This window comes from Orcinus orca, chromosome 11 (assembly GCF_937001465.1).
Source record: "Orcinus orca chromosome 11, mOrcOrc1.1, whole genome shotgun sequence".
NCBI classification, from domain to species: Eukaryota; Metazoa; Chordata; class Mammalia; order Artiodactyla; family Delphinidae; genus Orcinus; species Orcinus orca.
In genome coordinates, this window is record NC_064569.1 from 17156322 (window position 1) to 17300500 (window position 144179).

Here is a 144179-nt window from a genome sequence, read left to right on the forward strand (position 1 = left end):
CCTCGTGTTTTTTAAATTAGCCTTATATGCAGTTTTCTTTTTTATATAATGGTCACATCTTCCATATCCAAACTGTTTAAATGTAATCATAAATAGAAATAGACTTCAGGTAAAAAAGTGAGCAGTGAATTTAGAAATTAGTGGAGAAATGCTTAATGTTTTTTTCTCTACATGGAAGGAATATATAATACTTCAGTATTTGTGACTTAAATAAAATCACTTAACGTCTGCAATGTTTTGATCTTATACTTTAGTAAGGCTGAAAACCACTGGCCAAATATACCAGTTAAGGTACCCAATAAGTATTTGTTGAATCCAATCATTAAACTGTAAGTCTTGACTATTGTCTGGTGAATCTGTTTTTAAATACAGTATCCAGCACATCTTTCTAACATTGTCCTCTGGGCTGAAAGCTTCCAACTTCTGCTCTTCTGCTACTTGTATCCATATAGGAGGTTGGACATAGAAATGGCGTCCCCAGATCCTTCATCGACTGACACATTTTCATGGTCTTACCTTTACCAACTCTAAGACCTATTAAAAGGTCACCTCTGTTTGACTGACTAGGCCAAAACAGCTGGCCCTTCCTGTCCTCTCCTAGAACCTGCCAATTGTTTTGTGGTATTTACATGGTTTGTGAAAAGACATTCTTAAAGTTCAAAGCCTTAAGTAAAGGACAGTAAAGACACTGGCCAATGAGTGGAGAGCTTTATTTTGGATAGCAGGCCTTCTCAGTGTCCCTAAATCTCCTCCTAAAACTGGTAGCCCTTTGGGGAAATTACTTCTTCCACCCCTTTGTGAGACAACTGGCCTATGGGGCTGACTGGCCTTCAGAGAATAAAGACAAAGTAGGACTTGAACCCAATGACCTCATCATCCTGTACCAAAACCCTCTATTCTGTTATCAGAGAGTAATTTGGATACTTGAGTATCTCAATATCCATATTGTCCAGGTAATCTTACCCAAGATAGGAGCTGTTTGAGAAAGACGAACATCATGTGATAGCACTTACGTGTGATTTCTAAAAAACGGATAGAAACAAAACAGAAATAGACTCACAGACATCGAAAACAAACTTACGGTTACCAAAGCAGAAGGGGGGGGTAGGTAAACTAGGAATTTTGGATTAACGGATATATACTACTATGTATAAAATAGATAAACAACAAAGACCTACTGTATAGCACAGGGAACTATAGTCAATATCTTGAAATATAATGGAAAAGAATCTGAAAAAATGTTTTATATATATATAACTGAAATACTTTGCTGCTGTGTACCTGAAACTAACACAACATTGTAAATCAACTATACTTCGATTTAAAAATGTATAAATAAAGTTTAAAAATAATTTTTTAAAAAGATAGCTGTTTTCTGTGTGAACACAATAATCACTGACCTTGTAAGAATGCAGTTTAAACTGTGACAGTATTTTTTAAATGGGGCTTGGGCATGCTCCAGTCAACTAGAAGAATTCAGATAACATCAGTGATGCAGGCAAAATGATCTCCATTAAATATGCCTTTAAAAAAGGTTTTGGATCCAATTTGTACAGTACCCACTGCCAGGTCATCATATCAGCAGAATAAAATTTACTGGTTTTATGCAACAACTTTTTTTCTCAAATAAGTAACTTTTCTTAGCCAATCTCTAGGTTTAGACCTGTAAAAATCTTAAAATATTGTGAATTTAACAAAAACATTTGATTGGGAGTCAATGCCCTTTTAGAACAAACACATTCTGGCATGTTACTTTTGATAAGACTACAATATTGATAATATGTCAAAGCCATTCTGCTCACTTGTGCATATTATGCTGAAAATGGCAGCTTTGACGTAAATAATCTGTTTGTGAATTCATTAGCGAAACTGTTACAGACAAATCACGTTCATTATATTTTCCTTAAGATTGTAAATGCAAATCACAGTTTGGCAATTTCTTTTCCCGTCCCTCTTTCTAAAACCTTTGTGTGTTTTCGGTATGGAGAGGGGGAAAAGACATTTTAGTTGTTTGTTAGGGTTAACCTAATAACTGGGTTTCACTTATGAATTGTTTTAAAATATAAACACATGCATAATCTTTCTTCTGTGGCTTTTTTTTTTTTGGAGGTTGTTACAATCCTTTGAAATTAAATTCTAAACTCCTAAAACGTAATATTTAAAGGAATATTGATTTTCTTTAGATATGGTGAAAACCTTTTAGTCCTTAGTTTTTATCTTCCTCCTCTCCTAAAACAGTGGAAAACACTACATTCATGGTTCTGGCTCCTTCTTGCTGTACTTATTCTTTAAAAGGAGTAAATATTCCTCAAGTTTCTACCTACAAACTACTTTCTATATTTCATTCTCATTTACTAACCAGATCTCAGTTTTCTTGGCCGCACATGATCGACAATTCCAAACATCAAATGCCCAAACCCCAGTCTCTCTTAGACAAGTATTTACTGGTAGGTAGCATCACCCCTCAAACTTAAGTCCCAAACTAAACTCATCTAGTCCCTCTCCATTATCCCTGATGTTTCTATTGTTAACCATTCTCCCAGCCATGTAGACTCTAAGCGTTAGTTTTTCTTTTTATCACTTTTTATATCCTGTAAGCTTTACTACTCAAAATGTCCAAGGATTAGTAGACTAGCATTCATTAGCATCACTTGGGAGTTTAGTACAAATGCAGACTCTCAGGTCCCACCCCAGCTATAATGAATCAGAATGTGCATTTTAACAAGATTCCCAGGTGATTCAAAAGCGCATTAATACCTGCGGAGCACTGCTCTAACATTCCGAAGAAAGTGACCATCTCTATCATCCATGGTACTTTAGCATATGGTGGCCACTCTGGTCCTTGTTCACTGTCTGCCTGTGTATAGAACTGTTTCAACTGGATATTGACAAATTTGGGTCCTATTTTTCTTGCCTTCCACAAACTCCCTTTTTTGCAGTTCTCTTTCCACATCATCAGTTTCTCTGCTGATCATCTCCAGCACACATGTTCTGCAAATGGTCATCAAAAGAAACCAACAGACCTGGTTGATTTAAGCAAAAGAGGACTTTATTAAAAGGACAGTGCGGTTAGTATCACTCTTCCTCTAGCACTGGATGCTGGTGTCTGTCACTAGCATTGTAGCCAGGATTGCCCCCACAAACTCAAGCATCCTGCAACCAGTGCTGCACTAGAAAGTATTTCTCCTACTCCCCACTTCTTCCCTCCCCAGCTCCAGATAAGTGGGTACGTCTGATTGGTGAAGCCTGCCTCATGCCCACACTCTACCTGATAGGGAGGCTGGTAAAGAGTGTCCAGCATTTTCAGCTTCTACAATACAAGGAAGATGCTGCCTCCCACCAAGAATCATAATTTATAGTTTAGGGAATTTCCAAAGTTCCCTAAAATTGAAAGGATTCAGATTTGCTGCAAGGCTAAAAAAAAAAAAAAAAAAAAAAAAAAGCCCGCTTCCACCACACTCACATATCTTTTTTAAAAGTTCATTTTCCTTTCCCCCTTTTGGTGAAATTTCTCAAAAAGGTTGTCCACACTTGTCCTTATTTCCTCATATCCTATTCAACCCATCCCAGTCTAGCTTCTGTCCTCAAAAGTCATCATATTCTCAAATCCAGCAGACACTTCTTAGCTCACATCAGTTTAACCTTTCAATGTTATTGGATAGTCTCCCAGCTCCCATGGCCTCGTTCTCCTGGAATTTCTTTCTTTCCGACTGCTTCAGTTCAGCTTCCTTTGCTGACTTTCCCTCTGCTCAATCTCTGTAGGTTTGTTCTCAGAACTCTCTCTCTTCCTCTCTTTAACTCCGTTCACTCCCTAAGTATTTTTTCAATCCCAATTTTTTCCTGCCTTAAAATTCTCAAGATTCTTAAATCTGATAATTCCTGCCTTTAGAAAAAAAATCTATAGGCTGGTGACCTGTTTGCTGAGCTCTAGAGTTTACATCTGCAACTGCCTACTTCACATTTCTCCTTGGATGTCTAATATACATTTTAATTTTAATATGTCCAAAGGCAACTCTTTATTTCCCTCTCTTAACTGCTTCTTTATGAAGTCTCTCCAATTTCAATAAAGAGTTTCATCATTCACCCATTGATTAAACCAAAAATCTAAGAGTCATCCTTGATTTATTTTTCTTAAACTCTCATATACGGTTTATCCACAAGTCCATGTTTTCTGCCTCCCAAATTCATTACAGCTCTCCATTCCTTGCAAGGACTCCCCTAGTCTAAGCATCATCATCTTTTGCTTACAACCAAGTTGCCATTTCTTACTCTCCAACCTCAATTTACAGTGTCCTCCCCTGACACCCACACAGCTTTGGCTCCATTGGTCTCCTTCCTGTTCTTCAAACAAGCCAAGCTACTTGCCATCCCAAGATTTTGTATTTTTCTTCTGCCTGAGAATGTCAGCAATACTGATTCCCACCCCAGTTTATCCCATGTCTGACTCCACCTTATCTTTCCAGACCCCCTTTTATTCTTACCTTCCCTAAAGTAGCCCACCACTTACCTTATCACATCATTTTGCTTACTTTTCCTTTATAAAGCATTTTAAAATTCTGTAATTACCTTATTTACCAGTTTGGAGTGTTTCCCCCCTGACCAGAAGATAAGCATGATCAAAGCAGAGACTTGTCTTTTTAATACATGGCTGTGTCCCTTGAACTAAAAGGAAGGATGTCTGTTACATAGTAGGCATTCCATAAATATTTGTTAAATAATTGAATGGATAATTAAGTGAATGACTGATGTCAAAATCCATTGAGATTCCCTAACCTTTTCATTTCTACCCAAATGATTCATCTTTACTCACCGGTGTTAGCTTGATTAGTTAGTTACCCAAGACAAGTTTTCTTACTTTGTTCATTTACTTTTGATTCTGCCTGGGGTTATTAATCATTTTCAATAATAATAATAATAATAATAATAATAATAATACTGCCTTGGGAAGCTAATAGGAAAATCAAAGGTCATGATGCTGATATTTTCAGAATATCTCCTGGCTGATGTGGACAGTAAATGATATTCACCCATCAATCATTCCTCTGCTTCCTGCAACTGAATCTCCCTGGAGGAGTCATCAGATCCTCTCAATCTTGAAGACTGACAGGAAGTCCCTGTGGACACTAGCTCTATGCAAAATCAGGAGGGATCCTTGACCCTAAGATTTAAAAGCCCCACCTTCAGAACAAAATTAGAAAACTCAGAGGTTAAGTTATAGTTATTGCAGCTTCTGGAAAGGTGTAGAACATGAAGGTAAGTAAAGGTTTTATATACTTGAGTTTTTTTAGCTATTTTTACCTCTTTTACCTCTTTTTACCTCTTTTATGTTTAATAAGTGTTTCAGAGGCTAAAGGATAGTTAAACGTTATGCCTTTAAAATATCAGAATCATTTGATTTTACAAAGAAAATTTTTCACTAATTCACCCAAATCCTCATTTGGGTTAAATAATAAAAATAATATATTTCTAATTAATTGTTTTTAAAAAAGAACTCATTGTGGATTAACTAGACGATAAACTGGGGAACCCCCTTCTGCCCCACCCTCTGAGCGCTAAAACAGAACATAGCAAAAAGTAAGGGATTTGTAATTGTCCAGGCGCCAGGGAAGGAAACAGAAATCCTATAGAGGCACAGAAACGACTTCTTTGATCTTTTCATACAGGGATTCACAAGTCTGGTGGTAACAACCTTGACTCTTTTCCTGGTGTTTTCTTTCATGGGAAATTCGAACAGTGCTCCGCAGGTAATCAAACGCAAAAATTGGGACTCCGCGCGCTGTGTGCCTGCCTGCCTTCCTTCCTTCCTTCCTCCCTCTCTCTTTCTCTCAATTTCTTCCCCTCTTTTCTTAATATCTTCTCCCTCCTTCCTTCCCTTCCTTTTCTTTCTTTCCCTCCCCTCCCTTCTTTTTTTTCCTAATAGTGGGCTGGGCAGCAACGCCTTACTAACTGCTTTCCTCTTCTCCCCGGGTTATAGAGACTCTTTGAGAGAAGGAATTGGACTCCACAAGCTATGCTCTACCTGAAGGGTGCACGTACGTTCCAAATACTTTGGTCTTCCGACAGCAATAGAGGGAGATCCGTAGGGGTGCATGAATCGGTGGGATAGATGTAGAGCTGTGGGGAGAGAATCCTATCGAGTTTGTTCCCATCGAGGTCATCCTGGTCTCAGTTAATCAAGGAGAAAGGTTGGGGGGCGGGGGTAGATTATCAGAAATCCTCCACCCTAAACCGGAGGGTTGCTGGCTCTTGCCCAAAGGGAGACTGGGATTTCCGGGGACACACCGCCCCACCCTGGCTGGTGAGCGAGATCGCCGCCCCCTCCGAAGCTCACTCGGGGGCCCGGGGGCGGGGGGCGTGCGGACTTTTCCCTCATCCGCGCCGGCGCCCCAACCCGGGCAGTTCCGCGCGCACCGGGCCCCGCCCGCTCCCGGCCCCGGAACCCCGATCGATCGGGCCGGGTGGGCGCTGAGCCCGTGTCTCGCCTTGGCAGAGGGGCGCCGCTTCATCTCCGACCAGAGCCGGAGGAAGGACCTCGCCGACCGGCCGCCGCCCGGTGAGTGCGCGGGGGTGAGGGAGCCGCGGGCTACAGAGGACCGCGCAGGACCGGAGGGGCGCGCTCCGCCTCCAAGACTGGCCCGTGGGCCTTCCCGGGGTAGAGCCGGCCCCGCCCGGCGCCGCTGGCAGCGGCGGAGCTGGGGATCGCAAGGCCCCGCCAGTATGGAGGTGGGTGGCGGGGGCCGGGGTTCCGCTCCCGGGCGTCAGGATGGATATGAGAGCTGTGCGCCTACCCCGTCCGAGAAATGGGCCTCCCGTTTAGGGCATGATCTTTACAAGATTTCTCTTAAACGCTGTTGTTGCCAATGTTGGTATCATCATCATCATCATTATTAAAATAGTGATTTGCCTAAAAACTTCAAACAGCTCTATTATATTACTAAAAAGAACTATCAAAAGCTTCAAAACCAGAAATAGTGAAGAAGTGGGAGCCTTTAAGGATGGAGCCAGAGACTGTTTCATGATAAACCTTTCCATGCCATTGGATTTAAAAATAACAATACCATTCATTTTGATAAACGTTCAAGATTGTTAAAAATGCCAAGTAGACTCATTTTGAAAAATACCAAACACTGTGTTGAGCACATAGGTGCTTATCAAATTTTTGTTTACCTTCTTCAAGCCTGCAGTGTAATTAACCTTTTTTTTTTTTTTTTACCGTAGGAGGGTAAGTTTTGTTTTCCCACTTCAGCAGCTCCCAAATTAAAAATCATGGTTTGTGTTGAATTAGGACCGTTTGTCTTCTGTCAGCTTAGATTTGAAATAGTTTTGAATATTTTGCAGATTCTCCTTCAGTTAAATAATTGACTTAACATGTGGCCAAGAAGGTAGATTATTTTCTCAAACTGCTTTGGAAGGAACAAGAGAGAAGATAGTCCAGGCTCCAGGCAGGGTCCCATCTAAACCTTTCAGCCCAGACATCCCATTTTAAGCTCTGAGGGGGAAATTTCTCATGAGTTCTTTATCTTAATCCTCCTTGCTTTCATGAAATTCTCTGTAGTATATAGTTTAAATTTTCTTCCATTCCCTGTAATACACAACATAACCAGTTGTAAGCAATGCCTAAGGGAAGTATGAAATGTTTCAACTTGTAAAAATCATTCTGTGTAAGGGGCTCTTTGATGAGGGATCACAGAGGTATTTCACAGAGATTTTCTAGTGTTATAGCATACTGGAATAGGATTTATCTATATGAATATTTAAATGCTAATAGAATCTGTATTTATTTTTTCATTTCTCCAGAAAGACGAAGCCCAAATTCCCAACTACTAACTCTTCCAGAGGCAGCAGCTGTGCTATTGGCTTCCTTGCAGAAACTGCAAGAAGGTATAATTATAGTGACCTCTTTTAACTGCAGGACAGGGAAGCTTTGAGTGCTTTGGGCATTCTGTGTTGAGTACAATGAAGTTGCTTTTATTTATTCAGATTTTTAAAAATAATTAACAGTTGCCCACACCACCAGAAATTCACAGAGATGTTTATTATTTTAATACTAGCATGCTGCTCATTAAAGTGTTTCCCAAGAATGTAAAAACATTTCCTTGATGAGACTGGGGGATTTCATGTTAATTCCATAATCCATAGCCTATTGGAGCTTTTATTTCTGTTAGAACTCCAGAAAGTCCAACTTCATTATTTTATATTTGAAAAAACTGAGGCCAAAAGAGGTTTAAATAATCGCAAATCCAGTTACTCGCTATTAAAGTTTGAACCAAATGAAATAGCTGAAAATCACTGATTTTTTACTTACAAACACAGCAGTTTCTTATGGTTCACCCTAAGAGATTGGGCTAGTTCTGATGCTAAGCCTGTGTGATTTGCATTATACTATATAGCTTCTTCCATACCAGGATTAGGTGTGTTCTTCAAATAGAGGCTCTCTGTCCATGTAGCATTAAAACCACTAATTGCATTAAGACATCTTGTTGCACATTAGCCAGGGCTGTGGAGTATAACAGGACTGGGTTCAAATCTTGGCCTTGTTGCTTTACTAGCTGGGTGACCCTGAGCGTTAGTGTCATTACGGGTAAAATGAGATAATGACATCCATGGGCAGGTTGCTCTAAGAGCCAAATGAAACAAAGTACGTACTTTCTATTAGCATTAACAATAGAGGTCATCAAAGCATATCAACAGATCTAGATTTTTCCCTCTCAAAAATTGTAATGATGCCATATTTATGACATAATTTAAATGTTAAAATGTATTTAACAAAATACAGTGAGTCGTCTAGTGGTCAAAGCATAGGCTGCTGGCCTTGGGCTCTGACACTTGTGCTAGCGGAGAAAGCCTGTGTGCTCCCTGCCTGTTATTGGACGGGCCCCATCAGGGAGGGGAAGAGAACAGGGGGCTCTTTCTGGCTTCTAGTTTATGGCTTTGTTGTGAAAAAACAAAAAACAAAAAATCCTATGAGAAGCAAATGGAAGAGAGTGGGATAAAGAGGTTTTTTTTTTTGCGGTACGCGGGCCTCTAACTGTTGTGGCCTCTCCCATTGCGGAGCACAGGCTCCGGACGCGCAGGCTCAGCGGCCATGGCTCACGGGCCCAGCCCCTCTGCGGCATGTGGGATCTTCCCAGACCGGGGCACGAACCCGTGTCCCCTGCATCGGCAGGCGGACTCTCAATCACTGCGCCACCAGGGAAGCCCTAGAGAGGTCTTCTGAAATCAGAGAAAGTCTGCGGCTGACTTGCTTGGGTGGAGGGGATTATAATACTGAATTCAGCAAATCTGCATTTATGCCTGCTAGGTGCCAGGCACTGTGACAGGTAGAGAAGAAAATGGATTAAACAAAAGCAAGAATGAGAATGGCCTTTGCAGTGAAAAGGCAGGGTGTGAACAGTCAGTAGGACAGTAGACTGTGAGAGTCATGGCTATAGTATAGCTATGACTACAACTACTGTTACTACTCCCTCTAGCTAATAATTATTGAGGGTTTTACTATAATGCAGTGGGTCAGGCACTGTTCCAAGCACTTGATATGGATTAATACATTTATTAATAATTCATTAATCCATAACAAATGAATTACCTCCTAGGATTACCCACTGTCATTATCTACACTTTACAGACGAGGAAATAGAAGCACAGAAAGATTGAGTAGCTTGCCCACTATCACATTGCAGGTACATACTAGTACTAGGATAAAAGAACGGGGGGTAACTTATTCTTTATCTGAGAATCAATCAGATGGTCCATGGATTTTTACCAGAAGGAGGACATAATGAAGGAAGATGAAACTGGTTATTGCTTATCGGGTAACCATAAGAGCAGTTACGATAGCTACAATATGGGAACATCTACCGTGTGTCAGATATTAATGCTAATCTTTATAGCCCAGAAAACTGACCCTTCCTGAGCTGTATATGCTTTCTTAAGGTCCACATAGAGTAGAAGTGATATGGGGAGTTTACACAGCAGGAAGTGATATGCGGAGTTTAACTCAGGGCTGTGGGATGCTGTAGCTCTTTCAGCTATGCCCTGCCACCTCTCAGATGGATGGTGTTGAAGAGGAAAGGCCAGAGTGATGATGTCAGTGAGAAACTAAGGCAGTCATTCAGGAGTGGAGTGATGAGGTCAGTGGGAATGAAGGCTCAACCCTGAGGCATACCGGAAGGAAGAGCAGATAAAAATCAAGGTCCTCGTGTAGAGCACAGGGAACTATATTTAATACCGTGTAATAAATCATAATGGAAAAGGCTATGAAAAAAATATATGTATAACTGAGTCACTTTGCTGTACAGAAGAAATTAACACAACATTGTAAATCAACTATACTTCAATAAAATTTTAAAACGAAAGAGAGAATCCAGAGTCAAGCACATTTTTAAAGTGTTTTTGTGAGTTTAAAATGGTGATACTGACAAATGAAAATGCCTGTGGATATAATTAAGGTTCAGTTTGAGGTGACGGAGCCTTTCCAGTGGATAAAGGTGTATAGGTCACTGGTTCTCTGCTCTCCATATGTGGACTGGTTCCATCAGAGTTCTCTGTAGAACTTGCTGGAAATACAGATTTCTTGGCCTTAGGCCCAGAGAGTCTGATTCCATACTACTTGAGTGAGGCCCCAGAATCTGTATCCTTAAGAAGTTCACTCACATTATTCTGATGACGTCAGGTTTGGGAACAACTGGAAATTCAGAGCCAGTTAATAAAGGTTGGAAACATGAAAATGGAACTCTCTCCTAGGCCTCAGATGTAGTGGGAAAAGGGCAGAGAATAAAGGATTTGCCCTGGAGAATACCCAGAGATCAAGGGAAAGGGGGAAAATCATATCAGTGAAGGGACTTCAAAAGGAGCAGGCAGAAAGGTAGGAGGAGAGCCAGAATAACAGAGAATCTAAGAAGTCGAGGATGGAAAGTTTCAAGAAAGGAGTGACGAGAAGCATCAACTATAGCAGAATGCTTAGTAAGAGTACAGAAATCAAAGGAGAAGGAAGATTGTGTTGGGTAGGAAGGGTCATTAAATCACGGTTCACAAGTCTTCTCCTCAGCCCCTGCCCAGTGGTATGATTTGCTGCTGCCTTGCCCGTCTGAAACCTTGTTTCAAGGGAATTTAGGAAAAGAAGGTAAACTGCAGAGTTAAGAGATTAAGTGGATGCTTACTGGCATGGCTTTCAGAATTCTTGTGATGAAAAGGTGAGAAAGAGTTGAATGATGGGTAGAAGATGCTTCATCCATGGTGGTCTTTTCTAAATTCAGCATTTGGCACTCTGATTTTTTTTTTTTCCAGCTGCGCAGCGAGGCATGCGGGATCTTAGCTCCCTGACCAGGGATGGAACCCATGCCCCCTGCAGTGGAAGGGTAGAGTCTTAACCACTGGAATGCCAGGCAAGTCCCTCTTACTGATTTTTGAAGTCAGTAGGAGGACAGTGAGGTTGGAGATGGATTGTTAGTGACGTCTGAGATTTAATTGCTGGGAGGATGTGCAGAGCCAGAAAGGAAAGTGAGCTGGAATGGAGAAGGTAGAGCTAATTTTAAAGAGGAGGAGAGGGATCTTCATTAGAAACTTTACAGAAGAATGTGACTGTAGGTCTCCATTTCAAGTCTTTGTTGGAGAATAAATTCAAGTTTTTAATTATTGAAGTTTCCGAAGTGGCTTGTCTCTGATGATGAAATGGGGAAACAAAATTTTATTAGTCTAAATGGATGGGAAAGTTTTGGATTCCCATATGATAGATTAATCACTAGTCACCTTTAATATTTTTATTCTGAAGTCCCTAGGTATTATTTGGACTTATTTTATGTAGTGGATTATTATTTTAAGTAGTGGATTGTTACCTTAATGGAGGATATACAGGGATGATTCCTTTCTTTTTTATTTTTTTCCTTTCCTTTAAATACATACTAGTATATTTAAAATAGATAACTAATAAGGAGCTACTGTATAGCACAGGGAACTCTACTCAATACTCTGAAATGACCTATATGTGAAAAGAATCTAAAAAGAGTGGATATTTGTATATGTATAACTGATTCACTTTGCTGTACAGTAGAAACTAACACAACACTGTAAATCAACTATACTCCAATAAAAATTTTTAAAAATAGAAAAATAAAATTTTTTTTAAAAATAGAGTAGCTGATAATCTGTAGTATTTTGAAGTTTGCTACCAGTTCAGGTTAAACTATAACTCAGATATTCCAACCATATTGTAACTAACTAGGGGAAAGTGGTTTTCTCTAGAGATGACCTTACATAAAATGAGGAACGGAATTTTGCCTCTGGCAGCTTCCTCTCCCTTCCCCATCCTCAGTTTCAGCCCTTCAACCCATTTTTAGTCCCAGGAATCTGCTGTCATCTCAGTCCGCTGTCCCCACCCCAGAGGTGATTCTTCCTGCTCTGAAGTTGTGCAGTCCTGCCCAGCTAACAAGTGTCCCTTCTTTTTGTCTTACTTCCACCCCAGACATCTAGTTCAACTTGTAAGAGAATATGTGCAAATGTGTTCCTCTGTCATCTTTGCCAGCTAAAATGCATTTTAACAGGAAATACAGAAACAGTACCTTGAATGGTTCTACTGGTGGGTATTTTAGACATGAGGCATATTTAGAGCAAGACATGTGGCCTTTTCAGATTTCTACCAAACACACCATGTAATAGTTAAATTCACTGTAGAGATTCACATGTCAGATGTGAATTCCTCAATGCATACCAAGCTGAGGGGGAAATTTTTGAAACAAAATCAATCAAAATCCAATTTGGGGGTGGTTTCCATAGCAGAGTGCCTGAGTTGACATAATGTAGGGGGGCAAATGTTTATCTCCTGAGGTTCTCTTCATCTTTTATTTTCTTCTTATAAAACACAGGGTACGTGTTTATGTTATGTATTTTTTTTTATCCTTACAGCTGGAGAAGAAAACTTTGATCAAACCAGATTCCTAGAAGACAGCCTGCTAAACTGGTGAAAATATACCAGATTCCATTCAATTATAGTTCTGTTCTTGTTGAAAACATGAACCATGTGAACAAAGCCTGTGGACCCTTTTTATCTTCATTTGTAATCTTAGGAACATGTGCAGCCAGTTTTATTCTTTCAGAAGCTAAAGTGATGTTGAGTTCTTAGTGAGAACATCATTGCTTTCTTCCATTGCTTCAGGTCCTGTTTAGATCGCCTTGTGTCTTACTCTTGAATTTTTTAGCCCATTTATAATTATTAGGTTGAAGACTCTTTAGAGTGTTCTTTTGTTTTGTGACAACAAATACCCATCTTGATCTAATCATTCTTAGTTGCTTTTTTTCATTCTGTTACCCACTTGCACTGTCTTATCACTCAGCAGAGAATCTCCTCTCCTTTTCCCCCTTTTCTCACCTCCAAGGAGGGTGAGGCAGGGAAGCATGGCAAGATGGGAAAGAGTAGAGTGTGATTCTTTTAGTATCCAGGAGAGGTAAGTTGTCAGGAAGGGAAGAGGGAAGGGATGACTGGGAAGAAGCCCTGTGATCAGACACTGCAGTGTGGTTGCTGAGAGAGGGGACCCTTGGTGAGACTGGAGCCAGTGGAAGGTTCTACAGCTGGAAGCTCCCCCTTGTGCTCTCTGGGGATCTCCCCGAATTCAGTTTAGAAACAAGGATCTAAAAGTTACTGGGAAATAAGCAGATGGAAACACACGCTGCTCTTGTACAAAAGAAACAAACCAGTTTTTTAGAGGTAACCCATTTTCCATGGCTAAACAGACTCAAACACTACTTACTCTAATTGACTAGAACTCTAGGCTTTATTTGACATAAAAACATAACATAAAGGCACCCTGATACAAAGTGCATGGTAATATGCCTAATTTATTCATTTTTTTAACTCAACTAGGGTTCAGTACTATCTGAAAAATAAAATACACACATACCTACAGCAAGCATATAGTATATTTATTTGGAATTACAATATGACTATCATGTTCATTATTTTTGACTTAATTACTTGAGAGTTGTTATTGATAAATGTCACAAGTAGAAAGTATTGTCCATTCTTATTGTCATCAGTATATAGCTATTAGTCAGTAGCTAAAGAATATCATTATGTGAATGTCTCTGTAACTTGGAATTACAATTTTACTGTGTTAAGTAATCAAAACCCTGCTTATAAGATTTGTCTGTATCTCATTTCATAATTGAATAATGAAACTGTATTCAAGTTAATGTAACTTTGATGTCTGCCAAAAAAATAATATGCTAGCAATAAAAAAAAATCTATGTGGCATTATAATAGGTGCCTGTCATTAATTATTGTTTGATTTTAAAGTGGATTTTCTAGACAGTGTATATGTCCAGTTTATTGAGAATTATGTACTCACCTGACATAGACTTGTACATATGGACTACTTAAATACTATGTCTAGTCCCAGAATACATTTAAAGTCTATCTTACAAAGTAATTCTTCTACAACTAGAACAATCTCAAGTATTTCCCACTAAAACAGAGTTTGTAAAAGCTGTCTAAATGACCAACGGCTGTTATAATATCAGCTACAATATTACAAGTACTTGAATTTCCTGAACATTGTTCTGCCGTACAGATGTGCACATTAACCCAGTAGTTGCATATGCCCGGTTTGCTGTAACTTTCTATCTCTCCGGGGGTGTCTTTGCAATTCTCTTTGTTTCTATCTTGTTCAAAACTGAAATGAATAAGTGATCAGTGCTCAAAACTTTTCACGTTGTATGGCTTGTTTTTTAAAATTGGAAAATATATGCCTCCTGTGCACGTCCATGTACTAGAATACCCCACCTCCAGATAGGACTTGCAGCCACTTTCACCCCGTTCCAGTTGCTCTTCCCCTCTTTGCCTCTATAGCCTTCTTCCCCTGTGGCTACGTGGCCTCCAGGGTGGGCTCTCAATTACTCTCTATTCCCCTGGTTTTCCCCAGTGGATGACTCCTCTCCCCCACCATAGTGATCCTAAGCAAGGAGAGAAGGTGAGAGGTTAAAATCAGCCTCCAACTAGCATTTCTTCTTTACCTGCTGATGAGAAATAAAAGTCTATATCCTACCAACCCTGAGTTACATTATTTTACCTTGACCTCAGGAGAAAGAGGAGTTGGGAATGTAACCTGTTGGTCTCCTCCTACTGGACTATAAATCCCTTAAGGAAATGTTCACGTCTAATTTGATTTTATCCTTACAACCACAATGTGAGGTGGGCAGTTGTATCTCCCACATTACTTCACAGAAATTTAGGATCATTCTAGGAAGTCGCTTTCAATCTCCTCAAGTACACTTAACCAATCCCTCTTCTGAGACCTCCTTGTGTCCAGGAAAGCTACTAGTATAGCACTTGTAATATTTTATATTCCCATCTGTATATGTAAAGCCAGCTCTGTTCACTCTAGCCCTTACCATGGAAGGAAGGGTGGTACAATGCATAAAAAAAGTCTTGCTGTCAGCTGGTCAGGCACACACAATTTTCCATATTTCCTGTCCTCCAATTTATGGATACATACATTATTTATTATTTTTTCTTTTTTTATACATACTTTAAGAGCATCAATTTTTTGTATCTATGTTTCTCCCAGTAAGACCATTCATTTAGGCAACTACTGTGTATAAGGTGCTGTGCTAGACACACAGTCACCTAACAATCCTATTGGTAGTTCCTCACCGAGCTTTGTCAATATTGGGGAAAGAGCAACTAGACACCAGTCTTTGTCAGTCTTGGGGAAAGGACAACTAAGTGACTGGAGCAAGGGCTTGGAGTCAGGTGGCAGCAGCTGTCTGAACAGAGGACCAAGTGCAGGGTAGAAACTGATTCTTACACATGCCACTCGAAGCCAGGTGTTTGCAAATCAGTCATTTCCATGTGTCCTATACCATTTGTACTCATTTCTAATCAAAGAACTATTCTTTCATTTAAAAAAAAAAAACTTGGGCTTCCCTGGTGGCGCAGTGGTTGAGAATCCGCCTGCCGATGCAGGGGACACGGGTTCGTGCCCCGGCCCGGGAGGATCCCACATGCCGCGGAGCGGCTGTGCTCTTGAGCCATGGCCGCTGGGCCTGCGCGCCCGGAGCCTGTTGCTCCGCAACGGGAGAGGCCACAACAGTGAAAGGCCCGCGTACCGCAAAAAACAAACAAACAAAAAAAAAAAAAAACACTAAGCCAAGGATCATGGTGATGATAACTAAAAAATCAGCATTAGGAAATGAAAATTCTTATTGCTTAAAATAACCATTTAAAAAACACTTCCAGTCTTCCTCCTTTAATTAACACTCTTCCTAGAGCCTGAACTGACAGGGGTAAGAGGAGTTGGATTTTATTATAAATTACAAAATTGCCATTCACTTAATCTCCTCCACTTTTTAGGCAGAGAATAAATCCCATTGTTATACTGAGAAGAAGAGAATGAACCATGTGACATTTTCATTTCTTTCAATAATCGTTCTTACTATGTTCTCACTGAATTAGCCTGTTCGACCAGAGTGGAATTCAGTTCTTGTATTCACCGTGCAGCTTCTTCTTCCCGCGAGGAACGTGATTCAGAGACAATGGCGACTTGATATTTAACCGATCCCTTTCAGCCTCCTCTTCCTCATCGTATCTTTCATCCTCATTCTCATCCTCCACATCGCTGCTCTGAGGACTAGAGACCTGAGATCCTGAAGGAGAAGGTGGTACTGAGGAAGGCCTGGGATATTTAAACCCTTCTGTCTGCCAAAGACAAAAATAAGACACAAAACATTAGAATGGCTTTTTGATTTTTCAATGATGTACACACTTGGCATGTGCATTTAATAAAAAACACAGTTGGATTTTTTGGTCTGTTCAGGGGCTATTAACTTTGATTTATCTTGATTCTGGTCCAACCACGCTCAAGAGAAACTCCTTAAATAAATAGCTTTCTTTTATCAAGCACTGAAATGTGCCAGGGGCTATATACATATGACCTTTTTTTTTTTTTTTTTAAATTTTTTTATTTTTTGCGGTACGCGGGCCTCTCACTGTTGTGGCCTCTCCTGTTGCAGAGCACAGGCTCCGGACGCGCAGGCTCAGCAGCCATGGCTCACGGGACTAGCCGCTCCGCAGCATGTGGGATCCTCCCGGACCGGGGCACGAACCCGTGTCCCCTGCATCGGCAGGCGGACTCTCAACCACTGCGCCACCAGGGAAGCCCCATGTGATCTTATTTAATCTCTGACCAATTTGTTCTTTCCGCTGACAGAAGAAAATTGAGGGTCCAAGAGGCCAATGATTTGCCCAAGGTCAAACGGCATGTAAGTGGTAGAGCAAAGAGTGGTTCCAGGGCTGTGATCGTCCCAGAGCCTTTAATATCAACTGCCATGATACACTGTTGAGATTATCAGTGTCTATGTCATCCTTCAGATTTGCTCAATCCAATTCCAGAACATGAGCAGCCTGGATATTCCATGGACAACACCCACTAGAAAGGTTCCTGGAAGTCAGGCCACTTCATTGACCTTAAAATTCCACCCGTTCCTTTTATTTCAGCTAATGAGCAAACATCACTAGGTTTTAATCAATTGCCCTTCTACCTCAGATGCTCTGAGATAACTCATTTGATAAACACATACTAAGCACCACCTATGGGGCAGGAGGAAACAAAGATGAAAAATATCCCTGCTCTCTAGGAGTGCAGACGCTTCATCAATCAGGAAGACAAATATGTAAAATTGTTACAGCACTTATCGCTCTGGATTTCAACTATTTTTAGACATTATTATGTCATACACATACGCTCATTTCAAGGCTCAGATACTTTACCTGAAAGCAATACCAAAAAAAAAAAAAAAAGAGCTGAGTCCTACACTTAGGGAGCATAGGAGCTCAATACTTATTATTTGAATTAGTTGAATAAATGAATGAATATAGCTGAATTATCATCAAGAGCAGTGAATACCTCTAAATAAGCTAAGCAAGTCACTCTGTTAGAATCATGGACATGGGAAGTGGAATTTGTATACTGAGGGATTTACAAAACTCTTTCACTTTCTCTATGAGCAAATTTTCCCTTGGGTTAACCTTCTAGATCTGGTCCCCAGACACCAAATAGAGGTGGAATATAAGGTATTAGGCAAAACTGTTTATAGTGAAAGTGACTGCTGATTGGAAAATTACATCTGCTTTTGGAGGATCTATAAATACTTGATGAAGGTCTCTAGTATTTGGAAATCCTTGAATTTGATGACTCTTGTAATTGCTCACATTCCTTGTGGAGACCATAGAAGCTTATCTGTGAGGATTTACATGAGATGTTGGGTCCTGTGTGGAACTGCTAAGCTAAAATGGATCTCATAGTCAATGATATGGGTTTCATCTTTTACACCTAAATTTTCACCTGGTGGGTCGGGAACAGAGAAGTTTAGCTCTTGGACCACTGTGTAGACTCCTGTAAGGACTAATTCCACTGAAGAGAAATGCCTGATACTGCCCTACTTCAAGCTGTGTTTCCTTCTAAGTGAATGTGATGACAAGTAATCTGCTCTAGCCTCAAGAATATAAATGTCTAAGGGAATATTAGAGGAAGACTCCCTGGTGGGCACTGCTGAATTTCCATGCATAAATGTTCATCTAGTCCAATTTCTCCTGTGGTGTTCGAATTCACTATTACCCTTGCCAAGTCGTCACCCTACATTTCAACATCTCCTTGGATAGCAAATTCACTTCCAATGCGAGCAGGCCAGTTTATTTTTTGACAACCCTCAAAAGAATGGATGTCTAACAGAGGTTTTAGGCACTCGGGCAAGGAGAGGTTTCATATGAAAGTGCTTCTCCAGTGACATGAATTGGCTGACTGCTCAGCCTGTGTATATAAGCTAACTCTGAACTGAGGGCTTAGAGCTGGTCTGATTTGTCAGTTTCTCTATTTGCTTTGTAGCAACACTATGAAAAAGTACAATAGTTTGTGAATTTAGCTACTTCAAAATAAAAGGTATTGTTAGGACTTACCATATGTAAGACATTTAGCTTTCAAAACAAATAAACAATACATAAAATATTTACCATTGGTGGTGATGTGGTTTCCGTGTGGAATTTATCTGGAAAAGCTCTGCTTAATGTCAGATGTCTGGCATGCTGGTAATACTATGATAGAAAACCAACCCATGGGTTAAAAAAGATGTATATTTATATATTTATATCTCAATAACCAAGTTGTTATATAAAATCTTTTTCTCCTACTTATAAATATATATTTTTTAAAGTGGCAGATTTTATTCATCCTAAATTTAAGAATCAGAAAAAAAATATGACAGTTTATAGCTTTATCATTTTTCAGGGAATAAGTAAAGAAATACTATCAAAAATTGGAGGGGAAGGACATACTGGCTTTACTGAACTCTGAATTGAGCACTAAGGCGACTGAAAACACTGGTTTTACTCTATAGAGAAGCAGTGTGGCACAGAGAATAAGACGGGGCCTGAATAATCAGACACACTGGCTTTAAATCCTGCTTCCGACCTTACGTTAGAAACATAGCTTCTAAGGGGCTTATCATCCTGCTTTCATTATAAAATGAAGACAGCAAAATTAATCTTCCTAGGTGGAAATGAGCGTGACTACTGGCATTAGTGTGTGTAGATACTCAGCTGATGGCCGTGTCTGTCATTTGTCAGCCAGAGTTGAGCAGTATCTAAGCAGATACATTATGTGAAGGCAAAGTCAATTTAGTTTTTATTAAATCATCCACTGCTAAGACATATGAACGTCTGAGTATTTATAAACTAATGGCAGGATTGAAAGGAGGTATTTCCTGTACCTGTCATTTTGAGAAACAAGATTATTTCCACTCCCCACTGTAGTTGAGGAATGTGATCATATTATCTCTTAGAGTGTAACAAACTAGGGACTTTTCTCTTGATTTCCTCATCTTCATGAAACCCGTAAAGCATCAAGTTAAGCCCAGGTGATAGAATAATTAGTAAGATCATGGCTAGATGCTGCTAGACTGGCTGTTCTGGTCTCAAACTAAATATGAAAAATTGGGGTTGGGACTTTGCGAATTCACATGAAGCTCAAAGGTATTCATATTAAGTACGTGAAAACATCACTGAGATCTTAACGATGATACAGACTTGACCTTGCAGATTACACCTCGAATCAATTCTTTTATCGTCCAGTGGGATTTTTAAAGGGGTCCTCTGTGTGTTATCATAAACTTGCTTACTCTGCCTAAGTATCTCCAATCCAGAAGGTCTGAAAGCCTCTCGGTTCGGTTCCTCTGAATAATCCTCTGGCGGCGTGACTGTTTGCAAAATCCATAGAGAAACTGAGTCAGCTGATTGCAAGAATCATCCAGTGAGCGGAATCGCCTGTCAACGATGTAAATACCTGAGGCACACAAAAGCCAGAACACAAGTCAAGATAAGGCTAACCTTAAAGCACTTCTACTGTTCCTTAGGGTCTATCGCGAACTGCGTGATTATCCACTCCCTGACTCCCCTACTGCCTCTGCTTTATCTTTTCCCTTCTGAGACTGTATTTCTCCTGTGATTTCCTTCCAATGGCTCAAAATTGTCACCAACACACAGCCAACAAAACACATCTTGCTAAAGAAAATCTGGCAGTACAGGGATACCTTGGATCAGTGATCATCCTTGGCGCTGCTCACTGACCAGAATCCCCGGGGTGAGACCTGGGTCTCAGTGCTTTTTAGGTTTCCCCAGTGTCCCCACCGTGCAGCCACGGGTGAGGACCAGAGCTGTCAGCCAAGGAAAGACAACAGTGACAATGCAATTCTAAAAGACCAGAGAATCGGCAACGTCCAGGCAGAGCACCCAGCCCATTCTAACTTTTCTGGCTGCTAGGCAGCCTGGACATATAGACGGTGATACCATCTGCCATCTTATATGTGAATTTTGATAACTTGGCATGGAACTTATAAAATAATTACGCTGATCGATACATGTACTCTAAAGCCATGGTTATTGTGCTTGTCACTTCTAGGTAATAGAGGACCGAATCAGTCCAGAAAAATAAAAAGGTGAAAAGGCAATGTTTGTCCAAGTTTAGCACTCCTTTTGTAGTTTGTCGTTTGAGTAATATGTTCAATATTAATATCATTCTAATCTTTTCTATGGATCATTAATGAAATCTACTTTTAATTAAACAAGAAGTATAAAAAGTTTAATCCTCAAGATAGCGTTAGAGTCGGGCTCTGTGAAGACCCCGTGCTTTGTTTGGTTAGAGGTCCCTTCTCCCCCAGTTGGGTTCATGATGAACATCCTCACCATATGCAGTGGGATCAGCCACGTGCTCCTCCATGAAACAGCCAAAGCCAGAGAGGTTGGTGGTCACACTGGGGATACCCATCACAGTGCATTCGGCTGCCAGGGGAAATAGACAAAGGCTTGGCTTCAAACCAGCAACAACATCCTCTTACACACGCAGAGAAGGAAAAGCCCCAGTCCACCTAAATAGCAACATTTATTTTATGCCAGGCACGGTACTAAGCTCCTTACATGCCTGAACTAATTTAATCTTCTCAACCACCCTATGAAGTGAGGCTACCGTTATCCCCATCTTACACACGAAGACATTGAGGCACAGAGAGATTAACTAGCTTCCTCAACTTCACCAAGCCAGGCAACGTGGTAGAGCTGGGATTTGAAGCCAGGTGCCCAGCTCCAGAGCCCTTGCTCAAAACTGCTACCCTACACTGCCTCTCTCATTCCAGCTGGCTTTGTTTTTTGCTCTGTTCTAAGCTTGTGTCACTAAGTATTTGGCAAGTTTACGGGGTAAGTAAATATGTTTTGGAAAGAACCAGCTCCTCCAACATTTTCACCTCTCTTGCCACCAACCCCTTCCACTTTCTCGGGTGCTCAGCCAACCCACGGTTTCTTTCAATCCTCTACCACCTTTTAGTCAAAACCCTTTTTTTAGACAATATCAGATGTGTCTTAAGACATGTTAACACACTGAAGGATGTTTGAATTGTTAACATGAAATTTATATTTTATTATGGAATTTCTCTTGGTTGGCTAGTGGGGATGGGTGGATAAAAAGAGATTTCCTCATGACCCATGTACTCCTGTTCTGCAAGTATTGCCTCTTGGTTTAGCTCTAGAGAACAGTGGTTTCCGAATTTGGGGGAAGACGTTAGAGGAGAGGAAGGTGGGACGGGGATTACTGACCCATTTGAGAATCAGATGAAAACTCTGGAACTCCTCCCCAGAAAAATTTTGCCTACAATTCTATGGAAATTCACAGATCCTTATTTCTATTAAATACTCATTGACACCCATATAATAAAATGCCAGGGACCCATGTAAGCTCAGTATATGTTCACTGAGTGAATTTAATGAAGTCAGCATTTATCTTCACTGGGTTTTCTCAAAACACGAAACACAGATTTTAACACTTTCTGGAGTGAGAGTTAGTACAGCATAAAACAATTATGTAAAAAAAGTTAGAGACGTATCTAATATGCTAATGCCAAATGTATACCACCAGAGGTTTTGTTGTTTCTATAAATAAGGAGAAACCAACTTCTTTTGGTTAATTTATTATTTATTTATTTATTTTGGCCACACCATGGGGCTTGTGGGATTTTAGTTCCCCAACCAGGGATTAAACCCGGGCCCTCGGCAGTGAGAGCATGGAGCCCTAACCACTGGACAACCAGGGAATTCCCCTTTGGTTAATTTAAAACAGAGAATGACTCATTCACTATAGGGTACATATTTCTCACATCCTTTTTTCCATCTACTTATTTTTCACAACACATTTGCTGGCCTTTATCTTAACACACTAAATATATTTCCTCTGTCATTTCATGTTAAGTTTAACTTTGTCCTATAAAATGATATTCTGGCAGAAAGACTGCTGTAAGTTAGATACATTCTCTTTTAATAAAAATGACTTCCCACATTCCCTTGGTCACTCATGCTTTGGTTTTGTACTTCTTTGCTCTCAATATTTCCAATCGTAAATTATGTTACTTCCTAGAAATAATAGGAATAAGAGCCTATAACAAAGTTTTAAGTTCATCAAGTGAATTGTTTTCGTGTATCTCAAAAGATAGATACTCTATTGTAAGCAATTTAAGACAACTATGCGGGCATTTCATAGGTAAGAAGACACTGCCTTGAGGGAGACGCAAGAGGGAAGAGATATGGGAACATATGTATATGTATAACTGATTCACTTTGTTATAAAGCAGAAACTAACACACCATTGTAAAGCAATTATACCCCAATAAAGATGTTAAAAAAAACATATATACTGATATATACATCTATATATATATTCACACTTTCACACTAAGTGAAACATTTCATTAGAAAAATAAAAACAATTATAAAATTAAAAAAAAAGAAGACACTGCCTTCTCAAAAGTGGAATTTGTGCCGAGAACAATTTTTAGAACTACAAGTAGAGGTAGCTGGAGGAGTTAGATCAATAACTTTTCTCTGTCATGCTTCAAGAATGGATAATTCTTTTTCAATCTTCCCCCAAAAGTTCTAATGGTTTTACAGCTGCTGGCAAATTATTCTTGGTGGAGCCTAGAACAATAGAATAGGACCTATGTCAAAATATGAAGAGCCTTCATGTCACTCCTACTGTAAAGATTATAGTATCCTATTTATACAGAATTTTAAATTCCACACTAAAATTCTGGGATCAACATGTAAAGATTAGAAAAATATCTTCTTCATAATTCAGTCTATGACCTTTCTAACACTGACTGCCGTTGCCCTTTACTTGGCCTATAATGACATTGAGATGCAGAAGGCAAAATGTATTCATTATAAATAAATATGTTTTCTGAGCCTTTTCTTTTACAGTTATAAATGGAATTATATCTATACTAGGAGGAAAATCGCTGTTTACCAAGAAGATGGAAAAGCCATCGTTGTCTTCTTTGCATTGGCATACACTTAAAGTACTTGTTTCTTTTCTAATTAGGCATTTCAGTACAAATACAAGTTGATGGCTCTGAGGCTAATGGCAACCATGCTAGTACAGACCAGAAAAGAAAAATAGATAGTGGATCTGGGAATCCACCATCCGAACAGAAAGGGGGGCAGGTGGAGGGTCTGAATTGAGCTATGTCATTGGGCATAATACCTACCACTGAACCGGCATTCTATGTTAAAAGTACCTCATTTTTGAAAGACAGGGGTGTGAAGATGACTTCTCACTCTTCATCTCTATACTATTTGTGTCTAAAACTATATGAATGTGTTATCTAATTAAAAGATACATATATCCTTTCACTTAAAAAAGAATTCTGAAATAAATTTTAGAACAATTTAGAAACAGAAATTGTTTCTCATATTAACCTCCTTGCAGTTAATTTCGCCTTCATACTAATGGGTAGGACTGGTGAAGATATAATCTTTATAAAACATTCTTTTTCTTTGGAATGCAATGAGGCAACAATTCAGATACCCCCTAAAATATGCCCAACCACAACCTCCTATACTTACATAAAAGATTATGTATTATGTCCTTGCTCTTAGGTCAGGAGCTACAAAACATAAAATGAACCCCTGGGATAGATCCAACCATTTTCTACTAAGGTTTTTGTTTTGTAGTTTTAAATGACATATCATTTAGAAATGACATATCGAATATTACATACATGTGCATAAAATAATATACTAATAAAATCTAAAACACTTCACAATCTATACATGTCACATACCTGGAGTATAACCCCAGGGTTCATAGTATGATGGAAATACTCCGAGATGACAACCTCGGACAAACTCTTCATAATCCATGGGTAACAAGGGGCTGGTGGAGGATAGGAACTCTGGGTGCAAAATCACCTGAAAAAGAAAAATTCTAATGAGATAAAGAGAAAAGAAAGAAGTTGAAGCAAAAAATCTCCTACAGTTTTGTTATTTCAATATTTCAATACTGTAGAATCCTTGTGTTCTAGATTCTGGGGAAAGAAAGAGATAAGAAAAAAGAAAAAGGAAAATGTCCGGGTGTTTTTTTCTCCTCTCTCCATTCTCTGTAAATATCTATTCTGAGTACTAACTTTCCCTCAGATTCCCAGGCCTAGATCAGAGGATAGGGAGTTATTGTATCCATTTTTGTTCTCATGCTAAACTCCTCCAACCCAGACTTTACTGACAATAAAGATTTTACTTGGTTCTCTGACTGCTGGCCCTTGTCTTGTTTCTCAATTTATTCCCACCTTGAGCAGGAAAAAGGGGAGCTACCCTTATATGCCCCAGGCATAAGTTAGCCAAGTGAAATGGAACTAAGGGCTAATTGCAAGCCACCAATGTGATGTCCCTGAACTGGAGATGGGAAGAGCAGCAGTACCTCCTTATAGAATATTTCCACCATGTGAGTACAATAGTCATAAATAACCTCAAGAGCATAGGTAATAGGAAAATGCAGTAAACAACTAGGATGCAGTGAGTTTTGAGCTTTACCTTTCTTTTTAGCATAATTGATTTTTTTAAGTTTATGTAATTTAATTTTACACAATGGTTGTGTTTAAAACTGGCCTACAGCATTTCTGAAAATGCAGCAATTGGCTCTCGTGCACTGGTATGAGTCCTTTCTTGGAATGCACAGCCTGTAATTTTCTGCAAAGGTGGAGCCCAGATACAGCCAGCTATACTTGGAAAGTTGTGAATAGAATAGCTACTTAACTGGTCACCTAGATGAATGAGTTCTATATCTCCTATTTATTAAAATGATTAATTATAAATTATAATATAATTATAATGTATAAATTATATTATCCCAGTACTTTAAAATCTGATTTTAAAAATTTATTAGAAATTATTTTTAATAACTTACTTAGCTATGGGGGGAGGCTGACAGATAACAGAAAACTGGTTTGGTGAGAACTTTCATAAAATGGGGAAATAGGAGAATTATATATATGTTTATGTATAAATTATATATTTTTAAAATTCTATTAAAATTTAATTTTATATGAATTATATATAATTATATATAAATACATGTATATATGTATATATATATATAATTTGAAAAAATCCCAAATTTACAGAAAAGTTGCAAGTACAATGTAAAGAGAATTAATATTTTTTCAAGAACCATTTGTGTATAAATTGCTGACTGGATGCCCATCATCCACAAATACTTAACATGTATTTTCTACAAACAAGAACATTCTCCCTTAAAAAACTAAAAATAGAGTTACTATATGATCATGCAATTCCACTCCTGGGCATATATCTGGAGAAAACTCTAATTTGAAAAGATAATTTGAAAAGCACCCCAATGTTCATAGCAGCACTATTTACAATAGACAAGACATGGAAGCAACCTAAATGTCCATCAACAGGTGAATGGATAAAGAAGATGTATATATATACATACCATATATATATTAATATATATGTACATACATACTCACATATAATGGAATATTACTCAGTCATAAAAAAAGAATGAAATAATGCCATTTGCAGCAACATGAATGGACCTAGAGATTATCGTATTAAGTGAAGTAAGTCAGATAAAGACAAACATGATATCACTTATGTGTGGAATCTAAAAAAATGATACAAATGACCTTATATACAAAATAGAAATAGACTCATAGACATAGAAAGCAAATTTATGGTTACTAAAGGAGATAGTGGTGGGGGGAAGAAAGATAAATTAGGAGTTTTGGATTAACATATACACACTACTATATAGAAAATAGATAAAAAACAAGGACCTACTGTATAGCACAGGGAACTAGACTCAATATCTTGTAATAACCTATAATGGAAAAGAATCTAAAAAGAATATACGTATATATATATATATATATATATATAACTGAGTCACTTTGCTATACAGATGAAACTAACACAACATTGTAAATTAACTATACTTCAATTAAAAAAAGAACATTCTCTTACATAACCACACTATAAGCATCAAAATCAGAAAATTAACATTGATACATCACTACCATCTAATCCTTAAATCCCATTCAACTTTCTCCAGTGGTTCAAATACTGTCCTTTAAACCAGACAACCCAGTTCACAGTCACATGTCACATTTAGTTGTCACTTCTCTCTAGTCTCCTTTAGTTTGGAAGAGTTTGAGGACTTTCTTGGGCTTTCATGACCTTAACACTTTTGAAGACTACAGTCTAGTTATTTTGAAATTTGATCTTCAGTTGGGGCTTGTCCTATGCTTCCTCATGGTTAGAGTAAGTTATGCATCTTTGGTAGATACAGCACAGAGGTGATACTCTGTTCTTCTCACTGCATTGCATCAGGTGGCAAGGGATTTACACTTTATTCATTACTTCTGATGTTTACTTTGATCTCTTGATTAAAGTCATGTCTTTTTGGCTTCTCCACTGTAAAATCTTCTTCTGTTTCTCCTTTGTTATTAGTAAGTATATGGGGGTGGAGTTATTTTGAAACTATATAAATACCCCATTCCTCAATAAACTTGTATTGGAGTCATGGTTCCTTGTGTTATTCAATGGATTCTAATTCATTGCTATCTTTATTTATTTTGATACTTAAATTGTGCCTAATTTGGCCAGTGGGAGCCCCTTCAAACCGGTTTCTGTAAACTTCTGACAGATCTCCAGCATTCTTTGAGCAATTTCTTTGCTTTTTTGACACAAGAAGAAGTTCTAGACTCATCTTTTACTTTTCCTGCCACAGTCCTAGAAGTAACAATTTCTTCAGTGAGTCCTGGTTCCTTTTAGTGTAGAATGATGTAAAGACCTGAGTGTTAGATGTGCTTATTGTTATTGGGGTGTTACAGGCCCTCTCAGCAGTCAGAGAGACACAATATACAACACACACACACACACACACACACACACACACACACACATCTATACTTAGTTTCATTATCTTTCATACTTATTGGGTCAATCCCTGATATGATCTGAATGTTGTGTTCCCTCCAAAGTTCATATACTGAAATCATAAACCCCCAAAGACGGATGGTATTTGGAGGTGGGGCCTTCAAGAGGTACTTAGGTCATGAGGATGGAGCCCTCATGAATGGGATTAGTGCTCTTATGAAAGAGGCTCCAGGAAATTCTCTGGCCCCTTCAACCATGTGAGGACATAGTGAGAAGCTGCCATCTATGAACCAGGAAGAGGGCCCTCACCAGAGCATGACCAGGCTGGCAACTTGATCTTGGACTTCCCAGCCCCTAGAACTGTGAGAAATAAATGTCTGTTGTTTAGAAGACAACCAGTCTGTGCTATTTTGCTACAGCAGCTGGAACAGACTTAGACAATCCCCCTCCTTAACTAGTCTCTCCACAGCCTCTCTCTCACTCCACTCTGGCTCTGACACTTGCTGTGAGTGTCTCTCCCCCGTGTGTGGACCTTCCCCACCTTGCCTGGGCTCTGACTCCTTTCTATGGACTACCCCAGCATGCCCCCCCTTCCAGTGTAGATGCCTACCTTGTGCTGACCCACCTAATGGCTTTAGAACTGAACTGTTTGGGAAGGAGAAAGAGAAACAGGGAGAGGAAAAGGAAGAGGAAAAAGAAACTTTTTTTTTAACAACAACAACAAAAGTATTAGACAACAACAGTTGTCTAATACTTTATATAAGTCACTTTCATGCATATTACCTGATTTAATCTTAGCAACATTGTGTGATGGGGACTGTAGACATTCTCATTGTCCTAATTTTAGAAATAAGGAAGCTAAGACTTTAGAAGCATTGGTTATATCTCAGCAGATCCATAAATAGCAGACATGTTAAACTCAAGAAGGAATAAAATGGTAAAAATGTCCAAAACCAGTACCTACAAATGATGGTTTATTCAATCACAAGAATCACAAATTGGCAAAGCAAAAATGGATAAAATATTTTCCTCCACAAAACATAATTTTAATTCCTATTACATATAAAATATTGCACTAGGAAAAGAGACCAAAGACATAGACAGTTGACGGAGTCTGGGCAACCATCAAGTCAGAAGCCCATTGTACTCTGTTGGTAAATATATCAGCAAAGGGGGATTTAAAAGACATTGTGCCTACTTTGGCATTTCCAAACTTAGGAAAATTTGTACTCTCCAAAGCCCATTTTGGAACATGAAAACATCATGGCTCGTTCGTTTTGTTCCCAGCCAAAGAGAATGACAGCACGAGTAAAATAAGAAAACAGCTGCCCTGGGTCCTAGAACAGCCAAAGGCAGAAGCTCAGGGCAGAGGAAAGGATGCCAGAGGTCAGCCCAGGGAGGATTAAATGAGATCCTGTATGCAAAGCCCTCCAGCAGAGCACCTGGTTCACAGCAGTACCTGGATCAGTGGGGATAAAACAAATAAACAAAAACTTGTCCGACTGTATTTATCCTGGGAGGGAAGTAATGTCCCAGGAAGTTAGTTTACTTTCACAGCATGGCAGCACAGGGTCCAGACCTGAAATCTGCCGTCTAGAGTTTTCTCACTATACCTTGCAACTGAGGCAGGATGGATGATAAATTCAAGTTTAAACCTGAATCAAATGGTCACATTCACATAAAACACTTGTCAATCCAGTCGGAGAGTTAAGAACCACTCTGTAGCCATCTATAAATATGCAGATGATCAAATAGGTACTTATATTAACACAGGCCCTGAATTACTGTCAAGCTTTTAAAGGATGCTATTAATAAAATGAAATACCTAATTCTGAATCGACCAAAGTCTATCTCAGTGCTTTTCAGTGTATATTGTTAGAAAGGGGCTATTCTTTTATTTCTTTTGTGTGTGTTTGCTTTATGATATTGATCAGTGAATATCTGAAAATGCTCATGAGTTTAACTGCATAAACACAATTTGTATGAGACCAACTTTTTTCTCCATTCACTCTACGTAAGTCATGGACTTTTTTATATTTCTGTGCCTTTTCATCTACTTCTTTGGCCTGATGAGCCCACCCCTCTGTTATTTGCTGATGAACTTGTGCTCATCTATCAAGATGTAGCTGACATATCATCTCTTTTATAAAACATTTTATCAAACCCTGCAGGTAAAAATCAATCCTCTGTCTTCTACTCTAATCAAACTCCGTTCACACTTCTAAAAATATATGGAGTATGATGTGCCAGGGACTGGACTAGTACTAATAAAAGCTAACATTTATTTTGCATTTACTCTGTGCCAAGGACTGTGTTAAACATGGTACCTATGGTTTATTTAATCCTCCCAACAATCCTATGAGTGGGGCTATATGATCACCACTTTACAGAGAAGGCTGCGGTACAGGTAGATTAAGTAAACTTACACATTGAATAGGTGGCAGAGACTTAAAACCAGGCAGTGTGACTACAGTCGTAAAGGACTTCACATACCTTTATAGATGTGTGTGGCAGCCCTGAACTTGCCACTTGGATTTCCTTCAAGAGATCCTGGCCTGGGGATCTTGACTGACGGCCCCAAGTGCCTCACCTGTGCCTCCATCACAGTGGCTGCTCCTAGCCTGTAAGACCAGCCGGGATGGGGACTAGCGCCAACCCATTTCTGCCCACTGGGTGATTCCTTTAATGGGCAACTTTTACTTGGGGAATCCCTATCCCTATTAATGGAAATCCCTATTAAAACCGTTGCATTGAATTGTTCACAGAGTAAGGCACCCATCTGCCTGCCAACCTGAAACTTCTGGTAGGTAGAAAGGACACATGAAGATGAAACACAAAGAAAAGGTTGTTCAATAAAGGAAAATGTATGTAAGAACACTAAGATACTTAAAATAAGTCAACAGTAAACCAAAACACACACACACCCAAATAAGAATCTTTAGTATTAAGAAAGGAAGCACTGTAGGGACTTCCCTGGCGGTCCAGTGGTTAAGACTTTGCTTTCCAATGCAGGCGGTGCGGGTTCAATCCCCGGTTGGGGAGCTACGATCCCACATGCCTCACAGCCAAGAAACCAAAACATAAAAAGCAGAAGCAATATTGTAACAAATTCAATAAAGACTCTAAAAATGACCCACAGCAAAAAAAAATCTTAAAAAAAAAGAAAGGAAGCACTGTATAATAATTGTGAAATTGTGTTAGCTCTAGTTTGAGTGTACTGTTGAAAACTGTTTTTGTGGGTGCGTAAGCACGCACGTGTGGTGTGTGTGTGTGTGTGTGTGTTTGTGTGTGTGTGTGTGTGTGTTTCCTTCCATTAACTGACAAGCCATATTAGGTGGTTTTGGACTATTGCTTTTCCCTTTTATGAGTCACTATATATAGTGTGGTTATGTGTGTACAGTTTTTGTGTAGTTGCTAATTTTTATGAATTCTAGTGTTTTGTTAATTACAGTTGACTTTTCTGTCTGCCAAAAAAAAAAAAAAGATAATAAGGCTGAGACTTTTTAAAAACTGGGCTGCAATCTAAGGCTCTTCCTCTCTCATCCTTCCTTTTTGCTCTCTCTTCCTTGTGTCTGGCTGCACCTCCCTGCCTGTTCTTGCTTTCAACCTCTTTACCCTTCACAAGCATTTCTGCCAATAAGTGTTTTCATATCTACTCCTGTCTCTGTGTCTGCTTCTCAGAGGAAAAAATCTTAGAAAATAGGTGAGACATGATCACTGCCTCGAAGAAGCCACAGTCTCTGGCGAAAGGGACACATAAATTAAAATATATAGAATTCAATGTGGTAATTCCTATAATTGCAGAAGATAGAAAGTGTCTTGAGAATACAGGTAAGGCAACAATTGTTCTGTCTGGAGTAGACAAATGTATATTGAGGAAAAGTGTAAGGAAGAGATGACTTTTAGGTTGGATCCCAAAAGAATTGTTAAAATAACAGAGACAAGGTTGTTTCAGAAGGAGAAAGTAATATCAGCAAGTACACAGAAGTATGAAAGTGTTTAATATGTTTAGGAAATAAGTTACTCGTCCATTCCTAGGAAATTGCCTCACTGTTATCACACTGTTTTAAACATCAATCTGTATTTATTTCCCTTTCTTTTCCTGAACTTTCATTTTTTTAATCCCCTCTTAACTCTTTTTTCTTTAATTTTTAATTTTATTTATTTTTGGCTGTGTTGGATCTTCGTTGCTGCACACGGACTTTCTCTAGTTGCAGCGAGCGGGGGCTATCTTTGTTGTGGTGCGTGGGCTTCTTATTGCGGTGGCTTCTCTTGTTGCGGAACACGGGCCCTAGGCGCACGGGCTTCAGTAGTTGTGGCTCGCAGGCTCAGTAGTTGTGGCTCGCGGGCTCTAGAGAGCAGGCTCAGTGGTTGTGGCACACGGGCTTAGTTGCCCCACAGCACGTGGGATCGAATTCGTGTCCCCTGCATTGGCAGGTGGATTCTTAACCACTGCGCTACCAGGGAAGTCCCCCCTCTTAACTCTTGAGGTTCCCTTGGGTCAACACTTTTCTTCATTCCTTCCACCTGGTCTTCTAGCATGGCAGGGTCATCATTCCTTGGTCTCCACTACTGCCCACAGAACAATAGCTCCCCTCACAACTGTCCTTATAAACCCCAGACCTATGATTTCTAAGTACATATTAAGCATCTCAACTTGAATATCTCACACATAACTCAATCTATCAAAAACTGAACTCCATTCGTGACATGACCCTCAAACCAACTTCTTTTGAAGGTTTTCCTTAGTTTTTAGAAAGTATGGGTTACATACTGAAGCCCTGCCTTCTCCCTCTTTCTCACTCTCAGTGTCCACTGGTCACTGAAGTATGGTCCGTTCTGCAGGCAACCATTTCTCGCATAATTCCATTCTCTCCAGCACTTCTGATAAGGCCTTTGGAAGAGGCCCTCAGCATCCCTCACCTGTACTGTTGCAGTAGGTTCTTAATTTGTCTCCATTATATCCACTTATACCTACATTAACAAGTGAGTGCAGGATGAGAAATACATTTAAGAATAGACTATATTTTCCCAAGAATCTTTGCAGAGAAGAGTAGAAAAACATTTAGAAACATCAAGAGGAGACAGGGGTAAAGCAAAGTTTGTTTTTTCATGTGGAAAAATTTAAGAAATATTTGTAGACAGCAAGGGAAGGAGCTAGTAAGCCTACAGTATGAAGAAGGGTAAACAGGGCACATTTTCTCAGAATGTGGGAGGAAATAAGGTCCCAGAAAAACCCTTAGAATCTGAAGGAAAAGAAGTAAGAATGGATCAAAATCTATATTCGAGGCCAGTATGAAGGGACTCATATGATCTGCTAAAGGTGAAAGAAAGAAGGGACAGTGAGACCTTTCCCTTTGAAAAGATTGGTAAAACTTGTGACAACTTGATCTTGAATGCTGGTGAATGGAAGTGAGTAAGGATAAGCAATTATCTATTGCCACATTCACCCATGTCTCCCATGTCTAGCACCATGCCTAGAACATGACACGCCCTCAGTAAACATCACAGAGATTAAACTCCACGGTGGCAGAAACCAAGTCTTATTCATGTACCTAACCCTGTCCCTCGTCATCATAGAAACCCAAGAGTCAAAATAATGAATCAGTCAGTAGAAAATTGCATAAAACCATCATTAGCCACATTCTCTGAAACTGGAAGCTCCTCATAACTCTGCTTTTAAGTTGAACTTTATCAAGAAGAAACAAAGACAGTTCATGTTAATCTCAGAGATTCATTAATTAAAGCAATTCTTAGACTATATGTGTTTCATTAAAAATGAGGCCATTTCCTGATGCTTACTGACAGTATTGTACAATGAAAATGAAAGCTAAATTACAACTCAAAGCCATAAATAGTCTTCATTTTTTAAGAATGATACCAAAATAGTCTTTCATTAATTGCTCAAGACAGGAAACAAAATAATATTTACAATATTTCTGATAGACGTTACAACCAAAAAGGGATGCTTCTAATAAATTCTCAAAAATCTATTCTGTATGATTTTGAAGTGCTCCACGTAAACAATTAGCTGTACCTTGACTCTGTCTGTACGGCTGTTGAAAAGCCCAATCCTTCTAATGGTGCTGAGGATGGGATCGGTGGAGTCATCAATCATGTTGTGAGTCGTCACCGGGGGCAAAGATTGCCGCTGAGGGAACAGAGAGAAGAAAATGTCAGTTTGTGAAAAGAATTAACAAGTGTGACTAATTTCAACAATAAGTCATTGGCGACATGATATCCAACCTTTATGCCTTCTGGTCTGAGATGCCACTAAAGTCTTTCATGCCACTAAGGGGAGGATAACAGGGTAAAGAACTTCCTTCCCATACTGTGAACACATGGTACTTGTGTTTTTCACCTGCAGCCACTCTATGAAAAGCCTAGAATTCTTGAGCGCTCCTGGGACTTCATTGGAGTAAGTGTCCTGGAAGCTTGACTCCAGATGAGCTACTCTGCTGGTTCCCACTAGGGAGCTGTCCTCTGATGCCTCGCTGTTATTGACAAGATTCCCGTGCAAGCCTAACACATTTATCTCTCCTTTTTAATAATAATTCCACTCGACTGAGAAACATTCACCTTTTCTCTATAGTGGCTCCGATTCTATGCTTTTTGAAAACTTTAGGAGGTATTTTTGGTGTCATTGCAATATACATCGTTTTTCAATTGGACATATTGGTTCCAAATGAATTTTTTAAATAGATACAAAGACAAGTTCCATGAGATTTTTTTGAAGGAGCACTGAAAATACACTGAAGAAAGAGAACTTACAAAGGTGTCATTTAGGTAAATACCTAAGAATGACTTTTCTAGCTCTCAGGTTTAAAAATTTCCCAAATCAGCCCACTCCAATGCATTAAGATATTGATCTAAATGGACTTTAACAACTATGGGAACTGATGGGCACTTTTTCCCTTATTACCTGAGTTGAAAAGATGGCTCTTTTCATAATTGTCAGATCGTCTCGATCCAAAATATTGTTCATGTCAGGAATTTCTCCTCTGTGGGGAAAACAGTTTTAATAATAAAAATGAAAACAGCTGGCACTAATTGAGTGCTTCCTATGTGTTAGACACCGTTTCAAGCAATTTAAAAAGAACTGTTAAGTAAACAAATGTTCCTGATGAAGCTCATAAATTCCTAAAGTTTGAGGAAGTTTGATAAAAGAACACCTTTGCTAGCATAAAAGAAAATTGAAATTAATTTTTAAAGCATTCATGTTGATGAGCAGGAGGACATTCTCATTGTATTTTGCCCACCCTTAAGTACTGTGTTCTACAGTGGCCATAACTTGTCCACCTATAAGTTGATATTTTTACCGGTAACAAGAAATGATGCACACCTGCCACCATGCATCAGGAGACAACACAGCTTTCTCTTCATATTGTAACAAAATCCATATATTTTGTACATATTATTATTTTATAATATATTTTAATTTTATTTTTTATTTAGATTTTATTTTACTTATACATTTTATATATTTTATTTATTATTTATTTAAATACTATATATTACTTAAGTAAATGTGTTAGTTAACATTAATTAATATGTTAATTAATAAATATATGTTAATCTAATATATAAGTAAATATATATTTAATATTACATGAAGTCAGTATATATTTTGACTTAAAATCTCATGAAGGACTTCCCTGGTGGCTCTGTGTTTAAGAATCCTCCTGCAAATGCAGGGGACACAGGTTCTAGCCCTGGTCCGGGAAGATCCCACATACCACGGAGCTAAGTTCGTGTGCCACAACTACTGAGCCTGTGCTCTAGAGCCCGCGAGCCACAACTACTGAGCCCACGCGCTTAGAGCCCGTGCTCCGCAACAAGAGAAGCCACCGCAATGAGAAACCCATGCACCACAAAGAAGAGTAGTCCCCACTCGCTGCAACTAGGGAAAGCCCTGACTCAGCAATGAAGACCCAATGCAGCCAAACATAAATAAATAAATAATTTAAAAACCCTCATGAAATCTCCCTCAGCTTCAGACTGACATATTCACCCTTAATCAGATTTCCATTGAACTAGAACCTATCTGTATATATAAATATGTTCTCATTTGTGCAAACTGTTTACAAATATTTGTCAGATGAAGGATGAAACAAAATCTGCTCACATGATGTAAAACATCTTCAAAGGCTATTAACTCCTTTACAGTTGGAACAAAATAAATACAATGTCTAAATGGTTAAGTGTGAATAGTGAAGCCCTAAACGTTTGAAGTGTTCGGTGTTCCAAGCACCTACCTTAATAATGCCTCATACAGTTTCTTTCCAAACTTTTCCTTCACAGAATGTGCAGTGTCCCTGTATGAGCAGAAAGATTCACAACTTAAACAATGTCACCATTTTAAGTCTTTCTTTGCCGTGACAGTGCTGTTGTTCTGTCAGTGCAGACTTTGAAATTACAGGTCCCTTTTGTATCACCTCTTCTGTTCTTTTCCTATTGGCCAGTTTAGCCTGAGTTAAAACCTCCAGAGCTGAGGCAGCTGAACACCCTGACCAGTGCAGAGAATGTAACATTTTTTTGCTTAATGATAATCAGGAGAGGGTGGGGGGAAGGGAAGGGGAGTGGATGGAGGCATCGATGTGATATCAGGAATACGCTGATCATTGTTGAATCTGGGCTGTGGGCAGGTAGGGGAGCATTATATTAATCTCATTACTTTGACATATGTTTTAGCATTTCCATAATAAAATTTTGTTTTAAATTCAACCCATCTTTAAAAATAGCTATAGAGGCCTTATCCTTCCATGGTAGCTCATTCCAATGTTTCTATATTAACACAGTTTTATAGGCATGACATAATCTAACATTTAGTAGCCCAGTGAGAAGAGAACCAAGTAGTATGTGTGCTATAATAATCTTAATGAAAAATAACAGGTTAAGGAAATAGATCAGAAATCATGCACTTAAAAAAATCCCTTTGGGTCTATTGCTTGAGAACATGTACAAGATGTGAGGTTACCATAGCTGTTTTCGCACTGCCTGGCCTTTCAGGGTTTCCACGTTGAAATTATTTGTCTTGGCAGGCATAATGAAAAACACCACCACAGTGACGTCACTTTTATGCATCTAATGAAGGATTAGAAAACACAACAGATCAACTATCAAAGATAAAATAAACCATGTGACAGATGGACCTTAAACTGTGAAAAAGAGTGCTTTGAATATCTTGAGATAAAAAGAATACTTATTTATGATTGACAAAAAAATTACACCCACTGTCTTGAGGCTTTTTCAGAAATTTTAATTTAAATATGGCATTTAATCAAGATTTGTCAATTAACAATTTAAAAATCCACACATAATATTTTCATGACATCGATCATCTAAAATATAGAGCAATTGTTATTGATATCACTGTGCTTTTCTGTGGTTAAAAAAATAACATAAATGTGAGCTAATATTCTTTAAAATTTCAGGTTGGAAAGTTGATGAGGATTTCGTTTGGGTTTATTCTATTTCTTATAGCTAATTTACATGGATTTGCACAAATAGATTATTTACATTTTTCTGTTATATGTCTTCGTTCTCATGATGCTGCATTTTGATTTTTTTAGCCCTAAAGTAAGGGAACGAGCATATGCCCAGAACTTTTGGTGTGGCGGGCACTGTGTTGGGTGCTTTAAATGCATAACTTAACCCAAGCCTGGTAATACCTGCACAATAGCTATCACTCTCCTCATTAATTTCAAAAGAGAGGCACAAGAGTTTCAAAATTTTGTCTGAGCTCCTATCAGAGGTTATTGGCAAAACTGGGGGTCAACCGGTGTTTTTTTGACTCTACAATCTGCTTACTTTTCCTATTCCAATAAATACCATTGACCTGGAATTTCTCAGAAGGAAATGACATGCCAAACAGCTGTGGGAATGAAAGCATAGACTTAAAACTGTGAACAGATGAATGCTTTTGTATTCTGAAATGACTCACTCCTGAATGTGGGCCACTTCACCATCTAATCTGTGGTCTCTGTCCTCTAGGACCTGATATCCTATTTGAACATTTACAGGAGCCATAGAATAGGAAACATCCCACAAGTAGCCAATGTGCCATTAAAGAATAAATGTACTATATGGAAAGAGAATGCCTTCTTTTAATTTCTCCGAAGACTGTAATTGTCTTTGATGTCTAGAAAAAGAGAAACTGGCTTTTTCTTGACATCTAAGAATAAAGTGAATAATTAATAAAGGTATGGATAAATTGATTAATAATGTCTCTAAGCACAATACATATTTGATATAGCTGTGAGTCCATCTGTAAAGCTTGTTGAATAGATACGTATCAGGAAACACTGAGAAATAAGATTATTGCAGTTTATTCTTGAATAATCTTTCTGACCTTCAATCCTATTTTACAGGCTTGGGTTTTTATTAATGTGGTTTTAGTAAATCTTTTAGCATACTTGGTACAATGTCTGCTCTAAGGCAAGGCTAAATCTATGTCCAAGAAATAAAAACTGAACTGGAGAGCAGTACGGAGCTCAGGAAAGTTTAGGTTGTCTCAGTATCTCAATAAGATTGGAATTCTACACTAGTCTCCCCTATTTTCCTGTTACTTATTCTATATTTTTATGTGATGGGATTTGAATATAAGCCAATAGCTTTCATCAGTAGCTATGACATAGGACTTCTATTTGCACAGATTTTATTGCTGGATTAGTTTGGAACCTATAAAGCCCCATCCTCCTGAGCAAAAGTGATTCCACCTTGTTGGGATGGGACTCTCCTTTCCCTCCTTCATGTTTCTTTGTGGTGGGACCTCTCCTAGTTTCACAGTTCAAGACTTTCAATCTCAAGGAAGAGGCATGGCAAGTGAGTTGGGATAGGAATAGATTTTGTAAGTGTCTTCCCCGTTCTACAGAGGAAAACTGCTTGGCTGTCAGCCGTGTTGCACATGTTCTTCTGAAGACATGCTCTGGGTGGGGAGGATGGCAATGGCCAGAGCTGCCTGTGATTGGATGTCTAATACCAAGAAGTTTAATACCAAGGTCCAATATTAGGAAGCCTATTGATGCCATACACCCAAGCCATATCTTCCATTATAGTTTTTATTAGTTTTAAAAAAGGTGAGGTTTTGTTCTCTTTGTTCTCTGTTTACTTGATTTCTCTATATTTATCTTTCAATTGTTTACAAATTCTTTGGGGACAGGTGGGAAAAGGGATGCTATATGGTCGTCTTAAAAATAGCACATATAGGGGCTTCCCTTGTGGCGCAGTGGTTGAGAGTCCGCCTGCCGATGCAGGGGACACGGGTTTGTGCCCTGGTCCGGGAAGATCCCACATGCCGCGGAGCGGCTGGGCCCGTGAGCCATGGCCGCTGAGCCTGCGTGTCCGGAGCCTGTTCTCCGCAACGGGAGAGGCCACAACAGTGAGAGGCCGGCGTACCGCAAAAAAAAAAAACAAAAAACAAACAAACAAACAAAAAAAAACAGCACATATATAACCTATAATGGAAGAGAATGTAAAAAAAAGAATATATATATTTATATATGTGTATAACTGAATCACTTTGCTGTATAACTGAAACATGGTAATCAACTATATTTCAATAAAAATGGAAAAAGTTAAAATTAACATAAAAATATTCTTTTAGAAGCATTTCCAATAAGATTTTGCTCCTATGATTCTTGAAAACAAAATAGCACATATGTGATAAGTTTGTGGCTCTCTTTAAAAATATACCTGATATCATAGACAAATACACAAGCGAACGGTGTGGCAATCCTAATATGTTAATTGAAAGACCAAAGTCACTTTTAGAGTAAGGCTGTCATTTTAAGTCTTCAAAATCATATATTCTTTTGAAATCTATTTAAGAAGCCAGAAAGTTCTTTACTTCCCACAGAATAAAGTTCTCCTATAAAAATATACTGTATGGCGTTCTAGATCATTCTTACCCTCAGCAGGAAATTTAGCCTGGATAAGGATTCTAGGAAGATGTCAGCTCCTTTGTTTGAAAACTCATACCTCCCAGCAATGAAGAGGAACAACGTTTTTTCGAGATCAAAGTCCAGATGACTAAAACAAAACAAAACAGATTCCAATGAAATAAAGCAACAGCAACAAAATGTACACATGAGTTCTGGTAAAGTACAAAGGGGACTAGGAAAGATAAACATTTACTTTAGTAACCCTGTTTTCTCTATACCCCAGATCCCTAACATCACACGCTAATTTTATTTCAGTGAAGAAAAAAAAGCATACCCATAGAAATGACCTCGAACAAAATCTTGGATCCTGGCCTTGTACGTGGCATGGAGATTTTGAAACTCATGTACTGCTGAAAATTTCTTAACATTCAATCCATTTGGAGTAATTACATCTGGAAAAGCAAAGTAAAATCATCATGAAAAAACTCTTTTGAGAGAGGGTAGCATTGTAAAAAACAAAAAAAAACAGTAGTTTTAAATCTATCAAGTTAGGTGTCTATTAACATTTCTAGTCTCTGACTATCAAAGAATTGAAAATTCATAAAAGTTTATAATAAATTGCTGACATAGAAAATCAGGACTATCTGACTGAAATAACATTGAGTGATGGGTATTATGAAATACACGAATAGCAAAAATAGTCATTGTTAGAGTTTTCATTTATTGATCACTTGCTGTGTACCAGGCACCGCTCTAAACACCTTGCAAGTAACTCATCTAATCCCTGCAACAACCAATAAAGCCAGGGTGCCTATCTGCATTTTCAGAGGCAGAAACTGAGGCACAGAGCTGTCAATAGAATCTGTTCCAGAGCACACGTGTCAGGAGGACCAGTAGCGTCCGTGCGGTCTGCTTCCACCTGTTGTAGCTTTAACTGTGCTGTGCACTAAACTACCTCTTGTCATTTTATTTTGGTCAAATGTGTGGGAAGTGTTCTGTCCATATGGAACATTGGAAAAGTAGCCCTTTAGATCTAATACATAACTGAGTCTTTCTACCTAGAAGATTTTGTTGCTTGGGCAGGGAGACATTTTTGGTTTTCCAGAATATTGGTCTGTGGTAAGAAAGAGAGACACTGCTCAGAGTATATGGTGGAAATCACCTACTGAGTTGAATTCATGGGTTATTGTATTTAGTAGCAGTAAAAACAAAAGGAATAAAAAAATTAGCACATGGCAATGAAGATTTGGGCAGTGGAGATTTGAGCTAGAAGTATAAGTATGCTATCATTTTGAAGGATATTTTACAGTTAACAGGCTATTCCCTTGAAATGCTTCCACAAAATCAACCCAGGCTTCTTGGTCATTTGTTGTGAAAAAAAAATTTAAAAAGAACTGCTGTTCTTATGATTGTTTACTAAGTAATTGGACATTTGCTACTGATCAGGATAGCGGACAGACCCCTCTTACAATGTATCTCTTTCTATAACATTTATCTCAGGCTTACTTTGAGCCAGACTTTTTTGTAGACCCTATTAATTTAATTTTCATTAAACCATATGAAGTAAGTTCTTTTCACTGTCCCCATTTTGCAGATGAAGAAACTGTGGAGAGGTTATCTGCTAAGGTCAAGTAAGTACAGAGTAATAGAAGTAGGATATAAAGCCAAGGCAGCCTAGCTCCGGTGTCTACATCTTTATTCTCTATGTCAGGCAGCTGTACTGTCCACAAAGATGGAGAAGGCAAGACTGTATATGAATACCACATTATTATGACTTTAATTCCTCTGGAATTTTCTCACTGCTTCACAAACAATTAAAAATAAAAGATGTGTCTTGACAAATATTGTGTGATATCACTCATATGTGGAATGTAAAATATGACATAAATGAACTCATCCACGAAACAGAAACAGACTCACAGACATAGAGAACAGAATTGTGGTTGCCAAGGGAGTGGAGGGTGGGGGAAGGATGGATTGGGAGTTTGGGATTAGCAGACGCAAACTATTATATACAGAATGGATAAACAACAAGGTCCTACTGTGAAGCACAGGAACTATATTCAATATCCTATAATACACCACAATGGAAAAGACTGTGAAAAAGAAGATATATATATATATATATATATATATATATATATATGAATAACTTTGCCATAGAGCAGAAACTAACAACAATACTTCAAGAAAATAAGTTTAAAAAAAAAGGATGTGTCTTAAAAAAAAAAAAAAAAAAGGATGTGTCTTGAAATTAATTGTCTCAGTTTATTAGCCTAAAGAATTAGGTCAATGAGGTCTTTTAACATCCGTATTTCTAGTGAAGAATAACCTCCCACATAGAGGCCTACATGCAGTGGTATCCAGCACTCCAGGAAAAAGAGAGAGAGAGAGAGAGAAAGATGTTTTATTAGTAGTATTTGCCCATCTCCATGGCGTAAATACTCCCACCATGATGGATTTCAAGCTACTAATGTGAATACAGAATCGGAAAGAGATACAAAGTAACACCGTTACATACTATTTCCACCGTACAAATGCAATAGACATAAACGAGAGTATTGATCACGGTAAAATGTACTAAAATAACTAGGAATTGATGTTTTTTGAGTACTAATTTTGCTTTTAGTATAATATTTAATTGTAAGTTTACATAATTTAATTTTTTTCTTTTATTTATTTTTTTATACATCAGGTCTTGCTAGTCAACCATTTTATCTACATCAGTGGATACATTCAATCCCAATCTCCCAATTCATCCCACCACCACCAGCAGCCCCCCCGCCACTTTCCCCCCTTGGTGTCCATACATTTGTTCTCTACATCTGTGCCTCTATTTCTGCCCTGCAAACCGGTTCATCTGTACCGTTTTTCTAGGTTCCACATATATGCGTTAATATACGATATTTGTTTTTCTCTTTCTCACTTACTTCACTCTGCATGACACTCTTTGGATCCATCCACGTATCTACAAATGACATAATTTCGTTCCTTTTTATGGCTGAGTAATATTCCATTATATATATGTACCACATCTCCTTTATCCATTCGTCTGTCAATGGGCATTTAGGTTGCTTCCATGACCTGGCTATTGTAAATAGTGCTGCAATGAACATTGGGGTGCATGTGTCTTTTTGAGTTATGGTTTTCTCTGGGTATATGCCCAGTAGTGGGATTGCTGGGTCATATGCTAATTCTATTTTTCGTTTTCTTAAGGAACCTCCATACTGTTCTCCATAGTGGCTGTATCAATTTACATTCCTACCAACAGTGCAAGAGGGTTCCCTTTTCTCCACACCCTCTCCAGCATTTCTTGTTTGTAGATTTTCTGATGATGCCCATTTGGACTGGTGTGAGGTGATACCTCATTGTAGTTTTGATTTGCCTTTCTCTAATGATTAGTGATGTTGAACAGCTTCTCATGTGCTTCTTGGCCATCTGTACGTCTTCTTTGGAGAAAAGTCTATTTACGTCTTCTGCCCATTTTTGGATTAGGTTTTTGTTTTTTTAATATTGAGCTGCATGAGCTGTTTATATATTTTGGAGATTAATCTTTTGTCCGTTGATTTGTTTGCAAATATTTTCTCCCATTCTGAAGATTGTCTTTTCATCTTGTTTGTAGTTTCCTTTGCTTTGCAAAAGCTTTTGAGTTTCATTAGGTCCCATTTGTTTATTTTTGTTTTTATTTCCATTACTCTAGGAGGTGGATCAAAAAAGATCTTGCTGTGATTTATTTCAAAGAATGTTCTTCCTATGTTTTCCTCTAAGAGTTTTATAGTGTCCAGTCTTACATTTAGGTCTCTAATCCATTTTGAGTTTATTTTTGTGTTTGGTGTTAGGGAGTGTTCCAATTTCATTCTTTTACATGTAGCTATCCAGTTTTCCCAGCACCACTTATTGAAGAGACTGTCTTTTCTCCACTGTATATCCTTGCATCCTTTGTCATAGATTAGTTGACCATAGGTGCATGGGTTATCTCTGGGCCTTCTATCTTGTTCCATTGATCTATATTTCTGGTTTTGTGCCAGTACCATATTGTCTTGATTACTGTAGCTTTGTAATATAGTCTTAAGCCAGGGAGTCTGATTCCTCCAGCTCCGTTTTTTTCCTTCAAGACTGCTTTGGCTATTCAGGGTCTTTTGTGTCTCCATACAAATTTTAAGATTTTTTGTTCTACTTCTGTAAAAAATGCCTTTGGTAATTTGATAGGATTGCATTGAATCTGTAGATTGCTTTGAGTAGTACAGTCATTTTCACAATACTGATTATTCCAATCCAAGATCATAGTATATCTCTCCATCTGTTTGTATCATCTTTAATTTCTTTCATCAGTGTCTTATAGTTTTCTGCATAAAGGTCTTTTTTCTCCCTAGGTAGGTTTATTCCTAGGTATTTTATTCTTTTTCTTGCAATGGTAAATGGTAGTGTTTCCTTAATTTCTCTTTCAGATTTTTCATCATTAGTGTATAGGAATGCAAGAGATTTCTGTGCATTAATTTTGTATCCTGCATCTTTACCAAATTCATTGATTAGCTCTAGTAGTTTTCTGGTGGCATCTTTAGGATTCTCTATGTATAGTATCATGACATCTGCAAAGAGCAACAGTTTTACTTCTTCTTTTCCAATTTGTATTCCTTTTATTTCTTTTTCTTCTCTGATTGCCGTGGCTAGGACTTCCAAAACTAGGTTGAATAATAGTAGAGAGAATGGACATCCTTGTCTTGTTCCTGATCTTAGAGGAAATGCTTTCAGTTCTTCACCATTGAGAATGATGTTTGCTGTGGGTTTGTCATATATGACCTTTATTATGTTGAGGTAGGTTCCCTCTATGCCCACTTTCTGGAGAGTTTTATCATAAATGGGTGTTGAATTTTGTCAAAAGCTTTTCCTGCATCTACTGAGATGATCATATGGTTTTTATTCTTCAATTTGTTAATATGGTATATCACATTGATTGATTAGTGTATATTGAAGAATCCTTCCATCCCTGGGATAAATCCCACTTGATCATGGTGTACGAATCTTTTAATGTTTTGTTGGATTCTGTTTGCTAGTATTTTGTTGAGGATGTTTGCATCTATATTCACGAGTGATATTGGTCTGTAATTTTCTTTTTTTGTAGTATCTTTGTCTGGTTTTGGTATCAGGGTGATGGTGACCTCATAGAATGGGTTTGGGAGTGGTCCTTCCTCTGCAATTTTTTGCAGGAGTTTGAGAAGGGTGGGTGTTAGCTCTTCTCTAAATGTTTGATAGAATCCACCTGTGAAGCCATCTGGTCTTGGGCTTTTGCTTGTTGGAAGATTTTTTAATCACAGTTCCAATTTCATTACTTGTGATTGGTCTGTTCATATTTTCTATTTCTTCCTGGTTCAGTCTCGGAAGGTTATACCTTTCTAAGAATTTGTCCATTTCTTCCAGGTTGTCCAATTTATTGGCATAGAGTTTCTTGTAGTAGTCTCTTAGGATGCTGTGTATTTCTGAGGTGTCTGTTGTAACTTCTCCTTTTTCATTTCTAATTTTATTGATTTGAGTCCTCTCCCTCCTTTTCTTGATGAATCTGGCTAATGATTTATCAATTTTGTTTATCTTCTCAAAGAACCAGCTTTTTGTTTTATTGATCTTTGCTCTTGTTTTTTTGTTTCTATTTCATTTATTCTGCTCTGATCTTTATGATTTCTTTCCTTCTGATAACTTTGGGTTTTGTTTTTTCTTCTTTCTCTAGTTCCTTTAGGTGTAAGGTTAGATTGTTTATTTGAGATTTTTCTTGTTTCTTGAGGTAGGCTTGTATACCTATAAACTTCCCTCTTAGAACTGCTTTTGCTACACCCTGTAGGTTTTGGATGATTGTGTTTTCATTGTCATTTGTCTCTAGGTATGTTTTGATTTCCTCTTTGATTTCTTCAGTGATTTCTTGGTTATTGAGTAAGGTACTGTTTAGCCTCCATGTGTTTCTGTTTTTTACGTTTTTTTTCCCTGTAATTGACTTCTAATCTCATAGCATTGTGGTCAGAAAAGATGCTTGATATGATTTCAGTTTTTCTTAAATTTACTGAGGCTTGATTTGTGACCCAAGATGTGATCTATCCTGGAGAATGTTCTGTTCACACTTGAGAAGAAAGTGTAATCTGCTGTTTTTGGATGGAATGTCCTATAAATATCAATTAAATCTATCTGGTCTATTGTTTCATTTAAAGCTTGTGTTTCCTTATTAATTTTCTGTTTGGATGATTTGTCCATTGGTGAAAGTGAGGTGTTAAAGCCCCCCACTATTATTGTGTTACTGTCGATTTCCTCTTTTATAGCTGTTAGCAGCTGCCTTATGTATTGAGATGCTCCTATGTTGGGTGCATATATATTTATAATTGTTATATCTTCTTCTTGGATTGATCCCTTGATCATTATGTAGTGTCCTTCCTTGTCTCTTGTAACATTCTTTATTTTAAAGTCTATTTTATCTGATATGAGAATTGCTACTCCAGGTTTCTTTTGATTTCCATTTGCATGGAATATCTTTTTCCATCCCCTCACTTTCAGTCTAGGTCTGAACTGGTCTCTTGTAGACAGCATATATATGGATCTTGTTTTTGTATCCATTCAGCCAGTCTACGTCTTTTGGTTGAAGCATTTAATCCATTCATGTTTAAGGTAATTATCAATATGTATGTTCCTATGACCATTTTCTTAATTGTTTTGTGTTTGTTTTTGTAGGTCCTTTTCTTCTCTTGTGTTTCCCACTTAGAGAAGTTCCTTTAGCATTTGTTGTAGAGCTGGTTTGGTGGTGCTGAATTCTCTTAGCTTTTGCTTGTCTGTAAAGCTTTTGATTTCTCCATCGAATCTGAATGAAATCCTTGCTTGGTAGAGTAATCTTGGTTGTAAGTTCTTCCCTTTCATCACTTTAAGTATATCTTCTCACCCAAATTCTGAATTTATTGTTTTTTTTAAAAAAAATACAAAACAAAACAGAATAAATTCAGAATTTGGATGGACAAAAAGTCTCTTACCACATGGATGCCTTTGAAATAAGGAAAATGAAAAGAAATTTAATATTCTTAATTACATATAGCTAATCCAGCTCCCTGGATCCTCTATTTTTTCTCTAGGTAGTAAAGCAACTGAGTAAAAATAGGATTTTGTAAATGAAAAACATTGTAGAAACTGAAGAACAACTGTATTGTGGAAACCAGAACTACTTTAGTCTAAAATCTCTTGCTTGGACTCACAGATGTAGAGAACAAATTAGTGTTTACCAGTGGGGAGGTGGGAGGGCAATATAGGGGTGGATGATTGGGAGGTACAAACTCTTGGGTGTAAGAGAGGCTCAACGATGTGTTATACAATATGAGGAATATAGCTAATATTTTGTAATAACTGTAAGTGGAAAGTAACCTTTAAAAATTGTATAATTTTTTAAAAAATATTAAAAGAATAAAAATAAATAAAATATCTTGCTTGGTTTTTGGAGCAGGCAAAATATTAGATTGCAAGCAACTTATCTTGGCTATGCACAGAGCTCACAGAATTGTTGTAACAGTCCAAGAAAGTAACTTCTTATTTCATTCCTTTTTTGCCCTCTTGGGTATATAGGCATCTCCTGTATAGATGAAGCCTTGAGTCTTATCTGTTGTTCCCTTAAATTTTACCTAATCAAAGAGGACTTCTCTGAAATGCTACATAAAGAAAAAAATCAAAAACAAAACATGCCCACCACCTCCACCTCCACTCCCTATTCCCTTACCTGATTTACTTTTCTCCACGGCATTTATTAACCCAAACATATCGTGCATTTATTTGATAATCTGGTCTATTGCCTGTCTCCTCCCTTCAGAATGTAAGCTCTATGAAGGTAGGTACGTGCGTTTATCCACTTACCCTTTCCTATTGCTTGAAGCAGTGTTTAATAATTAATTGTTGGATGAATATTGGTGGCTCTCAACCACTGAGCCACCAGGGAAGCCCGAGGGCAATCATTTTGATGTACATTATTTTCAAGTTTCAAAGCAGATGTATTCAATTGCATATTTGTAATTAGTAAATTTATAATGTTGCCCTCTCTCCAATATTTTTAAAAAATCATCTTTTCAACATCAGATGTTACTTTTAATGGAATTTATGGTCAAAGTATAATAATGGGGCTTCCCTGGTGGCGCAGTGGTTGAGAGTCCGCCTGCCGATGCAGGCGACACGGGTTCGTGCCCCAGTCCAGGAAGATCCCACATGCCACGGAGCAGCTGGGCCCGTGAGCCTGCGCGTCCGGAGCCTGTGCTCCGCAACGGGAGAGGCCACAACAGTGAGAGGCCCGAGTACCGCAAAAAAAAAAAAAAAAAAAAAAGTATAATAATGCAGTAATAAATAAGGCTTTGCCAATTAGCATATGATAATATTATTAAAAATATCTGGCCCTATATAAGCTTTTGATCCAGCCACCATTTCCCTCTTGCTCTGGAGCTACACCCACACCTTTAGCTGTGGTTATACTTTTAACTGCGGAAGACTTCAAGGAAAACGAAAAAATACAAAGTAATGATGTGCTATATGATGCTTTTTCTCAGAATGCTCTTGGGAAAAATTTTGTGCTTAATAATCCATTAGAAGTCTGTGGACCTTCTTGAACCACAAAGCATCAGGGATCTCACAATTTCTATCAGAGCCACCACGTGATTCTTTTACTAGTCAGAAATGGAGCAGCTTATGGGGTTTATAGTTCTAGTAGAACCTCCAAGTGAAGTGAGCAGAAGAAGAGATGAGAGCTTGGGAAAAGTCTGATCCACACAAAATAATAATCGTTGTCATTTTCTGAACCTTTACAATGAACCAGGCACTGATCTGCATTCTTCCCGTGTAGTAACTTATTTAATCATTGCAACAATTCTAGAAGAGATAGTATTATCATCTCCATGATGCAATTAGGGCAAAGAGAGCTTAAGCAACTTTCACAGTGTCATACAGCTAGTGACATATATTCAACACAAAGTCATTTTTGATACTGAATTCAGGCAGTTTGGCAACAAGTCCACAGTTTTCACCCCTATCCTACAGCAATCTCCTTAAGAAAACAGGAAGTTAAGAAAATAGTATATAGAGAAAGCAGGATCCAGAATCTGATCACGGAGAATGTCTGCTTTTAAAAGATGGAAGATAGAAGAGGAACTATGGGAGACACTAGAAAAGAATCATATTTGAGAAAACTTAGAATATGTAATGTCATGAAAAGTAAGGGATGATAGAGGTATCTGCCACCTTTAACTTCTAAAGAATGTCAAGGAACATAAAGAAAATTACAGAATTCTGAACTTGGTGACTTTTGAAAAAGCAATTTTAGACCAAGTGTTGGAGGTTGGAAATTAGAGTTGAAGGGGCTGTGAGTAAGTGGAAGAACTATGGATTATTTTTCTAAAATATTTAACAAAAGGAGGGAGGATGGGATTGTATAGACATCTGACAGAGTAGTGGCTTCAAGAGAAATTTTTATTTTAGAATAGGAAAAAATACAGCATTTTCGTAAGCACAGAAAAGGATACTGAAGATAGGGGAAAAAAGGAATCCAAGAAACAAGTGAGCATATTGATGTAGCAAACTCCTGTAAGAGACATGAGAGTGAGAACCCAAGTGAATCCAAGAGAACCCTTGGAAAGAAAAAAGAATAGCATAGGGTCTTGAGGCTGTCACTACTCAAATTACTTGGATTCTTCTTTTTTAATTATCTAGCGCTTTGAAATGCTTTCTCTGATATTCAACTGGTATCTGAAAGAAAGACAACTAGAGACAAGACCACAGCAATCAAGCAAGGAGGATGTATTAATTAGGACTGTTTGGTTGCAAGTAACAGAAACCTATTAACACTAAGTATAATAAGGAGGGATTTATTAATAAGATGCTGGAGTGTCTCATAGCAAAGACTTAGCTGGGCCTCAGGAATTAGTTTAAACCATGGTCTAAATCACTGTGGAAAGTATAGAGTTCTCTCTCTCTCAAACTGTTTCTGCTTCTTATTGTACTTCACTGTAGTTTAACTTCCTTTGCATCTCATGCAACATAATGGGAAAATGGGCACTGCTAACAGCTTCCAAGGTGACCTTTCAGTTATACAAGAGTGCATTCAAACAGACTCATTTGTTTAGACTCCTTCTTATGAGAGCATTCTGATTGGTCCAGCTTATGTCAGATGTCTACCTCTGGACCAATCAGCTGTGGTCAGGTGACAGTGTCATGTTTTAGGAACATGCCTCTTGGCATTGCAACCTCTGGATGGGTCTGGGGATAGTTCCCAGAAAAACTTACAAGAAAATCTTGGGAGAAGTAAAACAACAGGTTTCTACTAAACAGGACCAATAAGGCGACGTTCTAGGATGTAGGACTAGGGTAGTATCACTCACATTTCTGATATTTTCTGGACTTTCATTTTCTTAAAATAGAAAAATCAACTCAGCTTGCTTACGCACAGGAAGTCATTATGACAACCCAGTTCAGAACTAGGTCATTTTAAGCATAGACTATACGACAAGCACAGATTGTACACTAGTATGTTCCAGATATAGCTTAGTGTTCAAAAAAGCTACTGAAAATATGTGTAAAGATTTGAGTGGTAATAGTGAATGCAATTTTTCCTCTTATTATTATTTTACGCATTTTTGTTTCAAACAAAATTCTCATAGGTCGGTGACAAACTCAGGGATAATAATTACCAGGCTTTCTCTTCAGCATGTGTTCTGCCTCTATTGCTGTTATTTCAGAAACAGTGGTGAATACATGAGCACAATGGACTGAGGCACGCTCCATGCAATACCGGTGATAAATCTGCCTTTCCCCAGCCTCTTTGTCTATGTTAAACTGTGAACACAAAACAAAACACACGCACATACACATTTGCTTACACCGATTCTTCTACACAAGCAAAACAAAATCACATATTTCTCATATTGTTTTTCTTCAAGGCTGTGTGAAATTTTATGACCACAAAAGAAATAATGATAAATTTCTGTTAAACCCATTACTAAAGTCCATAGCTACTTAATGCTTACAAAAAGTGCTGTTTAGTTCATCTGTGCTTCTAAACTGTCATTTAACCCCCTATGTAAACGATATTTCCCCTTGGCTATAATCATAGAGAATTCTTGATTTTTTTGGCATTTTCATTATCCTTTTACTTATTTTATAAATGTTGAGCTAATTCCTTTCCCCAAGGTCTTTATCATATTTTTTCCATAAGCAATGAAACAAAGCTGACATTAAACTTGATACTGAAAGTAAGGATAAGTATTATCCTTCCAATTCACTAAAGGAAAGAAACCTGACAAAGAGAAAAGACAAATGCTTTTCCATGGTATATAACTCCCAACACCGTGAAACTTCAAGGAGTGTACAGTTACTTTAATTAGATGGTGTGTTAGATTGTGTAATCATCCGTTATTCTGGGCATCTTAACTTTAAAAAAAAAAGCCAAACTCCCAACAGTTACTTAACACAGTTAGCAACCGTTGCGGGCTTTTGCCATTTTGCTTAGTTACCGAATGTTTTGTCTCTATAGCTGCATATGAAACTAGCAGTGTCTAAGACAAAAAAGTATATAAAGTTTCTGGCATTGTATTAGTGGGGTGCTTTTTGTAATAAAGATTATTAGAAGCTGAAGTCTATGTATCAGACCCTTCTAAGAGCGATATCATATTTAATCCTCATAAACCAGAGACACATTTTTTGTCTTCATCTTACGTAGGGGGAAATTGAAACTTTTAGGGGTTAAGAAACTGGCCCAAGGTCACATTCCTATTAAGTATCTTAGCAGAGCCCTAAATTGATCCCAAATCAGTTTGACTCCACACCTGGGCTCCTGCCTGCTTTCATATCAAGTAGATTCCAGCTCAATCAACATGGCAATCCCAATAACGACTGCACCATATAGAGGAATGTACTAAAAGAGTCTCATTACATGATTCTAGAGATTGCAACAGGGACATACCTAGAGCATTCTTTCTTGACTGTAATATTTGCAACCATCTCTCTGAAAATGTCTGAATCAAGGCTCTATATGGCATGCTTAGATCAGCTCTGTATGGCTGGTCTCATTCATTCAACCAAATCTCTCATTCAGCCTACATTTGTTTAGTAATTTACATACTTTTGTTGCTTTCAAAGAGCTTATGAATGAGAAAGCAGGTAAAAGTTGGGCAGAAATGAGTAAGTGTCTGAGTAAGGTGCAGGATCAGAGAGGGTCTGATTCATCCTGGCTGAGGAGAGAGAAAAGTATGTCATATTTATGCAATTGTTCATATTGTCAATATCACCTCTAGAATGTACGATTCTCAAGGGCAAGGAACATGACTTATTAATCTTTGTATTTCTAAGTTGATTAGATAAATAAAATGACATTTGGACTGAGGCATGAAAGTTTAATTTGGGGAAAGGTTATTTTGGACTGAGAAATTTAGTTGCCCCAAAGAACAAATATATAAAGTCAAACTGTATGTACAGAAAATAGCAAGACATCTGATGTGACTATAGCATTGGGTGTAGAATGTAGGACACGTAATAGAGAAATATCCTGGTAATAGGACCAGATCCCAGAAGTCCCTGAAGACAAGGCTAGAAATTCAGCCTTTGTCCTGAATACAATGGCAAGCACTGAAAGGGCTCAGCTAGAGGTATGGTAAAGACATAGTCTGTGTTTGAGAAAAATAACTCTGGAATGAAATGTTTCCTATTTCATTAAGTTTGGGGGAAATTAAATGAGTTAACACATATCAAATGTTTAGAAAAGTGTCTGGCATATGGAAAGGGCTTGATAATTTCAGCTATTGTTATTATCTAGTAGTAGTGTTGTTGTTATTGTAGAGAATAGTAAGATTTCACATAGGGGTAGCACTTAACATTTGAATACTATTTAGAGGTGAGAAGATAGGATTCCTAAATGAGGAAACCAAGTATGCAAAAATACAGGGAGAGGATAGCAGAGGCCTTGCGATTCCCTATAATTGAACTTGACCAGCTCAACACTTGGTCAGAGGAAAGAGTTAAAATCCACCAAACAATTGTCTATGGCTTTCTTCACCATTTTCTAATCCCAAACAGCCCTGTCCTCACTTTCCCATCTAGGAAATCCCATTGCTATCAAGAAAAGAGAGGCCTAAACATAAGAAAACTAATGCCCATCCCCTTTTTATTTAAAGCATTAGGTATCTAGTCATTATCATTGAGGAGACGATTGACCAATGGCAGGACCGATAAGAATGAATTTTGAAACATCTTCATGGAGAGTCTCAGAAAATTCATAGGCTGGCTGAAAATAGTTGCAATGCTATTTTAACTAATACATTTAAGCCAAAACATGAACAAACATCAAGGTCCTTATGAATCGGCTATTAACCAGAAATGTTTTCAGTTAATGTCTTTGAGTAAAATAGTTCTAATCTTTCTGCTTTTATCAAAGTTAAATGCTTTTATCCTTGTTCTCATTTTCCCCCGACGTCTACTTGCCTGAGTCAGAGCTCACTGAAACTGACTGGATCCTGTACCAAAGACTAATTTATGACTCATTTCTTATGTTGAACTTTTAAAAACTTTTCATATATATAATTTGGTGTTTTGCTGTTTCACTGAATTTCTAAACCTACTGTGAGCATTGTAAGGTCTGCTGTAGAAATTGATATGGGGGCCTTTCCTGTGAATAATGATTATGAGTTTTTAACTTAAAACCTAGTTCTTAATTGCTTGTTATTGATTTACTAGTCACTCTGCTGAGCAGGACTTTTTACTAGAGAGATGGGCTAGGGTCTGGCTAAGCTTCCATATTTCAACAAGTGAGGGGGTTAAGCTAGGGAGATATATACTCATATTTGAAAACAGTGTGATATAAACACTGACCTTTTACTGAACAGATACAGTTATAATATATAACTATATATTATAATAGTTTTGTTCCTTAAAAACGATTAATAAAATCTGATGCATATTAGTTGTTTTCAGTAATTGTTTATCCAATGCTCTTAAGTATTCTGCTGTGAAATATTTGATATGCCTCTGTAATATTTTCTCTTTCACAAAAATCAAAGTCCGCTCTTCTCCAGGAAATATGGTGGTTGAGTTTATCACAGATCGCTGGTTTGCCCTCATTAGTCTACCATTAGGAAATCTCCCTGATCTCCTGACTTTTTGAATTCCTTGGTGACTTTATTTTAAATATACATCTAATGTTTACAAATTGACCTTCAGGTTTAGCTGACCTTTTTATAGGCAAGCTCTCCTTAGGACCATTCATTGCTTTGCAAATGTTAAAGTTTGTCTGAAAGAACTTTCCTGTGCTCAAAATGTCTCTGAGATGATAGTATAATTTTCTGCCCTCATTACCTGAGTAGTAGTATTCATATGTTACAAACACACACAAACATACACACACTCACACAAGCATGCATTCTGTTTCATAGAATTCTAGAGATTTTTTAAACTGGGGGAGTCTTTAGAAATCAACTTTCCAACTTCCTAATGTTCCTGATAGTGGAACAGAACCCTAAAATACTAAATTGACTTAATTGGCAACATAGATACCAAATCTGCAAAACTCCTGGCTTTATGTTACTCAGATGCTTGATCACTATTACTGACAGGATGATGTGAGAAACATACTTTTATTAACCTGATTGAACTGATGGAAAATAGAAGAAGTCAAAACTGAATGACTTTGGGTCATAGAATAAGGCAGTCTTCTAAGATAGGCAAACCCAACTGTTTAGTCAGCAAGGATCCACATCCCTGTTTTTTCTTTTCTTCAGAGATGTATTTCTTACTCGTAGATCTTTTCATTCATCTTTTTTTCATTATCTTGTACTAATTTCATCTTAATACTCTCCGAATTTATTTTGTTTCATTTATTCTTTTATTTTCATTTAAGAAATTTTTTTAAAAATTAATTTATTTTTGGCTGTGCTGGGTCTTCGTTGCTGCGCACGGGCTTTCTCTAGTTGCGGCAAGCGGGGGCTACTCTTCGTTGCGGTGTGCGGGCTTCTCATTGCGGTGGCTTCTCTTGTTGCGGAGCACGGGCTCTAGGCCAGCGGGCTTCAGTAGTTGTAGCACGCAGGCTCAGTAGTTGTGGCTCACGGGCTCTAAAGCGCAGGCTCAGTAGTTGTGGTGCACGGACTTAGTTGTTCCGCGGCATGTGGGATTTTCCCGGACCAGGGCGCGAACCCGTGTCCCCTGCATTGGCAGGTGGATTCTTAACCACGGTGCCACCAGGGAAGCCCCACATCCCTGTCTTTGATAACTCTGTTTTACTAGACCCCCACAAAGCTCCACCTATAACTCACTGCAGAGTCACAGCAGAAATCTGACCTTTGCTCACTTGAAGGATGGAGGAAGTAAGGCTCGTAGCACAAGTTGATGGCTAGATTCCCTGCCATGCACCTGCCACTCAGATCTGTGTGTGGATCCAGAGTCCTCACAGCATTTCCCAAGCTTCAGAGTAGACAGCAGCCCGACCTCACATCCTCAGTGTCTGACTCCCACCAGATGCCTTTGGACCTTGGGTCTATTGCTCCAAAGTGGACAGCCATCTGGCCTCTCCCTGCTACACTGTACTGCACTCTGAACAAAGCTAAACTATATGAGCTCTCAGTCACTCAGGGGAGGCTTTGTCATGAATACTGATTGGTTGAAAGGGCATTTCTGCCATCTGGATGACAGATGAAAGACGAAGATCAATATTTCCCATCCTTCAGCTTCAAGGATCAGAAAGAAAGGTGATGAGGGGGGAAGGTGGAAGGACTAATTACCTTATCAAGGTGGTTGTAGAAATCGATGTTTGCTGCACAGAGATACCTCCCAAGCAGTGTGGCGTGAGTGGTAAAGACTGTAGCAATCGGAAGTTTCCGAGCTCGAGAAAGAATCAGTCCAGTCCCAGCCTGCCATTCATGGAATTGGACAATGACGTGTTTCCCATCGGCATGATCTGTCACCTACACCGGAAAAGAAGCTTTTAGAAAAGTTGGTGGTGTAGTTGGATCTTGCTCGTGGCCCACAGCATAAGGAACGTTATCATGCCTGTAAATTTTAGCATAACTTAAAGGGATCTAAAGACAAAGCAGGCAGATTTAGCAAATATAACGGTTTTATAGAATTTAGCTGCATGTTCATAAAGCCCATATATGTTTATGGCATAATCCTCTCTTTCAATATGGATCAAATTTATTTTTGTATCCACAGAGGGGACTCCTGAATAAATGCACAGTAGGCACTCAATAACTATTCATTAAATGGATGAATGGATAATAGCAATATTATCCTTGAAGATTCATTGAGCTGCTGAATTAGTTGGGACCACCCACTTACAAGCTTCTATTTAATAAACAATAAATGACTTCATGTTTTAAGTCAGTCTCATTTGGACTTTCTGTTCCTTGAAGCCAAAAACATTTTAAATGATATACTATTATTTTAAGAATTTGGAACTAGGGAAAGAGATTAATAACTTGCTTAGAATCAAATAGAAATTTAATAACACACTGAGGACCCAGGTCTAATTCCAGGTCTCATTCTAACACTAGTCAGGGCACCAGTTTCTTAACCTAAAAGTTACTTTGTTTCACTAAAAATATAGCTACCATATGATCCAGCAATCCCACTCCTGGGCATATATCCAGAGAAAACCATAATTCGAAAAGATACATGCACCCCAATGTTCATTGCAGCACTATTTACAGTAGCCAAGGAATGGAAGCAACCTAAACGTCCATCGACAGAGGAATGGATAAAGAAGATGTGGTATACATATACAATGGAATAATACTCAGCTATAAAAAAGAATGAAATATTTCCATTTGCAGCAACATGGATTGACCTAGAGAATATCATACTAAGTGAAGTAAGTCAAAGAGAGAAAGACAAATATTATATGATATCACTTATAGGTGGAATATGGAAAATAATACAAATGAATTTATTTCCAAAACAGAAACAGACGCACAGACATAGAAAACAAAGTTATGGTTACCAAAGGATTGGAAGGAGGGATAAATTAGGAATATGGAATTAACAGATACACACTACCATATATAAAATAGATAAATAATAAGGATTTACTGTGTAGCACAGGGAACTATATTAGCATCTTATAATAACCTATAATGGAAAAATATATATATATATATATAACTGAATCACTTCGCTGTACACCTAAAACTAACACAATATTTAAATCAACTGCACTTCAATAGAAAATGTTACTTTGTTTCACCCTTACAAAAAATTAATATTTACATTCCACTCCCCTTAATGACTGTTTCCCTAGTGGGGGAGTAGCATCGATAATGAAAAACACCTGTGTTCAAGGAGCCTGCCCAGAGAATTGGGAAGTCTGGAGAGTTAACCTAAGACAGCGGTTCTCATACCTAGGGTACATCAGAATCACCTGGAAGGCTTGACATGCACAGATGTGTAGCATGTGTGGGTGCTCGTGGAGGCTGGCCTCAGCCCTGGGGCAGTTGGCAGAGGAAGAGTTGGTTTCAGCAACTGATGCTAAGCCTGCATCTATCTGTCATTAGGCCAGATCCTGTCAGCAGCCTCACTCTTCTCCTACGGTGTCACCAAGACAAAGCAATAGGACCACCCCTTCACTTCCCCTTCACCTCAAAGCAGCCCTTGATGGCTGTTGGAGTTAATTCATCAGAAAGAAGTTATACTGGTCAGGGGGACACACTCCCAACATAGAGTTCTGTGATTTGTCCTTCGACCACAGTCCCACTTTGCTAGGGACGCTCTTCATTCTCCGATTTTTAAGTGAGGCATAATCATCTTGAGGTAATGAAAGGAAGAGGAAGAAATCCTACTGCCATGCTTTCAGGAATTGAGTACAGCCTTGGCTCATTCAACAAGGACTGATTTCCAACGCTTTTGGGTTTTTTTTTTACATCCATGGACTATTTCACTGCTGTAGACTCCTTAGCAACTTCTGAGACCACTTCAGCCTTTAGCAAATGATTAAAAGATCTAAGAGCCACTGAAGTCGCACAAGCACTCACACATAAACAAAATCAAAGATTTCAGGCCATTTTCTACTCCCATGACGCTAGAAATCAAGTACATAGTGCATGATGTATACTGTTTTTTCTTGCATATATGTTGAATATTATCTATGTAACAGGGAATATAATTGGGTGTTTTATCCACATCATTCTAGTTGAACCTGACGTGAGGTAAATATGAATAAGCATTATCATCACCCTGTTCCAACAGCTGGTATTTAGTTACGGGAAGGCTGAATGTTTTCTCAGATTCCTTTGAAATGTTTTAGGACAATTAATAATGGCATCATCTCAAAATTGGCTTAAAGTTTAGAGGATCGTTGCTGGCCATGGAGAGCCACTGGGCTTCTCCTCTGTTGTACGACTCTACAGTAAACAGTACCTCTTTCAAGAACCAGGCAGTTAGCGATCCAAATATCAGCATATCGTTGGCTTCCTGGTCGTGATAAGGGATACCAACATTGCATGCTTCCCAGAGGTCACCTTTCCACGCGTCCAGGTTCCGAGCCGAATAGCTTATGTCAAAGAGCACCACGTAAGGACTCCCTTCTATTAGCCACCTTCCAAAGTGCACCTGCCATAAAAGAACACACAGCCATGGAGTAATACTAGGCAACGCAAGGGAGAACAATGTATTTGGGTTTAGAAGCTATAAACTGTATTTAGAACTCAAAAGCAGATTACACAAGCCGTATAGGAAACCATAGTGATAACACAGAGCATCTGATGTTTGAGCCCGAAGAGGGAATGGGCTGGCATCCATTCATCTAGAATCTCCAAGTTCCTGCACTTCATTAAATTTGGTTATTTTAAAATGAAGTATTTAGATCATGTCATCTCTGTTCTTCTGTCCCTCACTATCCTCCTGTGACCTTGAGCCCATGGTTTTAGGATTTAATATTATGGTCTACGTTTTTATGATAGAGTCATAAGGTGAACTGCTCTGTCTTTAACAACCTGGAGTTGGATATGTCTACCGTGTCACTTATTTTCCTTTATGCAACAGGACTGACAACATTTCCTGCCAGAAAAAAAGTTGTTTCTCTAGACAGATGTGTATAATTTCCCTTATTCCTCCTATCAAGGAAAATGTGACACCAAGTGTTTCCCAATATGGTTGCTGCCAGAGGTTGTAACTAAATGTATTGCCCAAGATGCATTTTCTCTTTAATCTAGCAGCTCAAGGTCTAATTCTATTACGTTCATCAAATTAATTCTTTTATTCCTAAATGTTTTACCTTGTGCAAGTTTTAATGCAGTAGCTATTTCAAATTTTTTCCAATTGTAATTATTTAGTCACTTGTATATCCAAGTTTTAACTTCCCCTTTGGTCGCTATTTTTCTATAGTAATTTACTCATGCTCTTTATTTTATGTTTATTCTCATATTACATGCAAGGCAATACCATAAATCACTTCAAACCCTTCTTGAAGTTGGCAGAAGCTAAGAGCTTCTCTCTTTGGGTATCCAGACCTCTCTAGTAAATTGAATGTGTCTACACTGCTTACATTGATGTTATGACTCCACCCAAGGCTGAATTTTACAGAACATGAAAGCCCGTTTGATCCTCATTCCCTTGCTTGGGACTCAGGAATGTATGGTGACGTCTCTTTCCCAGCCATGCCTCAGTCAACATTGAAAGACCCTCATTATGTGTCAGTCGCTTCCACTGTAATTCATATTTATCACTCTTTCAGATTGAGTTTTCCTGAGCCCCAAACAACCTTTCAATAGTTTTCTCTTTGGGACACTCATTGATTTATGTATTCAGTTAACAAGTAGCTACTGGCTGCCTAATATGTGACATATGATACAGTGAGCGCTGAACAGAGAACATAAGCTAGCTTGTCTTGACGTGCAGTGCATTCTCAGCCCTGACATGGAAACATCCTTACATCAGAAATCCATGTAGAATCTTGAGACCAGTCAGTTCCACCATGGTTTTCACCTCCCTCTTTTATCCCAAGTGCTTCAAATGCGAACCCCTTCTAACATCTCACTCATTTCATCCCAACAGTACAACATGCAACCTTCCCTACTCTCCTAATTCTCCATGTTACTCTCACTGTGATATGCTTCCATGGTGCCCTCTGGGACCTCAAGTTCCCTTTTAAACTAAATATTCTGCACCTTAAACCTTGTATATATCTCCTAGACATCACCACTGACATGGACATCTCAGTAAGAACTTCTCATTTTTTCACCCCCAGAAACTGTATTCCTGGGGTGAGTAGGAAGGAAAGTTACGAGTTTTTAAATTACACTGAAACTTTTAAAACCTTATTCTTTATTCGTATATAAAGACACCTGTGAAATTTTCCTTATGCAAATATGTTACTTTCCTTATCCTACAAATCTCTTGGTTACTTTTCTACCTTATTCTGGGCAACTTTAAAATCCAGGATTATATCCTACACACTTACATCATAGCTATTGGACGTTACTGACTTCAAAGAACTTCATGGCAATCTTACCCTTGTCAAAATCCAAACTGTTCCTCCTCTGAAATGTTCAACCTTAGCATTGTATCCCTTGACCACAACTATCATACTTCTACTTCTCTCACTATATTTCTCCCAGTGTATGCCTCCCTTCAAGACCTCCAGTTTCTGGAACCTCCCATTTTCTCCTACATCATCCCCATCTTTCTCCTTTCATCCTTCCTTTTCTAACCATTTCACACCTAACAATTCATCAACACAATTAATTCAATCATACAGTTACCGCTAAGACTTGTGCCACCTGGCCCCGCTGCACAAATGCTGGAATTAAACGACACCAAATCTCCAACTATTTACTTCCTTCACTTCCACTCTAGCTGCTGGAGGAAGTCACAGTCGTGTATATTTGTGCCATTAAAAAGTCACGACTGGGCTTCCCTGGTGGCGCCGTGGTTGAGAGTTCGCCTGCCGATGCGGGGGATGTGGATTCGTGCCCCGGTCCGGGAGGATCCCACATGCTGCGGAGCGGCTGGGCCCGTGAGCCATGGCCGCTGAGCCTGCGCGTCCGGAGCCTGTGCTCCGCAACGGGAGAGGCCACAACGGTGAGAGGCCCGCGTACCGCAAAAAAAAAAAACACACCAAAAAAGTCACGACTGTACCTTAAAAATGTCTAGAAATTCTTTTCCCTATTCCTTGAACACTTTCTGGACGTTTTTTTGTCATATTCTCTTATTTTAACACTTGCCTCCTCTCAGATGACCTTTAGCTCTTAAGATCATCAGAAACACTGAGTGAGACCATCCTGAATTCTTCATCAGCTTATCTCTGTTTGCATTCATCCTTTGTTTCCGGTTTGAGTGAGGAGTGAAGAACGATCCTTTTAGTAGTGCTTTGGATCTCGTTCCCTCTCCTGTCCTGAGTGATCTTAGTCTCTTCAATCATCCATTCCTTCTGAACTTTCCGCTTCTCTCTGCTCCCCCTAGATATTTCCTTCTGTCATATAAATGTGCTCACTCATATTTAAGAAAATACCAACTCTCAAAACCATGTCACTCTGAAACAACTTAATTATCTTTCCTCTTCACAGAAAAATCTCATAGCCACACTTCTGTATCCTTCATCTCACCACTCATTCATTCCTCAAGTTACTGCAATATGATTTAACCCTCCTTTTTCCCCTGAAGCTGTAGTTAGCTGGCTGACCACAAATGGCCTGAATATTGCTAAACCAAGCTGACCCTGGTTCAATCCTTTGTTGATTCAGTCCCTCCTCTATACTTGAAACTCTCTCCTTCCTTGTCTTGACATCTCTATTCCTGTTGTGATGGCAACAAATTACTGCCTTCCTAGTAGTTTAAAACAACGCAAATCTGTTATCTGTAAGATTTGGGAGCAAGTCCTCTGAAATGGGTCTTATGGGTTAAAACCGACATGTCAGCAGAGTTGCATTCCACTTGCAGTCCCTAGGGGAGAATCTGTTCTTTAGCCTTTCCCAGCTTCTAGAGGCCACCTGCATTCCTTGGCTTGTGGCCCCTTCCTTCCCCCATCTCAAAGCTCTCATCACTCCAATTTCTGCTTCCATTGTCACATCTCATCTCTGATTCTAATTCTACTGCCTCCTTTTTTTTTTTTTTTTTTTTTCGGTACGCGGGCCTCTCACTGTTGTGGCCTCTCCCGTTGCGGAGCACAGGCTCCGGACGCACAGGCTCAGCGGCCATGGCTCACGGGCCCAGCCGCTCCGCGGCATGTGGGATCTTCCCGGACCGGGGCACGAACCCGTGTCCCCTGCATCGGCAGGCGGACTCTCAACCACTGCGCCACCAGGGAAGCCCTACTGCCTCCTTCATATAAGGACCCTTGTAATTACATTGGACCCACCCAGATAATCCAGGATAATCTTCGCATCTCAAGAACCTTAACATAGTCACAACTACAAAGTTCTTCTGCTTTATAAGGTAACATATTCACAGGTTCTGAGGATTAGCACTTAGACATCCTTGGTTCTAATCACCAGCTGAACTTCTACTTTTGCAGTCTCTGACTTCTTTTTGTGTAGATATTCTAACATGTTCACATTGCCCAAGATTTGGCTCAAAACCTTTGCTCTTAGTCGATAATCTTCCACTGAATAATGCTATCAATACCCATATTGTCAACTACAATTTAGACACAAATCACTTTTCCCCAAACATCTCTATTCTATACCCTCTGCTGAGTTCCAAACCTAGTATACTTCTAGATGGATATATTATGGTTTTCACAAAGTACCTCAAATGTAACCTATTTAAAATCAAGTTCATCATCTTCTTCTAAACCAACTCCTTTCCCCTAAGAAGATGAGTGGCCTTTTCTTGTGAGTTCGTGTACATTGTGGTGTTTTCCCACAACAGTTTACTAAGGCTTGCTTAATGAAGTGTCAGACAGTATCCTTTACCTGGCAGCCATGTTTGTTCATCACGTCCACTGCTCTTCTCACAGCATCATTTACAGGTTCACATTGTTCCACCTGAGTCTTCATATTATGCTCAAAATATGGACCAAGCAGAAAGTAATTGTCTCCCCATTCATCTGCTGTTGTTTTGGCCTTTGTCTGAATCACAGTATAGATGCCACCAACTGTTAAAAAGAAAAGGTCCCATTATCATTCAGGTTAGTAGTTCATTTTAAGTGATGAAGGGATGGACACGAGTCTTCATTTTTTTCTATGTTACTTAAGCCAACATTTTTTTAATGAAGTATAGTTGATATATAATATTGGGTTAGTACTCATTTTTAAGTTAGCATTTGGGATCCATCAAACGCAAGGGTTTATTTAATTTTCTAAAAGAAAATTTTTAAGGGACATAATCAAACAGTTACTATTTTGTTCAATTTCATGCTGGGTGCTTGTCAGAAAGCAACAGGTTGACAGCAGCAGAGAAGTACAAATATTTCAAGGAAACCTGAAGAGACAATTGGAATAAAGCAGTACTTGGCTTAAACCTCTATCCACATGGAAGTGTCAAAGGTGAGACAAACAGCTATTGTCATGACACATGCCCTCAGCAGCAGTAATCACATTTCACCCCTTCTCCAACAGTGGTCCAAGGGGATAAAATACGACCAAGTAACAGCCACTGCTCAAATTATAAGTCTCCCAGGATAAAGAGCCTCTTCCCTTCTAGGGACCAAGCAAGTACCTTTTGACAAGGAGAAGCTGATGGATTTTGAGGGGGGGGATGCTTGGCCCAATCCTCATGTCAAACCCAATGAAACAAATACAAGTTTTCATATGGTATTTCATTTTGCCTCTCTGGCATTGCTGCTACCACTATTAAAACACAAAGCCAAAAAATATGTATACTCTTGGAAAATACGCAGACTGTTATACCCAGCATGTTTACCTCTGGAAAACTGTCCTGGGGGAAAAATAAGAAGATGTGTGTATAAGGATATTTATTAAAGAATTATGGTGGTGAAAAATTGTAACCAACTTTAATTGAACTAGTTAACTCACGTAACCTGTCTAAGGCTCAATTAGCTCACCTGTTCAAGGGGGCTAAAACAGTACATCACTTGGGGAGGAAGGGCAGGTTGGAGCAGCAGTATTAAAAATTAGGCCTCCTTGAGAAGGTGATATTTGGAGTGAGTACTTAAAAGGGTAAGGAAATCAGGCAAGTGGATATCATGGGGAAGAAATTTTTAGGCAGAGAGAACAGTCAGAGGCAAGGCTCTATTTTGGGAGCAGAGAGTCCTAGGCATTCAAAAGGAGGGGTTCAGTAAACAGGTGGGAGGAATAGAGAGGACCGAGGGGAAAAAGGCCTTCAGTAAACTGGACAGGATATTTCCCGTGCCAGCTCAAAGCAATCACCTCGTATGAGAACATGAAAACAATGTGAATCAATTTCTTGAGCGATCTTCGTCCATGAACCACAGGCAAAGGAACGACTCAAGAAATCCTGTATAAAATTCCCAAGCCAATACAGATTCTGGCACCAATCATCAACCCCACTTCCAAGGACAATTTTGTTACTTGTATATTAAGAAGAAAAAGTCTTATTTTTCATCATGGTTTTTCATAAGGTATTTCAATTCTTCAGGATGTAGGGTTTGATAGCTACTGCATCTCTTAAATTTCTTATTTCAATAAAGTAGACCTTTAATAATAAATCTTGCCATTTGCCTATTTTTTTGAAAGTCTGAATCACTCAAAATACACACTTTGGTAAATTGCCTTTTGAGAGGTGAGACACAAAAGGCAAATGTTAATAGTATTACATGATACAACCGGGTTCATTAATTTATAAAAGAAAAGAGCGGGCTTCCCTGGTGGCGCAGTGGTTGAGAGTCCGCCTGCCGATGCAGGGGACACGGGTTCGTGTCCCGGTCCGGGAAGATCCCATATGCCGCGGAGCGGCTGGGCCCGTGAGCCATGGCCGCTGAGCCTGTGCGTCCGGAGCCTGTGCTCCGCAACGGGAGAGGCCAAAGCAGTGAGAGGCCCGCGTACCGCAAAAAATAAATAAATAAATAAATAAATATACTTTATTAAAAAAAAAAAAAGAAAAGAGCTAATATAACTCCCAACATGTAAATATTACATGTAATTTTCATATAAGCCTACATAAATGTATTGTCCTTAGAAACTTGATCTTTAAGAAAAAACTTTTTGACCATACCTAAAAGAAACTTAAACTGTCACTTGAGCAGAATCTGATAATAAGGACACTATCAATCTCAGCTCAGGTGGGGACAGCGTGTCCTCAGATGAGGACAGCGTGGGACCAGAAAGAGGCTCTGCAAACCTGCAAGCAGAGCCTTTCAGACTGCACCAGAACAGACAGGATTCACTTAACCATTCAACCACGAATCTGAGTCTACATAAATTGATGCCAACCTCAAGGATGCCTAAATATTTCCCCAAATTCCAGAAAAATTTAGGAACCGTCAAAACCACTTGTTGAGGAAAAAAAAATTAGAGAAATAGTTTGCAAGAGCAACTAAAAAGAAGAACTTTTCTCTAACGTCTTGGAGTCACATCTTAGCAACATATTTAAAGGTATATATATTTATATAAGCTTTATTCAAGCCCACCGTCAATAAAAATTGAAAATCTCCAAATAATTCCTCCTCTTTGTAGACTATTTTCCTTCATGTTTATATTATCCAGGGGACTATGTTATCGGGTTCTGATGGCATACACTTATTAAATGTCTTATTCACATTTCAGGTCTTGAAAACTCTCTTTTATTTGCAACTGTGTACCTTGCCCAGAGACCTTTGAACATCCTTGTTTGTTAGATTATGTGTTGCAAATTAAAATACACTCGGGTTAATGCAAACATATCTTTATTTACTAAAGGATGTAAGGGAGAAGAGAAATTTTTTATTTCAAAAAAAATACATGGTTAGATTTGAGAATTGAAATGCAAAGATAGACACAATTAATCTGCTGCTTCTTTTTCCCATTTGAGGACTTCAACCTTGAGATAAATAGTCCCCAAATAGCCTTAGAGTGTTTACAAATACTATGACTATGTTCTTTCAGTCTATCAGGAATAAAAACATAAAATTTCATCTCATATTGGTTGAGGCTTGATTGTAAATAAAACTTCCCTCCTCCCAGGCTTCTCCCCGTACAGTCTTTCTATGGGGAGGTCCTCTTACTGCTATTTCACAGGTTCAAGCTCCATTTCAGGCCCTCCCTGTCCTTCCCAGATTTATATGCCAACGACTTTCCTTAATTTTCACTCTATTTAACACCTTATACCCGAAACTCCTCTCTCGGCATGCTCATTAAAGATGAATATGATAGAGCTTCCCTGGTGGCGCAGTGGTTGAGAGTCCGCCTGCCGATGCAGGGAACATGGGTTCATGCCCCAGTCTGGGAGGATTCCACATGCCCCGGAGCGGCTGGGCCCGTGAGCCATGGCCGCTGGGTCTGCACGTCCGGAGCCTGTGCTCCGCAACGGGAGAAGCCACAGCAGTGAGACGCCCGCGTACCGCAAAAAAAAAAAGATGAATATGATAGCTGAGAAATAGGGTCATTTCTATTTTCAAATCTGGAGTACAAACCAAAGGTTCACCAACACATATTTTTTAATGTATTATTGTTTTACCACAGTGTAGGTCATTGAATTTGGACTTACCCTTCACTTTCAAACATGTACTTTGTCTTTTATTGATCTACACTTTCCTGAAACAACATGGAAGCTGTCTGTAGTGTGAGGGCAAAGTATCAAGCCTTTCATCAGAAAGAAAAGATGAGCTATCATAGCACATATGTCAATGAAGTAGCTAAAACCTCAAGTTTTTATCTAGAAACACTGCTGATATTGTTAAAAGCAGAATTCCAAGGCAGTATGGAAGGTGGGCACCAGCCATAAAAAGGAGATATATGTTATAATATATAAATGTAAGTATATATATATAGACTCTTCACTATATTTAAATGGTTAAAAGTCAGAGAATTTAGAAGTCTATGATTTCAGTGTGCATAGCTACTAATCTGACCCTCCTGTCCCAAGACACAGTTACAGAAGCAGGCATAGTCATTACACAGTTAGACATCATTCTCTGAGGCAGCAGGTCTTGGTAGGAAAGAGATTAAATGCTACTGGTGACGATGGCCACCAAATGTTCATGTGCCTAGCAGTCAGCTGGGTCTGTGGTTCAAATCAAAGCAGCCGCAGTCCTGGGCAGTGGGAGATGATACACTAAGAGCATGCCCACAAGCACGCCCCACCCTGATTACATCCACAGCGGCAGCTCTGAGTATTTTATACAGGAAGGGCTTAGTCCTGGCAATCTGGATGAAAGGGAAGTGGAGAGACCAGTACTCATCTTGAACGTATGTGTGTGATAAGCGTGGTTCTTACAGAGACTGTGTGTTTCATGTGGTGTGGTTCAGGATGCTTTTGACATGACATGGCCACTGCATATCCACACCAGGCAAAGAAACCCCAACCTCTAATTACAGCGTTGCCCATGATGGTAGTAACTTTGATCCATGTATTTTTTTTCTCTTTCTTCTTCTGCATTTAAAAATAGAAACATGCAATTGCTCAAAGTGAGAGCTAGTGTGAAAATGAATGTCCCCATTTTATGAATAAACTTTATAAGAGATAACAATAAGATAACAGAGTGTTAATAGATGCTAAGCACAGTTCTAAGTGATTTACAGTTGGTGTTTCTTTTAGTTTTCACAACACTATTAAGGCAGATGCTATTATTATCTTTATTTTTAGATGGGGAAACTGAGACACAGAGAGGCTATGAGATGGATCCAATATTACAAAGGTAATGATGGAGTGAGGATTACAATCCAGGCAGTCTGACTCCAGAGCCCACAAGTTTTAGATAGCAGTAAGTATAATTGTCCCTTGGTACCCACAGCAGGTTGGTTTTGGGGACACCACTCCCCAACCACCACTGTGGATACCAAAATCCAAGGATGCTCAAATCCCTTATATAAAATGGCATAGTATTTGCATATAACCTATGCCTATCCTCCTATATACTTTAAATCATCTCTAGGTTACTTATAACACCTAACACAATGTAAATGGGGGTGTAACTAGTTTGCTGGTACGTGGTAAATTCAAGGTTTGCTTTTTGGAGCTTTCTGGAGTTTTATTTCGACTATTTTTGATCCAGAGTTGGTTGAATCCGCAGATGTGGAACCGTGGATACAGACGGCCGACTGTAACTCTATTGAACAACATACTGATGAATCTTTGAAAATGGTGGTGGGAGGGGCAGAGGGAGAAAGTGAGCAGTATCACACATCTTTAAGTCTTGGGGAAGGTGGAATCCTTTCTACTCTGCTCTCGAGAAAGGCCATTTGGAAAACAGCACTTAGGGGAAATAGCTTTTTTATTTTGGCTCTAAACATTCTGAGTTAATAAAAAGGAACCCAAGGTTAAGGGAACTTTAGAGCAGTGGTTCTCACATCAATCACAGGGACCTTTGGAAATCTGATGAAATCATTCAGTCCTTTTCTCTGACAAAGCACGTACACATATGAGCACACAATATTCACATACAATTTTGGAAGGTTTGCAAACTCCTGGAAGTTCACTTTCATCAAGGTCTCCACCTTTAGAACTCCTGCCTCAGATTGCAGTAGTGGACTTGATCATAATCAGTTTCTACCACATCTTTTTGACTGTAGTTTTCTGAATTATTCCATGTGCCTTTTGTACCATGTAACCCAGAACTATGGTGTCCAGTTTGAGGAGGGAGCAGGGAGAAATATTATGTCAGGCAATAAGCTGGTGTGGACAAAGAATGTCACCTGCCATTTCAGTAAACAAAGGATGTTTTGTGCATGAAGTCATCAGCCACCGTACCTGCCCCGATGGTACACCCCGAGGGGAATTCAGGATGGAGAAAAACAGGATACTGGCCCTAGATAGTTAAGAAGCATATCAAAGGAATATTTCAATCATTGAAATCAATGATTTCAATGATTTCTGCAAGCCCAGTCTCTTGCATCTTTCCAAACATAGAAAATACTTAAAGTCATTAACTTGAGATGTCTGTCTTTGTAATTAGCAGTAACGTTTTGATGTCTGACTACATGTTCATGTTTTTTTTTTTTTTCCAGCAAAAATTGCTATATATCCTGGCCCTTGCCTTACCTCTTTGGAACACTCCCTCAGAGTGAACTGAGAGACTATAGTCCTCAGAAAGTCTGCTGAATAAAACACAGTTCTCAACTTCTGGTTGTGCAATCTTTTTTTCAGTTGACACTGGCTTTGTGCTAAAACAAATTGTTTTTAGTCAACTTTTAGAGGAAAGCATCCATTTAGTGACTAAATTTCAGAAGTGTTCACATTTATTAGATTAGCATACGTTATTTCTGACAACATTCATTAAACTCTTTTTAATGACCCTAAATATCCTCCACATGGTCATTGGTCCACAATCTACAATGATTTGGGCAAGTTTGTATAGAAGAAATGACTGTAGCAAAGAAGTTGAAAGTAAAGCTTATCTCCAATATTGGGGCAAAACTCTCCATCCTAGACCATGGCACAGTTACTTTCCTGCTAGCCTGTCCCACAGCTAGTAATAGTTTTTTATATACACCACTTTTTGTGGTGTATATATACAATGGAATGCTACTCAACCATGAAAAAAGAATGAAATTTTGCCATTTGCAGCAACATGGATGGACTTGGAAGGCATTATGTTAAGTGAAATTCGTCAGAGAGAGAAAGACAAATCCTGTATGATATCGTTTATGTGTGGAATCTAAAAGATACAACAAACTAGTGAATAAAACCAAAAAGAAGCAGACTCACAGACATAGAGAACAAATTAGTGATTACCAGTGGGGAGATGGAAGGGGGGAGGAGCAATGTAGGGGTGGGGGGAAAAGTTATTATGGAATTATATGAAATCATGTGTGTGAAAGTTGCAAACTGTAAACCACTATAGAATTTAAAGAATTTTTCATTCAGTTAAAAATAATTTTTAAAAAACCACATCTGACTCCTTAACACTTTCCATTATCTAGAACTTCAATGGCTTCCCATCCTTCATGGATTGGAAATGTAACTCCTTAAGGCTCTTAACTCACCATACATTCCACAGTCCAGCCCTTGCTGGTGTCTCTTGTCTCCTCTCATGCTCCACTCCTTTTCTGCCTCTGAGCTTCCCTCAGATCATTGAACAGAGTATACTTCCTCACCTCTGCACCTTGGCATGTACAGTTCCCATGCATAGAACTCTGTCCCCTCTTTATCACCGCCTCATCTCTACCCAACAGCTATTCATCCTTCAGGTGTCAGCTCAAATGTCTTTTCATCAAAGGTTCTTCCGAAGCCTCCAACTAGGTAAAAACCTCCCCCATCCCCAATAAATTACAGGCAGACCTCAGAGGTAATTGTAGGCTGTGCTCCAGACCAGCTCAATAGAGCGAGTATTGCAATAAAGAGAATCATGAATTTTTTGGTTTCCCTGTGCCTATAAAAGGTATGTTTACACTATACCACAATCTGTTAAGCGTGCAATAGCATTTGTCTAAAAAAAATAATGTACATACCTTAATTTAAAAATACCTTATTACTAAAAAAGACTGCCCATCATCTGAGCCTTCAGCGAGTTGTAATCTTTTTGCAGTAGTAACATCAAAGATCACTGATCACCATAACGAATACATTAATAATGAAAAAGTTTGATATATTGTGAGGATTACTAGACTGTGACACAGAGACACGAAATTTGATGCAGGGGTGCCACAAACCTTCCATTTGTAAGAAAGAATGCAACATTGGCTAAGTACAGGAAAGCGAAACAGTAAAATGAGGTCTGCCTTTATAGTCCTAGAGCACCTTGTTCTCATTCTTACGCTCATTACATTTGACTACAATTGCATGTTCAATGTCCATCTTCCTACAAGTTCATAAATTCTGGAAGATTGGGAATCAATTCTGTATTGTCAAATTCTAAGCCCCTTGTTTTCCAGTGTCTCATACCCAGTAGACACTTGATGAATCTTTACTGAATGAGAGCAATAAATTTCAAGGTTAATGTGAACAAGTAGAAAAGGTTATTTTGACGTCTGAGAATTAACACCCAATAATTTAACTATGACTCTCCTGTTTGTTATATTTTACACATTTCCATTGTTCATGGGCAAAATTCTGGCAGTTAGGAATTTTTTTCCCCTAAGAAATCTTTTGTCTTCTTGGATATGAATACATTTTGTTGTTTCCACAAAACATTGTAAGATGGCTGGAGCATACTACATTCATTTTATCATGAAGAAACTGATATTCAGACAGTTTAAGGGATTTTTTTCTAAGTCTTAGAAAACCCTGACCTTTTTGACTAAAGTCCTGTGTCCTTTCACCTACAGGGCACTTCCTTAGAAACTGGACATTTTAATTTTTAATGCTTGTGTGGTAATAAAAAAGAGAAGTGGACCCAGAGGAGACCTAAATGCTAGTCCCAACCCTGCCATTTGCTTGATCATTTAATACCTTGTAGGCATCCTTTTCATCTATGAAGTGGGGGAGTTGGAGTCATGATCTCAGAGATGCCTTTTATCACTGCTATGAACTGCAGGGAAGTAAAAGTTCAAAGTAAATTTTTTCAAAGAAACTGTAGTGTCAATGTCTTGTCAGGGATGGACACAATAATTGTCCATTTATATAAAAATTTCTTAAAAATATGACCATGGGGGCTTCCCTGGTGGCGCAGTAGTTGAGAGTCCGCCTGCCGATGCAGGGGACATGGGTTCGTGCCCCGGTCTGGGAAGATCCCACATGCCGCAGAGCGGCTGGGCCCGTGAGCCATGGCCGCTGAGCCTGCGCGTCCGGAGCCTGTGCTCTGCAACGGGAGAGGCCACAACAGTGAGAGGCCCGCGTACCGAAAAAAAAAAAAATGACCATGATAAATATTAAAGGTATGTTGGAAATGATATCAATTTGGGTAAATCACTCTGTGGGTCCCATCTTGACAAGAAAATTCCCTTCCTCTTGTATGCGAAATGAAAGAAAATAAGTATCGAAGGCAACTTGGAGGTTGAAAAATAAATGTATTCATTCCTTCATGCAAAAGAAAAAAACCCATTGAGCATTTTCTATGCGCCAGGCACTGTTCTAGGCCCTGAGAGCTGTATGCATGTAGTCAGGATACAAGATCTGTGGGATAAACAGTTTCACCTGTGTGTGCCCAGCACCGGGAGACAATGCCCCAGCAATGTTTGCTAGAAGGAAGGAGAGGGGCTCTGCTCAGGAGAACCCACACAGAGGTCTTCTGAACTGATTCTTGGTGCAAAAGAGTACCCGCCAGTTTTTTCCACCAATAAGCTATATCCTTGAGTTCCTGCTTACTCTGAAGAAAACAACCTCTATTTCAAGTCACAGTCTGGGATTTATATATAGTAGAGATGGCTCTGTTCCCAGGAGCTTTGGGCATATTTAAAAACCTTGGGCTGGAAAAAGAACAGTAGGAACAGCTATTGGTATAATACTTCACGCTTCCATATTAAGGTTTCTGTCCCCTTCTTCCTCAGTAAACTGCAAACAGGAAGACTGTGATTTGTTCTCTGACATTCATTCTGTGCATTTCTAAATAAGAAGAATTCATTTTTAATTTTTAGTTTATGATTTTATGAATTTTATGAATGCATACACATGAGAGCTTTGAGCATAAGGTAAAAATCAGATTCTAAATACAATTTCTCTGATTTTGAGGTTTTGCTGGCTCTGATTAGCTAAAAGGAAGAAGTAATGTATCACATTCATGTTTATTTCAGATCCTTTAGACTACTGCAATAAACATGTCATAAAAAAAATAAATTTCAAAAAAATGAACATGTAATAGATCACATCACATGTTGTCATTTCAGATCCTTTAAATTCCACAAGTTATCACTGCCTTACCCATCAATCTTTTGGCCTGGTTTTTCATGACCTTGAAGAACTCAACCTTCAGAACGGTTCCTTTTTCTTTACCAATATTCCTTCAGTATTAGTGGTAATAGTCTTGACACTTTTAAACTAGACAATATCAATCCACGAGGAATTGTTTTTTAATAATTTTACAGATATCTTTATCATAAAAATCATTTAGGTCACAATTCTCTGCCTTGCCATCTCCAATCCAGTGTAAGTGATACTATACCTTATTAGGAAATTGTTTTAGATTTGGCAATTTGATTTCCTTTCTTATTTTATAATTTCTATATTTATATAGTATTGAAGAAAAAATTACATGCATTCTTCTTAATAGGAGCTCAATATTATGCCTTCTGAACTGGTTCTAAGTTAAAACTTTAATTCCAAGCTAATCTTGAATTATTAGAAATATTGTTAAATATTTCATATAATCGCTAACGGAGTGTGGGGTTAAAGTTTCTAATTGGTCCTGATCAGGCACAGTTCTTCCTAAAATAAAGTACAAAAGTGTGCTTTTCTTTGCTGAGAAAAATCATAAGACCAGAAAGGTAAATATTAACTCTATATTCCTGTCTTGTCATAACACGGATTTCAAATTTTAATTTAAATACACATTCTCTGGCCATGACTAATATTTTCAATTTTCTCTTCCTTCCACACATACACCAGTTTAAGGTTTCACTGCCTTTCATTTCAACCTTGTCAAAATAGACAAGGTTACACGTGATCTAAACATACTCGGTTTGAATTCTTTCCTCACTCACTGGCAATTCATCCTTACTAGAGAGCATTCTGTGAAATCCTAATCTACATTCTTCAGCAATCTGTCAAACAACCACCTCAGGGGCAGTACCAACCTTTATTGGTCACTTCCCAAGCGACTTCAAAGAGCAGTAGATCCTCCACAGGGAGTCCAGCTTCCCACCGGGGAAGCCCACCCAGGGATGTCACAGATAGGGATCGGCCTCGGAGCATTCTTCCTTCAGTTCTCTGGCACTTTTGAATCCCTCTTTCAATGAACTGTAATCCTAGGAGCGGTGCACGTTAGGGACTCAGAGGTTCAGAGCTGGTAGATCACAGGCTTTGGTAGCTTCTCAGAGGAATAAACCAGCAGAAAGAAATCTCATGGCCTTCCCAGAGAATTTCCAATGGAAGGCAGAATTCTTGGCTCCTTTTACAGTCTTTCTGGGACGGTCCAGTGAGGACACTATCTCCGATCAATATCTACCCAAACAACCCAGAGCAATCACAAGTAAAACCCTCCAGTTTGGGGCTTAGGTAAGCACCCCCTGGGATAATGGAATCTTCACAGGCTGATCATGACGTGAGTCCGGACATTTAGCCCTTGTCCTCTTGACCAAACTCCTAGACTCACACAGTCATCAGTACTTATTTCATCACTTCCAAAGTGATCCAGGAGTAGCAGTTCCCCTTATAAATTTTGCAGACCGTTGTACGTTACACGTAGAATTGACTGGGATGTATTTCTAAGCTCTAAATCTCTTTAGATTTCCTAAGTAAGTATTATTTTTTCTCTTGATTCCCATTTCTAGATCACTAAGAAAAATTATTTCTACTTATTTTATTCTACATTGACAAATCTAATTTTGTTGATAGGCATCGATCTTGGTTCCCTTTCCTTAATTACTTTTCTTAAAAATTTCCCTATGAAAATGCCAGGATGTCTTTGAGTATAACATACAAAGAATGTAATTTTGACTGACCCATTATCATCAGACCGTCATTTTAATGAGGTTGTAGAAATTAATTTTAGTCATATTTGTATAATTACCTCAAATATTATCAAATTGATAAAAAATAATTCAATGGATGTAAAAGTGTTCAAATATGGGAAGAAAATTGCAAAAGACATTAAGTTCTGAAATATGACCAGGATCTGCCTGTCAATAAATGCTATAAATATATATTTTTTCCCATGTGTTTGTATGTATATAAGCATGTATGTGCTAATTTATTTACACACACAGCTACACTCTATATTGCTCCTAAAGGGAGTAAAGACATTCACAAAATGAATGTTTTGAAACCTCTTGCTTTACAGTTTTAGCCTACAATCGATACGTTTACATTATTATTCCATATAGCGGCAGAATTGAAATTCACGCAAAATATCCTTCACGTTCGAACATGAGCAGAATTCTCATAGAATAGTTTGTTACTTGTTAGTACTTTTACTATTTTAATTTTTTACTATTTATTGTAACTAATCTTATTTGTTACTTCTTAGTACTAAAACTTAATGAAAGATTCTAACATTTTAGAGTTAGAAAGGTTAGAATCTTTAATAAGGTCTTTAGCCATTTTCTGTACAGGGGGCCTTACCTACTTAGGCATATTTTAATGACTCGAGATAGAGAAAACCATATTTCATTATCTGATATTAATAAATCAATGTGAATCAAGTAGATTAAAAATCTCTTCCATGATTCAGTGACGTATTTGATTCTTATCTTTGTAAATTTAAGTATATAGTTTATTATCCATTCATTCAAGTGGTGGGAAAAAAGTTAAGTGGCTAATCAAAAAATTCAAGTACTAGAATAATAAAAATAGGAGCCCAAATTATCGAAAATGACTTTCTGCTTCACAAAATGACTTGCTTGTGTTGACATAAGCCCTGTGAGTCCTGCAAATAAAAATTCCAATAAAACCAAACAGAAGGACATGTTGACAGGAAGTGAGAACAGGGTGACAGGGTTGTGATAGAGCTTGAAGTCTGCAGTGTCTAGTCTCAGCAACCCTGAGAGTGGTTCCTCCAGGATTGAACAAGCCCCAGGATAGCTGGTCCACATTATCCAAATTACACTGTGAGACTTTATTCATTCACAGCATGTGCCAGGTATCACGTGCTTGGTTGTACGGTCATCACTTGCGAGGGCAAGTCCAATCTGCCACTTATCAGCTATGGAACCTCAAGCCAATTGCTTAACTAAGTTTTGATATTCTTACTAAAGTGAGGATGAGATCATTTGTGTAAGGGACTTAGTACACTGCCTGGCACTATACTGACCTCTTTAATAACTTCCAGCCTTATTTATAAGACATATAGTGGTCACCTAAAAGCTTCCCCTAAGAGCAGTGGTTACTATTGGAGAGAAGAGGAGTAAAAAGGAAGCTTACTTTTCTTGAATTTTTTTTTTTTTTTTGCGGTACGCAGGCCTCTCACTGTTGTGGCCTCTCCCGTTGCAGAGCACAGGCTCCGGACGCGCAGGCTCAATGGCCATGGCTCACAGGCCCAGCCGCTCCGCGGCATGTGGGATCTTCCCGGACCGGGGCACGAACCCGTGTCCCCTGCATCAGCAGGCGGACTCTCAACCACTGTGCCACCAGGGAAACCCTTCTTGGCTGATTTTAATCTCTATCTTTTCCCTGTAATAAACCATAACTGTGAGAATAGCAAAAAAATAGTGAGAGGGCGATTAAGAAAAAAAATGAAAATTCATATTTGGTTTCCTTGGTAAATATTCCAGCAGAGGTCACCAGATACATTTAGAAAACCACATATTTGCTTTGCTATTTGGCAATCTTCTTGGAGGTCTTTAGGATTTCAAAGGCTTGTTTAGCCTGCACCTGCATATCCAGAAAGATTCTGTTAACATATATAGGGAGCACCTACTGTGTACTGCTATTATAGGAGCTGAAGTGATTTTCAATAATCAGTAGACAAGTTGCTGCCCTTGTGTGAACAGATAGACATTAACCATGTAAGCCAATAAACAAATTATATTATTTCCGGGGCAGCTAAGTTTCTGAAGAAGAAAAAACACAGTGGTAGAGAATGCTACTTGATAGAAATGGGTGCTTTAGCTGGGGAGGGCAAGAAAGATGACTCTGAGGAAGTATTATTTGAACTGAGACAGAAATAATGAAAAAGAGGCAACACTTGAAGATCTGGGAGAAAAGAGAGAAATGCCTTTAACTCACACAGGAACAGAAAGACCAATGTGCTTAGGGCCCAGAGCACAACTAATAAGAAGTCTGGAGGGGAGAAAGTCAGAGACAAAAGCAGAGAACAAATCATAGAAAAGCTGGTTGAGAACTTGCATTTTATCCTGGTTACATTGGAAAGTCATTGAATGGTTTTATGCAGGGTAGTAATGTGATCTTATTTATGCTCTGAAAAGATTTCTCAGTTTGCTCTATGAAAAATGGAATATTGAGAAGGGCAAGAGAGGAGGAATGGAAACTGAGGTTTTGAAGCCTGCCTATCAGTCACAAATTCTAGAATGTAAGACTTTATCCCTTCCATAGATAATCTCCGGTTTTCTTCTCAATGCTATTAGAGCAGCAATGAACATGTTATTAACATTTGATCTTTTTCTTCTTAAGGTAAAGAGAATGCCTTTCCCTATATAGTTCATTTCTATGCTCTCACTTGTCCATTGTCTGTAGTGTATTATGCATGGGTTGTTGTTGTGACTACAGAAACAGGATTAAAATGGAGAATTAAATGCAGTATGTCAGGTACTGTGATCAGAATTCTTGACTTTGTGAAGTTTACATTCTAGCAGGGAAAGTCACTATGAAACAAGTAATTGAAGGACTTTGAGAGTGATGAATTAAATACATGTAATGATAGAATTAATACAACTAGATATAGAGAATGATCTCCCAAGAAAAAGAAATAAGAGGAAATCAGAAAGGAAGAAGTAAAACTGTCACTATTTTCAGATGACATGACATTATATATAGAAAATCCTAAAAACTCCACCAAAAAACTGTTAGAACTAATAAATGAATTCAGTAAAGCTAAAGGATGAAAAAATCAATATAAAGAATAAAATACTAGGAATCAATTTAACCAAGGAGGTAAGAGACATATACACTGAAAACTGTAAGATATTAATGAAAGAAATTGAAGGAGACACAAAGAAATGGAAAGATAGTCTGTGTTCATGGATTGGAAGAATTAATATTGTTAAAATGTCCATACTATCCAAAGCAATCTACAGATTCAATGTAATCCCTATCACAACTCTAATGGCATTTTCACAGAAATAGAACAAACAATCCTAAAATTTGAATGGAACAACAAATGACCCCAAACAGCCAAAGAAATCTTGAGAAAGAGCAAAGCAGGGGACTTACACATTTTGATTTCAAACTATGTTACAAAGCTATAGTAATCAAAACGTATGGTATTGGCATAAAAACAGACACATAGATCAATGGAACAGAATAGAGAGCCCAGAAATACATGCATACTGATATGGTCAATTAATTTATGACAAAGGAGCCAAGAATATACAATGGGGATAGGACAGTCTTGTTAATGAATTGTGTTGAGAAAACTGGATGACCACATGCAAAAGAATGAAATGAAACACTCTCTCATATCATACACAAAAATTAACTCAAAATGGATTAAAGATTAAACATAAGACCTGAAACCATAAAACTCCTAGAAGAAAACATAGGAAACAAACTTCTTGACATCAGTCTTGACAACGTTTTTTTTGGATTTAACAACAAAAACAAAAGCAGCAAAAGCAAAAATAAACAAGTTGGACTACTTCAAACTAAAGAGCTCCTGCACAGAAATGGAAACCCATCAACAAAATAAAAAGGCAACCTATGAATGGGAGAAAATATTTGCAAATCATATATGTGATAATATATAAGAAACATATAACTCAATAGCAAAAAAAAACAAAACAAAACAATCTGATTTAAAAATTGGCAGAGGATTGGAATAGACATTTTTCCAAAGAAGACACACAGGTGGCCAACAGGTACATGAAAAGGTATTTAACATTACTAATCATCGGGGAAATGCAAATCAAAACCACCAAAAGATATCACATCACACCTGTTAGAATGGCTATTATCAAAAAGACAAAAAATAACCAGTGTTGGTGAGGATGTGGAGAAAAGAGAATCTTTGAACACTAAATTGATGTAGTCACTATGGAAAACAATCCAAAAAATAAAAAATAAAACTATCATATGATTCAGCAATTGCATTTCTGGGTATTTATCTGAAGAAAATAGAAATGCTAACTGGAAAAGATAACTGTACTTCCATGTTCATTGGAGCATTATTTATAATAGCCAAGTTGTGGAAACAACCTTAGTATCCACTGATGGATGAATAGATAAAGAAAATGTGGTATACATATGCCCAATGGAATATTACCCAATCATGAGAAAGAAGGGATGAGACTAAAGATGATGTGTTTACAGTTTTTGGATATGCATCATATGAACATTTAAGTTCTGAAAATTAAATTATATCTGCTAGACAAAGAGAAGCTAGAACAAGAGAGAAAAATTTAAATAGCTTGAGAGGATCCACTCAGTGAGAAGAGAGGATGCCTTAGAATGAGAAGGAAGTAGAGGACTGCATTTCCTACAATTGGTCTTTCCATAGTCTGAGTATCTCACTGTGAATGTGCATGAGGGTTGACACATACATTTTGACCAAGATTTTCCACTTATATGCTGGCTATAAAACCCAACCTCAGTTTAAAAAAAAAAAGCGACTCCGATGTAATCTATGCAAGAGATGGTGGCAATTTGCATTAGAGTGATAGCAATGGGATTAGAGAGAAGTGGGTAGTGAGATGTGTTTAAGAGTTGACAAAGAAGATGTGGTACATATATACAATGGAGTATTACTCAGCCATAAAAAAGAATGAAATAATGCCGTTTATGGCAACATGGATAAACCTGGAGATTATCATACTAAGTGAAGTAAGCCAGAGAGAGAGACAAATATCATATGATATGGCTTATATATGGAATCTAAAAACAAAAAAAAGATACAAATGAACTTATTTACAAAACAGAAAGAGACCCACAGACATAGAAAACAAATTTACCGTTACCAAAGGGGAAAGTGGGGGGAAGGATAAACTGGGAGTTTGGGATTAATATATACATACTACTATATATAAAATAGATAACCACCAAGGACCTATTGTATTGTATACTTAATATTTTGTAATAATATATAGGGGAAAAGAATCTGGGAAAGAATATATACATATATATATATAACTGAATCACTGTGTTGTATACCAGAAACTAACACAACATTGCAAATCAACTATACTTCAATAAAAATAAATAAATACAATTGGCAAAAAAAAAAGACTTCACAGGACCTGGAGTTGATTGGGAGTGAAGAACTTGAAGTTTATTGGGTGTGGAGAAGAGTAGTTTTGGTACCTAGTTTGGGCACCTAGGCAGATGGTCATGCAGTGGACTAAAATCAGAAACACTGGGTGAAAGAATAGATTTACTTGAAAGATTAGGTAATAACTTCAATTTTAGACATGGTGAGTTTGAGATACCAGCCAGATGTCCAGTAGAAGGTTAGATATTCTCCCTACTCAGAACCTCAGAGGAGAGATCTGGGACATAGCTGGTAACTGAAGCCACAGGAGTAGTAAGATCCCAGGAAGAGGGAGTGCAGGGTGCAGAAACAGAGCTCCAGAAAATTCAGCTTTTATAGCAGAAGTCACAATATGGTCACCTGAATTTTACTTGGTACACATAGTGCTTAATATTTACAAAAGGTGCAATGATTTCTCAAAAAAGGGAGATTTCATATAAAACTTTGGGTTTCTATTTTCTCCTGAAAAATCTAGATCCTATTTGCATACCTTCACAATAAGGATCAGCTGGAGCTGGAGAAATCTGTCTTCTTAACAGTCACCATAGTTACCTTAGTCTCTGCAGGGCTATTTTACTCATTTAGGTTAACTGTAAATGACTCCCTAAAAACACAGGAATCTTAAGCTTCTGATTTAATTTTTTACTGCGCACATTTGGAGTTGCTGATCGGGAAATGGCCAAAGAAAGAAGTAGTTACTCTAAAATTAACCTTGTAGTCTAAGTTGACAATTCCCACCCATGGCATTGATGATAATGAGAAAGATTTTTGACTTTGACCATTGAGATTATTTTAGTGGCAGCATAAATGGAGTCTTGTTCAGACACCCAGAACTTGTTTCTGGAATAGCGATTTTGTTTTGCTGTGCTCTCTTCCCTGGCTTTATTTTAAAAAGAGTAGCTTTAGGGCTTCCCTGGTGGCGCAGTGGTTGAGAGTCCACCTGCCGATTCAGGGGACACGTGTTCGTGCCCCGGTCCGGGAAGATCCCACATGCCGCGGAGCGGCTGGGCCCGTGAGCCATGGCCGCTGAGCCTGCGTGTCAAAGAGTACCTTTAGCCCCTGTGGATGAAGAGCTGAAAGAATAGGATTTGGGGGAAGAGAGAAGGCAGAGAGATGATCTCTCTCTGGGGAGAGAGTAAGTCACTCTGAGAAGTTCAATCAAATTTTATGATGCTTTTGTCAATGTATACCCCTCCTCCTTTTTCCCATTAAAACTTCAATAGAATCAATAGGACCACTTTTTAAAAACGTATCAGTTAAAATAATCAGAGTCCAGAGCAAAGGTGTGTGGAGTTGAGAACAAAATCTGCCAAGAGCAGAAGCCAAAGCCTGATGATGCTGTGTGTTTACCAGACTGCTGGAGAGGTAGCATAGTGAAATGGCTTCAGAAAAGGGCTTTGGAGTCAGGCTAGTCTCAGTTAGAACTGAACTACGCACTAGCCTGTGACATGGGGGTGATAGCACTGACCTCATGAGGTTGTTGCAAGGATTAGTTAAGAGAGTGAATGCACGTCCCTGGTACAGTGTCTGCCAAATCCTGCTTTGGCTCAGACTCCAGGGATTGCAATCAGGATGCATGAAGTTGACTCATGGCAGGCCAGCTCGAGCTACGAAGCCGCCTCTGCCTGGTCTCCACCCAGGAAACCATTGGCTCGTTGCCACTGAGACTCCTTTTTCTCTGAGCTCTACTTGGATGCAGGGACAGTGGTGTGGAGGTTAGAAATATCAAGTTACAGGCTTACTTTTCTGACATTCTCCACCAAAATCAGGATGTAAAATGTGGCCAAATCTTTTTACACAGGAATTTTATACTAAATATATATATATATATATATGTATATTTATATATATATGCAGACACTTATAAAATACAAATATATGACAAGGAGAACAAGTTACATATGTGATGTTAAACTAATTTTCTTCCAAAACAGTGTTATGAAAATAGTCACTGTAGTAATATTTATTTCTTTGTTGAATAAAATGACATTAGTTGGGCTTCCCTGGTGGCGCAGTGGTTGGGAGTCCACCTGCCGATGCAGGGGACACGGGTTCGTGCCCTGGTCCGGGAAGATCCCACATGCCGCGGAGTGGCTGGGCCCGTGAGCCATGGCCGCTGAGCCTGCGCGTCCGGAGCCTGTGCTCCGCAACGGGCGAGGCCACAGCAGTGAGAGGCCCGCGTACCGCAAAAAAAAAAAAAAAAAAAAAAAAAAATGACATTAGTATGGCCGTTGTACTAAAGTGATTTCTGCCACGGGGAGTGGCTGTCGGTAATTGCCTATTTTACCTTCTAAGTCAGTGCTCTGGGTAGTTAGGTGAACCAGGGAATCTGTCCTATCCAACCTTGACCATTGAGATTATTTTAGTGGCAGCATAAATGGAGTCTTGCTCAGACACCCAGAACTTGTTTTTGGAATAGCGATTTTGTTTTGCTGTGCTCTCTTCCCTGGCTTTATTTTAAAAAGAGTAGCTTTAAGGCTTCCCTGGTGGGCTTCCCATACTTCCTCTGGGGCAAATAATTACTTCTCTGGAGTCAATACAGCATACAGAAATTGGACCTGGTAAAATAAAACTCTATGAGAAATACTGCTCACCTAGTTTCCTTACTCTGGATAGCAGAAGCTTAAGTGCAATTCAGGTAGCATTCACCTGGTTGAGATATTTAATGCATATCAGTTTCTGGAGGATTTCATTATTTAGGATTTTATGAAGACATAGGGTTAGGTAAGCATGACTGAATTCACATTATGCCATTTGTAACAGGAACAATATTTAAACACTTAAGTGTAATCTATGCAGCAAAATACAAATGAAAATTCCGATGCTAACTTCTAGTTTCTTCTTTGCAAGGAGCTGCTGAAAGCTTTTAGCTCGATGTGCATGAGAGCAAAGTCTTCCTTCTCATCATTTCTGAATCTTTTTGAGATGTCCGGGGTTTCTTGAAGCTTTCCCTAATACTTCCTAGCAATCTGTCTGTTTCATGTCACTCCCTACTAGAAATCACTATCTCGTGTCAGGGTCCGTAGTAATACTTCCAAATTTTTCATTCTGCATCTAGAAATGTGCATAGTTTAAGCCCTGAGTCCTATCACTTATTTTTCTCTTAACTATATCTCAAAGGAGTCTATTTCTCTCCTCTGCCTCTGCCACCACCATGGTCCAGGTCGCCCTCAGCTGTAACCCTTTAACTGCCGTAGCCTCCTTACTCCTCCTAACTAGACTCCCCACATTTCCTTAGCTCTCCTTCCTGCCACAGACACAAATAGTCCATTTTCCATGCAGCAGTTAGAGTGAGCATTTATATATAAAACTATGACCATATTACTATCATACTTTAAATATCTGATTCCATTGCACTTGGATAAATCCACCACCACCAAAACAGTCAAAAACAAAAGCATCAATTCATTCAGATTCTGCTTGGAATTCAAGTAATTTTATATTGGGAAGGATGTATATCTTTATGATATTGTTTTCCCACCCAGAAATTAAAATATCTCTGTATATAAATGCTTTTGTTAGTAAATTTCATAATATATAAAATTATTTTATTATGATTTATCATTAGTCGTTTTGTAATTTTCTTCATGTAAGATTTTACTTCATTTTACTTTAATTTATTCAAGGTATTTTAAATCCTTTATCATTAGTGTGATATGTGAAATGAGATAGGTTTTCCATTTCAAGTTTAAATTTCTTCTAGTATAAAGGAAAGTGGTTGATGTTTACGGTTCTCTTGTATCTGCCATATTACATTGTCCATGGATATGCCTTTGACTCAGTGAGAGCCCATAGGATGCAATGAGATATTTTCTGGAGTTTCTAGGAAAGCAGTAGGTAGCTTTCTACTAGACCTGAGTATGAGAGGATGTGAGACTGGAGTTTTACCACCACACAGAACCTGAAAATCAAATAAATATACTAAGGAGAAAAAAGTTAGAGAGTTGGAGAAAATCTTGATAATTGTGGTAACATTTTTTTTGTTCCTGAATACAATCTTGCTTAATGTCATTTCCACTTCTAGGCTTTTCAGTTAGGTGCACCAATAAATCCTCCCTCCTTTTTGTTTTGTTTTAGCTAATTTGAAGGACTACTAACCAATAGATCAGCTCTATAAACTAGCTTGGTTGCATTTAGGTAAATCAGATTAGCACTTAGGTCTTAGTGGCTCTTCTGTAGAATAGCTTGAGCCAAGGTCATTTCCAATGTTAAAATTATATGAGACAAAATTAGCTTTATGGATAAACGATCTATGTCAGTCCCAAACAGTCCATGAGTGTTGTATTTTGGATACTGATCTATGGAATATCTGAATCCATGTATTAACTAGGTAGGTGTTACCGCTCATCTCCTCTATTCCTAGGGAATCTTAGCAGTTCCATTTTTCATGTTTCCCAGAGAACAAAAAGACAACTGAAGTGCCCCAACTGAATATGTGAAGACTCAGGTTTTTTTTTCTAAGGTGATTTGACAGCACATTATTTTGCGATTTATCATTCATGTCTGTCTCCTTGATTAGATGAAAACTTATTTGCTAACAGGTGTTTTGCCTTATGGTTTTCCCAATAAAGTCTTACAGAATATGTTACTAAATTGGGCTGCTGAGACACATACCCATAATAACATCAATAGGCGTTTATTTCCTCCTAATGCAAAAGCAGCTTGAACGTAGGCAGTCTGTAGCTGGTAGAGCAGCTGCATGAAAGCCAAGAGCCCAGACTTCTTCCAGCTCTTGGCTCTTCCAGAACAAGGGTTTTGCTTTTCTGCTCTTGGTCCAGGACGGATGATAAATTTGAGATTATGGTGTTCTCCTTCTTTTGGCATTAAAATATCTGTTCTTCTGGGCTTCCCTGGTGGCGAAGTGGTTGAGAGTCCGTCTGCCGATGCAGGGGACACGGGTTCGTGCCCCGGTCCGGGAAGGTCCCACATGCCGTGGAGCGGCTGGGCCCGTGAGCCATGGCCACTGAGCCTGCGCGTCCGGAGCCTGTGCTCCGCAACGGGAGAGGCCACAACAGCGAGAGGCCTGCGTACCGCAAAAAAAAAAAAAAAAAAAAAAAATCTGTTCTTCTGTATAATGGTAAGAATATATGTTCTTTTTCCCTCCATGTCTTTATTTGGCAATATTAAAAGATGGCAAGGCTATGTTGAGGCCCCCTATCTCTTTCCACACAAGGACTCATTCCCTATCCCTGACAAAGTTTAAAAAATTTTAAACTGGTCTATGAAATTCAAGCTTGGAAATCACTGGATTGTTGTAAATTCAGTATTCACAAATAAATTAGAACAATGAATTACAGACATAAATTAAAATAACCTTTCTCCTTACATCTAGCTAGATGTATGATTATCATCCCAAAAGATTGTCATATTTTTAAATTGAAGTATAGTTGATTTGCAATATTGTTAGTTTCATGTATTGGGTTGGCCAAAAACTTCGTTTGGGTTTTCCGTAAGATCTTATGGAAAAACCCGAACAAACTTTTTGGCCAACCCAATATATAGCACCAGTGATTCAGATATATATTCTTCTTCAGATTCTTTCCCTTATAGGATATTACAAAATATTGAGTATAGTTCTCTGTGCTGTGCAGTAGGTAAGATTGAGTCATTTTGGAAATGTGACCTGAGAAACATATTTATGACCTCTGGTTTAGTCTGCCTTTCTGTAATACAATAATAATAATATCCTCATAGTATGCTGGAGCATTAAATGAGAGAATGATTTTGATATTATTTTATAAATGCTAAAGATACAGAAATGTAACGACAATTAATATTTACAGCAATAGCAGCACACTGTGCTTCAGAGCACTGGTTAAGGAGCTACAATGCTTGGGTTGAACCCCAGATCTGCTACTTAGTAGCTGTGTGACCTCTGTGTGTTTCAGTTTCATCTGTAAAGTGAGGATTCAAATACTTTAGAGCAGTGATTCTCAACCAGGGGTGATATTGCTCCCCAGGACGCATTTTGGGGTTGACACAACTGGGGAGAGGGGTGTGACAGGCATCTAGTGGGTAGATGTTAGGGATGCTACCAAACATCCCATGATGCACCATGCAGTCCCCACAGTACAGAATATTCCAGCCCCAAATAATACTGCCAAGGTGGAGAAACACTTCCTTATAGTTAGGATGACTTAGATGAGTTAATATATATGTAAATCACTTAGAACAGTAAGCACTACTTGCTTACTATTAGAACCAAGCATTGTGCTGAGTTTTACATTTTCTCATTTAATTCATACACCATATTGAAGAGGTACCATTATTACCACTACTTCATAGGTTAAGAAAATTGAGGCTTAGGAGTGGTTAAGTACGTAACTTGCCCCAAATTGCAGTTAATCAATGAAACCCAGGTTTACGTGATAACAAAGTCCATGTTTTTAACACTACCTAAAAAACTGACCCTCAGATATTACATGTAAAGTAGAAACTCTTTGTTAAAGTAAGTCGGCTATAAGTCCCCCTCTTAACCCCCCATTATGCTGTCTCCCAGTAGCCTGGATCTGGATAATTCAGCCCAAACTTTCATTTTTCTTCATTATCAAATAGAACCAACTCTAACAAAGTTAATCCCTACTTTAGTAAGCTGTTTTAGAGGTTCTTCCTTTTAGAGAAATAAAATGGACTTCCTTGTAAATGTCATCCATTGGTTCTAGTTCTTTCTTCAGTGGTGGTAATCTTAAAATGGTAAGGCCCATAGAATGCACAAGCCCATAGAATGCACACCACCAAGAGTGAACTGTAAAGTAGATGACGGGCTTTGGATGATGTCGTGTCAATGCTGGTTCACTGACTGTAACAAACATACCACTCCAGTGAGTGATGTTGGTAACGGGAGACTATGCATGTATGGAAGCAAGTGTTATGGGAAATCTCTGTATCTTCCTCTCAATTTGGCTGTGAAACTAAACCTGCTCCCCAAAAAATAAAGTCCTCAAAAAAAAATGGTAACCACATTCTCAGGACAACAACAAAATCATAGTACATGTTGTGACAAAGAATTGTAGTGCTGTTTGGCAAAAGAAGAAGATGGAATGTAGATGATAGAATTTAGGGAAATTTATGATGTGGGGGGGGAAGAATTATTTGAAAAAACAGACTGAAATCTTTCAGAAACCATTAAAGAAGGAATTCCAGAGACAGAAGCACACTACGATAGTTAATTTTATTTGTTCAAGGACTCATCTTGCAAGCATTAAACCAAGCTTGGGCTTTGATTCTGGGAGCCCAGATTCACATACTTTGGAAGATAAGAGCTGACTGTGCTCCATGTACAAGGATGAAAACTAAAGGCTCGTGGTTAATCACACTGTAGTTTTAAGTTTCTACAACCTAGCAGCCACAAGTCACAGGTCCTTTAGGTCCTTCTGGATGTCCCAGAGGGTGTCTGCACTTTTCTTGAGTTGCGCAACCTCATCATCCTTCAGCTTCTGGCTGATAACACTGGTTAACCCCCGAGCATTCAGGATACACGGAAGGCTCAAGAAGACTTCATTCTCAATGCCATACATCCCCTGCCACAACAAGAAAAGCAATGAGATGAGGAAATGAAACCACAGGTAAGAATGATCACAGGTACTGAGTTCGAACAGGAAGAACTGCAGGAAATTTGATAAGCATAAACTCATTCTTTAGTTTTTATCACTTACAGGCCTATATATCCCTAATACTTGTGTTTCTAATTAGATTTTATACATAGAATATACAAATACACACTATGATAAAACTAGAATTTTATGTACTTTATTGAACTTACTGATACCTCTCTGCTTCAATACACTTTAATAGAATTTGGTTATGTCTTCAAATTCAAATCACATTCAAATGTGGTTCTCACTGGGCTTCTTTTCATGAAATTTTAAGTTTCTTAAAATTCTTTAGTTAAGGAGAGAATTTCAGGTAGTAGCCAACCTACAAGGTCCAGGAAAGTAGCTGGATGCCACTCAAAGGCAAGATTCTTGCAACACCCAAGAGTTGCTGAAAAAAAATCATACAATTCCCAAAACACTTTACCGGTTTGTATTAAGTCAATTACTCAGAGGGTCAATTTAACTACATAATTAATTAAATTATTTTAGTATATTAAGCAAGTCAGTTTAATATTTTTTTAAATTAACTTCGTAAGTTTCTGTATATACACCAAAGTGTAGGGAATAAACAAACTCCTATATATATGCACTCTAAGACTCAGCAATTATCCAATTCTTGCCATACTTGCTTTTAATTTTTTTTGCCATAGTATCAAAAAAAACCCCAAAACAACAAAACCCCCAAAACATCTGACACTGTGTTCTACCCCCGCAACAGTTCTATATTTACCTCTTAGTTTCTTTGAATCTACTGCAGTTCCCCCCTTACATTTTCACCCCTGCTGTTGACTTGTAGAAAATGAGTCCACTATCTTAGACAATGTTTTAATACAATTTTAGTTTTATTTAAAAATAATCAATTTCTACTTAACTGTTCCATAGCTTTTGAATTAAACTAAATTTGTTAAGGTATCAAATGCTACATACATCAAAGCCAATCTATAGTTTAATACACCAACTTGAAATGAAACTATTAAACTTATTCAGATGATCATCTGAGAATATGCTGAATAAGATTCAGAGTTAATATTTAATTTGCCACATCATACAAGGGAGAAATGTAAAAATGCATTCAATGTCTGTATAAATTTTTGCTCTTATTGTCCTAAACTTCTGTTGGAAAGGAGAAAGGTTTCCATAAAACTTTGAGATGAAAAAATAACTGTGGACTGAGACATTATCTCATCCTTCTTAAAATGAATCTACATATAGAATACTCGACTAGAAATCATAATATTTCATAACAGTTTACCTTCACCATTGTTGACACTGGGTGAATCCTGGATAGATTTTTCAACATAGATTCAATAAGATCAGCCACACTTAATCCAATAGCCCAGTTGGTGTATCCTTTTAGCTTGATGACTTCATAGGCACTAAGGAAAAAAAAAATTCATAAAAGAGATAATTGACACCAGACTCTTTGGGTTTGACTCCTGCTGTCTCTTAACTGTGTAATCTTGAGTAAATTATTTAATCTACCTGTCTCAGTGTCTGCTTCTGTAAAATAAGGATAACAATGGTATCTACTTCATAAGTTTGTTAAATGGGTTAATATATATGTAAAATGTTTAAAATTTTAAAACTTCATGGTAGGTGCTATGTAAATGCTTTGACAAATTTAAGTAGTTTATTGTATAAATGACTATAAAGTCACAGAGGTAAATGTACATTTTCCAACCAATCTTCTTATTCATAAACATCAATATTTCCAAAGATATTAATGAAATCAGGGAACAATGAAAGTAAAAGAACCTTCACATTCAAAGGACAAAATATACTTTGATTTTCAGGTCCATTTGAGGCCACTAACCATTGTCACCTAAAATACCACGACCAACTAACTTAAGAGAAAAGTATTGGCAACACCTTGCCCGGCAACTTTCTGAGCACAAATTATACCCTTTGAAACCCACAAAGGCACTTGTACTTGAGAATTAGGTAGGAGTTAACTGGGTATTAAAAAATTGGGATTTAATGCAATCTATCACCGATTAAAAGAACTTGGGCAAGTTATATTACCTGGGTGAGCCCTAGTTTTCTCGTTTATAAAATAAAGGGTTGGACTTCCCTGGTGGCGCAGTGGTTAAGAATCCACTTGCCAATGCAGGGGACATGGGTTCAAGCCCTGGTCCAGGAAGATCCCATATGCCGCGGAGCAACTAAGCCCGTGTGCCGCAACTACTGAGCCTGCGCTCTACAGCCCACAAGCCACAACTACTGAGCCTGCGCTCTACAGCCCACAAGCCACAGCTACTGAAGCCCGCGAGCCTAGAGCCCGAGCTCCGCAACAAGAGAAGCCACCAGTGAGAAGCCTGCACACCGCAACGAAGAGTAGCCCCCGCTCGCCGCAACCAGAGAAAGCCTGCGCACAGCAACGAAGACCCAACACAGCCAAAAATAAAATAAATAAAGTTGAACTAAACAAAATGATTCCATATTTGAGATATCAGTTAGTCTTATAACAACAATTCTCTGAAAATAGAAGCTAATGTTTCTTGAATGCTTATCAATGATAAGTATGTGTGATTTAACTCAATTTTTACAATAACTTAAATACCTTATGACTTTACAGAGGAGAAAACTGAGATTCAGCTTAAGGGTTAAATGGCTTCCCAAGACTATACAGTTAGTTAGTGTCAGTGCTAGAATTTCAATCTAAGCCCACATTCTTTACTCTGGTCCAAAATGACACCTTATTTTAGGATAAACATGAAGGTCATAGAAAGAGAAGACAGTAACAAAAGGCAGTTTCAAAGAGGGAGAGGAGGACATCCTTGGTTGGGTGTGGAAAGATAAATACAGCACAGCTTAAACACTATCAGCAATCAATCAGTAAGTATTATTTAATGCAATTATGACACTAATAGTGTCTAGGTTTACTTTTCTAAATAAGCCAACCTTATGTGTCAACAGTAGGTATTTTGAAAGCCTTTCTCACTTGTTAATTCCATGTCCCACTCCTGTTACTTCTACAATAGAATTTCTCTAGAAAAATATTTGCTTTCCCTAGGGGGACCAGCATAGCAAATTTGACCAGTATAAGTTAGTCTTGCCTGTTTCAGAAGATAATAGCTGCATAGTTACTATTATATATTGAGTTTATCTAAAAGATAAGAAAAAATAGAAAGAAAAATATAACAGAAAAATAGAAAGAAAAAATAATAAAAAGAAAAAACCACCCCCCCAAAACAAAGAGTAATTTAAAAAAAAAAAACAGGAAAAAAAGCAAGAACAAAAAACAAACAAACAAAAACTTTTAAGTTTACCTGAACAGGCAGCCATGGGAAGCGTTCACAATTTTGTCTAACATGATACTAATTGTCTTAAATCAAGCTCCCTCCTACGTACCTTTCAACCACCATCTTGTGCACTTCCTTCCAATTTTCACTATCATCGTCCGTTCCCATTTCTGGATTCAGTTCCTGGAGAGAAACACCTGCCACATTCACCCCACTCCACACAGCCACTGCGGGGGAAAAAATAAATACACAAACATTTTATCTACCTCTGACCTTATTTTTAAAAAATCTTTTCTTCAATTAGTTCAGATTTCACCCCTGTTGCAAGTTACCCACTTACTGCTCCAGTGACAACTGACTCCAATATACTTCCCTGCAAAGGCTGACATTTGCCCTCAAATCTGACCTTTTAACTTTCAACCGTTTTGGCGCAAACAGAATTGCTGGGTAAAGCTTACAGACATTATGAAATTCTTGCCTTTCCCTAGGTTTGTGAACTCCTAAGGGATTCTAGTTTGGGACTATTCTAAACTTTGGGTTTGAGGAATTCTTAACTTTTTGCCTGCGTATTTTTCAAATATAAGCCTCCTTTATTCCTAGAGTGAAGTAAAAAACAAAAGAATTCTTGGAAAAAACCCAAGTATCGTCTAATTTTCTCTTATCATGCTCTAAGTTCAGTCCATTTCTGGAAAGAAACTCCATGTAACCACAATGAATTGCTCTGGTCTTAACTGCACCAAATATTTCCTTCCAAGAATGCCCCCAAAGGCAGAGCAGACAAAGGTGTTATCATTGGCTACATCTTTCGGAGGCTTTGACGCACCAAAACACCCCGTTACCTATTCTGAACACCTCTTGCCCAGCCAAAAGGCATATAAAGATGGATTAAAATATGCTCTGTACCATGGACAAGTTGAGAATTTACTAGGAGAAACACTTAGTAAAGGACACTAAAGCAATGGGATATGTTCTTACGGAGGGATGAAGAAAGTGTAATAAAACATAAATAAGGGTCTACTTAATGTAGGGGAAAATCAAATGTCAGAAAGCGCTACAAAAAAATATGCATTTGAACCGGATCTTGAAAAATAAGTATGTGTTCCTTAGGAACCTTTGAAGGAAAACACTTAGATTCAGAAAATAAGAGCAGAGCCCTGGGGTAAAGGCTAGAACCAACTGTGAAGGGCAAAGCTGCCCATGGCCAAACAAGACCATGTTTCAGTCCACAACGTTTGCTAATTCAGGGTAACTGTTGAGAAAACTACAGCATTTTCCTGGTTTTTGTTGAAGACTATGAAATCTACATAATCATGCCTAAGTGAGCATAGTTTAATTCTCTTTCATTTTATGTATACAGTATAGATCAATACAGAAATGGTGGGGGGGAGATGTTTTGGAAAAAATGACACAGTAATGAGTAAATAAAACATTGGATAGGAATCAGAAGACATGATTCTAGCTACAGTTATGCCACTAGCCAGCTAAAGGATCTTCAACATGTAAGGTCACTTCCAGATCTGTGTTTCTAGCAATTGTGATAACTAGCACTGAGTTTTTACTGTACACCAGACATTGTACTACTTTATATAGCATATAAATTCAGGAAAATCGTTGGACATGAGAAACTCTTGAATGAAGTGGTACAATGTGTCAGAAAATAAAAAGTCAGCATCATCATATAAGAAAGCACCAATGCAATAATTTTAAGACCAAATTCTTTCAGTACCAAAGTAAACTCTACCAAAATCACAGTACTAACTCTCACTAAATTCAAAGGAAAATTTACACCTTAACCTTTTAGGGAGAAAATAGCCCCTTGCATATTGGGCAAAACTGAATTTAGTAAAACAAAGATTATCATTATGTTTTGGATTATGACAGTTTTACACCATAAGCCTATTCAATGTATAAAATTCAATGTTTAAGATGAAATGATGGAATTAGAATATCATGTTTGACAACCATCATAATTTATTTAGGCAAGAATCATAAGCGGATACTAAACTTAGAAGGCAAAAAGTTGATGAGGAATCAGATATTTACCTAGTCAGTATCAAAGTAACCTCCCACAATTACTTATTAGTAATGTGAAGTACGTGAAAATATAGAAAATATAATGTAAAAACAAACAAAACAGTCAGAATGGCAAGAACACCACATAAGTACGCAGTAAATATTGTCCTTTTTTTTTTACCACTTGAGTCGCCATGTTCTCCCAAAATCCATCCGTGGCAGCTGCTGGGATGAATGCCAAGTTTTTCAGCCATAAGATAGCGAAATCTAGCAGAATCCAGATTACATCCACTTCCAATCACACGGTGCTTGGGTAATCCACTTAGTTTCCAGGTAACATATGTGAGAATGTCCACTAACAATTTAAAAAATAATATATGTAAGTACATCAAAACTGATTTCAACTGCTATGTCAATTAATGGGTTCCCTGGTTTACTCCTTTCACACTGCCCCATACTCCAAATAAGATGTGGCCAGAAAGATGTAAATACTTGACTTTTCATTATGAGAGATAATGGGAGTTAGAAAGACAGGGAAAAAACTTAAGTTTTATAGTAAGAGAGATTGTAAAACATGGGAAATGCAATATTGCGGTTTTTATTTACATTATTACTTGAAACAAGAATAATAAGAGTCTTGCAGATTAATTTACTATATATGGAAAGCAAAAGGGTTGAGTTAGTTCATCACTTAAGTTTCTTCCAATGCTAACATTCCATGATTATAACAACTGTCATCAGAAACCAAAAGCTATCAGTTACTAAACTACCAAGGCATGCTGCTATAAATTTCCCTGGGAACAAGATACTATTCAGTAAACAGCTGTGATAATACAGGGTATTAACATTTTCTACTATTTATTGAAAGGAATTCTATGACACAGCCTTTATTCTTGTGTGGCACAGAGACTGCAAAGCTAAAACCTGCTGGGCTAGAGGAGATCACAGCACTTACAAGGAAGGCAAGTCTCCACCTCCACTCTCACATATAGACACCGGCTGAGATATTTTAAGGTCATTTTGGCCTGGATATTATAAACTCTTCCTTGGCAACTTTGACTCAGTAGGAGTGACTCCCTGGAGGGTTAAGACTTTGAAGCTATACCTGGAAAAGCTGTATAACCAGTTAATACTGTCTGCCTTAAGCACAGGATGTGGCACAAGTTCATCTGTGTCTCCTGTTTGTCATTCATGTTCCACATCTATCTGCCACCCTCTATTTATGAGAAGTTTTAGAGGCAAGGTTGAACTATTTAGGAAACTCTTAATCCAGGATTACAGAGAATACTACTAAAATAATATCTGGTCTTGCTGGCTCCCAGCTCTCAATATCCCATAAATTAGGGAATTCCATGGCGGTCCAATGGTTAGGACTCTGTGCTTTCATTGCTGAGGGCCGGGGTTCAATCCCTGGTCTGGGACCAAGATCCCATAAGCCACACGGTGCGGCTAAAACAAGCAAACAAACAACAACAAACCCCCCATAAATTATAAGGATTTTCTTGGCTCTTATTCACAATTTTTCTCAATGTGAAGAGTCAGAGATAATTAGTAGCTTTACCATTTTATCACTGTATCTGCTGTGCTCACCAGTAAATAGTAAGCTTGATGGCAAAGTGTAGGCAAAAGAAGTGTGAAACAGAGAGTGAATTTTGACTGTTTGGGTTGAAAAAATGCAATTCTTTCTAACTAGAAGTTTTCAAGTTACAACATTTGATGTTAAGCATGTATTTGTCCATCAATACAGTCTATTTCTATCTTTAAACCTAGACTAATTAATGGCTTTCTTAAACTCTTCAAATTCAATCAACTCAATTTTCAAGAATTTTAGAAATAAATAAGAAGACTAGAAAGCATTTTCTGGAAAACAGAAGGTCAAATATGCTAAAATATTTCACCCAAATTGGAGTCACATTCAAATGCTTCATTATGCATCCCAGGATAATCTTGATAGAAAAGTTTAAAAGCCAGATAAAACAAGCAGATGAAATTGCTTTATATAAAACTCTTCTCACATTCTTAAGCATGTGGCCTGGGACGGTGTCATTGGTTTTGCAAACACCACTCTTTTGTGGCCAAAAACAGAAGACACGTGAATTGTTCCTGCCAGCAGACGCCAGAACAGACTTTAAGTTAAAAAAAAAAAATCCAAAATATTGAATTTAACAGAACTGAACCTTAAGGCATTATAGTAATACCTGGGTTAGAAACCACAATTATGATGCAGTCAGGACTGTACTTGACGATCTGAGGAATGATAAACTTGAAGACATTAACATTCCTCTGCACCAGATTCAGACGACTTTCTCCCTCTTGCTGGCGAACTCCTGCAGTTACCACCACGATCTTGGAATTGGCGGTCACAGAGTAATCTTGAAGGAGAGGGAAAAAAGTACTTTACATACAAATCTTCATCAAAACATATTGTATAATATGCTCTAGGAATCTATACATAAGCTCCCAGAACGTACGTGAGAATTACATTTTCTGTATAAGGTGTTGAGTTGCAACACCAATGTTCTGTGGCTTCTTTCTCCTCGAGTGATGTGGAAACATTCCAACCGTAACACTGGCTCAGGAAATGGACCCGGGAAGGAAGCATGGCCCTAAATTATGTTTCTGGCTAACAAATGCAAAATGCTATTGGCTTTAGAGAAGATTATACTGTCAGTAATAATACAAAGCATAAACACAGTGAGTCCAAAGTTCAACAGGCAGCCCTCCAACAAAAAAGCAATTTAAAGGTAACTGCAGACTTGTAATGTTAATTCAATCTATGAAGGGAAGGACGGCACTCCAGTGTTCTTGGCTAGAATTTAATTTCTAACACTCAATATTTTAAAGAAGCTTATTCATTTTTTTTTTTTTTGCGGTACGCGGGCCTCTCACTGCTGTGGCCTCTCCCGTTGCGGAGCACAGGCTCCGGACACACAGGCTCAGCGGCCATGGCTCACGGGCCCAGCCGCTCCGCGGCACGCGGAATCCTCCCGGACCGGGGCACGAACCCGTGTCCCCCGCATCGGCAGGTGGACTCCCAACCACTGTGACACCAGGGAAGCCCAAGAAGCTTGTTCATTTTTAGCAGTGAGTTTCTCTAGAAAATATTTTATTTTTTCCTCAAGGAAGTGCACCCTTTCCCAAATTATAGACATTTTGATTTGATGTGGTCATTAGACTCAATAGCTATGGATGATTCAAACCATGTCCCTATGTGACTTTTCAGTTACTAATACTTTATCAGCTTCCTCTTCCATAAAATGGAGGTAATAGTATCCATCTCTCATAGGGTTGCTGTGAAGATGAGATATGCAAAGTTTCACATTAGCATACCCAAAATGCTAATACTTCAATGAATAACAGCTATTATTAGCAGTATTGTTAGGAATTATTTTGGGCCCACATTTCTACATCTGTAGGCACAGCTGTGTTGTGGTGACAGTGTCACAGCATAAATCCATTAATGCAGGACAAAGATGGCTAGAATATGAATTTAGTTAGTTTCTTCAAGGCACTCAAATTACCTTGTGCAATATTTGTTTCAGATCTAAAACATCCCCGTTCTCAGGTATGTGTAAACAAGCATTAGGATCCAATTTCCTAAAATGTTATATGTACCAAATGTGTGGAAGGCAGTGGGAGAGGGACTACAGAGGTAACAATTATGTATGTTTTTGAGGATGAATTGGACCCAGAAGGAAAGGAGAAACTACCAACACTAGATTCACCAGGATGGGAAAACAGATCTTCTATAAAGGAGTGAGGATATCAATTTATTATTTGATCACTTTGGGCATGAAATGAGACTACCTTTGTCTGCCACAATTTTTGGTGTCTGAAGGAATAAGCTCCCATGCTGCAGGTCCATCATTTCTCCTTTGAGTTTATCTTCCAAAACATCCACAAGAGCAAGCTCATCAGTCAGAGACTACAAACACAAAAACAGCTGTTAGGACGGGAAGCCGCTCTAGGATACCTCAGCTGCCGGTACAAGCCAGAGACTGTTGAAATGGCAAAGTAACCAATGTCTAAAAACCTAGACAAGAATTTTACCATGGAGTTAGGTGTGCTCTTTAAACAATTTCATGATAAAATGTCTTAAATAACAAACTATTAATAATTAAGATTCCAATTTTTCAGAATTTCACCTGCTGGTACCCAACTGGCATTCGATGAGCATGATACAAATTGCTTTAAGAATCTGCAGACATGTTTGGATTGGGTTGTTTGTTTTTTTGTTATTGAGCTGCATGAGCTGCTTATAAATTTTGGAGATTAATCCTCTGTCAGTTGCTTCATTTGCAAATATTTTCTCCCATTCTGAGAGTTATCTTTTGGTCTTGTTTATGGTTTCCTTTGCTGTGCAAAAGCTTTGAAGTTTCATTAGGTCCCATTTGTTTATTTTTGTTTTTAGGGGTAAGACAGGAATAAAGACACAGACCTACTAGAGAACGGACTTGAGGATATGGCGCGGGAGAAGGGTAAGCTGTGACAAAGCGAGAGAGAGGCATGGACATATATACACTACCAAACATAAGGTGGATAGCTAGTGGGAAGCAGCAGCATAGCACAGGGAGATCAGCTCGGTGCTTTGTGACCGCCTGGAGGGGTGGGAGGGAGGGAGACGCAAGAGGGAAGAGATACGGGAACATATGTACATGTGTAACTGATTCACTTTGTTATAAAGCAGAAACTAACACACCATTGTAAAGCAATTATACCCCAATAAAGATGTAAAAAAAAAAAAAAAAGAATCTGCAGACATGAAACCAGCAAGGCTCAACAGTGGCCTCAGGGTACACAAGTTTTCATATTCATGGGGGATGGTGGTGGAAAAGAGACAAAGACCTAGAAACAGCCTTGGGCAGTGTGTCCATCCCAAAGGTCACCCCCCAGTTTGGAGGGGTTTTTGAGAGGGCAGATTTAGTTTCAAACCATCAAGAGGTTGAGTTCACTTTAGAGCTGGCTTTGAAGCCCTGGTTGAAGCTGGGAATCCTCAGGTTGGCTCTGACCAACTCAAATATCCTGGTGGGGAAAGGAAGGAGTCATGGACACAGGGGTCCAGGGCTAGTAAGTTCTCGATGCATGACCAACCCAAACTTGCCCAGTCTCAGAGTTCTCTTGTTTTCTATTCCAACCGTCACCTGTGGCACCCAACCCAAGAAAAACCGTAAATCAATGATCATGTCCATTCTTCAGCAAGTCAACCTTTTCTTCTCAGAAAAATGAAGGGGGGAGGGTGTCAATCTAATTGCATCTCAATAACCTTTCAGCTTTTAAAGTTGGCTGTCTTGTGAAAACTCATAATTTACAAACTCCTTAAAAAGTAGTTATCCTTCCCATTGAAACATCACCCGAGTCGTGGCCTTTACTGGTTTTAGCAAAAAACCGGGTGTTAGCAAAATAATTAGCTTAATATGATATATGACACTTAACAGTGCAAATACCTCTTTGAAGGATAGTGAGATCAGCTAGGTAAAGGGTAAAGGGTGTTGATGGGAAAAAAGCGTTAAGTAACTGGGGTTCAGGAAGCACTTTGAAGGCTACGATAGAATAATCCAGGGTGGAACTGGAGGGGTCAGTAAGGCATTGAGCAGCAGAGGGAGAAGCAAAGAGAGGTGAGGCAGCCATTAAGAAAACTTGACCAGGCTAAGATGCCAACAAAGCAGGTTCCGCTCTCCACAGGAGCCAAGGAATGAACACTGTCCCGTTTCTAGAAGTCCAGCGGCAGCTGGCCTCAAGCAGTGAGCCGCAGTAGGCCTGCTTGTGAGGGTTTCCCTGAGACTCAAGCCTCCCTGTGACTGAATGTGTTCTTAGTTCCAAGCAAGTGATTCGCTTGCAAGCTTCTGAAATGACCCTTTTATGAGCTGGGTGGGGGTTACTTGGTAAATATTTTCTCATTTCCATGTATGTCAAAGACTGGCATTAATGTTCACCCATTTTCACTTCAACTCATGTTTCAACACTTTAAAAATGGTTTCGTTCCTCTGCAGCCTCTGACAAGACCACGCAAAACCCTCATTTGTGTTTTGGAAGCCCTAAAACCATACAAGAGCATGTAGTAACCGTCCCGTCAAGGTCCTGAGCACCAGGAATGCCACTCTTATTTTGGGAGCATCACATGGGTGCTGTGAAAGTCAACAGGGCACAACAATTTGGGGCTTAAGTGGAAAAGGATGTCACAGGATCTCAGATCCTGTGTTTTGTTTCTGTGGGTAGAGAACTGTCTGCGAAGTACATAGTCAGCTGGCAAGGAAGGAAGAGATCCAACACTTTGAGAAAATAATTGCAGCGCTGAATTTAGCTGCATCTGGGACTAAATATCCTCCCAGTGGGAGGCAGGCAAATAGAAGATGTGTGACTAAGTACTGACACTTTGGCTTAAAGAAATCTCCTTCTGCATTTACATAGTGTATATCAGCCATACGCATATTCCACTTACGCTGCAAATATACTTTAAAATGTTTGATACATCAAGGGTTAGATTCATCACAAAAGCAGTACCTTATTAAGGAACGAGATCAGTTAGAAGCCAAGAACATTGCTGCTGCAACCTTGTTTAACATACTACAAAAATTGTCTCTTAATCTAAAGCTCCATGTGGACAAGACACAGCCATCATCTACCTCTTGGCCCTCTTAGCTGGTAAATTACTGCTGCCAGTGGCTTAATATTTGATGGCTGCATTTTTATATTCAAGTGTTTAGCTTGCATGACATTTTGTGGGAGGAAAAGGTATAACTTTTCCCAAATAATTAGCTAAATGGACAAACACCATTTATTCAATAATTTGTTTTTCTTCTGCTCTGGAATTGCCACTTTTCATTAAATACTCTTTGGTCCTGTTTCTGGGCTTTGAGTCTGTTACATTAACCTGTCTATTCTTGTACAGACACCAAATTCTAATTAAGTCTCACTTTTAGGCCAAGTCTTGCACGGCAAAAACTACTTTGCAGTATGTAATTACATTGCTCCTTCTAAGAGACTCCTTATGCTGGGTTTGTACCACAAGAATGTGGCTACAGTTGACTGAATCAAGAACAGACACTCAAACCAAAAACAGCTGCACAGAGGCTAAGGGTGGAATAACTGCATGGAACCTCTGTATGACCTTGACAACATGATGGGATCTTCGCAGCCAAAACACAGAGCTTGTGATTGGTAGGGGTGGCAGAAGAAGCCATGAAAAAGGAAAAGCTATGAACAAAATCTGACCAGCTGTAAGTGCAGTTTCTTCGTAATAGCGGGAATATCCATTTATTTAATACATATTTACTACTGAATGTGCCAGGCATTATTCTACGAATGAGGAATACAGTCATGAACAAATCTGGCAGAGTGCTTGCCCTCATGGAATGTACCAGGAAGGGAACAGGAGTGAAGCATACAGTTTAAGATGACTCTGATAATGGAAGTGCTATAAACAGGGCAAGGCAGGGTGAAGTTAAAGGGAAGGGAAGGACGCTTACTTGGTATTGGACAGTCAGGGAAGGCCCGCCCACAAAAGCGTGACGTGAATGATGGGAGGGAGTGAACTCTGATGGTCTAGAGCAGTCATTCCAGGGGAAGGGAAATCAAGTACTGAAAGGGTTTAAGCAGCCATGAGCTTGGTGTTTTGAAGAAAGAGGGCAGAAGGTAAGAGATGAAAAGTCAGAGACAGCACCACCACACTGCACCGGAAAGGCGCTCCTGACCCTCTGAATGGCGCCCCCCGGAGGTGTGCACCCCGCCTTGCTCTGAGAGACAGGCAGGGAAAGAGCCTTGACGCCTCATTGCGTATTATGTATGCGTGTAGCTGACGTGCACTGTTACACTATCAGAAAGTTCCAAGCAGGGAAGCTATTTTTATAAAAGCTCACGATGGTTTCCATGTTGGCAATGAGGCTGGGGAGAGTGTGCAAGAGAAGCAGAGAACGCCGGTGTCTTTGTGATGGTGGACGTTGTACTCGGGAGCCTCAGCTGCCTCCACGGGCCCGGTTAAGGCGTGGGCCTTCTCAACCTCTGTCCCTGGTGCCCCAGCTTTGTTCACTTTCTGGGCCAAAGCAGTGTGTGTCCTCTGCAAAGCACACTGGTGATGGACTCAGAGACTGGATCCGGCACTTAGGATCTCTGAGATCTTAATCAAGGGGCTTAATCTTTCTGAGTTTGTCCTTTTCCAATAGTAATATAGAGATGACAATATCCCCTAGAACTTTTCTAGAGGAATAAGGTAACATGCAGACACCTGACACAATAGCACTGTTAGTTCCCTTTCTTATTGAACCAGTGGGGTTTATAATCCTTACCAAAGAGTCATAACAACTTTGACTCTAATTCTTCCCCATTAAAAGAAGATTTAAACACTTCTGAGTAATAAAATGGTCTTTCAACAAGGCAGTCCTTCCTTCACAGCAGCTCAATGGGAAGATTCCTACTGGTATTAGGGGCCCAGTCTGTTCTCTTGATCACTAGAATTGGGCCAAAGTATTACATAACTGCAAAGAGGAGAGTCTCAACTAAATTATTCACCCAAGAGGATTTTAGATTTACACTTAAAACAATCAGCGAGGTACTCCTTATAGAATCATGACAGCTCAGATATAGTTTCCTGAAAATCCAAATTCTGAGATTAGCAGGAGGAATGAAAAATCTTTAGCTAGTGTTTTAGTAATACATTTATGTCTGGGGGGATGGGAGAGATAAAATAGGAGCTTGGGATTAACATATACACACTACTATACATAAAATAGGTAAACAAGGACCTACTGTATTATACAGGGAACTATACTCAATACTTTGTAATAACCTATAATGGAAAAGAATCTGAAAAAGATATATCTGAATAATCACTTTGCTGTACACTTGAAACTAACACAACACTGTAAATCAACTATACTTCAATTAAAATGAAAATACACGTCTTTAATTGCCCCAATACTAGCATAGAATGAAAAGAAACTGCAGAGTCACTACGGTTAAGCGTTCAGAGTCCTGGGCTCAAAATACAGCTCTACCATTACCAGCTGTGTGACAATAGGTAGGCCACTTAATGTAATGAAGCCACAGCTACCTCATCTGGAAACAGGATATGAACAGTTCCCGTTTCTTGAGATTGTTGTTTAAAATGAAGCATTTTAGTCAAAGCACTTCAAACATGGTACGTATTTTAAAAGAAAGGTAAGCTGGAATACTTCTCATTTTTACTGGTATGAAGGATGAACACTAAATTGTGATTATTTAAAATTCCTGTAATTTGGGAAGCAGCTCTCCTAAATCAGGGCAACCCAGCCAATGAAAACTAGCAAGAAAAAAATGCCAAAGAATAAAACTTTCATTGGTGTGCACTACATATTTTAGTTGATTTCTTTGATGACTTTTTCCTCAGTGAAGATTCAGCATTTGTTGCTTTAGAAGTTAAATTTTGTAAATAGAAATACGATTGGCTAGGAGTTATTCAAGCAGTCTTTACATACAATACAAATGGACAGTGTGCTCTACTGAAGGCCAGGCAGCATTTAGGGGAGGGGTTCCCCTAAAAAACATTTAAGACAGCCTTCAGAAAGAACAAGGATCAATTCAACGAGGTAAGTAAGAATACAGGAAGCAAACTAAAAGTCTATGGAGGTATCTGGGGAAAATATAATCTGGAGGAGTAGAGGGTGCTCGTAGCATGTTGTCAGTGTGAAATCTGATGTTGATAATTGAACTATGTGAGAATGTCCTATCTTGAGGAAATGTACTCTGACAGACAGAAGGAAAGGAAGGGCACATTTGCATTTATTCTCTAATGGTTCAGAAAAAAGTCCATACATGTGTGTGCACGTGTGTGCACCCACACCTACACACACACACACACAAATATGTTAAGAATTGGTAAACATGGGTGAAGTGAATATGGAAGTTTTATTTTTTTTTATAGTCTTGCAAATTTTTCTGTAAATTTGAAATCATTTCAAAATAAAATGACTGGGTGGGGGTCTGAGGGGAGTAACAGGATCTTTCCATGACCTCAAAAAGCGACTGTGCAGATTATTTATTAACTATAGAGGGTTAAGGGACCTTTGCAGTGGAGAAATCTGACAGTTACCACTTCAACCAGAGGACTCTTGGGCACCACCAGTCATGAGACAAAATTGTGATGCATTGTGAAGGACGTGCCACCACCCCACCTCCCAAACCTAACCTGAACCCAATTACAAGGAAACATCAGACCAACATAAATTGAGGGGCATTCTACAGAACCGATGGGGACTCTACAAACATATCAATGACATGACAGACAAAGAATGGCTCCGTTCCAGATTAAAGAAGAAGAAAGAGACATGACAAGTATATAAAAATATGATCTCGGATTAGGGGAGAAAAGGCAGGATTTTGATAGTTGGAGAACGTTTAATGTGGGTACTATATATTAGATAATAGCATTTTATCAGTATTAAATTTCCTGAGCACAGTAACTCTATTGTGTCAGATAGGAAGAATGTCATTCTCTCAGGAAATACATGCTAATGTGTTTAAAGGTGAAGTATCACGATGCCTACAACTTATCTTTTGAAGATACAATCAAATTCTCAGATACCTAAAGAGACTGTATACACATGCTGAAATTATCTATCACATATGGTGTTGTTTTGTTTTTGTTTTTTAATTAATTTTTATTGGAGTATAGTTGCTTTACAATGTTGTGTTAGTTTCTGCTGTACAGCAAAGTGAATCAGCTATACGTATACATATATACCCTCTTTTTTGGATTTCCTTCCCATTTAGGTCACCACAGAGCACTGAGTAGAGTTCCCTGTGCTATACAGTAGTTTCTCATTAGTATCTATGGTGTTCTTGAAAGTACGTACCTTTCCCAGAATGCTAATGGCACACGCCATACCAACTTGTCCAACACCCACTACAGTGATCTTATTGTTTGGGACCGTTGCCTCTTCTTCTGCAACTGGTGCGATCAGTTTTTCCTTAAGAGTTGCCATTGTGCCCTGAAAGAAAATAATCAAAATATTATACATGTGTCCACATGAGAAACCTGTGTGGGAATTTGTAATGTTACTATTGCAAGTTTGAACTAAAATACATTTTAAAAGGAGCATAATGGTATTCTAGAGCACAGAATATATTTTTAAAAAACAATGTGATCAACCATATTAACAAATTGAAGGAGAAAAAACATGTGATCATCTCAATATATGAAGAAAAAGGTTTCAACAAAATTCAACACCCATTTATGATAAAAAACCCTCAAGAAACTAGGCATAGAGAGAACTTACCTCAACATAATAAAGGCCATATATGACAAACCCACAGCCAAAATCATTCTCAATGGTGAAAAACTGAAACCATTTCCTCTAATATCAGGAACAAGACAAGGTTGTCCACTCTCACCACTATTATTCAACATAGTTTTGGAAGTTTTAGTCATAGCAATCACAGAAGAAAACAAAATAAAAGGAATCCAAATCGGAAAAGAAGAAATAAAGCTGTCACTGTTTGCAGATGACATGATACTCTACATAGAGAATCCTAAAGATGCTACAAGAAAACTACTAGAGCTAATCAATGAATTTGGGAAAGTAGCAAGATACAAAATTAATGCACAGAAATTTCTTGCATACCTATACACTGATGATGAAAAAACTGAAAGAGAAATTAAGGGAACACTCCCATTTACCATTGCAACAAAAAGAATAAAATACCTAGGAATAAACCTACCTAGGGAGACAAAACACCTGTATGCAGAAAACTATAAGACACTGATGAAAGAAATTAAAGATGATACAAACAGATGGAGAGACATACCATGTTCTTGGATTGGAAGAATCAACATTGTGAAAATGACTCTACTACCCAAAGCAATCTACAGATTCAATGCAATCCCTATCAAACTACCAATGGCATTTTTCACAGAGCTAGCACAAAAAAATTCACACTTTGTATGGAAACACAAAAGACCCCAAATAGCCAAAGCGATCTTGAGAAAGAAAAACGGAGCTGGAGGAATCAGGCTCCCGGACTTCAGACTATACTACAAAGCTACAGGAAGGTACTGGAAAAAAAAAAGAAATATAGATCAATGGAACAGGATACAAAGCCCAGAGATAAACCCACACACATATGGTCACCTTATTTTTGATAAAGGAGGCAAGAATATACAATGGAGAAGAGATAGCCTCTTCAATAAGCGGTGCTGGGAAAACTGGACAGCCACATGTAAAAGGATGAAATTAGAACACTCTGTAACAACATACACAAAAATAAACTCAAAATGGATTAAAGACATAAATGTAAGGCCAGACACTATAAAACTCTTAGAGGAAAACATAGGCAGAACACTCTGTGACATAAATCACAGCAAGATCCTTTTTTACCCACCTCCTAGAGAAATGGAAATAAAAACAAAAATAAACAAATGGGACCTACTGAAACTTCAAAGGTTTTGCACAGCAAAGGAGACCATAAACAAGATGAAAAGACAACCCTCAGAATGGGAGAAAAGATTTGCAAATGAAGCAACTGACAAAGGATTAATCTCCAAAATTTACAAGCAGGTCAATATAAAAAAAACCCCAAACAACCCAATCGAAAAATGGGCAGAAGACCTAAATAGACATTTCTCCAAAGAAGATATACAGATTGCCAACAAACACATGAAAGGATGCTCAACATCATTAATCATTAGAGAAATGCAAATCAAAACTACAATGAGGTATCACCTCACACCAGGCAGAATGGCCATCATCAAAAAATCTACAAACAATAAATGCTGGAGAGGATGTGGAGAAAAGGGAACCCTCTTGCACTGTTGGTGGGAATGTAATTTGATACAGCCACTATGGGGAACAGTATGGAGGTTCCTTAAAAAACTAAAAATAGCATACAACCCAGCAATCCCACTACTGGGCATATACCCTGAGAAAACCATAACTCAAAAAGTCATGTACCACAATGTTCATTGCAGCTCTATTTACAATAGCCAGGACATGGAAGCAACCTAAGTGTCCATCGACAGATGAATGGATAAAGAAGATGTGGCACATATATACAACGGAATATTACTTAGCCATAAAAAGAAACAAAATTGAGTTATTTGTAGTGAGGTGGATGGACCTAGAGTCTGTCATACAGAGTGAAGTTAAGTCAGAAAGAGAAAAACAAATACCTTATGCTAACATATATATATGGAAATCTAAAAACAAAACAAACAAACAAAAAAACCAAACAGATTCTGAAGAACCTAGGGGCAGGACAGGAATAAAGACATAGATGTAGAGAATGGACACAGGGAGGGGGAAGGGTAAGCTGGGACGAAATGAGAGAGTGGCATGGCCATATATACACTACCAAATGTAAAATAGATAGCTAGTGGGAAGCAGCCGCATAGCACAGGGAGATCAGCTCCGATGCTTTGTGAGGACCTAAAGGGGTGGGATAGGAAGGGAGGGAGATGCAAGAGAGAGGCGATATGGGGATATATGTATACATATAGCTGATTCACTTTGTTATACAGCAGAAACTAACACAATGTTGTAAAGCAATTATACTCCAATAAAGATGTTTAAAAAAAAAAAAACAACCATGTTAACCCATTAACAAAAAACAAGACAAAAACCTCCTTGAAGCCCGTTAAATTTGGGTTCGTCTCTTCAGCCTGTGCTTGCTTTTCTAATAGTATTTAACAAAGTTGTACCAATTTTGTCTTGTGGCCATTCATTTACTGGCTAAACAACATGAATAATAGTTAGATTAGTGGATTTGTTTCTATGACCCCTATAAAGTATTTATTTGTAACTATTTAAGTTAGAGCCCAGTATTAACCCATATTTAAGCTTGGGCTAAAAGAATGGCCAGTTTATGAATATAATTTCTACTACCAGTGGTTATTATCACTCTTAGAAGATAGGGACCAATTGGGTCTTCTATTTTCTTCTTCTATTGAAGTCTCACTTAAAATTTGTCACAGTGAAAAAAAAAAAAAAATTTGTCACAGTGTACTGGACATACTATGTGTGCTTAAATACAGTGACAATAGTCACGAATAATGTTTATGCAAAATCTGCAGAAAATATCACTCTGAATTCCTTTTAGTGCACCTTGGGAGCTTATTGGACGGTGGGTACTCATTAAATTTTTTTTTCAGGGGGTCACATTAGGAGAATATCAGCCTTTGAGTGAGTTTCTTTCCAGCCATTAAGAAAAAGCCAAAAAAGAAAAGTTAAAAAAATGGAAACTGTTAGAAAACATTTATACAGTAACACCAATTTCATCTGTGCCACCAGCTGAGTGTTCTGGATAACTAAAAAAGGCAAAATTTATTGTATCAACCTGCTTTCTTAAACAAAGAGGGTACAGATCATAAAAAAAGCCCTTTCTTCAGAATTAAGTATCATTTATAATTGTAACCCGTTATATAGTATTTGTGTTTGCCTTTTACTTTTAATGCTAAACTGTTAACTTAGAGGATAATGTCCCTGTTTCAAACTGTACCCCTGTTTCCCTCTCGTTTTTTGTTTCTCATCTGCAAAGGACTAAGTAACAAAACCTAGTTTAGTAATTGTATATGTTACGTAAGAGTTGGTAAGGCTCCAAGTTGGAATAAAGTACTTGATTTGGAGATAACTTTAACAACTATTTCATTCTATAGCTATTTTTTTCCCAAAAAACTGTCTTCCCCCAAACGTCAGGGACTAAACTCAAAGATTATTTTGCCTTTACAAAGCCTATTTGCAGTTTTCTCCTGGGTGCTAGAGAAAAAAGAAATATACAATGGTGTACAACTGTCTCCACAAATAGATGACCTTAACAATGAAATTCACATGTCCTGCAATTACGAAGGATGCCGCCTCTCTTGGTGAACAGATACTCACAGATTTTCTTTATTATGTTATTTTCACTAGCTGGTTTAAGATCCTTTAGGTATACAGAGGATCCAGTAAAGCAGTAGAAAACAAAAATCCAGAAAGACTGCTATAGAAATACAGATTAGTTGTCCAGATAGACCTTTTGAACTATTTGGGGAATTTCAGAAATGACAGTGTAGAAGCTTGAGGAAGTACAGATTTTCTCTCAGATCTTTCTAGAGAAAAAGCAATTAAAATTTTTTTTTTCCCCTCTTAACAGGGGTTCTAACAGGAGTTGTAAGAAATTAGAAGAAAATGTTTTATGTTATACACAGGAGTGCCTCAAGACCAGAGTGGTGGCTTGTAAGGGAAAAGAATGCTAAACAGGGTAAAAATTACCTCGTGTTTGGTCCTTTACATTCCCACCCTCCTGCCCCTTCTGTGGATATAAATCATTAGAAATGAACCCGGGCTTTAAGTTCAGCAACAAAGCTCCACTTTGCAGACTAACCTTTTTTTTTTAAAATAGGCTCAGCGGCCATGGCTCACGGGCCCAGCCGCTCCGTGGCATGTGGGATCCTCCCGGACCGGGGCACGAACCCGTGTCCCCTGCATCGGCAGGCGGACTCAACCACTGCGCCACCAGGGAAGCCCCCAGACTAACCTTTTAAAGAGCCCAGTTTTGCCGTGCGATACCTTCACTAGTAAGCGCCGGCTCTTCCCCTCCTCCTATCCCCGCAGGCCCCAGCTGCAGCGGCTGTGCAGGCCACCCACGGGCCACCTCTTCCTCTTGTCGCCCGCAGAGCAGAGCGCAGGTCACAAGGGGAGGCAGCAACTACGGATCTCCCCGGACAAGGTCTCTAGGGCGAAAAAGTCTAGGCCTTCCTCACGCTCAACACCCAAAGCTGGCAAATAAAGCACCAAGAAAAGAGGCCAGAAACGAGCCGGCCCATCGCTCCGGGAAGGGCTGCGTGTGCCGCAGCCTGGGAGAGGCTAGAGGGCAGGGCCAAGATCGTCCTTCACCCTCAACCCCGGAAAGCCGGGCATTTCTCCATTCCCGTGGTAATGGACGCCAATCCCCAGGCTCACGATCCGCCAGCCTAACGGGTCAACTGGCCCCTTCTCCCTCCCCCAGCTCCTCAAGCACGTGTCCGGGCTCCCGCCAGCAGGCACCGCCGGTGATGCGGCCGCCATGAACACATCAAGGACACGCAGGGCCCGGGATTACCTGCAAATGCAACAAGTCTGTCCCCCGGGGGAGCAGGGGCTGGCGGCGAGCACCGAAGCGTGGCGGACAAAGCCCGGGGCTCGGTCGCCGCCCCTCCGCCCCGCTCCCCAGCCCAGGGCACGGCCCCCGCCCCAACCCGAGTCCGGATGCTCAGGGCTACAGGCCCGGGAGCGCAGATGTCCTTCCTGGTCCTTCCCCCAGTCTTGCTACACAAGGATTCCCTTCCACGTCCCACCCAGTCTGCTCGAGAGCCAGGATTCAGGGTCCCAAGCAGAAACCTACCGGGGAGAGAAAGTTCTCGAGACGGCGGTAAGGGTCGCACGGAGAAGACAAAGTCAGCAGCGTCCGTCTCCTTCAGCGCAGGATCCGCAAGGAGGGAGGAGGAGGCGGGGCCCGCCCCTCGGCCGCCTCTGAGCTTCCTCTATTGTGATTGGAAATCCGAGCCCCGCCCACCCCTCCCCTTGGCTCGCTCAGTGCCCTTCAAGGACAAGGGCTCAAATGTGCCCACGCCCTCCCTCGGCCCAGTTGAGAGGGTCACCTTCTGGCGGCTAAGGCGGGCTCCCTCTCAGCCAGTCTCATGGCGGCTTACAGACTTTTCCACACAGAGGCTGCGTTATTTCTAAACCCTGACCACCTTTGACCCTTTCGGACTCTCACGCTCTTGTTTGGATAAGTTTAGTCCCAATAGAAGTAAATTTCTGTTTTGCATTCCACGTCAACTTAAGGGGACCACTGTTCTGAGCTGAGATGCTGGTGGTGTGTGTTCGTTCCCCCGGAATAAAACTGCTGCTTCTGGATGTTTTCTAAAAATAAAATTAGATGTTCATTTCTCGTCATCTTCGATATAAAGTTTATTTGATGCAAGGGGTTTTCCCACCTTAACTCAGCAAATATGCAACAACTACCTACTAGTTGCCTGCGAAACCAGTGAGGCCTAGGGCCTGCCTTCTGAAGTTCTCTACCAATCTGTACGGTCTCAGGGGCAGATAATGGGGCCACCAGTAAAATGCAGTTTCTCTTTTAGTCCCTGAGCAACTCTGAAGCTGCATGTTGCCATTCGTCTCTGTGTCTCCAGCACCCAGCCCAGTGCCTCATACCTCAATACGGTGTCGGTGAATGAGTGAATGAATAAATGAATGATGAATGAATGACTAAGCAGGTGAAGGTATCTTAAAGATTCGGCTTCAGTTGTGTGTGTCTTTATTAAAATGCTTTCAGGTACAGCAATCTCACAAACGCCCAGTATTTGAAAGGGATTTTTTTTGCTAGTGTATTTATTTATTTATTTTTGGTAAATGGCCATCAATCCTATGCCTTAATTTCATCTCAGTGTCAAGCATGGAAGGTACACAAATGGATATATCACTATGCCTATTGAGATGCTCCCGGTCCCTAGGAGATAGACAAGCAGGCAAACTCTTTCAATTACAATACAATGTGATGTGGTAACAGAGATTTGGCTAAAATACAATAAAAATTCAAAGAGAACAGCCACTGGACTTCCCTGGTGGTGCAATGGTTAAGAATCCGCCTGCCAATGCAGGGGACATGGTTTGATTCCTGGTCCAGGAAGATCCCACATGCCGAAGCAACTAAGCCCGTGCGCCACAACTACTGAAGCCTGCACGCCTACAGCCTGTACTCTGCAACAAGAGAAGCCACTGCAATGAGAAGCCCGCGCACTGCAACAAAGAGTAGCCCCCGCTCACCACAAGAGAAAGCCCGCGTGGAGCAAAGAAGACCCAACACAGCCAAAAAAAAAGGGGAGGGGGACAGCCACTGAGAAAAGGGGTGTCTAGAGGAATTGATAAACCTCAAACTCCAGAATTACAGAGGCCAGTTAGTGGGGACTTCAATGACCCCAAAGGCACAGTCTAGTTACAAATTGAAACATGATGATCATGGAGAGGAAGGGCTTGGTGGATAACCTCGAATGTGTTATTACATTCATCTTGAATCCAAGTTTGAAGCAAGATGAGCAAGTCACTCTAGCAAGAAATGTAGAAGCCACCCTAGATCTTTCTCACCTGCTTTCCAAAACAGTCACTCTGCATCTCCTGTAGACTTCTAAATATCTCTGCAGTTTTTCCTTCTTGCCACCCCTGCTACTGTGTATCTTTGGGAGGGAGAGGGGACAGGAAAAAAAAAGAAGAAAAAATATTTCTTTCCTCCACCCTCATTTCCATCCCCTCCACAATCAGTTACTAATCTGATTGATCGAACTGAGTTCTCCATCTGCAGCTCTGAATGCCAGGACAGCACGTACTACCTGCCGCAAAGATTTTTGAGAATTGTATAACCAGGGGAGTTATTTTTTTCAGTATGAAGTGTGAAAGACAATTTTATATACGATTCATACAATATACTCCCCTGATGGGGTTCATGACATGCTACCCCAAAATATGGTACCTTGGCATATTGAATATCTTAAGCTGAAGGGGTTTGAGGAAACAGCAGAAGCAGGAAGCTTATTCTGATCTCCCCTCCCCCTACTTCACCAGTCTTCCCTGAGAGCAGGAGATAAATTTCCCTTGTGAAATGTACCCTCCCTGTACCAGGAGGAAGGGAAGTCTGTATAAACAAACTTTGTTAAAACTAACCTTTATCTTTCCAGCTACTTCTTTACCATTTACTACCCCTAGCCCAAACCCCCCTGTCTTGTCAAATTCTTCACAAATTTATTGTTTCTTTGTCTAAAAGATATAAAAGTTCCCTCCTCTGGTCACTTCTTTAGGGCTTCATTCTTTTGTGAGGGCTCCCATGTACATATAAAAGTTTAATAAAATTTGTACACTTTTCTTTTGTTAATCTGTCTTTGTCAGTTTGCTTTTCAGACCCAGCCAGGGACCCTTAAAGGATGAAGAAAAAGTTTTTTCTCCCTTACACCCTATAGCATTCCATTCTTTAAGAAATCATTCTGGGTTGGTAAATATGCCTTGGAGGGTGGGACGCCCCAGTTCCACTAGCACAGAAGCTCGTGTGCTCAAGACCCTTCCAAACCTCCCCCATTCATCTGTATTGTTCATAATATCCTTTATAATAAACTGGAAAATGTGTAAGTGTTTTCTCTGAGTTCTGTGAGCTGCTCTCGCAAATTAATCCCACCCAAGAAGGGGGTTGTAGAAACCTCTGATCTATAGCCAGTCAGTCAGAAGCACAGTAGCAACCTGGACTTATGGGTTGGTGTCTGAAATGCGTTAGTCTTGTGGGACTGAGCCCTTAACCCATGGGATCCGATGCTATCTCCAGGTAGACAGTCTGAGAACTGTGTTAAATTTGTGGGACACCCAGTCACTGCGGCCTGAAAATTGAAGAACTGCTTGGTGTCATGGAAAAAGCCTTACAGGTAGTGAATGCTAAACCAGTCATTTAGAGATGACTTTTTAGAGCTTAAAAATTGCCAGAAATCCGGTTACAAAACTGACTGTGAGTCAAAAATCATCAAAAGAGATTATTTCTTTCAAAAAATATTTATTGAAACATATATGATTCAAAAAATATGATTATTTCTTTCAAAAATATTTATTGAAACATAAATATATGACAGGCATGGACAAGATCATAGATAATAAACAAGTTAATAAAAAATAATAGGATGAAGAATATAAAAGCCCATTAATACACAATTGCTTTATCTGGACTTTTCCTGCCTGTGGGCCTTTGTGAATGATTTATGTGCCATGATAAAGCCTACTTCTGAGGGTAGAGTGCTTTGCTTCTATAGTAAATCACCCCAAACTGCTCTTCTGTTTTGTTTTGTTCACACCTTGTGCCTTGAAAAAAAAAAAAAAAAAACACTCCTGTTGTCAGACTATCAACTATTTTAAAAACCAAGTGCATAGACTTTTAGAATGGAATAGGAGTTTTGACGTAATCTAACCCAAATGAACACCCAGAGTTTGAGTGACTGGCCTCAAGTTACCCTGTGAGTTAAGAATAGAACCAGAAACAGCTTCGGTCTTGCCGCTATCTGTGCGTCTGCCTGTGGGAATTCTTTTAATTCTATTGTTCTGCTTTTGTTCTTCTGTGTTCATGAAACCAGATTAATCTTATTAGAACTACAAATTCCTTTAGAGTATTTTATTCATCTTTTTATCTCCAAGTAACATAGTATCTGACAAGATACTTGTGTTTCTCCCAGCTAGATATTTAATAACCTTGGGGCACAATATGAGCGAGGATTTAAGAAGCACCCCTGGTTGCAGACTCTTTTACACACACACACAGGCATATATATGTATATATATGATTTTTGCCATTTTTCTTTATTTCCCAATTCTTAGGCATGTTTCAGATAGTTAGGCTCCTTGAAGCTGAGTTTCTGCTGGGTGGGTTGTCACTCAAGTTGTTACTATAATAGCTATATTTGCTTATAAAATGAAGAACCGATGTTGGTGGGTATCTCTAACTACAAGAAACAAATGTGGCCAGGGAGAGACATCATGACAGTGGGGAAAGAAGAAAATTGAAGGTTTAATTGTCCAGCCATTCACTGGATAGTTGTAACTCGGAGTGCCTTTTCTGTGTACATATTAGCTGTTCGTTTTCAAAGGGAGGTAATGGTACTCTGAGTTATACAAGTAGTTTTGAAATGACCTATGTTGGAATCTAGTTGGGTATGGAGTAGTTTGTCCTAAGAAGCATGGGGCCCCTTAGTGTATCTGAATGATAGATGTTTAATTTTATTTTTATTATTTATTTTTGCCTGCGTTGGGTCTTCATTGCTGCACGCAGGCTTTCTCTAGTTGCGGTGAGCAGGGGTTACTTTTCGTTGTGGTGCGCGGGCTTCTCATTGCGGTGGTTTCTCTTGTTGCGGAGCACGGGCTCTAGGTGTGCGGGCTTCAGTAGTTGTGGCATGCAGGCTCAGTAATTGTGATACACGGGCCCTAGAGCACACGGGCTTCAGTAGTTGCGGCGCGTGGGCTCAGTAATTGTGGAGCGCAGGCTCTAGGGTGCATAGGCTTCAGGGGTTGTGGTGCACGGGCTTACTGGCTCCACGGCATGTGGGATCTTCCGGGGCCAGGGATCGAACCTGTGTCCCCTGCATTGGCAGGTAGATTGTTAACCACTATGCCACCAGGGAAGTCCCTGAATGACAGATGTTTAGAAGTGATGTTGTTGGTAACAGATTCCTGGGTTCCAACCAGAGAGCATGCATGCATTTTTACTTCTCTTGTCCTTGGAGGTTGTTTTCTATGGGTGTCTGAAAAATATCAGTGGATAACTCTTTGACTAACCATGTCCCACTCATGGAAAAATGCTCCTTTACTGGGAGAGGGGATAAATCTTTGAAAAGCACCTCTGGTAACTCTTGCCTTGGTAAGAGTTTGCTCCAGTTAAGGTGATATTGAGAAGAAAATATTCACACAGAGTGAATTATACACCAGATTAGAGCTCACAATTTTTGCCTGAAGGTGATCTTTCAGGCTGGCCAGCTCCAGCAGAGCCAGTCAGAAAGCAGAACTTTCCTACTGCTTACAAGGAGATGCCCTTGAGTTCCCTGGGGGATGCTTTCTGGGAAGAGTTCATCCTACACCCCCTCAGGTCATTGCCAAGGTCTTCATTGTGTGAAGTCCTCCGTGGACATTTCCCATTCCTGGAATCATGGCCTCTTACTCTTTGTGCTGCCAAGGGTTTTCTTCTATAGCTTCTTTTCTTATTTTAATACTTCTTTTCTTATTTTAGAGACCCTGAAGAAGATGAGTAGTTTTTCTGTGTTCTGGCCCTACACATTTCAAAATACTATTTTTTTATTTTTAACAAATAAAAATAAAGAATTAAATGGAATGAAAAGGCTTATAATAAAATAGATGGCCCCCTGCCCCTTCCCTCTCACACACTGTCTGGATGCAATTGCGTCTTCTTCCTCAATTCTTGAATTCTTCTGAAGCCTACCTGCTCTTTCCCTTCTTTCCTTGTACTCATTTAAACTATGAATGAGTATGTAGTCCTTCAAAGCATGTCTATTTGTAATGTGGAAAGAGTTATCACTGAGATTTTTAACTGGAAAATCCTGGGGTCTACTTCACTAAAGTTTTCTAAGAGTTCTATAAAGCAATACGCACCAAAGAATTTGTTTTATATAATAAAAAAGCTTTCATTTATTGTAAAAAGTAATACTATGTGCCAGGCATATAACACATCAAAAAGCATGTAATATATGCAATTACATGAATTAACAACATGCAATATTTATTTTTCTTGTAGTAACTCATTTAATCCTCATTTCAAGCCTATAAGTTGCTCTAATTATCTGCATTCTACAGATGAGGAAACTGACACACAGAAGGTTAATATTCTGCCCAAGGTCACACAGCTAGTAAGAAAACTGTTTTAAAATTTGAGGATAATTCTTAAAATATAGATTTATACATATCTGTTTCCTTTTTTAAAATATTACTTTAAATATTACAAGAAATTTGGAAGCTTACAAATATTCAGTCATTCAGAAACACTATGTTTATTCAATTTTCCCCAAATTTTGAGACATTATGCTTTTCACTATGATAAAAAAACATTGCATAAATATCCCTGTACATAGTCATTATCTGTATTTTTAATTCCTTCCTTAGAATCACTGAAAGTGAAATTACTGGGCCAAAGGATATGAATAAATTGTTTTCTAGAAGGCTTGTACCCTTTTACGCTTCCCAGCCTCTGTATGTCTTACTTAATGTTTTAGTTTTTCCAGTTTGTCAGATGAAAATGGAATTTTGTTCTAAATTTATGTAATTTTGATTATTGGTAAAGATATATCTCTTTTGAATATTTATGGAACACATGGTTTCTTTAGGGTTTTATTTGTTTTATTTTGTTTTTAAACTTTCCATATCTCTGCTCATCTGCTGCAGTGGAAATTTGTTTTGTTTTTTTCCACTTAGCAACTATTCACCTTGTGAAACCAGCCCAGAGTTTTCTGTCCTGTCTCATCCCTTCCTCCCCTACGATGCACTGGAGCTTCTTAAGAGAAGAGCCTGTCTGAAACTGGAACGAACTAAGAGAAATAAGAATTGGGGGACAGCAGACAAGAGAAAAGCCAGGTGCTGGCATTTGAACCCCTCCCCTGGAATTTTTCAGGTAAAACAAATCACTGACCAAAGGCAGGGTTCTCACTGACACATTCTTTTGTCCATTTTAAAATCATGCTGACCTTATTTGTTTCAACACCAAAATATTAAAAGTATAGGTGATTTTTAAAACCTTCTTATTTTGAAATTATTTTAGACTCACAGAAAGTTGCAAAACCATTTGGAAAGTTCCCATGTATCCATCACTCAGCTTCCTCCAATGTAACATCTTATTTAACCTTTGTATATTATTTAAACCAAGACATTGAGATTGGTACACTAGTATAAATTAAACTATGGACCTCATTCAGGTTTCTCTGGTTTTTATATGCATCTGAGTGCTTTTATAAAATATACATTTATTTATATTGAACAATTTGTGCAATGTCCACAGATAATTTAACTAGAAAATAAACATAAATACTTTAAAATATATCAAGCATTACCCAGGTTTTTGGCAGCATCGATAGACTCAATGAATATTCTTTCACTTTTCCAGTAGAAATGTTGCAAAGAACATATGCCTCAGGCATTTTGGCTGTAGACTGTGTATTTAAGTTAGGTATTATGTCTTGCTGATTATTTAAGGCAGGTTAAAATGCAACTTCCTGCAGTGCTCTTGTGCACCACAAAGGAATTTATTTCTACCACTCGTCCATCCCTAGTGGCTGAAATAGTTTAGCTTAATGGGTTTCTGAAAGCAATTTCCCTGCAGCTGTGTTTACCCTCCACTCCAAATGCTCATTGGTACTTCTTTAGCAAAAGTAGGATAAGAAATACTTTTCTCATCTGCCTTTAAATTAAAAAGTCTTTAAAAAAATTTGTCTCATTTTGTTTTCTCTGACCTTAGCGGATAGGGAAAAAAAGAAAGAAAAGAAGGAAAACAACAACAAACAAAACTCAACTGAAATAAAAAAGATTCCAGAAAAACAGGTGCACCAAAAGCAATCTCTAAAATCCAGAATCTTGATGTTGTTCATTAAATGAAAAAATGGGTGTGATTTGGGAGTGCGACATAAGAGAACTAGTATTTATTGAGAGTTGCTATGTGTTAGAGGCAATACTGAGTGCTTTGAATGGCCCAATATAATCTTGGCAATATAGTCAATAGTGTATTGATGCTATTGACCTTGAGACAATTGTCTAATAGTATTTAATGAAGAAGGGTGACAATCTTAGGCAACGGAATCATAGTAAAGCCAGAGGTGGAAGAAAACATTAGCCAATTTCTGGCTAATTGATAACATACTATCAGGTCATCTCATTTCAATTCTCCTAACTTTATTCTATAAATACTCCATGATTTTAAAAAGAATTGAAAATTTGTAAAAATATACAAAGTAGAAAGCAAAAGTCCTCAGTTTCCCCATCTCCCAATTCTTCTCCTTAGAAGTAATCACTGTTAACCATTTATTGTGCATCCTTTCTGTCTCCACATCTTAAAATTAAACAATAGTTAAAACTTTGTTAAAATACAATAAGATTCTAATAAATCCTATTCCTTTTCAGAAGAAGTAAATTATTTTTCTTTCATAATAATTGTTTTATTTTTGGCAAGTTGTATCTTATAGTTTCAAATTTTGAAAATCTTAGATCACCATTTAAGAATAACTTCTCATGATCAATTTTTTTCTCTTCTTATTTTGGAATTTAATAAAAATTGTTAAAATTCATCGATTACTGTGTGATTACCTTACCTATATTAACATATATAAGCATGTTTAATCCTCATGAAAACCCTTTAATCCAGGTGCTATTACTCTCCCTGTTTGAAAGTTGGGGAATTTGGGGCACAGAGAGGTCAAATCAATTGGCCCCAAATGTACATATGGTGATGGTAAGAATTAAGCCCAGGAGGTCATGAAATCATCTGTATTAGTCTGCTTGATACAGTCCCACAAGTCAGCTTTTTTGTTCTCTTTATGCCTCAGTTTGTATAGTTACTTTTTCCAGTTCACTGAAATTTTCTTCTGTAGTTTCTAATCTGTTTCAAGTCCATCCAGTATATTTTAAATTTTAGAAATTATATATTCATCTTTGGAAAGTCCATTTGGTTCTTTTCCATTTGCTCTTTTATTTATATTCATATTTTCCTTTATGTCTTTGAGTGTGTGCATGTGTGTGTATGTGTGGGTAAAGTTCAACCATTTTGTCATTTATGTTTTCCGTTTGTACTGACTGAGTTTTTCCCTGCTTCTTCCCATATCAAGCAATTTTTTGTTGGATGCTGGATGTTGTCATTGTGAATGCTACCATGTTAAAGTCTCTAGATTTTGCTGCATTCTACAAAGGGTGTTGAAGTCTGTTTAGAGGGCGTTTAAGTTACTTGTGTATCAGCTTGATCCTACTGAGGCTTGTCTTAAGCTCTGTTAGAGCAGTTCTAGAGTAGTTTTACTCTATGGCTGGTTTACATGTCTTAACAAGGTGTTAGAATTCTAGGGTATGTACTGAGACCCTGGGTCTTCAACAAGATTTCAACACAATGGCCGATCAGAATTTGCACATCACCAAATCTCATTTGGGTTCTGGGAGTCACCCGGTTACATTTCTTGGCAGTTGTTCTTTGCTGACTTCGTATCTTATATGTGTCCCACCTATTCCAGCTGCCTTGACTTTCTGGAATACCAATCCCTGTCTCTTCAACCCAGTGAGATGTTAGTGCTCCGCTTGGACTCCTTCTACTAACGCTGTGATCCAAAAAATGCTTCCAGGAAGAAAGTAAGGTCAACTATAAGGCTCATCTTCTTTTCTTCTTTTCTTTTTTTTTTTCCTTTTTTTTTCAAGGATCATGGTCTTGTCATGCCTGCTTTCCAATGTCTAAAAACTGTTGTTTCTCCTATTTTGGTTAGTTTCCGGTTGTTTACATTTGCAAGTCCTGCCAGTATCATTTACTCTACTGTGGCTTGAGATCCTCTTTTCATAAGCAAGCATTGAGGAAAATTCTCAATTGTCTACTATGTCAGAATAAAATAGGTGCTTTAAATGGTTAAGATCCAGGCTGACATTCCTGGCATCATATATTTAGAAGGATTTTGGAGGATTTTGAATTTTCCTTTAAAACTGTATCACATTCATCATTTTGGAATTATAGTAGTGGGATTTTTTAAAGCATTCCAGTGTCACACTTGAAGCCAATGTTTTTCAAACATCGCATACAGAAAAATTCCATTTCAGTGTGTAAGGGGTAGAGTTCAAGAGTCTGTGTATTTCATAAATACCCATGTGACTCTGATACAAGTTTCCAAAACACACATTTTGTGGAAAACTGTTCTAAACCTCCAAAGAGTCTGAACACTTACCTTTGACTCCCTAATCTTTTCTCCTTTACCCCACTCCTGAAAGAAGGCATTTATAGTTCCATGCCAAATGTTTGGATCAAGGTGATAGGCAAATAAAGGAGGCACGGAGGGTGGTGATCACATATGTACATTCTCAGCTAGACACTCTGGGCTTGAATCCAGGCTCTCCCACTGTTAGCTATGTCAAAGTGCGTGGGCAATGTAATCTTTCTGAACACTTCTCATCTGTAAAATGGGCACAAGAATGGCATTGACTTGTTGGTGAAGCTCAAATTAGATAAAGTATGTGCAGGATACGCCCTAAAACTGCAACTGAGAGAACTAATAATTCCTCGTCTGAAATTCCTGGAATCTTTTCTTAACCCCAACAGGGGGGAAGCACCTCTCTTACTGCTTCCTTTGCACCTTGTACATATATCCATATGGCCGCAACACTGGTGTACCCGAGGCTGTGGAAAGTCTTTCTGAAAAGGTGTGATGCTCTACAGTGACTCACCAACACTCGGAGTCTGTTAATTTATCTGTGAACGCAAACTTCTAGAAGCCTATCTTCCATCTCTGCATTTTCAGTCCTAAAACAATGTAAGGCATATGGTAAAAAATCATTTAATGGTTTATTTTTACTTTTAAATGGTTGGATGAATGAAGATTATATGAAAACATGGAAGCCTCAGACCCTTTTGCTGTTCTTGCTACTACTTTTTTTCTCCGCTACCTTGTCCTCCTTCATTTTCATCTTTGTCTTTGTCTTTTTCTTTGATGTACTTTAACATACCTCCCCTACTGTAGTCCTAACTTCTCTTTCTAGGCACAGGTTCTGAGCAGGTTGGGTGATGAATGTTTACAAGGCTTTCAAAATCCTCTTAAACTCAAGTGGATGATTTATGTGTATCAGGGCAACCTGAGACTAGTGTCTCTACTTGGAATATTCCACCAGTGTGAGGAGGGAAGGTTACCTTAGGGCATTCTCTTAGAGTTACAGTTGCACCAAGATACGAACCTGTAAGAGGACAGAACAAAAACCTGTATTGTTCGTTGTTGCATTCCCACATTCCTGGTGCATGGTAACCATTCAATAAATATTTGATGGATAAAATTTGTTCGCATCTCTCCCTGTGCTATTACCACTTTCTTGACTCCCTCTGTTTTCAGTATCCTATAGTGCTGACCTTTCAGTATCCGACAGTGCCTCCCAGTGTAATTTAAAGTGTCCAGAGTACAAAATTTGCTCTTACTTTAATGTCTCAAAAACTATCATTATTAATTCATCCCTGTTATAGACTGAATGTTTGAGTCCCTCCAAAATTCATGTTGAAACTTAATCCCCAGTGTGATGGTATTTGGAAGGAGGGCCATTGAAAAATGATGAGCCTGAGTGTGGAGTCCCTCATGAATGGGATTTGTGTCTCGTAAAAGACACCCCAGAGAGCTCCCTGCCCCTTCTGCTCTGTGGGGACTCAGAGAGAAGATGGCAGCCATGTATAAACCAGGAAGTGGGCTCTCGCCAGGCATTGGATCCGCTGGCACTCTGACCTTGGACTTCCCAGACTCCAGAACTGTGAGAAAAAAACTTTAGCCACCCAGTCTATGGCATTCTGGTGTAGCAGCTCAAACTAAGACAATCCTTATCTGATCCTGCCTGGGTCTGACTATTAGCTCTTCTTGCATCTGTCCTCAGTATTGGACCTGTCCTTGATTCTGGTGTGATACCAGGCTCTCACCTTCCTCTATGCTTCTTGGGATGTTGCATCATCCCAATGGTATCAACAATTTCTTACTAATGATTTCTACCTCCTGCTCAGAACTCTCTCTAAGCCTCAGACCTATATTTCTAGCTATTACCTGGATATATTTGCCTGGAACCCTTACAGCCTGTCTATGAGGAAGGATAAAGGACCAGAGCATGCTGGTCCTTTTAGCGGCTGTCCAAGATCGAGAATATTTGGGCCATCAGCAAATTCTTTCTCTTGAATGTACATCCAATAATGTAATGAAAAATATTGTTATATGCCTAGACTATGAATACTGCTAATGGTGGTTGCTTTGGGGGTGGGAATTGAGGAACTGGGACTGTGTTGGGAAGAAATTCACATTTCACTGTATATCTTTTGGTAGCTTTTTACATTTTATACCATACACATGTATATCGATTTAAACAATAATAATGAAAAGTGTAAGAAAAGGAAACGGGAAATGTTTGCTGTAAGAATTTATTTATCAAACACTGATCACTCAGGAACTCGTCAGAAGGAGCTGCTTTGCTGACCTCGAGAGAGAAGATGGGATTATTTATTAATGAGTACATGCTCCTTTTAATCAAGCCCATTCAAAGGCAGTGATATTGTTTCAAGTTCTGAAAATAGGTTCAACGGAGTCTGAACTTTCAGCCACCTGGATTCAAACACTGAATGTATGTATCATCTGTATATATGCACTTATTCGTTCATTCAGAAATATTTCTAAGTTCCAGGCACTGTGTTAAGACCTGAGGACACAAAGTTAAATCACTCACAGTTCCTGCACTCAAACTGCTTAGATTCTAGGGATGGTATGAAATGATGCGTTCACGAGCAGGGGATCCTTGCGGCATCTGGCTTAGCCTGTGAGCACAGAGGGCTTAGGCAAATCAGGGAAGCCTTCCTGGAAAATGGAGGTTCGTACTCACTCCTAAACTTCAGCTCAACCTTAGGAGAGGAGAAGTAAACTTCAGCTCAACCTTAGGAGAGGAGAAGAAGAGAGAGGAGAGAAGGAGGGGCAAGCAAGAGCAGAGGCACTGAGACGTGAGCAGAGGACAGAGGACTGTAAGCTAGGGGGTGACCGGAGATTTTGAGTTGCTGGAGCATGAAGTGCAAGGGAGCCGATGAAAACTCAAGACACATCTTCTTTAACCCAGAAACCCAGGCTGCATGTGTGTTTAAACTAGGGAATGTCATCTGTTCCTAAAGTTCCATATTTCCTGAAAAGTTTTAGTTTACCTTTTTACACTGCCTAAAATCATATCTATAGATGGAATTCTTCCTAACCTTTCAGTAAAAGCATCAGGACTTTGAATTTTTATATAAAATTGTCTATATAAGCACATGTGCATTTTTCTAAGGGAGGCAATCCAGATATCTTATCAGCAGTTTCCAAAAAGTTATCTCTCTCTCTCTCTCTCTCTCCCTCTCTCTCTCTCTCTCTCTCTCTCTCAGTACTTAAAACATGGATGGATACTTCTTTAGCTATAAACTTTTAAAATGTAGATAACTCTGAAAGGGTTAAAGGATCTCTGGGACATTTATTCCAGGAATTCCCAAACATCGGGAGACCCACTGTCAATGAGTGAAAACCACTTCACTCATCTGAAGTCTCCAGCCAAGTAAATTTCTTGTGGCTCCATATTGGGTGATTAGGACTTCCAGGGGGCACAGACTATTCTATGTTTGTATCTAGCAGCCACTACACAAATGCATGTAAACTCTTAAATCTAAAGGTGTTTAGGGTGTAGAACTATACGGTTCCATGGAGCACCTCTTTCATGTTTACTGGGTCACAAGTCTTCCCAGCTGCCTGGGAGTTTCCTATGTAACTATTTCATGCCTCGTTATATGTGCGCTGTACACACTCAGCCTGTTAGCATGTATTTAAGAGTAAACAGATGATCTTGGGGAAAACTGTGCTATATGAATTAGGTCAGAAATGTATTTTTTCCTGCCTAGACCACACTCAGTTTCTTTCAATGATATGTTTTTAAAACGTCTTTTTGTTTGTTTGAAAATAGTTACTGACTCTTTCTAACAGAAGATTGGATTTTTCTGCCTGACATGGTGATGGTGCACCTAGAGGGAAGGACAAAGAAGAACGTGTATGAGATACAAATGCATTATGGGAGAGAAATAGTAAGCATGGTCATTTCCTAAATTAATTAATTCTTACTTTTTTTTCCCTTTACTCAGCTAATTAATCATGTCTGAGCACTTCAGGTTTACCATGACTCTACTTATCCTGCAATGAAACTGACAGAAAGGAAATAATGCAACGGATGGGTTTAATTTTAAAAGACACCATAAGTAAGGGAGAATATAATGGACTTTATCTTAATGAATCAACACTTTCTCTTTGGTAGAAACTTCTTTCCCTCCCTGCTTGCCTGTATTTATGACAGGTACCTTATTATCAATTTATTTTTCTTTCCTCTTCTGAAACACTCCAAAAGTAAATGATCATTTCATTGATTATATTTGTTTTTGAAATGTATTTTCTTATACGTGGAAAGTAGAGCACAGTGATTAAGAATGGGATCTCTGGAGTAGGAAAAAGCACATTTTGAATCACAATTTTGCCATTAACTGGCTGGGAAACCTTAAGAAAATGCTGTTTTTGCTCTAATATTTAGTTTCTTTATCTGAAAATTATAAAAAAAGGGAGGACATAACTCATAGGGTTATTGTGAGGATGACATAAATAAATGGAGATGAAGTACAACCACTAGTTAGTTATATTTATTCTACATATATTTATGTTTCCACCTATTACCAGTGTGCCAGATTATTTATGCTTCTTAAAGTTAGACGTGAATTTATGGTGTTAGAAGTCAGGATAATGGTTAGAGAGAGTTGTGACTGTAAGATGCTGTCGACTGAAAAAAAAATGCACAACTTAAAAGTTGAAAATTATGCTTTATTTGGTGGACATACTGAGGACTTAAACCCAGGAGACAGCCTCTCAGACACCTCTGAGGGACTGTTTCAAAGAGGTAAGAGAGGAGCCAGGACATACAAGTGTTTTTGCAAAAAAGCCCAGGTACTCAAACATCAAAAGATTACTGTTAATTAAAGAAAATCAGACATCTCAAGTTAACGAATTTAGCCCTTTTCTATGTATAGGAAGATGCAAGAGTCTGGGCTCCTTGAAGTCATTCCTTTGATAGGGCCAGTATCCTGCTTTTCTCCTTCCTGAGTCCCCTCGAGGCGCACGGTCGGAATGGCTGCAGTGGCTGATAGCTTGATGGCTGCAACACTCTCTGTTTACTGACGGGCAGGTGACATTTTTTGTCCACCAGGCCTTGAGGGAGCTTCGGGTTCTGAGAACGTTCAGTCTCTAGATTTAAATTTTGCTATGTAGGTATGTTTAATTTGAGAACTTATCATCTGTATGCCTGTGATTTACACACGTTTCTGTATGTATATTATACTGCAGTAATAATTTGCACAAAAAATAGCAAAGGAAGAAAAAAGGAAAATGTGAATATTATGGACATTTGATTCAAAGTGCCTTGCAAACATAAATTCCTCTCTCTGGAAGAAACCCCAACTCTGAAGGAATGTGTATTCTAAAAATATTTAATATGAGAAATCAAATTGGCCACAGATGACTCTTTGGAAGTATAAAAACCTCAGAACAGTTTTTAATGTATATGGAATAAATGTTGACTTGAAAAAATGTAGGATAAACATATATGAAAATGTTAGTTATTATGGGAAATTGGTTTCATAAGTTCTGAGCGGAGATGCAAAAGAGGAACATAAACTTAGTCAAGAAAACGCCTAGAGTGTGTTTTTTGAAGAGACTTTGCGGTACGCAGGCCTCTCACTGTTGTGGCCTCTCCCGTTGCAGAGCACAGGCTCTGGGCGCGCAGGTTCAGCAGCCATGGCTCACGGGCCCAGCCGCTCCGCGGCATGTGGGATCTTCCCGGACCAGGGCACGAACCCGTGTCCCCTGCATCTGCAGGTGGACTCTCAACTACTGTGCCACCAGGGAAGCCCCTTGAAGAGACTTTTTGAAGCAAGGTAGTGTTGACTGAAGAAAAATGCACAACCTAAAAGTTGTGAGTTATGCTTTATTTGGGGACCTTCCTGAGGGCTATAACCTGGTTGACAGCCTCTCCTATAGCTCTGAGGAACTGTTCTGAAGAGGTAACAGAAGAGCCACGACACACAGGTGTTTTTTGCTGAAAAAACAAAACAAAAACATGTAGTTGACTCAAAAGATTACTGCTAATTGCAAAACCCAGAAATCTCAAATTAATAATCTTAGTGCTTTACTGTGTATGGGAAGAGACAAAATTCTGGGCTCATTGAAATGATTCCTTAGATATGCATCTTAACTACCTATGGCCAGTATCCTTCTTTTCTCCAACATGAATTCCCCTCAGGGTGCACGGAGTGGGGGCGGGGGCTACAGAGCCTGATGGCTTGATGGCAGATAACATTTTTTTTTTCCCCTCGGTGGGTACCTGGATTGAGAAAGAATGAAGCAAGAAATTTTTTTTTTTTTGGCCGCGCCATGCGGCTTGCAGGATCTTAGTTCCCTCACCAGGGATCAAACCCGCGCCCCCGGCAATGGAAGCGTGGAGTCTTAACCACTGGGCTGCCAGGGAAGTCCCAGCAAGGAATTTTTTTTAACAGGGAGAGTGTGTGTAAAGTATGGAGGTGGGAGCAAGAGAGATGTACACAGGAAGGCAAATGGTTTGTTAGACTGGATTGAAGGTCCAGCGTTGCAAAGTGATGGGAAATGGCAAATGTGGAGTGGTTTGTAAAACACGTTAACTGTTAGGGAAATATTACTCTTATTTCCAGGCAGAGTTCTTACCGATTCCTATGCCATGTCAGCAGTTCCTGACCTTGTACTTCACACATGGCCCAGACATTTGAGACGCGATAAAGATTAACAGCCATTTAAATACCACTCTGTAGCATAGCCCACAAAATTCCAGAGGTGGAATTGGTATTTGGAACAATTTCAAGGACCTTACACAGAATTTCCAAAATAAGGTTAAACAAATTTACTGTAATTTATTAAATCTGAAGTTCTATATTAGCAAGTTGAAGGGTGAACCCCAAATTAGACAGTTTTGCTGGAAATGGTAAAGCTTTAGCTCCTGAACTTTTCCAAGGACAACGAAAAAAAAAAAAAACGAAACAAAACTGGAAATCCAAGTGTGGGCCAAAGTTTAAAGACTTTTGTTTGACATCCAATCTCATTGCAGCAATTAGCTGCAGTCATTGTGGCTTTCAGTAATATTTTAAAAATACTGCCACCTAGTGGAAGATTGCTAGAACTGCTGCGTGAATTCACAACATTTTGTATATTGCAGTCTGACCTCAGTCATCTCTTTCTGTCATTCTCATCAAGTCAATCATAATTAGAAGCTAAGGGAACAGGAAAATGCAGCAGTACTGCTGACAATTTGTATTTTTCTGTTAACTTATGTTTTCTTTATTATTGTTCTTAGTGAATTTAAAATTGTAAGAGTTTTTGGACTGAGAGAGATCTGGGTTCAACCAGGACTCTACCACTTGCCAATTTTGTGGTTTTAGGTAAATTGCGTAATCTTTCTAAACTTCGGTTTACTCATCTATAAATTAGAACATTCTGAAGATTAGAGCTAATACATTGAAAGGACAAGGTATCAATAACTCTGTATATGAATGCATTATATACATATATGTGCACATAAATGCATATATGTTCATTTAATCACACATAAATTAAATAAACAGAGCAATTGATACAAGAGTGTGTTACATTTGTAGAACAAGGTTATACACGTACTGCACATGTTTGTACTCAGGGGGATGCTGACTGACCAATCAGAACAGGGGTTGACCTTAAACAGCCAATAGAGCAGGAATATGAATACATACGCTGATACCAGCGCTACCTGTCCGATACCTGTCCGTGCACTGCTTATTTCCCAAGGACACTCAAGCAGCTGGTTCCAGTGGTTTCCTCTGGGAGTGAGACCTAGGTGACAAGGAGCGGAAAGGAGACCCCCTTTCTTACTGTTTACTGTTTTTTAACCAAACACATTTGTTACCTATTCAAAAAGGAATTAAAATAGTTACCTTATACAAGAAAGTGGTTTTATAACAGAAGAATTAAAATGATATTTTAAGTCTCTTTTCTATTTATTTTAGTATTTTAATTACTCATGAATTTGAAAAAGATGAGGAGTTTTATAACTGTTCTGATATAATATTCCTAATCTGATCATTTTATGGCACCTGTATATGTTCCTTTTCTGTTAAGTGGGGCCATTTTGTCTAAGTTCCTTTCATCTTTTAAAATATTTATTTATTCATTTGGTTACACCAGGTCTTAGTTGCGGCAGGCGGGCTCCTTAGTTGCGGCTCGTGGACACCTTAGTTGCAGCTTGCAGGCTCCTTAGTTGTGGCATGTGGGCTCCTTAGTTGTGGCATGTGAACTCTTAGTTGCAGCATACATGTGGGATCCACTTCCCTGACCAGGGATCGAACCCGGGCCCCCTGCATTGCGAGCAGGGATTCTTATCCACTGCACCACCAGAGAAGCCCCTAAGTTCCTTTAATTTTGATGCCAGTTTTGCACAGACCAAAACTTTTCAGTTTCTATAAGCCAACTTACTTTATTTTTTTATTTTTATATTTTTTTGCGGTACGCGGGCCTCTCACCGTTGTGGCCTCTCCCGTTGTGGAGCACAGGCTCTGGACGCGCAGGCTCAGCGGCCATGGCTCATGGGCCCAGCCGCTCCACGGCATGTGGGATCTTCCCGGACCGGGGCACGAACCCGTGTCCCCTGCATCGGCAGGCAGACTCTCAACCATTGCGCCACCAGGGAAGCCCAGCCAACTTACTTTAGATGCATTAATTTCTATGTATGGAATAAAGCAGACTTCATTCAATTCTTCTTCGATGCTGCCATTTGTCATAATACGAATTATCTTCTACACCAGACAAAATAGAAACAGACAAGGCCAACCTTGACTTGTCTATACAAAGTGCCTACAGTAGTGATGGTGAAGTGGGTGTAGTTTTATTGAGCTATTTTGTCCTTTGTAGACAACTAAATTTTTGAGGATTTTGTTTTTTTCATTGCTGTACATCAAAAATTCTGCGAAGAGTTCTGGCCTCTGGAGGTCTTTATCTCCTATCCTTTGTTCCGTGTACTAATCTCTTACGGACTCTGTCAACTTTCAAATGGGGCTCACGGGGGTTTGACGGGAAGGATTATTGGCAAAAGAAGCCAAGAGAGGTGAGCCTAGGAAAGCCCTTTGCCTGGCTTCTCACTGAATGTCCCTGGACCACTGCCTTCCTGATACACAAGGACGTGATACTCAATCTACCTTCAGACACCAGGCCTGCTTTGCTCAGCGTTGCATTCCCCAGGTCTAGCTCAGGGCTTGGCAAACAGCGTATGTTCAAAGAATGCCATTTGGGGGATAAATGAGATGAATGGCATATGGTGTTAACAGCCTCCTGCCTCTTTAAAAATAGCACAGTGGTGGCCATCGTTGGCTTCTGAATCGTCGAATCTCTTCTCTCTGAGGTTGCTGGCCTAAGTCTATCAGGGAAAATGATTTTCTCACTCATCACTTTTCTGGGCGAGCTCTCCCCTTGCCATGCCAGGTACATCCTCGTTCCCAGTTAGTCTGAGATCACATGGGGAGCTATTCTTGGGGTTTGGAACCATCACCTCTTGCCAAGGGGTGTGGAGCTGCTGTGAAATTACATAACCATCTGCATTCAACCATCTTCCTGCTGCAATATGCCCTTTGTCTTCTCCTGTTTATTTGTTGACCAGATTTCTACAACTGGCCCTAAACATGAAAGCAGAATTTGTTTTGTGTCATTCTAAAGACATCCTCGGGGACAAACAACATCCCACATTTGCAGTTGCTTTCTTCTCCAACCCCATTTTCTAGTCCTTTGTCCTGATTTATCTCAGATCTCCCACTGTTTAGTACCTGTTTCTGAAGCCAGCCTCCTCCTTCAATCTACCTTAGATCAGTTTCCTTGCCCTAAAAACTGTCAGGGAAGACAGTGCTTTCAGAAGACCTCAAAAACTGTGTTGATAGCACTCTATTCCCTTTTCATTCCTGCATCAAATTAAATGAGAAAGAGTTATTATTCTTCCTCCCTCCTGGTACACCTTGGCTTTAAAGGCATGTATGGAATCTATAATCGCTGTAAACCTCAACCCCGAGGTTTGTTAATACTGGTATCTGGGTCATTCAGAGGATGCAGATATCGATAAGGATGGAAGCGAGGAGATCTTCTCAGTTGAAACCCACCTAGGTGGTCAATGGTGAATTTAGGATGGCCTTGGGGTGCAAGATATCCATAGAATAGAAAGTCTGTTAACCGGCTAAGAATACTAGAATTAGTAGAAAAAGGACAAGTAGATATAAACTTATTGCTTCCTTTAGTTTCTTGTGTGTATGTTTAATGTCTTTCGTAATTTGGGGGAAATTTCCTGTTGTTATCTTTTCAAATACTTCTCCATTCTCTCTAGACAAAGAGCTGGATGTAGTCACAGAAAAGAAATAAGGTCGGAGTCGCTGACACAAAATGAGCGAGAGGGGATTGGAGAGGTGGGCATGGATCAGGTTATGCAAGTCCTTGTTGGCTAATGGTAAGAATCCAGCTTTTATTTTTACTTTCTATTACGGACAATTTCAAGTATATACAAAACTAGAGAGAACTGTGTAACTATCTCCCATATACTCATTGCTAGTTTCAAACAATTACCAATTCAAGCTCAAATGCTTTCTTTTTATGCCCCTACTTACCTCCCCTGATACACCAGATCATTTTATAGCAACATCCAGACACAGTTTTATTTATAAATATTTCTGTATCACTGAAAGATAGGAACTCTTTTGAGCATAACCACAGTACCGTTGTCACAACAAAAATATTAACAATTATTCCTTAATATCATGAAGTATCCTGTCAGTGTTCAAATTTTCCCCATTGTCTCAATTTATTCCAAGTTCGTTTTTGTTTAAATCAGGTTCTAAATAAGACTCATGAACTGCAATTGGCTAATCTGTCTCTCAAATCTCTTTTAGTCCAGAGGGCCTCTCTCCATCATTTTATTTTTCCCACTTGTCATTTATTTGTTGAAGAAACTGGGTTCTGTCGACTGCATCTGTGGTATTATTTTATATGTTTCTGTAATTTCAGTAAAATGGTAGTTAGATTGAGTCTTGATGAATCAAGTTAGGTTTAATTTTTTGGGCAAGAATAGTTGATAGTGAACTTATATCAAGAGGCACCTATTGCCTAGTTGATTCTCTTTTTGTGATTTTTGAAGTTGTTAATGATCATTGTCTAAATCTATTAACTCATTAGAGTTTGCAAGAGAGCAATATGCATTAGAATATCACTATTCTACAATTCCCTTTTTTATTAGCAGGAGTATTTCTTTCTTTTTTTTTTTTTTTCTTTTAGCTGGAGTATTTCTATATAGAGAACTCTAGCCTCATTAACCACTGAATTACTCTGAAGTATAATTTATATAGAAAAAGCAGGATAAAGTTTGATTCTTTCCTTTTATTTACTAGTTTTCAAAGTGACTATGTTCCCTATCATTTCCCAAGGATGGCCAATGAGTTTGCTTCTTTGCTTGCTTGAAATTATTACAAACCATGGGCTATACATATTTTATGTGATTGCATTTATTACTCTTATTGGTGTTCTAATTGTCTAACTTTGGGATGGTGGGAATCTTTTCGGGTTGAACCATGAGTCCTTTGGAAATGATCTGGGCAGTGTTTCTTGCTTTTTGACCCAACAAGAAAGTTCACGTTTATCCTGTAAATTTCTTGCTCCAGATCTGGAATCAGCCATTTCTTCAAGAAGCCCGGGTTCCATCTAAGTGGAAAATAAAAAATATTTAGAGACCACAATTTAGGCACTCAGGGTAGTCTTACTACTGGGATAGTCATTATTTCTAGACCTTTTGAGAAGGCAGAGTTAGGCAATCCTTCAAATCCTTTTTTTTTTTTTTAAAGATAAAATTCCTCGTGAGTTCACACTGATATTTTCAATTAATACTCAAGAATACAGACTTCAATTTCATTTCTTTAACCTTACCATTGTATTTTCCCTCTTTCACGCTAAAATTACTGTTTGTCAGTGATACAGACATACTTATTCATTTACTTTATCCTACGTGACTCACTCAATAGTACCAGAATGACAATAGCATCACTATCACCAAAAATACGAATTACTGAAACAAAGTGTTTTTTGTTTGTTTGTTTTTGCGGTACGCAGGCCTCTCACTGTTGTGGCCTCTCCCGTTGCGGAGCACAGGCTCCGGACGCGCAGGCTCAGCGGCCATGGCTCACGGGCCCAGCCGCTCTGCAGCATGCGGGATCTTCCCGGATCGGGGCACGAACCCGCGTCCTCTGCAACGTCAGGCGGACTCTCAACCACTGCGCCACCAGGGAAGCCCCCACAAAGTGTTTTTTTAAAGGTTTTTTTTTTTTGTCCTTAGACTATATGCCATTAAGGATGTGCAGAAAGATGACTGTTTGAGAGTTACTTGTACATAACTAATATAGAAACTTTTTACGTATGATAACATATTCAAATTTAAAAATTCACATGGTTTCCAACTCAAATTTATAAAACAAGCTATATTTAAAGAAGACTAGCTTCTATCTCTTTTCTTCCACTCTATATTCCCTCTTAGCCTATTGGTAAGTATTTAAAAATTTCTTTGATTTGTCCTATTGATATTTTATATGTGTATATATAGAAGTGCGTAATATATATGCACTATTATATACAAAATAGCTAACCAACAAGGGCCTACTGTACAGCACAGGGAACTATATTCAATATTTTGTAATAACCTATAAGGAAAAGAATCTGAAGAAGAATACATACATATATATGTATAACTGAATCACTTTACTGTACACCTGAAACTAACACAACATTGTAAATCAGCTATACGTCAATAAAAAAAATTTAAAAATATGTATGTGTGTAAATAAACACAATAGCTCCTGTTTTTTGATAAATAACAGCATACTATAAAAGTTTTTCTCTACTTTGATTGTTCTTACTTAATAAAATATCCCTCATAATCCACAGAAATGCATGGAGCGTGGAGAGAGTTCTCATCCCTTTTTAAACTCTGCAGAGTACTTGATTGCATAGATATATTATTTAACTAACTAGTCCCATTTTGATGGGCATCTGAGTTGTTTTTAGTCTTTTGATATGGTAAATAATGCTGCAATGAATAATCTTTTTTCTTTCTTTCTATTTATTTATTTATTTTTATATTTATATTTTTGGCTGTGTCCAGTCTTAGTTGCAGCACGAGGGCTCTTCCTTGCAGCGTGCCAGCTTTTCTCTCTAGTTGTGGCTGGCAAGCTCAGTAGTTGCGGCATGAGGACTTAGTGGCCCCACGGCACGTGGGATCTTAGTTCCCCCACCAGGGATTGAACCCGAGTCCCCTGCATTGGAAGGCAGATTCTTAACCACTGGGCAACCAAGGAAGTCCCTTTCTTTCTCTTTTTGCTTGTTCTCTTTGTTTTTGCAATGAATAATCTTGAGCAAATGTATTTTTTGATCTTGCTAGTGTATGGTTGGGATTGATTCTTAGAAGTATGTTTGCTGGATAAAGGCTAAAGGATTTTGTACTTCTTTTCTAATCTTAATGGATAGTCCGTGAGGTGTGTAACACTTGCCATGATCATGGCAGAAATGGGGATTCTTAAGGCATTAGTGCCCATGGCAGTGGGACAGTGGTTTAAGAAATGATATCAACTTAGAATATAAATACATGATATATACATGTTCACACACACACGCCACTACATACAACTTTTATAAAACTACCACCCTTTAAACAGTAATTTGAAAAAATTCTTCTCATTTTCTAGGATGAGAGATGATTACTCTTCTCCTTAAAAATAACACTTTAAATTATTTTCCCAGGAATATAAAAATTCTCTCCCAGTGATTACTATTTTACTTCCCTTACAAAACTAGAAAGCAGAAAGTATAAAGTTTATTTCAAATATAATTTCTGGGATTTACGTAGTTTAACCATTTTTGTGCTGCAATTCCTTTTTCTGTTTGTATGTTAGGGAAAAGTCCTAGAAAAAGGCAAAACTTAGAGGAGCTGTATGAGTTACTATGTTTTACTGGAGATGAACAGGGAGGATGACAGTCTTTGGAATGCCTCTAGGAGAAAACTGACAAAGCTACCATTTTCACATGTAGAACTTTCCATAAGGCCATTGCCAGGCTAGATAATTCAGGAGTCTGGTACCCTCTGCTTTTTCCAATATCTAAAGATGCTCTATCCAGACCTTACAGTATTTACAGCCCGTACAAGGAGCCTTGTCTTGTTATTCTAGCGTTACCATTCGAGTCATCCAATATTGTAGAAGAGCTCTTTTCATTTTCTGTTGTGAAATCCTGGCTGTATCACTAAAAACAGTTAATCAACCATATGAATGGAATAGCCGGTGCGTAGAAGGGGCAAAAATAAAAACTCACCCTTCATACATGAGAGATATGTAACAAGCATGATGTTAGTTAAACTCTTTTCCTGGATTATCTCATCTAATTTTCAAAAAGCCTTATGAACATTTCAAAGTTACCAAACCGAGTGTTTGATGTCAAGCACCTTTTTCTTTTTTTAAAAAAAATTTTATTGGAGTATAGTTGATTTACAATGTTGTGTTAGTTTCTGGTGTACAGTGAAGTGAATCAGTTATACATATACATATATCCACTCTTTTTTAGATTCTTTCCCCATATAGGCCATTACAGAGTATTGAGTAGAGTTCCCTGAAAGCACGTTTTCAATCCCATCCAGATGGTACAGATGGTGGTAGAATGTAGTCTGACTTCAGAATCCACGCTCTGAATCAAAAGACCATATGACTTGCTAATGTGGCCTCTCTAGAGCTGCTAAAAGGAAACGTCAGGTATTATTTCTAATTTCAAATCATTCCCACTCTGTGGGGCTAAATGGATGCAATTGCACAGGCAAGTGATAATGAGAATATATAGGTACTGTTAGTATTATATGCAAATGTATATGGTAGCAGTTATACCAAACTCTGTGTGTGTATGCACATTTGTGTGTGTGTGTGTGCACGTGTATGCATGCTGAAGAGCTGATAGTGTGATTATGAGGGAAGGAATGAGTTTAATCTCTAAACTAGACTGAGCTTTGCTTCCAAGCCTGGTTTCTCTACTCTTTCTCCAACCCACCCCCTACGTAGGTGTGGGTCAGTTCTTGACTGCTCTGAGCCAAGATTTGTCAACTCTTAAATAGGGATGATAATTCCTCAAGTTTTTCTGACAATTTTTAAATAATATATTTATAACGTGTTTAAAAGAGTGCCTAACCCATAGCAAGCAACCTCCCCAATGATAATTGTAGTGATCAGAACTACGTGCACATAATCCTTGAAGCATTTTTGATCTTTGGTCCATTTTGAAGTTTGGCCAAGACCCAGGTAGTTGTCTAGGAGAGTGTGGAAGGAAATAGAGGTGGAAAGAAAAAGAAAGTGTGAAGACTTGAAGGCAGAGACAAACAAATTGTGCAAGTGTGCAGTGAAAGAAGGCTTGGTTTCCTGTACAGAAATTACACGATGTGTAGTTGGGGATGATATTGCTTAGCATATGATAGAGGCTTTGGCATAAAAGGACATCGAGATATCATAGGAGTGGAATTCCTCTGCACAGTCATAATCAGACACTTTACAAATGTGCCCTGTTGAAGCAATGGTATCCTGAATTTTACCTGATTTTATCATGTTGACAACTGCCTAGGAAACATACCATAAGAACCTGATAGATGCAAACAACTGAAGAGGTGTCCGCCTTTGAAAGCTGCACCCCCTTAATAGAATGTCTATCAACTTTCGGTTTTAGATTAAAAGTTTTGGAGGCTGAGTTCCACAGGAAGGTGAAATGGATGCAACGATCATTAAATCTTTTCTGTGGTCTTTAGGCCAGAAAACTCACAACACCTTTATGTTCCTGGATATTGAGAAAAAAAGTGAGTTAGAACAGTTGAAATTCCAACTGGTCTGGATCAAGTAAGTGAAACAAAACATCTGGTAATCATCTTGGAATTAAACATTTTCTTAACAGTTTGTAAAACAATGCATTTCCCAAATGAACGGGTCATTCTGAACTCGCCAATGTATTGCCTGTAGTTTTGAATCCTTGTCACCAGATGGCAGTAATAACCCATCCATCCATTTCGACCCACTCCCTCCCCCCGCCCCCCCGGGGAACTTTGTTACTGTTCTCCTGCTTGATATTATTCTACGAAGGAATCAATAGCTCTCAGTTAAAACTGATGGCTAAAAATTCCCACTGGGTTTCCTATGACAAGTCAGCATGCTAGAGTCAGTTTCCCGGTGCGAAAAAAAAAAAGTGTGGAAAAATGTGCATTGAGGCAAGCGCAGGGAATAAGGTGACCTTATGAGGGAGTTGGAATGCCCTTAAGTAAGAAATGCCTTTAATAAACAATAAAAGATTATCTTGGATTCTATGCATGAAAGTGTATGTAAAACCACGTATTGGGCGTGGGGGAAGTCTCTTTTGGGTTTGTGGTTGCATATATGTGACTTCAAGAATCACCTGTGGAGTGAAGTAAGACAGAAAGAGAAAAACAAATACCGCATGCTAATTCATATATATGGAATCTAAAAAAAACGGTACTGATGAACCTAGTGGCAGGGCAGAAATAAAGACGCAGACGTAAAGAACGGACTTGAGAACACAGCGGGAGAAGGGTAAGCTGGGATGTAGTGAGAGAGTGACATGGACATATATACACTACCAAATGTAAAATAGATAGCTAGTGGGAAGCGGCTACTTAGCACAGGGAGATCACCTCGATGCTTTGTGATGACCTAGAGGGGTGGGATAGGGAGGGTGGGAGGGAGACGCAAGAGGGAGGGGATATGGGGATATATGGATACGTATAGCTGATTCACTTTGTTATACAGCAGAAACTAACACAATATTGTAAAGCAATTATACTCCAATAAAGATGTGAAGAAAAAAAAAAAAGAATTACCTGTCATAAGCAATCCTTGTCATCCTAGGTTCGACTCCCTTAAGGATGAGGGAGTGAAGTTATCCAAAGGTGAAGTGGGACCTGCCATGACCCTGGTCTCTATTGCAGTTAATCATCACCTTCCTTACTCAGTTTGCCTTAATATGGCATATTTTCTTTCCCAGATATTTCCTCCAAGAATAATTTTCTTGTTCAACTATCCTGGATTCACAAGTCAATGTTTCAGCTTGGGAAGCAAACTTTTTGTGTGTAACTTGGTTTTTTTCCCATTTCTTAAAAATATCTATGAAAACCTTCTAAAGATTGAACAAAAACACCCTATAATTGTGTTGAACCAAAAGGCTGCTTGGACATTCTTCTTTAAACTTGGCTTGATGAGGTATTTTTAAACCAAACATTCACACTAAAATTCAAGAGATATGGAAAAAGAGCTAGAAATCGGTGGGGTTTTTAGTCCATTGTATTTTTAGATTATGAGGTTTACCTGGACCATTTTCAATAGCTTGGAGTGATGAGTTGATCTGATTTTAGCTGCAGCAGAGAAGGGTAATTTTCAGGGCTTCTTCTGCTACCGAGGATGTGGCTACAGACCAGGGAACACAAGTTTTATCAGTCAGATACAATTATCTCTACAATTACAATCCATAGGTCCGGGTGTGATTTGTGCACTTTCGCATGCCAGATACACAGATGTGAGCATGTTTCTATCCTCGTATATAAAATCGGGATAATGAATATAAAATCGGGATAATGAATATAAAATCGGGATAATGAATCCCATGGGTATTCACTGAGACACAGCCTAGGAAGTGCGGCCATGCAGGCGATATTCAAACAAAGGGGAGTTCACTTTCTCTCTTTCTCAACCTATGCCCAGGAGAAAAGTAGGCTGATTCTAACTTAATTCACAAAGGAGCAAAGCTCTATCTTCCACACTGGTCGCACTCTATAAACATTCACTTCCCTGTCTCCCTTTGGTTTGGAATTTTCCTAATGGCATCTACTGGGGAAAAGAATTTTTAGTTATTTTTTTAAATATACATCTTCATTGGAGTATAATTGCTTTACAATGTTGTGTTAGTTTCTGCTGTATAACAAAGTGAATCAGCTATACATATACATATATCCCCATATCCCCTCCCTCTTGTGTCTCCCTCCAACCCTCCCTATCCCACTCCTGTAGGTGGTCACAAAGCACCCATCTGATCTCCCTGTGCTATGCGGCTGCTTCCCACTAGCTATCTATTTCACATTTGGCAGTGTATATATGTCCGTGCCACTCTCTCACTTCGTCCCAACTTCCCATCTCCCCATCCCCACCCACCGTGTCCTCAAGTCCATTCTCTACCCTACCACTAGGTTCATCAGTACCAATTTCCTAGATTCCATATATATGTGTTAGCATACGGTATCTGTTTTTCTCTTTTTGACTTACTTCACTCTGTATGACAGACTCTAGGTCCATCCACGTCACTACAAATAACTCAATTTCATTTCTTTTTATGGCTGAGTAATATTCCATTGTATATATGTGCCACATCTTCTTTATCCATTCATCTGTCGATGGACACTTAGGTTGCTTCCATGTCCTGGCTATTGTAAATAGAGATGCAGTGAACACTGTGGAACATGACTATTTTTGAATTATGGTTTTCTCAGGGTATATGCCCAGGAGTGGGATTGCTGGGTCGTATGGTAGTTCTATTTTTAGTTTTTTAAGGAATCTCCATACTGTTCCCCATAGTAGCTGTATCAAGTTACATTCCCACCAATAGTGCAAGAGGGTTCCCTTTTCTCCACACCCTCTCCAGCATTTATTGTTTGTAGATTTTTTGATGATGGCCATTCTGACCTGTGTGAGGTGATACCTCATTGTAGTTTTGATTTGCATTTCTCTAATGATTAATGATGTTGAGCATCCTTTCATGTGTTTGTTGGCAATCTGTATATCTTATTTGGATAAATGTCTATTTAGGTCTTCTGCCTGTTTTTGGATTGGGTTGTTTGTTTTTTTGATATTGAGCTGCATGACCTGCTTGTAAATTTTGGAGATTAATTCTTTGTCAGTTGCTTCACTTGCAAATATTTTCTCTCATCCTGAGGGCTATCTTTTCATCTTGTTTATGGTTTCCTTTGCTGTGCAAACGCTTTTAAGTTTCATTAGGTCTCATCTGTTTATTTTTGTTTTTATTTCTATTTCTCTAAGAGGTGGGTTAAAAAGGATCTTGCTGTGATTTATGTCATAGAGTGTTCTGCCTATGTTTTCCTAAGAGTTTTACAATGTCTGGCCTTACATTTAGGTCTTTAATCTATTTTGAGTTTATTTTTGTATATGGTGTTGGGAGTGTTCTACTTTCATCCTTTTACATGTAGCTGTCCAGTTATCCCAGCACCACTTCTTGAAGAGGCTATGTTTTCTCCATTGTATATTTTTGCCTCCTTTATCAAAAATAAGGTGACCATATATGTGTGGGTTTATCTCTGGGCTTTCTATCCTGTTCCATTGATCAATATTTCTGTTTTTGTGCCAATACCATAGTGTCTTGATTACTATAGCTTTGTAGTATAGTCTGAAGTCAGGGAGCCTGATTCCTCCAGCTTTGTTTTTCTTTCTCAAGATTGCTTTGACTGTGTGGGGTCTTTTGTGTTTCCATACAAATTGTGAAGCTTTTTGTTCTAGTTCTGTGAAAAATGCCATCGGTAGTTTGATAGGCACTCCACTGAATCTGTAGATTGCTTTGGGTAGTATAGTCATTTTCACAATGTTGATTCTTCCAAGCCAAGAACATGGTATATCTCTCCATCTGTTTGTATCATCTTTAATTTCTTTCATCAGTGTCTTATAATTTTCTGCATACAGGTCTTTTGTCTCCTTAGGTAGGTTTATTCCTGGGTATTTTATTCTTTTTGTTGCCATGGTAAATGGGAGTGTTTCTTTAATTTCTCTTTCAGATTTTTCATCATTAGTGTATAGGAATGCAAGAGATTTGTGTGCATTAGTTTTGTATCTAGCTACTTTACCTAATTCATTGATTAGCTCTAGTAGTTTTCTGGTAGCATCTTTAGGATTCTCTATGTATAGTATAATGTCATTCGCAAAGAGTGACAGCTTTACTTCTTCTTTTCCAATTTGGATTCCTTTTATTTCTTTTTCTTCTTTGATTGCTGTGATTAAAACTTCCAAAACTATGTTGAATAATAGTGGTGAGAGTGGACAACCTTGTCTTGTTCCTGATCTTACTGGAAATGGTTTCAATTTTTCACCATTGAGAACAATGTTTGCTGTGGGTTTGTCATGTATGGCCTTTATTATGTTGAGGTAAGTTCCTTCTATGCCTCTTTTCTGGAGAGTTTTTATCATAAATGGGTGTTGAATATTGTTGAAAGCTTTTTCTGCATCTATTGAGATTATAATATGGTTTTTATCCTTCAGTTTGTTAATATGGTGTATCACATTGATGGATTTGCATATATTGAAGAATCCTTGCATTCCTGGGATAAACCCCACTGATCATGGTGTATGATCCTTTTAATGTGCTGTTTGGTTCTCTTTGCTGGTATTTTGTTGAGGATTTTTGCATCTATATTCATCTGTGATATTGGCCTGTAGTTTTCTTTCTTTGTGACATCTTTGCCTGGTTTTGATATCAGGGTGATGGTGGCCTTGTAGAATGACTTTGAGAGTGTTCCTCCCTCTGATATGTTTTGGAAGAGTTTGAGAAGGATAGGTGTTAACTCTTCTCTAAATGTTTGATAGAATTCGCTGTGAAGCCATCTGGTCCTGGGCTTTTTTTTGTTGGAAGATTTTTAATCATAGTCTCAATTTCAGTACTTGTGATTTGTCTGTTTATATTTTCTATTTCTTCCTGATTTAGTCTCGGAAAGTTATGCTTTTCTAAGCATTTGTCCATTTCTTCCAGGTTGTCCATTTTATTGGCCTATAGTTGCTTGTAGAAATTTCTCATGATCCTTTGTATTTCTGCAGTGTCAGTTGTTACCTCTCCTTTTTCATTTCTAATTCTATTAATTTGAGTCTTCTCTCTTTTTTTCTTGATGAGTCTGGCTAATCGTTTATCAATTTTGTTTATCTTCTCAAAGAACCAGCTTTTAGTTTTATTAACCTTTGCTACTATTTCTTTCATTTCTTTTTCATTTATTTCTGATCTGATCTTTATGATTTCTTTCCTTCTGCTAACTTTGGGGGTTTTTTTGTTCCTCTTTCTCTAATTGCTTTAGGTGTAAGGTTAGGTTGTTTACTTGAGATATTTCTTGTTTGTTGAGGTAGGATTGTATGCTATAAACTTCCCTCTTAGAACTGCTTTTGCTGCATCCCATAGGGTTTGGGTCATTGTGTTTTCATTGTCATTTATTTCTAGGTAATTTTTGATTTCCTCTTTGATTTCTTCAGTGATCTCTTGGTTATTAAGTATTGTATTGTTTAGCCTCCATGTGTTTGTATTTTTTACAGGTTTTTTCGTGTAATTGATATCTAGTCTCATAGCATTGTGTTCGGAAAAGATACTTGATATGATTTCAATTTTCTTAAATTTACTAAGGCTTGATTTGTGACACAAATATGATCTATCCTGGAGAATGGTCCACGAGCACTTGAGAAGAATGTGTATTCTGTTGTTTTTGGATGGAATGTCCTATAAATATCAATTAAGTCCATCTTGTATAATGTATCATTTAAAGCTTGTGTTTCTTTATTTTCATTTTGGATGATCCGTCCATTGGTGAAAGTGGGGTGTTAAAGTCCCCTACTATGATTGTGTTACTGTCAATTTCCCCTTTTATGGCTGTTAGCACTTGCCTTATGTACTGAAGTGCTCCTATGTTGGGTGCATAAATAATTACAATTGTTATATCTTCTTCTTGGATTGATCCCTTGATCATTATGTAATGTCCTTCTTTGTCTCTTGTAATAGTCTTTATTTTAAAGTCTATTTTGTCTGATATGAGAATTGTTATTCCAGCTTTCTTTTGATTTCCACTTTCATAGAATATCTTTTTCCATCCTCTTACTTTCAGTCTGTATGTGTCCCTAGGTCTGGAATGGGTCTCTCATAGACAGCATATATGCGGGTCTTGTTTTTGCATCCATTCAGCCAATCTATGTCTTTTGGTGGGAGCTAAGGTAATTATCTATATGTATGTTCCTATTACCATTTTCTTAATTGTTTTGGGTTTGTTATTGTAGGTCTTTTCCTCCTCTTCTTTTTCCTGCCTAGAGAAGTTCCTTTAGCATTTGTTGTAAAGCTGGTTTGGTGGAGCTGAATTCCCTTAGCTTTTGCTTGTCTGTAAAGTTTTTAATTTCTCCGTTTAATCTGAATGAGACCCTTGCTGGGTAGAGTAATCTTGGTTGTAGGTTTTTCCCTTTCATCACTTTAAATATGTCCTGCCACTCCCTTCTGGCTTGCAGAGTTTCTGCTGAAAGATCAGCTGTTAAACTTATGGGGATTCCCTTGTATGTTATTTGTTGTTTTTCCCTTGCTGCTTTGAATATTTTTTCTTTGTATTTAATTATTTTTAAAATTTATTTATTTATTTATTTTTGGCTTGTTGGGTCTTTTTTGCTGCGTATGGGCTTTCTCTAGTTGTGGTGAGTGGGGGCTACTCTTTGTTTTGGCGTGCGGGCTTCTCATTTTTGTGGCTTCTCTTGTTGTGGACCATGGGCTCTAGGCACACAGGCTTCAGTTGTTGTGGCACGTGGGCTCAGTAGTTGTGGCTTGTGGGCTCTAGACCACAGGCTCAGTAGTTGTGGCACACAGGCTTAGTTGCTCCTCGGCATGTGGGATCTTCCCGAGCCAGGGAAGTGTCCCTTGCACTGGCAGGCAGTTTCTTAACCACTGCGCCACCAGGGAACCCCTGTGTTTAATTTTTGATAGTTTGATTAATATGTGTCTTGGCATGTTTCTCCTTGGATTTATCCTTATGGGACTCTCTGAGCTTCCTGGACTTGCCTGACTATTTCCTTTCCCACGTTAGGGAAGTTTTCATCTATAGTCTCTTCAAATATATTCTCAGTCTCTTTCTCTTTTTCTTCTGGGACCCTTATAATTCGAATGTTGGTGCATTTAATGTTGTCCCAGAGTTCTCTATGACTGCCCTCAATTCTTTTCATTCTTTTTTCTTTATTCTGCTCTGTGGTAGTTAATTCCACTATTTTATCTTCCAGGTCACTTATCCATTCTTCTGCCTCAGTTATTCTGCTATTGATTCCTTCTAGGGAATTTTAAATTTCATTTATTGTGTTGTTCATCATTGTTTGTTTGCTCTTTAGTTCTCCTAGGTCCTTGTTAAACATTTCTTGTATTTTCTCCGTTCAATTTCCAAGATTTTGGATCATCTTTACTATCATTACTCTGAATTATTTTTCAGGTAGCCTGCCTATTTCCTCTTCATTTGTTTGGTCTGGTGGGTTTTTACCTTGCTCCTCCATCTGCTGTGTGTTTTTCTGTCTTCTTATTTTGCTTAACTTACTGTGTTTGGGGTCTCCTTTTTGTAGGCTGCAGGTTCGCAGTTCCTGGTTTCTTTTGGTGTCTGCCCCCAGTGACTAAGGTAGGTTCAGTGGGTTGTGTAGGCTTCCTGGTTGATGGGACTAGTGCCTGTGTTCTGGTGGATGAGCCTGGATCTTGTCTTTCTGGGGGGCAAGACTGTGTCTGGTGCTGTGTTCTGGGTTGTCTGTGACCTTATTATGATTTTAGGCAGCTTCTCTGCTAATGGGTAGGTTTGTGTTCTTGTCTTGCTAGTTGTTTGGCATAGGGTGTCCAGCACTGTAGCTTGCTGGTCGTTTAGTGGAGCTGGGTCTCAGCATTGAGATGGAGATCTCTGGGAGAGGTTTTGCCATTTGATATTACGTGGAGCCAGGAGATCTCTGGTGGACCAGTGTCCTGAACTCAGCTCTCCCACCTCAGAGGCACAGGCCTGACATCCGGGTAAAGCACCAAAACACTGTCAGCCACATGACTTCAGAGTGGAAGTGAAATAGCAGCTCTCCTCAGAACTCAGTCCCCATGACTTTTTTTTTTTTTTTTTTTGCGGTACGCGGGCCTTTCACTGTTGTGGCCTCTCCTGTTGTGGAGCATAGGCTCTGGATGCACAGACTCAGCAGCCGTGGCTCACGGGCCTATCCACTCTGCGGCATGTGGGATCTTCCCAGACCGGGGCACAAACCCGTGTCCCCTGCATCAGCAGGCGTATTCTCAACCACTGCGTCACCAGGGAAGCCCTCATGACTCTTTTTGAATTATGTTTTTTTCTGGGTATATGCCCAGTAGTGAAATTGCTGGGTCATATGGTAGTTTTATTTTTAGTTTTTTAAGGACTCTCCATACTGTTTTCCATAGTGGCTCTATCAATTTACATTCCCACCAACAGTGCAGGAAGGTTCCCTTTTCTCCACACTCTCTCCAGCATTTATTGTTTCTAGATTTTTTAATGATGGCCATTCTGACCAGTGTGAGGTGATACCTTATTGTGGTTTTGATTTTCAGTTCTCTAATGATTAGCAATGTTGAGCATCTTTTCATGTGTTTGTTGGCCATCTGTATGTTTTCTTTGGAGAAATGTCTATTTAAGTCTTCTGCCCATTTTTGGATTGGGTTTTTTTTTTTTTGATATTAAGCTCATGAGCTGCTTGTATATTTTGGAGATTAATCCTTTGTCAGTTGCTTCATTTGCAAATATTTTCTCTCATTCTGAGGGTTGTCTTTTCTTCTTGTTTATGGTTTCCTTTGTTGTGCAAAAGATTTTATGTTTCAGTAGGTCTCATTTGTTCATTTTTGGTTTTCTTCATTAATCTAGGAGGTGGGTCAAAAAGGATCTTGCTGTGATTTATGCCACAGAGTGTTCTGCCTATGTTTTCCTCTAAGAGTTTTACAGTGTCTGGCCTTACATTTCAGTCTTTAATCCATTTTGAGTTTATTTTTGTGTATCATGCTAGGAAGTGTTTTAATTTCATTCTTTTACATGTAGCTGGAGGAATCAGGCTCCCTGACTTCAGACTATACTACAAAGCTACAGTAATCAAGACAGTATGGTACTGGCACAAAAACAGAAATATAGATCAATGGAACAGGATAGAAAGCCCAGAAATAAACCCACACACATATGGTCTCCTTATCTTTGACAAAGGAGATAAGAATATACAATGGAGAAAAGACAGCCTCTTCAATAAGTGGTGCTGTGAAAATTGGACAGCTGCATGTAGTTCTTATGCTTATCGCAGCATTTTGAAATACCTCCATGAGTGCCAGAAATGGCCTGAATTTGTGAAGCAGGAGGAGGGAAAAGGAGAATCAGACAGGACTAAAGAAATTATATTTTTTTCCCTTGAACAAAAAACAATGATACTCAATGGAATAATTTCGTCATTACCCAACCAAACTTGGGTCCACGGGCTGGAAGTAGTAAAGCCAATCTACTGACACCAGGTTGTAGTGAAAGAAAGTGCAGCATTTATTGCAGGTACCATACAAGGAGTAAGGGGCAGCTA

General features: G+C 38.8%; 3 protein-coding genes across 3 annotated transcripts; 1 reads left to right on the forward strand and 2 right to left on the reverse strand.

The window, feature by feature from the left end:
- Nucleotides 1-3391: 3391 nt before the first annotated feature.
- SPX (spexin hormone) lies at nt 3392-15878 on the forward strand. The gene is made up of 6 exons (XM_004270932.3): nt 3392-5253; nt 5664-5744; nt 5975-6032; nt 6491-6553; nt 7798-7881; nt 12898-15878. Exons 1-6 carry the CDS (start codon nt 5248-5250, stop codon nt 12954-12956), a joined length of 351 nt encoding a protein of 116 aa, XP_004270980.1. The 5' UTR covers nt 3392-5247; the 3' UTR covers nt 12957-15878.
- Nucleotides 15879-15894: 16 nt separating this feature from the next.
- GYS2 (glycogen synthase 2) lies at nt 15895-73812 on the reverse strand. The gene is made up of 16 exons (XM_004270931.3): nt 73326-73812; nt 62514-62695; nt 58021-58212; nt 55392-55574; nt 50319-50463; nt 39971-40088; nt 39664-39784; nt 36732-36838; nt 36010-36069; nt 34677-34755; nt 33792-33905; nt 24640-24766; nt 21221-21316; nt 20158-20321; nt 18995-19075; nt 15895-16684 (listed from the first exon to the last, which is right to left on the reverse strand). Exons 1-16 carry the CDS (start codon nt 73441-73443, stop codon nt 16463-16465), a joined length of 2109 nt encoding a protein of 702 aa, XP_004270979.1. The 5' UTR covers nt 73444-73812; the 3' UTR covers nt 15895-16462.
- Nucleotides 73813-86758: 12946 nt separating this feature from the next.
- LDHB (lactate dehydrogenase B) lies at nt 86759-108938 on the reverse strand. Its single transcript, XM_004270929.3, has 8 exons — nt 108783-108938; nt 103283-103417; nt 96264-96381; nt 94655-94828; nt 92638-92811; nt 90553-90670; nt 88454-88577; nt 86759-87126 (listed from the first exon to the last, which is right to left on the reverse strand). The coding sequence occupies exons 2-8, from the start codon at nt 103409-103411 to the stop codon at nt 86959-86961; spliced, it is 1005 nt and encodes a 334-aa protein (XP_004270977.1). The 5' UTR covers nt 103412-103417; nt 108783-108938; the 3' UTR covers nt 86759-86958.
- Nucleotides 108939-144179: the final 35241 nt, after the last annotated feature.

What these genes read in the sequence shown, in the direction of transcription:
- SPX (XM_004270932.3), top strand. An exon ending in ATTCGAACAGTGCTCCGCAG is followed by an intron (nt 5,745 to 5,974) that starts GTAATCAAACGC and finishes CCCGGGTTATAG; the next exon opens with AGACTCTTTGAGAGAAGGAA. An exon ending in CTTGCAGAAACTGCAAGAAG is followed by an intron (nt 7,882 to 12,897) that starts GTATAATTATAG and finishes TTATCCTTACAG; the next exon opens with CTGGAGAAGAAAACTTTGAT.
- GYS2 (XM_004270931.3), bottom strand. Translation starts at nt 73,443, where the DNA reads ATGCTCCGAGGCCGATCCCTATCTGTGACATCCCTGGGTGGGCTTCCC. An exon ending in TTGGGAAGTGACCAATAAAG is followed by an intron (nt 62,696 to 73,325) that starts GTTGGTACTGCC and finishes TCTTTTTAACAG; the next exon opens with TTGGTGGCATCTATACTGTG. An exon ending in AAACCACATCACCACCAATG is followed by an intron (nt 16,685 to 18,994) that starts GTAAATATTTTA and finishes TGTCTTTGGCAG; the next exon opens with ACAGAAGGGTTTAAATATCC.
- LDHB (XM_004270929.3), bottom strand. Translation starts at nt 103,411, where the DNA reads ATGGCAACTCTTAAGGAAAAACTGATCGCACCAGTTGCAGAAGAAGAG. An exon ending in AAAAATTGTGGCAGACAAAG is followed by an intron (nt 94,829 to 96,263) that starts GTAGTCTCATTT and finishes CTCTCCTTCAAG; the next exon opens with ATTACTCTGTGACCGCCAAT. An exon ending in AATTGTGGTTTCTAACCCAG is followed by an intron (nt 92,812 to 94,654) that starts GTATTACTATAA and finishes TTAAATTGTTAG; the next exon opens with TGGACATTCTCACATATGTT.